This window comes from Chiloscyllium punctatum, chromosome 38 (assembly GCF_047496795.1).
Source record: "Chiloscyllium punctatum isolate Juve2018m chromosome 38, sChiPun1.3, whole genome shotgun sequence".
Lineage (NCBI taxonomy): Eukaryota > Metazoa > Chordata > Chondrichthyes > Orectolobiformes > Hemiscylliidae > Chiloscyllium > Chiloscyllium punctatum.
Genome location: NC_092776.1, coordinates 6,585,195 through 6,707,111, shown reverse-complemented (window position 1 = coordinate 6,707,111; position 121,917 = coordinate 6,585,195). Strand labels below are relative to the sequence as shown.

Sequence of the window (121,917 nt, the reverse complement as noted above, 5' to 3'; positions counted from 1 at the left end):
ATTAGATTAGATTAGATTACTTGCAGTGTGGAAACAGGCCCTTCGGCCCAACAAGTCCACACCGCCCCGCCGAAGCGTAACCCACCCATACCCCTACATCTACACCTACACCTACATCTACCCCTTACCTAACACTGCGGGCAATTTAGCATGGCCAATTCACCTGACCTGCACATCTTTGGACTGTAGGAGGAAACCGGAGCACCCGGAGGAAATCCACGCAGACACGGGGAGAACGTGCAAACTCCACACAGTCAGTTGCCTGAGGCAGGAAATGAACCCGGGTCTCTGGCGCTGTGAGGCAGCAGTGCTAACCGCTGTGCCACCGTACCGCCCACACTCACTCCTCTGGTGCAATTTAAAGCTGAAGTCATGTAATTGAAACAATTATCATTTTTTCACTGCTATTGTGTATTTGTATCCAAGATTCAGGACAAGCCTGATTTAGACTATGAAAACTGCAAGAGCTACAGATTTTGGAAATCAGAAACTAAAACATAAGCTGCTGGAAATGCTTGGCAAGTCTGGCAGCATCTGTGGAGAGAAATCCATTAACTTTATTTCAGAAATATGTTTTATTCATAAAAAGATCTTTATATACACACTGACTTAACCAGTTTGGTTCTGTACAGTAGCCTGTAAAGAAACAAAAGAAACATTGGCTTGCTTGCGAGAGTCAAACTCCAATGGCATTTTTCCCTTGTCCAAGATAATGTTTTTATACCTTTTGATGTAGCAGGAGGATCTGAGAACTGAACAGACTCCCGTTTAACTTAACCAAAATCCCTTAGACAGTTCTTCCTCACTGTGCCTTGTTGGCAGCTGCCCCAAGCTTTAGTATCTCCTTCAGCATGTAGTCCTGGACCTTGAAATGTCACTCTGCAACACATGTTTGCGGTTAATGCCTTCCTCTGGAAGACAAACAAATTTTGGGCAAGAGGGAGGCCAAGTTCTGTGTGAACTGAGCTGACTGATCCTTTATTCCTTTCACTGTCAGGGCAGATTACCAGAAGGTGTTGGGTATGTGATTCATTGGGGCTGGAGTGTCTGCAAAGCCTCAGGAGGAATACATCACCAATGTGAGGCAGAAACTGGGCTTTTGGGACTATCACTCCCTCTTCATTCTGGGTAAAAACCTGGTCATCAGGTGGTTTCCTGAGCAGACTGTCAAAATCATTTGGCAGAATGCGTAAACACTGGAACTTTCCAACAGGCACCAAGATGTTGCTTGGCTGATAGTGAGAAGGCATTACCTGTGAAAATCCTTCATGACACTATTGCATGGAGTGGAACCGGACACTATTGCATGCTGCCTTTGGAGCTGCTTTGGCATTGGGGGTGGGGTGGTGGGAGGTAAAGATTATCACAAATCTCCTGCTGGAATGTACCTTTTGCGAAGAAAATCTGGAGAGAGATGCAGTGATTGTTGTCAAGGTTTGCCCTGAGCAACACTGTGAAGCAGGATGCATACCAAGACAAACATTGACTGGTGGAGGACCGTCAACTGGTGAATGATGCTCTTTGGTCTGTTCAAAACTTGGAGAGAAGCCAGAGTTAACATTTCAGGTTCAATGACTCTTCCTTGAGCTCATGATAGCTAGGAAAAAGTTGTGTTTTTATGCAGAGGAAAGGATGGGGGGGGGGGGGTTGGGGAGAGGGGGGTAGAACCCCAAAACAGTGGGAGGAGAGTTGGACAAGCAAAGGAGAGAATAACGATCAGCGTAGAAGAATGAATTGAAGTGTGTGGTGCTGGAAAAGCACAGCCGGTCAGGCAGCATCCGGGGAGCAGGCGAATTGATGTTTTGAGCATAAGCCCTTCATCAGGACGCCAGGGGGGCTGAGAGATAAATGGGAGGGGGAGGATTTGGGGCTGTGGGGAAGCTAGCTGAGGATACACTAGGTAGATGAAGTTGAGTGTGAAGGTCGGAGTGGAGGGTGGATCAGATATGTGGGAAAGAAAATGGGCCGGTCAAGAGGGTTGTGCTGAGTTGCAAGATTGGATCTGGGATATGGGGGGGGGGGGGGGGGGAAATGAGGAAACTGATGAAATCCAGGAATGCAGGTAGGGGCGGGGAGGGAAATATACCTGTGGTGTTGGGGTCTGTTTGTTGATGGTGGAGGATAATGTGATGCACCTGGAGGTTGATGGGGTGGAAGGTGAGGACGGTGGGGGGGGGGGGGGTGGGGGCGGGTTCAGTGTTTGTTGCAGTTGGAGGGATGTGGTTTGAGGGTGGAGGTGTGGGAAGTGGATGAGATGCTCTGGATGGGGTCCCCTATCTGCGATCCATAAAGACTGCCTTGTTTGGAGTGCATCCCCCCCACCTTTCCTGGCACCTTTCCAAAACCACTGCAAGAATTGCAAAACCTGCTCCTCTCCTTTGTGGGCGGTACGGTGGCACAGTGGTTAGCACTGTTGCCTCACAGCGCCAGAGACCTGGGTTCATTTCCCGCCTCAGGCGACTGACTGTGTGGAGTTTGCACATTCTCCCTGTGTCTGTGTGGGTTTCCTCCGGGTGCTCCGGTTTCCTCCCACAGTCCAAAAATGTGCAGGTTAGGTGAATTGGCCACGCTAAATTGCCTGTAATGTTAGGTGCAGGGGTAAATGTAGGGGAATGGGTCTGGGTGGGGTTCGCTTCGGCAGGTCGGTGTGGACTTGTTGGGCCGAAGGGCCTGTTTCCACACTGTCAGTAATCTAATCTAATCTAATCCCCCCCATTTACCTCTGTCCAAGGCCCAAAAGGAGCCTTCTCCATCCTTCAGAGATTTTCCCTCACCTCCACACACATCATGTACTGTATCCATTGCTCCCAATGTGGTCTCCTCTACATTGGGGAGACAGGATGCCTACTTGTAAAATGCTTCTGAGAACATCCCTGGGACATATACACAAAACAACCCCACTGCTCCGTGGCTAAAACTTTAGCTCCCCTCCCACGCTGCAGAGGACATGCTCATCCTGGGCCGCCTCCACCAGCAAACCCTTACCACCTGACGCCTAGAGGAAGAACGCCTCATCGTCTGCCTGGGAATCTTCCAACTGCACGGGATCAATGTGGATTTCACCAGTTCCCCTCCCCACCACCACCTTATCTCATATAAAACCTTCCAACTCGACACCATCCTCATGGCCTGTCCATCTTCCTTCCCATCTATCCATTCCAGCCTCCTCTCTTACCTATTACAATTACCCCCCAACTTTATCTACCTATCACATCCTCAACTACCCCACTCCCCCCCCAAACCTCAAATTTATCTCTCTCAGCCTCCTTGGGCCACCCCCTCACTCCTGATGAAGAGCCTATGCTCAAAACGTCAATTCTATTGTTCCTCAGATGCTGCGTTACTGGCTGTACTTTTCCAGCACCACATTGTTTGGCTCTGATCGCCAGCATCTGCAATCCTCACTTTCTCCCTAGAAGAATGAATAGCTACTGATGGGGACATTTCATGGCTAACAATGGGTTGTGTATAATAGAGCATGTGATAATGTGGGAGTATGGGGTAAGGATATAAGAAAAGGTTCCTGAAGCCCCAAAATTGTTGAACTGTATATTGTGTCGAGAAATGTGTAGATTTCCCAAGCAGAAAATGAAGTGTTGATCTTCCAGCTTGCATTGAACTTGTCTGAGACAGAAACGTTGGCCTGGGAACAAGGTGACATTGCAGCGAATGGAAACTCAGGATCTTTTTGTGGATTGAATGTGGGTGTTCTGCTCAGTGGCCACTCAGTCCATGCTTCATTTCCCCACTGTAGAGGAGAGCACATTGTGGGCAGTGAATGTAGTAGACTAGATTGAGTGAATCTGGTCCCCCAGCCTATCTTCATTTAAAAAAAAACTTATTCCTTGCTGCTGTCCGTTCTGAGGAAGGGTCACTGGACCCAAAATATTAACTCTAATTTTTCTCCATCGATACTGCCAGACCTACTGAGCTTTTCCAGCAATTTCTGTTTTTGATTTATGTTGTGCTGTAGTCTCTTAGCTCATCAGTAAGTATGTCCTCTGGTCAGTTATAAACCAGACTGAGATTCATACTTGAGTTTGTAAAACACTAGTCCAATCCTGCAAGAGTTGATGGAATCCAGCCAGCAGTGGGGACTGTGGTTAATTATTCCCTCTTCGGTTCAGAAGTACTGAAGCCAATTGCTGTGCAGTCACCAGTAAGTCTAACTCTAAAACAAACTGTCACCGTGTCTTAAAAGTCCCAAAAACTGGGTGGAGAAAAATTGAACAGACCTAAGCACTGTGGGACCTGACAGGGCACAAAGATTAAAAAGCCGCATTCCTGTAAACTCTTATTTATCACAAGCTGCTGATCCTATAGGTGCCTGGTGTTCTGATTCATCTATTATCTGTCAGTGATGCAATACTGGTTTCAAGAGTTCATTTTAAACAAAGTTGCGTCATTGTATTTGGAGCACAGTGGCACAGTCTTTAGGCTTGGGTGTTAATTCTGGAAGCAGTGTAGGTGACATCCATATACAGTGGAATCTTAAATGGAATGAATTTGATGACAGGTATGTGGAACCCAACTGTGCAATGCCACTGTGCTAAACATAAGTCAAGCTTGTTTTATACTAGAGCTTTCAAGTTACATCCATCTACCATTTTAAAAAAAACTGAGATTAGGAATAATGAAACCTGCTAGAATTTTACAGCAGGTCAGTCACCATCTGCAAATAGAAAATACATTTTTGTGCTTTCATGAGAAATCTTCATTTTGAGAGCTCTTTGAACAATGCTTGTTCATTTTTTTGATATCCTCTTCTTAGACAGTTGAGTGTTTTGGATTGCCATCTCTGTTTATCCTGTGCTGTCTTCACACATTGTATAAATAAACTGCATCCAGTCCGTTATGTCTGTCATCCATTTTGACCTTTGCTTCTTTGTCTTACATTAACATCATTCTTCCCTTCCAGTTAATATGTCTACTGTTTGCTGTGAAGATGTCACTGAAGTGTTAGCATTTCTTACTGTTATATACTAATTTCCTCTTCAGCCATTTCCGGTAATTCTTTGTTAGTCTTGCTATCTGTATAGGTGTAGCATATATTTCTAAGAGTGCACGCAGCTTATCCGTCATACTTTTATTTGTTGTTAATTGTCTTCAATGCACATAACATTGATAAATAGCAGCTCCTCAGGGTTATTTACTTCTGGTTCAGTTTCTGTTTAGTAGAGGGTGCTTACCCATTGCACCATAACCTATCTTTCTACATCTTTTACACTTCCAGCATTTTAGATTTCTTTATTTCATTATCAGCATAACTAAGCAGAGTTTATTTATGCTTTCTCTTTCAGCTTTTCTCAAAAGTTTTTGCCCTAAGTACGCATGTTTCTTTCACATCTCAACTACATTTCTTTCATTTCTGGTTTCTGAACTGAAATACTGCTTAATTTAGAAAATAATTCTGGCACTTTGGGTACTGCATTTTCACTCGTTTGGTTTCGAATGTGGTTCAGTACACTCTGCTGACTTAAGAACATAGAACTTTACAGCGCCGTACAGGCCCTTCAGCCCTCGATGTTGCGCTGCCCTGTCATACTAATCTGAAGCCCATCCCACCTACACTACTCCATGTATGTCCATATGCCTGTCCAATGATGACTTAAATGCACTTAAACTTGGCGAATCTACTACCGTTGCAGGCAAAGCATTCCATACCCTTTCTACTGTAAAGCTGCTTTATTACAGTTAGCAATTTTAAATAAGTAAAGCCATTTGTTTCAATTAGAACTAAACCTGGAGACATGGAGGAACTCTTTGCATGCCTTACAACAACAACTTTTATATGTAGGACCTTAAATGTAGTCAAGTGCTTCATTGCCAAGCAAAATTTGTCAGAGTCATCAGAAGATCTGCTAAGGTAAATGACCAGAGCTCGGTTAAAGAGTGCCTCTGAGGCACATCAAAGAAAGATAGACAAAGTGGAGTGGAGAGAGAATTCCAGATGTGATTAACTTCTCAGTATTTCTGAACCCCTGGCAATTTCTCTTAAACATGAAGTATGAGATAGACTTCCTGTAGAGTATTCATTAGGTGAGTTTTGAATAAACAGTTATGTATTAAGCCGAAGGTTCTGGAGGTTTTTATTTTGCGTTAGGGGGGCGTTTAAAGCTGAAATCACTTCAGTTTGTTTTGTGGAAGTCTTGGCTGAAGTTGGGTGGGTAAGATGGTTGCTCCTGAAGAGAGAGAAGGCAGCTAAATAGGTACTGGAAGGAATCTAGTTTGGAAGTTTCATAACTGAAAAGATTATTTGAAGCCTATGCACAGTTGTATGCAGAATCAGGGAAGAGGCTATCAATTTTTGGGACCGGAACTTGAATGTACAGTTAAACCTAACTCTGATGTAAAATTCTCTCTGGTCTGAGTATTGTAAAAGAATGCTATTGGGTTTAATGAGGTTGTAGTTTACTATGTGTTTTGAAATCTTTAAACTTGTTATATGTAAATCAATTAGTTTATTTTGTTTTGTCTTCATTGTGTATGTGTATTTCACTGAAAGACCATCTCCTTCCGACAAAAAAGCCTATCATGCTGGATTCAGCTTGGGATCTGACTAATCCGCTAATAATATCAGATAAGAATATAATGTAGAGTTTAGGGCCCTGACAGATAATAGCAAACTTAATGTTGTGAAATGATTAAAATTGGATTTGAAGAGGTTAGAATTTGATAAATCCTACAGTCCTGGAGTGTGTGGTTGTAGGAGGCCAATTTGGAAGGGAAAAGGCTACAGAAAGATTTGAAAATGAAGGGAATTTTAAAATTGAGACATTACTTAACTGTGAACTAATTCATCAATGAGCATTGATGATGGGTTAATGGGACTTTGAGGCAGCAGAGTTTGGATGAGAATTAACATTTTGAGTCCAGTGATCCTCCTTTAGAGTTCTGAAGAAAGTTCACTGGAATAGAAATGTCAACCCCCTCTTCCCCACATGCTGCTACACCTGAGCTTTGACAGCAATTTCTGTTTTTGTTTCACATCTTCAACATCTGCTGTTATTTGTTTTATATCTCTACTTAGTCCTTTTTAACATATGGATCACCAGGCTATTAAGTATTTGTTGTAATCTAACCAAAGTTCTGTACAAGTTGAACAGAACATCTCTGCTCGGAGGAAATTAATGCCGGAATCTGTACCGAAAACAAAAATCGTGGGGACTTCAGTGGGTCAGACAGCATCCATGGGGAGAGAGCAAGCTGAGCTTTTGAGTTTAGATGACTCTTCATCAGAGCTGAGTTCCAAGGTTGCTGCCTGACCCACTGTGATTCCCGGCATTTTTTGTTTTCCGAACTTCTCAGCTTTTCAGTTCTGTTCCTTGAGAAATGAACTCCAAAGCTTTGTTTGCTTTTTTTTGCCTGATTAATCTGTCACTGATGGTAGTGACTTAAGTATCTTGGTAATAATTCTGAAATAACACCTTCTCTACCTCTTGTCCCGTTAATTATAGAATATGATGAGGTGTGATGTAAACGTGACCTGAACGTAAGCCGGTCTAGAAGTTCAATTTATGAAGTGATGAATTTAATAATAAGAATGCATTGCATGTGACTGTAGTTTTAACATTAAGGTTTTTGTTGGCATTATTCACCTCGGTAGATATAAAGAGCAGAGGTAAAAACAATGACTGCTGCTGCTGGAAACCAGATTCTGGATTAGTGGTGCTGGAAAAGCACAGCAGTTCAGGCAGCATCCAAGTAGCTTCGAAATTGACATTTCGGGCAAAAGCCCTTCATCAGGAATAAAGGCAGTGAGCCTGAAGCGTGGAGAGATAAGCTAGAGGAGGGTGGGGGTGGGGAGAAAGTAGCAAAGAGTACAATGGGTGAGTGGGGGAGGGGATGAAGGTGATAGGTCGGGGAGGAGAGGGTGGAGTGGATAGGTGGAAAAGGAGATAGGCAGGTAGGACAAGTCTGGACAAGTCATGGGGACAGTGCTGAGCTGGAAGTTTGGAACTAGGGTGAGGTGGGGGAAGGGGAAATGAGGAAACTGTTGAAGTCCACATTGATGCCCTGGGGTTGAAGTGTTCCGAGATGGAAGATAAAGACCAGAGGGACTATTCCTGGTGTCTTTGCCAGTATCTATCTTCTAAACAAATTAACTGGTGGTTATCACAAATTAGGTGCTACTGTTTTCTGCTTTACAATAGCGTCTGCATTTAATTCCCACAGTGGTGAAGGTCATCTTGAAGGTTCTGTCTTCTCAACCTTGAACCATATGAATGCCACTCTTTATACAGTAATGGTTTATCCTGGTTCATGAAAGGAAGGAGTTCTTTTTCTCTCTCAAATTCAAACTTAAAATCCAATGAAATGTCCACTTTGTTATTCCAATTCACATACAATTATTCATAGTGAATGCACTTGCAACATGTTTTTAAACCAATTGCAAGTTCTGATATTGATAGGCATTACTTGAAAAACTTGTTGATTCTGTTTTTCCTAAGCTTGTTTAAAACAGTCCATTATACTTGTTGCTGGTCTATCATTGAAAGAACAAAGGAGGGCTGTACCTTCTCATTATGTTGTCCATTAATTTTTTCATTGTTTGGAACTTAAAAAACATAATTGCAACAATTTGAACTAAAACCCTTTGTTAGTATTAAATATTTTTATTTAGAAGGAAAAACTTGTGCCTTTTGGCTTTAATGTGGTTTACAGTCTGAGAAACTCTTTTGGAATGTAGGGACACTTGGAACGGAAATGCAGCTGCTAATTTTTCCATACAAACAGCTGTGAGATCCTGATCCAATAGTGTTTTAAACAAATAAAAACCTAATATGCTCAAAACATGCAGCAGGTCATGCAATATTATTGGAGTGAGAAAGAGAGTTCATGATTCAGGTTGACTAGAACTTTAAAAGGTCATTAATTTAAATAGTACACTGTTTCTCTCTCATGTGCTGCCTAACCAGAGTACTCCCAACTAATTCCCTTTTACTGTATTTCCGATTTCTGCCAATCTGCAGTATCTTGGTTTTGTGTTAGTATTTTATTGATGCTGGCGTAGATACCAATGTTGGCGGGGATAGGGTGCACCCCTTCTTTTCGATTAGTGCCAATGGAATCTTTCAGGTTAATCTGGAGAAGCTGGTGTCTTTGGTTTAACATGGCATCCAATTGACATCTGGCCTCATGACTTATTGATTAACACCAAAGTCAGATGCCTTGTCCACCAAGTGTTATGTGGTTTTTCTTCTGATTTGTATAAATACTTCACCTTTTTACTAAAGATTTCGAGTCGACACAAGTGTTGAGTGGGACCTTAATCCAACCTTTTGACACAACTAAGGATGCTACAATTGAACCATTAGCTTTTAGACTTTTCCGGACTTGTCCTACCTGCCTATCTCCTTTTCCGCCTAACCACTCCACCCTCTCCTTCCTGACCTATCACCTTCATCACTCCCCCACTCACCCATTGTACTCTATGCTGCTTTCTCCCCACCCCCACCCTCCTCTAGCTTATCTCTCCACGCTTCAGGCTCACTGCCTTTATTCCTGATGAAGGGCTTTTGCCTGAAACGTTGATTTCGCTGCTCCTTGGATGCTGCCTGAACTGCTGTGCTCTTCCAGAACCACTAATCCAGAATCTGGTTTCCAGCATCTGCAGTCATTGTTTTTACCTTTTTAGACTTTTGTGTGCCTGAAGAAAGGATTAATATCTGATGAATAAGTCTTAATTTGAGCAGGGGCTTAAACAACGTAGCACTTGCTTAAAACACAGATGTTTGTGGTGAGAGGGAAGTGATACTGTCTAGCTGAATGCTGATATCCATCCAACTCTGAAATGAGGTATATGATTTGTTTCTCACGTTTCTGGAACTGTCCTTAGCAATCAATGCATTCTGGAGATAAGGGAAAGGTTTTGGAAAAAGAAAGACTGATAATTTTGAACTTGGTATGGTTTTTCAGAAATAAGAAATATTCCAGAGACCAGTTCACATAAATGTTGATCTTCTGCATATCTATGCTAGTAATTTAATGCTACATATGATTATGATTTATTTATTCAAATAGAAATTGCTTGTTATTGTACATAAAATATTGTGATATATAAAATTTTCTAATTATCTCTCCTTCTTGCCTCGAAGTATTGGCTTGGTGGCTGAACAGTTTCATAGATATTGATTTATTTCCAGTGTGAGGGGAAGCAATGGCCTTCTGGTATTATCACCAGTCTATTAATCCAGAGACCCCAGGAATGATCCAGGAACCAGGTTCAAATACCACCATAGTAGATGGTGAAATTTGGTTTCAATTAAAAATCTGGAATGAAGTGTCTGATGAAGCCAATGTTGATGTTGGAAAAACCCATCTGGTTCTGTAATGTCTTTGAGAGATAAAAAATGCTATCCCTTACAGTTATGACATACATGTGATTCCAGATCTACAGCAATGTGATGGACTCAACGGCTGTCTGGAAAATTACGGAAGGATAATAAATGCTGGCCTAGCTGGTGATGCCCACATTCAGTGAATGATTAAAAATAACTGTCAAAGGACAGCTGCTTAATAGCTGAACTCCGTTTCTTCTTCTTCTCCATTTTCTTGTGTACTTCCCAGAAAGGTTCAACAGACAATATTAATTTTAGTTATTTTTACACTTGCTTGAAACTATTTAACTGGCAGAAGTAGCAGTGATAACTGACACAGTGGAAGTCCTAGTAGTTTCAAGTTGGCCCAGTGTTACCCCATGCACGTGACATAACTTACTGAAGATGTCACTTACTCTTTCTGGTCGAAACTCTTAAATCTTATGAAAGTTGACAGATAAAGCATTGCTATGCTAGCTGTTTGTCTCATGATACCAACGTTAGTTAATTTTGCTGACACTTTCCTGTACTGTCATTTATGCATTCTGCGTCTGTAAAATCCATACAGTATGGGAATAGACCTTTTGGCCTAACTTGCCCATGCTGAACAGGTTTCCTACACTGAACTCGACCCATATGTCTGCATTTAGCCCATATCCCTCTAAATCTTTTCTATGCATGTACCTGTCCAATGCCTTTTAAATGTATAATTGTATTCACCTCTACCACTTCCTCTGGTAGTTCTATGCATATATTCACTACCTTCTATATGGAAAAATTGTCCCTCTGGTGTAAATCTTTCCACTCTTGCCTTAAACCTATGCCCTCTAGCTTTGCCTACATTATGGCACCTACACACAAGTAGATTTACAAGTGAAGTCCATTGAATTCAACTATTGCCCTCTTATAGCTTGTTGCTGGTATAATACAGGATTACAAGAGATGGAACCAGGAGGAAACGATATGACCGATCAAGTCTGCTGTGCCACTCAATGTGATCATGGCTGATTTCAGAGTTAACTCCAATTTCCTGCCTTATCTCCACAATCCTTTTATTTGTTGAGAAACCAGAAATTTGTTTATCCTAGCCTGAATATAAGAGAACATCCACAGACCTTTGTAGAGAATTCTAAAGATTCACAACTCTTAAGTGAAATCCTTTCTCTCTATCTCAGTCCTAAACTCAGTGTTGCAGATTCCCCTGTTAAAAGAAATATTTTGTCAGCGTCTACTCTGTTGAGCTGCATAAGAATTTAATTAGCTTCAATTAGATTTCCTCTCATTTATTGAGATTCCTAAAAATATAAGTTTAGTCTATTCATAAGACAGTCTCCTCAATTCAAGGACCAGTCCAATGAGCCTTTTGTTGCACTTTATCGCAGGTAGCATGAGAAATAGGAGCTGAGATGGGCATATTGTCCATTTAAGCCTGCCTCACTTTTCAATAGGATTGTAGCTGATTGAAGGCCTCCCTTGCATTTTCCTACATTCTCCCCATATTCCTTGATTTCCCAAGAGACCAAAAATCCATCTCCGAAATAGGACATGGGACGTATGACATACCCTGGCGAAGGTACTGGCAATTGTTCAGTGTTGGGGAGATGAATATAGTATTGTGATCATGAGGGTAAAAATAGTTGGTTGTCACTCCTGTGATAGCAAGTTATTGCTCCCTTGGGTGGAAGACTCATAAAACACCACTGCTGCTGCTGACAAGCTGATTAAACAACAGAAAAACATGTTGCAGTGTCATACTTCTGGATATTGCACTTATCCAGCCTCCTCTCCCTCATATCTCCAGATTGGTTTAGGACACAAAGAGGACCTTGAGTTGAAACATGTCAGAAATTATGTCTAATATTTGACTCGGGCATTTTACAGCCCTGACCTATTTCATGCTGTCAAACAATCCATACATTACAGTAGCCCGTGGCATGATGAAGTGGCACTGTGCCCATGATTGTCAAGGTTTTTTTTTCATCTTGATGGAATCACCTCTCTCAGCTCCCCAAAAGATGGTTCTGTGGCTGTTAACATCTGTCTAGTGTTGGCCTTCTACTGAGAGCAGTTCTCATTGCTACCTCCAATGTTAGCACGTAGTCACAGAGCTGTACAGCATGGAAGCAGACCCTTCAGTTCAACTCATCCATGCCTACCAGAATTTAGATATCCTAAATTAATCTAGTCCTATATACCCGTCCTGTTCATATACCCATCCAGATGCCTTTTAAATGCTTCAATTGTACCAGCCTCCACCACTTCCTCTGGCAGCTCATTCCATTCATGCATTACCTTCTGTGTGAAAAAGTTGCCTCATAGGTCCTTTTTAAATGTTTCCCCTCTCACCTTAAGCCTATGCCCTCTATTTTTGGACCCCTCCCCCACCCCAGGGAAACGATCATATCTATTTATTCTATCCATGCCCCTCATGATTTTATAAACCTCTATCAGGTCACCCCTCGGCCTCCGACGCTCCAGGGAAAACAGCCCCAGCCTGTTCAGCCACTTCATATAGCTCAAATCTTTCAACCCTGGCAACATCCTTGTAGATCTTTTCTGAACCCTTTTCAAATTTCACAACATTCTTCCTATAGCAGGGAGACTAGAATTGAATGCATTATTCCAAAAGTGGCCTAAACAATGCCCTTTACAGCTGCAACATGACCTCCCAACTTTGAAAATCAATGCACTGGCCACTAAAAGTGAGTGTACTAAATGTTGCCTTCACTATTGTATCAACCTGAGAATCTGCTTTCAAGGAACGTTGAACCTTCAATCCAAAATCTCTTCATTCAGCAACACTCCCTAGGACCTTACCATTAAGTGTATAAGTCCTGCCCCAATTTGCCTTTCCAAAATGAACTTGCAGATCATTTCAGAGAACCTGTCTGGGACACCCATATCAACCACCCCCACTGCCTCATGGCCGATCATTTTAATTCTCCTCCTCCTCCTCTTCTCCCCGCCCCCCACCCCAAGGACATGCAGGTCATGGGTTGCCTCTATCACCAAACCTTAACCACCTGATGCCTGGAGGAAGAATGCCTCATCCTCCACCTTGGGACCCTGCAGCCACACATGGGGTCAATGTGGATTTCACCAGTTTCCTCATATCCTCTCCCTCCAATTTAGCCCAGTCCCAAACCTCCAACTTGGCACTGCCTTCGTGACCTGTCCGTTCTACCCTCCTCTCCAACGTATCGCCATCACCCCCAACTTTATGTACTTATCACATCCTCACTACCACCCCCACCCAAACCAGCCCAGCTCCACACCCTTCCCATTTATCTCTCAGCACCCCTGGCCTGCAAGCCTCATCCCTGATGGAGGGCTTATGTCCAAAATGTCGATTCTCTTGCTCCTCGGATGCTGCCTGATCTGCTATGCTTTTCCAGCGCCATGTTCTGGACTCTGATCTCCATCTGCAGTCCGCACTTTCTCCGTATGCCACTTGTCAATCCATTGGCCCATATGATCAAGGTCCTGTTGATCAAATGGCCCAAGAAAAGTAATCCTCTTGGCTGTCCCCAATGCTAATTTTGGTGCAATCTACAAACTTACTAACTATACCTCCTATGTTCATATCCAAATCATTTATATAAATGACAAAATGCAGTGGTCCCAGCACCAATCCTTGTGGCATACCACTGGTCACAGGCCTCCAGTCTAAAAAGCAATCCTCCACCACCATCTTCTGTCTTTTTTTTTAGATTACTTACAGTGTGGAAACAGGCCCTTCGGCCCAACAAGTCCACACCACCCCGCCGAAGCGCAACCCACACATACCCCTACATCTACCCCTTACCTAACACTACGGGCAATTTAGCATGGCCAATTCACCTGACCTGCACATCTTTGGAGTGTGGGAGGAAACCGGAGCACCCGGAGGAAACCCACGCAGACACGGGGAGAATGTGCAAACTCCACACAGAGAGTCGCCTGAGGTGGGAATTGAACCCGGGTCTCTGGCGCTGTGAGGCAGCAGTGCTAACCACTGTGCCCGTCTTCTATCTTTGGGCCAGTTCTGTATCCAAATGGCTGGTTCTCCCTGTTTTCCATGTGATCTAACATTGCTAGTCAGTCTCCCTTGTCAAATGCCTTGCTGAAATCCATGTAGATCACGTCCACCGCTTTGCCTACGTCAGTCCTCCTCATTACTTTTTCAAAACATTCAATTGTTATTGAGACACAATTTCCCACACACAAAATCATGTTGACTATCCCGAGTCAGTCCAATCCATCTCTCAGAATCTCCTTCAACTCTTTGCCCATGACTGATGTCAGGCTCACTGGTCTATAGTTCTCTGGCTTTTCCTTACCACCTTTCTTAAATAGTGGCGCTATGTTAGCCAACCACCAGTCTTCTGGCATCTCACCTGGGCTATTGATGATACACACATCTCAACAAGGGCCCAGCAATCTTTTCCCTAGCTTCCCACAACGTTCTAGAGTGCACCTGATTTGGTCCTTGGGATTAATTTACCTTTGTGAAAGCGAGGACTGCAGATACTGGAGATCAGAGCTTAAAAGTGTATTGCTGGAAAAGCGCAGCAGGTCAGGCAGCATCAAAGGAACAGGAGAATCGACGTTTTGGGCATAAGCCCTTATGCCCAAAACGTCGATTCTCCTGTTCCTTTAATGCTGCCTGACCTGCTGCGCTTTTCCAGCAACACATTTTTAAGCATTAATTCACCTTTGTTTTAAGATGCCCAGCATCACCACCTCTGTAATGCACATTTTAAGATGTCATTATTTATTTCCCCACATTCTGTATCTTCCGTATCCTTCTCCACAATAAACACTAATGCAAAATACCCATTTAATATCTCCCCATATCCTGCAGTTCCACACATCGGTGGTGTTGCTGATCTTTAAGGGGCTGTTTGTGCTTTGTTTGAACTAGGAAGTCAAGTTAGTACTGGGTATCTTGGCTGAAATGTGGGATATTCTAGCGTTTGTCATGTAGCTTGCAGCATGTTGTCTGTCTTGTCTAAACTGTGAGTAATTTATTACTGTTGTCACACCCTAGTGTTAGGAGGCATAGTGTACAATGCAAAGCTTGAAAGCTGCACTGCCTACTTTAACCTAACTGTTATTGATCAAATTACACTTGCTTGTAGTGTGTAGCTACATTTCTGCTTTTTTTTGTGGAGAGCCAATGGTGTAGTTTTTTGATTTGATTTATTGTCACATGTGCGAGCAGGAAAATCGACGTTTCGTGCAAAAGCCCTTCAGGAAGGGCTGATGAAGGGCTCATGTCCGAAACGTCAATTTTCCTGCTCCTCGGATGCTGCCTGAACTGCTGTGCTTTTCCAGCACCACTCTAATCTAGAATCTGGTTTCTAGCATCTGCAGTCCTTGTTTTTACCTTATTGTCACATGTGCCTAGATACAGTGAAAGGTTTTGTTTTTCATGCAGTTCAGGCAGATCATACCATACAAAGTGCATCAGGGTAAACAGAACAGAGCGAGGAATACAACATTAGGGCTGCAAAGCACGAGATCAACATTACATTTAGTGGTATTATCACTAAGAATATTAATTCAAGAGACCCAGGTAATATTGTGGTGACCCTGGTTCAAATCCCACCATGGCAGATAGAGTCATAGATGTCCAGCATGGAAACAGACCCTTTGGTCCAACCTGTCCATGCTGACCAGATATCCCAACCCAATCTAGGGTTCCACCTACCAGCACCTGGCCCATATCCCTCCAAACCCTTGCTGTTCATAGACCCATCCAGATGCCTTTTAAATGTTGCAATTGTACCAGCCTCCACCACTTCCTCTGGCAGTTCATTCCATACACGTACCACCCTCTGTGTGAAAACGTTTACCTTTAGGTCCCTTTTATATCTTTCCCCTTTCACCCTAAACCTATGCCCTTCAGTTCTGGACTGGAATTTGGATTCAATTACAAATCTGGGGTTAGCAGTCTGAAACTAATCTGGTTTACTAATATCCCTAAAGGAAGGAACCTGCGTTTCTTACCTGGTCTGGCCACCACATGACTCCAGACCATAGCAATGTGATTGCTGATAATCACTGATAATTAGAGATGTGCATTAAATAGTGGCCTAACCAGAGAGGCCTACATCCTATGGATATATTGTACTTCAGTTTTATCATATTTTCATTTGTTGAATGTTCAGGGAACATAAGAGAAACTGAATGAGTCTTAAGGTGGTAGGTCTTAAAAATTCGGAAATGCTGTCAAGTATGTAGCTGTAATAGACAACCAGGGGGCTGGAAGAATACAGCAGGGCAGGTAGCATCAGGAGGTGGCCGAGAATATTTTCAAACAGCCTTCTGCCTGTCTGTTTTCGATTCCAGCATCTGCAGTTTTTTAGTCTCTAACCAAGTATATCGCTTTGTCATCCTGTTCCTCTGTGCAACTGAAGTGTGGTTTGGGATAATTTTGTATTTGATTAATTTTATCATGAGGAAGTTAGTTGCACCAAAGCAAAAATTATGTCGTTTACTATTTTCTGCTTTTCAAGCGATTGTATGCAGTTGGTATGCCATGGATTCTTTCCAAATGATATATCATAATAGAAATTACTATACCCATAATAAAACTTGGAAATTTGGAATAAAATTTCTGCAATTGTGTATATGAGAAGCTCCCAGTTTGCTCCTGCCTTTTAAGCTTTGATTGTACTGAAAAATTCTGACATCCATCACGTCTTAATCTTCCTGCCATTTGGAAGATTTCAAGTTGGGATTCATTATCTCACTAGCAGCTCTTAGCCAGAGGAATCAACATTTCCTTGTTTTTTGCGAAGCTGTAATCATCCTGTTCAGCTTCTATCAGTGCGCATGCCTCTGGTTTGGCTTTCAGCATGTGTTTTGCATATTTTAAATTCTTCTTTGAAGCATGAGTCAGTCTGAAAACAATGCTGTGCATCCACTTTACTGGCAAATGAATTTCCCCCCAAAAAATTCTGTTCTTCTCCAATTTTTCCGTGCCTTGATTTTGCCGATTTAAAGGAAAGCTGACTGTAGAGTTAGGGTGGGGGGGCGGAGTGTATGGTGAGGTGTAGCTCTTTATTTGCCATGTACGACAGCGGATATCTCAGTGACATTTGAGTTTGCACAAAGTTTGGTGTGTGGTTTGAGAAAGAAGGTGCTCTATGTGCATTGAGATAAATTGAATTTTGTTTCCTACAATTGCATTCTCACAGATCTGCTTCTGTCATTTTCAAGAAATTGAAAAATGACTGTAATAGGCTTCAGCACCATGATTAGGGCTGGATAACTGCAAGATTAAGGGAAGCTAATTTATTACAAACAGAGGACTGCATTCTTCATGCCAGGAAGTGCCTCATCCATTTGGTGTATCATTTTTTTATATTGTAGTTTGCAAATTAATGATATGGAATGTGGAAAGTCAAGGCATGAAGTTCTAACTTTTCCAAAATAGACGGCAATTACTTTGATTTAAGAAAGAATTGATTGTGGTGCAAGGCAATCAGATGTTTCCGAAAGGGCTTTATTTTTGAGGTGAGGTGATGCAGTATCAATCTTAATAATTTGTGTGTGGGATGGACCAACAGTATTACACTTTCATTGTGCCTTTTTGCAGATGTCAATTAATCAGCATGCATTTTTTATGACTTTTGTTTGTTTGAAACAAAGAATTGCTTGCAGTCCCTGTCTGGATGTCATGGCAGTTTTTGTGGTGATGTAAAGTATATAGTTTTACCTTTTAATTCTTCAGCATGCTACTGGAGTCTATGCAGCCCTGAGTTGCTTCCTTGAATTTCTCAATGCCAGAGATAAACTGCTTGTTCATTTGTCACTTTTGTTAACTGGGATTGAGATAATGAGAAGAGCATTTAGTTGTTGGGATATGTTTATTTTTCTCAGACTTTTCCACATTGCCCAAGTTTCAAGTGTAGAATGCATTGTTCAGAATTAGCCTTGCAAATCTCAAAATATAGATTGATTAGGTTAGCTTACATAGATTAGATTGGATTACTTAGTGTGGAAACAGGCCCTTCGGCCCAACAAGTCCACACCGACCCTCTGAAGAGCAACCCCCTCAGACCCATTCCCCTACATTTACCCCTTCACCTAACACTACAGGCAATTTAGCTTGGCCAATTTACCTAATCCGCACATTTTTGGACTGTGGGAGGAAACCGGAGTAACTGGAGGAAACCCGCACAGACACTGGGAGAATGTGCAAACTTGACACAGACAGTTGCCTGAGGTGGGAATTGAACCCGGGTCTCTAGCACTGTGAGGCAGCAGTGCTAACCACTGTGCCACCGTGCCGCCTGTGAAGAGTCATAGTCATAGACATGTACAGCACAGAAACAGACCTTTTGGTCCAACTCAACCATGGTGACCAGATATCTCAACCCAATCTAGAGTTCCACCTGCCAGCACCTGGCCCATATCCCTCCAAACCCTTTCTATTCATAAACCCATCCAAATGCCTTTTAGCTGTTGCAATTGTACCAGCCTCCACCACTTCCTCTGGCAGTTCATTCCATACCCGTACCACCCTGTGTGTGAAAAAGTTGCCTTTTTATATCTTTCCCCTCTCACCCTAAACCTTTGCCCTCTAGTTCTCGGCTCTCCCACCCAAGGGAAAATCTTTTCTGAACCCTTTCAAGTTTCACAACATCTTCCTGATAGGAAGGAGACCAGAATTGCACGCAATATTCCAACAGTGGCCTAACCAATATTCTGTACAGCCGCAACATGACCTCCCAACTCCTGTATTCAGTATGGTCTCAGTTAAAGTTAGTAGCACTGTTATAACTAAAATCAAGGTTTAGTGTCTAAATACTGTGAAGACTTTTTTTGATATTGGCCTAGGCTGATTCTAAGTATACACAGATGTTGACATATTTGATATGAACTGTGCACCTGCAAAATAAATTGGTTGGTGCTGGCTGTGATACAATGGTTTATTCTTTGAGCAAAAGATAAAATTAAAAAGTAGTACTTTTTACTACATGATGCTTCAAAACACTTGGCTAATAAAGTACAGGTTGTTCTGCTATAACGAGAAGCACAGCCGGTCAGGCAGCACTCGAGCAGGAGAATCAACTTTTCAGGAAGGGCTTATGCCCAAAACATCAATTCTCCTGCTCATCAGGGTGCGGCCTGACCTGCTGTGCATTTCCAGCATCTCTCACTCATCTCTGATCACCAGCATGTGCAGTCCTCACTTTCTCCTTTGTTCTGCTATAACACACTATTTGTTAATGTGAATTTGCTATAACGCAATTGATGAATTGGAGGTACTCTTTCTAAATTGTGAACGTTTTAAAGCGTGTTTTGGTTATAGTGATTCCGGCCCTGTTAATTTAAATAGTTCTGCTATTATGTGATTTTTTCTTGCAACATAGGATTGCATGAGAATGGAACCGCATTATAGCAGAGCCAACTTTTTTTTTTAATCGTAAGGCAGAAACTGACTGAGCAACTTTGCTGGAGAGAAGCACAGTAAGGGAAGAAGTCAGCTGGAAGTGCTTGACCAAAAATAGCTGACTTCTTGGCTATTTTAATCCAATAATATTGTGAGATATTCCAAAAATTGTTCATGTGCTCTTTTGACTTGGAAATCATGAAAAAGAAAAATCCCAAATATGAGAAGTGTTTTATCTCTTTTAGAGTTGAGATTTGGTCACTCTCTAAACGTTAATTTTCAAAGCCTGATTCATCTAATATGATGGAGTGAGTATGAGCTGAGGAGTTTCTATGTTACTGATGTTAGGGATAAAACAGGGTGGAGTAGAAATCCAGAGAGGGGGGAGAGACTTGGAAGCCTTGAGTCTATCGACAGCTTTATTCACCTTTTACTTTGGCGAGGTGGTGTTTAACTGCACAGTGCCCTGCAGGTAGTTTGGGGAGTCTATCACAGTTTGTTTTAAAAGTCTTGATTAGTGTCATGGGATGTTTTTCTTCATTGTTATTACTGATAAGTGCAAGTGGTTGATAGTCTGAGAGATTACTGGATTAGTGGTGCTGGAAGAGCACAGCAGTCTGAGAGATTAGGTTGGTGCAATGTGTTGAGGTGTAATTTTTGAACATGGAGTGAAAAGACCACTTCGCTAAACCATTTCATTTAACTCATCAGTGTAAGGAGTGCCATTGCTGATAGAGTTAATCATCAGATCAACATATTTTTCTTTTAGCCTTTAGTTTTAAGAAATACTATGATAATCCCTTAGTAGTTTAGCAGGTATCTGTGACTCGTGATGTGAAACTGAGCAGATCATTGCCAGGTATGATCCATTGCCTTTGGGCAAGTTCTCAGCTGGGGCTGACTTCTGTTCAGATTGTCTCCATCTACCTTGATGCATAATTGCACACTGTCGTATCATCCAAGCATTGTTTTCGAATATTTTGTCATCAGTGAATGTAAGCTTTATCTGCACCCTTCAATTTAGTATCTCCAGTTTTATGTGGAATAAAGCTTCTGGATTAGTGGTGCTGGAAGATCACAGCAGTTCAGGCAGCATCCAAGTAGCTTCGAAAGCCCTTCATCAGGAATAAAGGCAGTGAGCCTGAAGCGTGGAGAGATAAACTAGAGGAGGGTGGGGGTGGGGAGAGAATAGCATAGAGTACAATGGGTGAGTGGGGGAGGGGATGAAGGTGATAGGCCAAGGAGGAGAGGGTGGAGTAGATAGGTGGAAAAGAAGATAGGCAGGTAGGACAAGTTATGGGGACAGTTAGTGAGTTGGAAGTTTAGAACTAGGGTGAGGTGGGGGAAGGGGAAATGAGGAAACTGTTGAAGTCCACATTGATGCCCTGGGGTTGAAGTGTTCCGAGGCGGGAGATGAGGCTTTCTTCCTCCAGGCGTCTGGTGGTGAGGGAGCGGCGGTGAAGGAGGCCCAGGACCTCCATGTCCTCGGCAGAGGGGGAGGGGGAGTTGAAATGTTGGGCCACGGGGCGGTGTGGTTGATTGGTGCTGGTGTCCCAGAGATGTTCCCTAAAGCGCTCTGCTAGGAGGCGTCCAGTCTCCCCAATGTAGAGGAGACTGCATCGGGAGCAACGGATACAATAAATGATATTAGTGGATGAGCAGTAAAACTTTGATGGATGTGGAAGGCTCCTTTAGGGCCTTGGATAGAGGTGAAGGAGCAGGTGTGGGCACAGGTTTTACAGTTCCTGCGGTGGTAGGGGAAAGTGTCAGGATTGGAGGGTGGGTTGTTTGGGGGCGTGGACCTGACCAGGTAGTCGCGGAGGGAACGGTCTTTGCGGAACGTGGAAAGGGGTGGGGAGGGAAATATATCCCTGGTAGTGAGGTCTGTTTGGAGGTGGCGAAAATGTCGGCGGATGATTTGGTTTATGCGAAGGTTGGTAGGGTGGAAGGTGAGCACCAGGGGCGTTCTGCCCTTGTTGGAGGGGTGGGGTCTGAGGGCGGAGGTGCGGGATGTGGACGAGATGCGTTGGAGGGCATCTTTAACCACGTGGGAAGGGAAATTGCAGTCTCTTTAGAAGGAGGCCATCTGGTGTGTTCTGTGGTGGAACTGGTCCTCCTGGGAGCAGATACGGCGGAGGTGGAGAAATTGGGAATACGGGATGGCATTTTTGCAAGAGGTAGGGTGGGAAGATTTGTAATCCAGGTAGCTGTGGGAGTCGGTGGGTTTGTAAAAAAATGTCAGTATCAAGTCTGTCATCATTAATGGAGATGGAGAGGTCCAGGAAGGGGAGGGAGGTGTCAGAGATGGTCCAGGTAAATTTAAGGTCAGGGTGGAATGTGTTGGTGAAGTTGATGAATTGCTCAACCTCCTCGCGGGAGCACGAGGTGGCACCAATGCAGTCATCAATTTAGCGAAGGAAGAGGTGGGGAGTGGTGCCGGTGTAATTACGGAAGATCAACTGCTCTACGTAGCCAACAAAGAGACAGGCATAGCTGGGGCCCGTACGTGTGCCCATGGCTACCCCTTTGGTCTGGAGGAAGTGGGAGGATTCGAAGGAGAAATTGTTAAGGGTGAGGACCAGTTCTTTTTACCTGTGGAATAAAGCTGTCAGGCCACATTTAAAATATTGTGTGAAGTTCTGGTTGCCAGACTATAGGAAGAATGTGGAAGCATTGGAGAGAGTGCAAAAGGGGTTTACCAGAATGTTTCCTGAATATGAGTGCATCATCTATAAGTAGAGTTTGGACAAACTTGGATTGCTTTTGTATTGCAGGCTTAGCGTTGACCTGTAGAAGTACTGCATATCAGTGAGAGATGTGGATTGTGGAATTTCTTTCCCCCAGGGCAGAAATGTCAAATATATGTTTAAGGTGGGAGAGAGAAAGTTGCTAGCACAGGGGGACATAGCTTTAACTTGACGGGTGATAGATATAGGACAGGTGCCAGAGGTTGTTTCTTTGCTCAGTAGTTGGGGTGTGGAACGCATTGCCTGCAACAGTAGTAGACTTGCCAACTTAAAGGGCATTTAAATGGTCATTGGATAGGCATATGGACCTCAAGTGGAATTGTGTAGGATTGATGGGTTTCAGATTGGTTCCACAGGTCGGCGCAACATTGAGGGCTGAAGGGCCTGTAATGGGCTGTTACATATGTTCTATATGTTTAAAGGAGATGTGCGAGGGAAGTTTTCTTTGAGACTGGTAGATGTCTGCAGTGCGCTGCAAGGAAGATGTCCATGCTAAATTGCCCACAGAGTTAGGTGAAGAGGTAAATGTAGGGGAATGGGTCTAGGTGGGTCACGCTTCGGTGGGTCGGCATGGACTTGTTGGGCCGAAGGGCCTGTTTCCACACTGTGTAAGTAATCTTAAAAAAAAATGACAATAGACAATAGGTGCAGGAGTAGGCCATTCTCTGACTTTCGAGCCAGCACAGCCATTCATTCTGATCATGGCTGATCATCCTTAATCAGTATCCTGTTCCTGCCTTATCCCCATAACCGTTGATTCCACTATCCTTAAGAGCTCTATCCAACTCTTTCTTGAAAGTATCCAGAGACTTGGCCTCCACAGCTTTCTGGGGCAGAGCATTCCACACACCCACCCACTCTCTGGGTGAAGAAGCTTCTCCTCAACTCTGTTCTAAATGGCCTACCCCTTATTTTTAAACTCTGTCCTCTGGTTCGGGACTCACCCATCAGCGGAAACATGCTTCCTGCCTCCAGATTGTCCAATCCTTTAATAATCTCATACGTCTCAATCAGATTCCCTCTCAGCCTTCTAAACTCAAGGGTATACAAGCCCAGTTGCTCCAATCCTTCAACGCAAGATAGTCCCACCATTCCGGGAATTGATCTCGTGAACCTACGCTGCACTCCCTCAATAGCCAGAATGTCTTTCCTCAAATTTGGAGACCAGAACTGCACACAGTACTCCAGGTGTGGTCTCACCGGGGCCCTGTACAGCTGCAGAAGAACCTCTTTGCTTCTACACTCAATCCCTCTTGTTATGAAGGCCAGCATGCTATTAGCCTTCTTCACTACCTGCTGTACCTGCATGCTTACCTTCATTGACTGGTGTACAAGAACACCCAGATCTCTTTGTACTGCCCCATTACCTAAATTGATTCCATTTAGGTTGTAATCTGCCTTCCTGTTCTTGGCACCAAAGTCGATAACCATACATTTATCCACATTAAACTGCATCTGCCATGCATCTGTACACTCACCTAACCTGTCCAGGTCACCCTGTAATCTCCTAACATCCTCCTCACATTTTATCCTGCCACCTAGCTTTGTATCATCAGCAAATTTGCTAATATTACTTTTAATACCATCATCTATATCATTAATGTATATTGTAAAAAGCTGCGGTCCCAGCACTGATCCCATCTAAATTTCCCATCCCCATCATCCTGTAGCTTCGACATCTTTCCATAATCTGTCTACAAATTTTACGTGGCAAAAGTGAGTACTGTAGATGCTGAAGATCAGAGTCAAGAGTGTGGTGCTGGAAAGGCATTGCAGGTCAGGCAGCATCTGAGGAGCAGGAGAATCGACGTTTCAGGCATAAGCCCTTCATCAGGATTCTTCACCATTCCTGATAAAGGGCACTGGCCCGAAATGTTGATTCTTCTGCTTCTTGGATGCTGGCTGACCTGTTGTGCTTTTTCAGCGCCATACTCTCGACAAAGACAAATCAGTGCATATTTACACTTCATAGTAAGGTCCTGAGGAGTGTTGATGAACTAAGAGACCTAGGAGTGCAGGTTCATAGCTCCTTGAAAGTGGAGTCGCAGGTCAATAGAATAGTGAAGAAGGCATTTGGTATGCTTTCCTTTATTGGTCAGCATATTGAGTCCAGGAGTTGGGAGGTCATGTTGCGACTACAGGACATTGGTTGGGCCACTGTTGGAATATTGTGTGCAATTCTGGTCTCCCTCCATTGGAAGGATGATGATGAAGTGAAAGGGTTCAGAAAAGATTTACAAGCATGTTGCTAGGGTTGAAGGGTTTGATCTATAGGGAGAGGCTGATTAGGCTGGAGCATCGGAGGCTGAGGGGTGACCTTATAGAGGTTTGTAAAATCATGAGGGGCATGGATAGGGTGAATAGACAAGGTCTTTTCCTTGGGGTGGGGGAGTCCAGGATTAGAGGACATAGGTTTAAGGGAGTGGAAGATATAAAAGGGACCTAAGGGGCATCTTTTTCAGGCAGAGGGTGGTGTGTGTATGGAATGAGCTGCCAGAGGAAGTGGTGGAGGCTGATACAATTGCAACATTTAAAAGGCATCTGGATGGGTATATGAATAGGAAGGGTTTGGAGGGATATGGGCCATATGCTGACAAATGGGACAAGGTTAATGTAGGATATCTGATCGGCATGTTTCCGTGCTGTACATCTCCATGACTCGCTAATACGATTTGACTGGAATACTTACAATCCCAGCACAACTAATCTGTCTGATGTTGATTGTATGCCCAAATCAGACTGAATGGCCCTGAGCCAACCTCTGTCAGCAGTAGAGTCCCCTTCTGTTGTGATTCATATCAAGCATATTACAGTCAAAGGTTTTCCTGTTGTCCAGGATGTCTGTGAGCTAAACCTCCTCATTGCATTTCACACAGTCCAGCTGAGTATGATCAGTGAAACAATACGAATCCTTTTCCATGAAGAAACAGTCCAGGTGCTGTGATCAGTTCACAAAGATTCTGAGAGACAATGAGGACTGCAGTTGCTGGAATCCAGAGTCAATCGGTGTGAAGCTGGAAAAGCATAGCAAGTCGTTCAGCATCCCAGGAGCAGCATGTTCTGATGAAGGCCCAAAATGTTGAATTGCCTGCTCCTCAGATGCTGTCTAATCTGCTGTACTTTTCCAGTTTCACCTGTATTGATTCTCAATGATTCTGAACAACTCCCAGCTGTTTGGAGATAAGGTGTAGCACTTGGCCCTTGTATGGACAAAGGTTTGAGTTATCCACTTCCCCTACTAAATAGGACCTCCCCATAGTGACGTGACCGTGTTTAAATACTGTTGTATTCAGAGATCATTGGGTTTGCATCTGGTAATGGCTTTACCTCACACGTTGTTTTGTGATAGTCAGGTGGGATCGAGTCCCTCATACTTGCCCCTGTTAAATGGAACCACTGTTTGTTCTGAGGATGAGAATAAATGCCAAACCTTGGGTTTTGAGGATTTTTTTTCCACATTCCAAAAAGCCTGTTTGAAGGGGATTCTGATCCTACAAAACCAAATGTGAATATTGCAGTGTGTCATGGTCAAAGTCGATACTATTTTTGCAGAAACATTGAACTTTGTTGTTGGATGGAAATTTGGAATGGAAGCTAATATCTTTTTGTTTCCTGTCCCTCAATGTTTGTGCACTGAAGTTTATTTTATTGGGAACCCTTTTCCTCTATTGTCTTTACTCAGGTGTGTGATTGAGTCCAGAAACTATTCTGGTCTTTGCTTCTCAATCTGCCCTATTAGATGTACTTTAATAAATGTTAAAGTGCCATAGACCACACGATTTAACTTGATTCCTGCTTTGGAAAGATCTTTTGGTGATCCTTTTTTTAATATCAAGGTAAAAAAAGAATAGTGTAGATGGTTGCCGTTTTAAACACTGTTACTGCAATGTGAATAAATTACTTCATTCAGTAAAGCCTCCAAGGATATCTTTTTTTTTTAATCATCCTAAAAGTTATAGAAATAGTCAACTTCACAGTCTTCAATATCTGATGATGATGACATGCCAGTGTTCCTGCCTCACGAGCTACCTGAAGAAGGAACAGCACTCCGAAAGCTAGTACTTCCAAATAAACCTGTTGGACTATACCCTGATGCTGTGATTTTTCACTTCAATATTTGATGCAGTGTTCAGCAAAGTAATTGAGTAATCTTTGGCTGCAGGATCATCATGAGGCCCCCTTTCGCATCAGATTTGGTGCTTTCAATTTCAGAATCATCTCTCCACAGGTCACCATCCTGACTATTCATCAAATTGGATATTTATCAATTGAAACTGAGCCAATGACTGGTCAACTTGGGTGCCACTATTTATAGTCCATATTATTGAGAACAATGTGAGCAACTGTGATATATTTTTGAGAAATTACAACTTTTTAAAATACTGTCCTTAAGACTTGCATTTGAGTGCTTGAATGCTGCCATGAAACTCCAGCTACAGGACAACCAGCTAGAATAGAGAATCCTGAAATTATAAAAGAATCAATGACATGTTCGCAACCTGCCCCCCCCCCCCCATCCAAAAGAAATTCAACTACTTATTCTTATTCCGCTGGTATTATTTAATGGCTTCACAAGTTTTAGTTTAACAAGGTTTGTACGCCTGATGCAATACAAACACGGAAGAGACTTAGCCAATTCTGACACAATGATCATTCTCAACTGCCTGAATGTAAAATTATAGTTGTTGCTTTATATCCACCATAGTTACTGATGCAATAGTTAGCTTTGTTGTGCTTGTCAGTATTCAATTGGCTGTTTGTGACCTAGTCAAATTACAGGGGTGGAGTAGGTTTGTGCTTCTAATCTGTGATTAGAGTGTTAGTTGTAGCAGGCTGATTGCAGTATAACTGGTGACATTTTAAAACAAGGATGAGCTAAAAATGAAAATCACTTTTTATGTTCCCTTTTGTGTTGTTTCCAAACTGGCACCCAGTTCCATGGATACTGGTTAGTGTCTATCTTTATATCTTTAATTATTCTGAATCAAACTGTTGTGTTCTAAGACTTCAAAGATTTAAATGTGAAGTGTTATATTTTTTCCTGGCAACTGGTTTTCTCCTGTTGATTTTGGAGCGAATCTCTACTGTTGAAAAATTTTATTGTTTTTAGGAGTTAAACAACTTTCTACCATTGCTGGTTTGCTGTGATCTTCATTTGCAACTGACAGTGACAAAACATATCAATGACAACATAACAGCAGGAAGTAATGGTGAGATAATGTTTGAGTGTTAAAGGAATGTTTTACTTCAGATCTATGTTTTTGTCTTGATAAAATTACATGTCATTTATCTTTATTTGTGCCATTCATTAGATAAAAGCATACCTTTGTCAGGGAGGCATGTTCTCATGTGTTCACATGAATTGTGTAAAACTCTCAAAGTTCAATTCACATGTTATAGTTTCTCAACTGGGTTGTGATTTGAGAGCAGTACAATTCTGGTTACAAAGAATGATAAATACGTATACTGCATATTCTATTGTGTCAATTATTTTCAACACTGCCTAATAACATACTAGAAAGTTACTATTCTTTTAGTTGTGTTATGAAGGAGGAAAGAACCTGGATTACAACTGAAGTGTTTTGTGTGCTCAGTTTTCTCAAACAGTTGCGCAATGAGTTCGCTTTGCACCGGTTGACCACATACGGATATTGTTTGATGCTGTTTTAACTGCTGTTGAGACATGGAAGTGCACCTTTCCTTCCCCATGTTTTGCAAAGGTCTGCTTGTCTAATCTCTTGTCAAAGGTCAAAGTAGAAGGAGCTGGAGTAGCCCAAAAGGTCAACTGCCTGCAATGAGCAAAATAGGGTCAGTGTTTCTCAGGGCTGGAAAATACTATAGATGCGTAGAGAGTAAAAAGGATATTGAGCAAGAAAAAGTGGAAGTCAGAGAATCATAGAATCCCTAAAGTGTTAAAACAGACCATTTGGCCCAACAAGTCCACACTGACCCTCCAAAGAATAATCCATGCAGACCCATTCTCCTACCGTATTACACTACATTTACCCCTGACTGGTTTACCCCTTTTCCTCGGATGGTGATAGCTAGCATACCTTTAAGTTGAGGGGTGATAGATATAGGGCAGATACCAAAGGTAGTTTCTTTAATCAGAGTAGTAGGGCGTGGATAACACTGCCTGCAACAGTATTAGACTCGCCAACTTTCAAGGCATTTAAATGGTCATCAGGCATATAGATGAGAATGGAATAGTGTAGGATAGATGGGTTTCAAATTGGTTCCACAGGTTGACGCAACATCAAGGCTGAATGCGCTGTGATCTATATTCTATATGTTCTAATGCACCTAACCACATCCCGAACACTGTGGGCAATTTAATATGGCCAATTCACCAAACTTGCACATCTTTGGACTCTGGGAGGAAGCCGGAGCACCTGGAAGAAACCTGGAGAATGTGCAAACTCCACCAAGACAGTCGCCTGAGGCTGGAATTGAACCCAGGTATCTGGTGCGGTGAGGCAGCAGTGCTAACCACCAAGGAAAAGAGAATGTGACAAGGCAGACTATTTATCGGAAGCAGGATATCTTTAAGATCTTTTCCAGTCTGAGAATTAGTTTGAAGACCTGATGGCTGGTATTGCACAAATCCTGTCGAACCTGAATATTTCTAGCTTGTTTTGTCTTTGCTTTGATTCATGGCATCTTGCATACTTTTTAAAAAATCTTCTCTTGATGTTATTTATGGTGAAGTGATAACTATGTCAGGGAAACCAAATCTTTGCAGATTTTTTTTGTCACATTTGTCTCTACCTTTCTATCTTATACATAGAGGACACTGCGGCTAGGCCATTTTTGGTGATAGTTGCTGAGTGGGTATTCTAGACGTTAAATGTGTCTTAAGTGTCCAAATGCTGAGACATGAGATTGATATTGATAATTTTCAGAAACTTGCAAGTTTAACAAAGGGTACAAGAATTTGTTTCTGGTTACCTAACAGATGCTTCACTTGAATTCAATAATTTATTTGGGATTGGCAGTTCAATTTATTTTCCAGAAAACTGAACCCCTCTTTGTTTAAAGCAGATGCTTAATTTGAATAAACTTTCAAATTAATTTAGTAAATTAACAGGAGTAAACTTTCATCTTGGTCACTTTGCAAAAACATTTGGTACAAAATCAGAAGAGAAGCTGATTGTCTGAGATCATCCGTCGAAATGTAGACCTTTTCAAACAAAGTAACACAATTTCAAAATCTTAGAAATTGAGGTATTTTATATTGGCACAATTTGCATTTCATTTAAACCATAAAATCAACTGCTGAACAACTACTAATCAGTGGAAATAAAAACCCCAATTTTGATTTTTTTGAGTTGCTTCATTCTAGAGTATGACCATAATCACTTATTTTTGTGAGAGAGCATTAATTAAATGACAGTGGTGTTGGTGCACCTTGTGAGGATTCTTTGTAATTCCAACATTCAAAAGTGATTTAAAAAAGCTGTTAGAAAATGACAGTGAAAGCTGCGTTTTGTTGGTGTACTCTTGCCCAAGACAGAAGGTGTGGATTAAGTCTTTCATGTACTTGAGCTCAAAATTTGAAGTGGACACTCCAGTGTTGTACTTGGAGATAAGCACAGTGTCAAGAATGCTATTGTTTAGGTGAAGTATTAAACCAAGGTTCTTACCGCCTTCAGGTTTGTGTTAAAGACCCCGTTAGCATTGTTTCAAAGAAGAGTGGAATGGCTGTCATTTACTCAATCAACATTGCTAAACAGATCATCTGATTTTTTTTTGTGTGAATTATTGAGGATGCTTAAAATTGTGAGCATAGATAGAAGCTGATAGTTTCAACTATGGTTTGGAGATGCCAGTGTTGGACGGAGGAGTACAAAGTTAAAAATCACACAACACCAGGTTATAGTCCAACCAGTTTAATTGGAAGCACTAGCTTTCGGAGCACTGCTCCGGCCAGGTGGTTGTGGAGCACCTGATGAAGGAACGGTGCTCCAAAAGCTAGCGTGCTTCCAATTAAACCTGTTGGACTATAACCTGGTGTTGTGTGATTTTTAACATAGTTTCAACAAGTTGAGGTACGAATAAAATGTTATGCAAAATTAAATATAAGATTTGGACCGAGAAAGAGTATGATACTTCAAAAATAAGTACTTGAGGTAGCCTCTTCCAAATTTGGTAGATGATGGAAAGGTGATGAGTGCATATAGGATTTATACTTCAAGTGGCAAGTGAATGTATCTTCATAGAGTTGTAGAATATTACAGCAATGAAAGAGTACATTTGACCCATCATTTCATGTGAGTCACTAGTCACCTATCTAATGCCTTGTATGTTATAGATCGTTTATTTGTTTTGGGAATTGAAGTTAGGAACCTAGTTAAATTGAGTGGGCAAAGATCAGGCAGATGGAGTACAATGTTAATAAATGTGAAGTCATCCATTCTGGTAGGAATAACAGTAAAAAGGATGATTTGGAATGCTGGTGTTGGACTGGACCTGCTCCTTCATCAGGTGGTTATGGAGTACAAGATCATAAGACAATTTATAGCAAAAAAGTTTACAGTGTAATGTCACTGAAATTATGACCTTATGACCTTATTCTCCACAACCACCTGATGAAGGAGTGGGGGGAGGATCTTATAGAAACATGTAAAAATATGAAGGGAACAGATAAAGTAGACGTGGAGAGGATGTCTCCACTGGCAGGTGAAAGTAGGACAAAAGGGCATAGTCTCAAAATGAGGTGGAGCAGATTTAGGACTGAATTGAGAAGGAACTTCACCCAGAGGGTTGTGAATCTGTGCAATTCCTTGACCAGTGAAGTGGTTGAGGCTTCCTCAGTAAATGCTTTCAAAGCTAATTTTTTGAACAGTAAAGAAGTTAAGAGTTATAGTGAGAGGGTGAGTGAGACCATAAAAAGATCAGCCAGATCTTATTGAATGGCAGAGCAGATGGCCCACTTTTGCTCCTAGTTCTTAAGTTTATGTAAAACTTGGTTATAAAAAGCTTTCTTCTTGTCACTCTAAATATGACATGAAAGCAGCAGAAAGGTTTTGATCTATGGATAAAGTATTTTTTAAAATCTCTGGATTAGTTGGGTTGAGGGCCCCTTTCCATGTTATAAGTTGTATGCAAGTCCTCTGGGTTGTTGAGCATTCGCCTTATCTACAGGGCCTCAGTACAGTTTGCTGCAGTTGAGCCCCAGTCAATTTATTGACCCAAGTCTGTTCATTCATTTACAAGTTGCTCTCTATTTTTGAAAGTATTATGCATCCTGCACTTTTTTTTAATAACCAACTGCATTGTCTATGAGTGCGAGCCTTTTTTTTGTTGTTGATTTGAGGTGAAAGATTTTACAGAAGATGTAGGAAAGATGTTGTGAAACTTGAGAGGGCGCAAAAAAGATTTAAAGGGTTTGAGCTGAAGGGAGAAGCTGAATAGACTGGGGCTATTTACCCCTGAAGGAGGGTGACCTGATGAAGGTTGATAAAATCATGGGGAGCATGGTTGGGTGAATAGCCAGGTCTTTTTCCCAGGGTAGGTAATCCAAAGCTAGAAGGCATAGACTTAAGTTGAGAGGAGAAAGATTTAAAAGGGACCTAAGGAGCAATATTTTGATGCAGAGGGTGGTGTGTGTTTGGAGTGAGCTGCCAAAGGAAGTGGTGGAGGCTGGTACAACTACAACATTTTAAAAGGCATTTGGAGGGCTATAGGAACAGAAAGAGCTTAGAGGAATAAGGGCCAAATCTGATAAATGGGACTGGATTGTTTTGGGATATCTGGTCAAGGTTGACGAGTTGGGCTGAAGGGTCTGTTTCCATGCCCATCTAATTCTATATATAGTATTAAAGACTTTACTGTAGTTACGAGAGTACAATTTCATTTTGGCCTTCTGGTAAAACTCTGTCAGCTCAGGAATTCTAGCCCGAGGACATTTCCTGACAGGAAGCAATCTTTCAGATTGGAATGCTGTTTGTTATAATGCAGTAGATTTTAATTTAAATTTTGAATAAACAGCAGACCAGTAGATTGATGCTGCACTTGCATAATGACCTTTGATCTGAAATGTTGATTGACCTGAGCTTCACACATTTTGTCCTTTTTGGATTTTCATGATTTTCAGTATTTTTCTTTTTTGCTTGGACCAATTTCATGTCCTGGGAAGAACCTTGAACTGCTCTGTCATTGCTAGTAATAAAGATGCATTTCTTATTTGCTACTGCTTTAATCATCACGAATGAATGTAAAATCTAAAGGTCTTTTACCAAATATCCACTTCCAATTCCAGTTTTGACACATGCACAGTTAACTGCCATATTAAGTAGACTCCATGTGGCTGGTTGAGTTGCCTTGTCAGGTCACTAAAAGTTGGAGAATGGTTACAGCACAGAAAAGACAACAATTTGGCTGGTTGTGCCTTAGCTAGATGTCAGTGAGAACAACTCTGGTAGTTCAACATTCACCAAAATCTCCTTAACTAGTCAACTAGGTATTTATGATAATTTAATTTGATAGGAATTGTACATGGTTATGAGAAACTATCCTATGAGTAAATTTGAGGTGGTGGTAAACCGGCTTTTAATTGAGATGAGCCATGATAGTATCAAAGGGCAGAGCACACTTAAGTGGCTGCTACCCCTAGTTCTATTTGCTTATTCAAATGAGTTAATTAGGCACCTTATAAAACTTAAGGTTAAAGGATAGTTCTTAATTCACCTTTTAAGAAAAAGGCAAGTTATATTTTTACCAACCATAGGGACTGTGCATTGGAAATTGTGTGCAATATTTTATGGTATGGGATTTAAAATATACTTATCTAACAAGTACCACGTAATCTCCCAGGTAAAGCTCAAATGTGAACCCAGTGTGACATCACAAGTTACCAAGCCAACTGCAAGATCAAAATCATGTTGCCCTGATGTCATAATTATTAGAGGGATGAAAAGAAAATGTTATTTTTTTTATGACTAAGCTTTATTTCAAAAAAATATATTAATTGGAGTTATTTTCAGAAAATTTCCTTGATGCAGCAGGATGTTAAAGAGATATCATCAACTGATTTAGAGGAAAAAAATTCCATCAAACATTTTCATGCCAGGGTACTGAGGGAGTAACAGGTGCCAGAAGATTGGGAAGTGGTAAATGTTGACTCCCTTATTCAGGAAAGCCTGTTTAAAAACAATCCCAATAAATACAGGTCCGTTAGTTGGACATTAATAGTAGGCAAGGTTTTAGGAACATTTTGGAAAGGGAGTGGGGACCAGTGAGAAGAGTCAACAGGTACTTGAAGTGGTTTTTGCTAATTTAAGGATAATTAAAATATAAAATAAAACTGAGATGTCAGTGGAGGAGCACTTTGGGGCCAGTGACCATAATTCTATTAGTTTTAAAATAGTGATGGAAAAGGATAGACCAGGTATAAAAGTTGAAGTTCTAAATTGGAGAAAGGCCAATTTTGATGGTATTAGGCAAGAACTTTCAAAAGCTGATTGGAGGCAGATGTTCGCAGGGAGAGGGACAGCTGGAAAATGGGAAGCCTTCAGAAATGAGATAACAAGAATCCAGAGAAAGTATATTCCTGTCAGGATGAAAGGGAAGGCTGGTAGGTATACAGAATGCTGGATGATGAAAGAAATTGAAGGTTTGGTTAAGAAAAAGAAGGAAGCATATGTCAGGTATAGACAGGATAGATCAAGTGAATCCTTAAAGTATAAAGGAAGTAAGAGTATACTGAAGAGGGAAATCGGGAGGGCAAAACGGGGACATGAGATAGCTTTGGCAAATAGAATTAAGGAGAATCCAAAGGGTTTTTTCAAATATATTAAGGACAAAAGGGTAACTAGGGAGAGAATAGGGCCCCTCAAAGATCAGCAAGGCAGCCTTTGTGTGGAGCAACAGAAAATGGGGGAGATACTAAATGAATATTTTACATTGGTATTTAGTGTGGAAAAGGATATGGAAGATATAGACTGTAGGGAAATAGATGATGACATCTTGCAAAATGTCCAGATTACAGAGGAGGAAGTGCTGGATGTCTTGAAACGGTTAAAGGTGGATAAATCCCCAGGACCTGATCATGTGTACCCTAGAACTCTGTGGGAAGCTAGGGAAGTGATTGCTGGGCCTCTTGCTGAGATATTTGTATCATCAATAGTCACAGGTGAGGTGCCGGAAGACTGGAGGTTGGCAAACGTGGTGCCACTGTTTAAGAAGGGCGGTAAATACAAGCCAGGGAACTATAGTGAGCCTGACCTCGGTGGTGGGCAAGTTGTTGGAGGGAATCCTGAGGTACAGCATGTACGTGTATTCGGAAAGGTAAGGAGTGATTCGGGATAGTCAGCATGGCTTTGTGCATGGGAAATCATGTCTCACAAACTTGATTGAGTTTTTTGAAGTAACAAAGAAGATTGATGAGGGCAGAGCAGTAGATGTGATCTATTTGGGCTTCAGTAAGGCGTTCGACAAGGTTCCCCATGGGTGACTGGTTAGCAAGGTTAGATCTCATGGAATACAGGGAGAACTAGCCATTTGGATGCAGAACTGGCTCAAAGGCAGAAGAAAGAGGGTGGTGGTGGAGGGTTGTTTTTCAGACTGGAGGCCCGTGACCAGTGGAGTGCCACAAGGATCGGTGTTGGGCCCTCTACCTTTTGTCATTTACATAAATGATTTGGATGCGAGCATAAGAGGTACAGTTAGTAAGTTTGCAGATGACACCAAAATTGGAGGTGTAGTGGACAGCGAAGAGGGTTCCTTCCGATTACAACAGGATCTGGATCAGATGGGCCAATGGGCTGAGACGTGGCAGATGGAGTTTAATTCAGATAAATGCGAGGTGCTGCATTTTGGGAAAGCAAATCTTAGCAGAACTTATACACTTAATGGTAAGGTCCTAGGGAGTGTTGCTGAACAAAGAGACCTTGGAGCACAGGTTCATAGCTCCTAGAAAGTGGAGTCACAGGTAGATAGGATAGTGAAGAAGGCGTTTGGTATGCTTTCCTTTATTGGTCAGAGTATTGAGTACAGGAGTTGGGAGGTCATGTTGCGGCTGTACAGGACATTGGTTAGGCCACTGTTGGAATATTGCGTGCAATTCTGGTCTCCTTCCTATTGGAAAGATGTTGTGAAACTTGAAAGGGTTCAGAAAAGATTCACAAAGATGTTGCCAGGGTTGGAGGATCTGAACTACAGGGAGAGGCTGAACAGGTTGGGGCTGTTTTCCCTGGAGCGTCAGAGGCTGAGGGGTGACCTTATAGAGGTTTATAAAATTATGAGGGGCATGGGTAGGATAAATAGACAAAGTCTTTTCCTTGGGATCGGGGAGTTCAGGACTGGAGGGCATAGTTTAGGGTGAGAGGGGAAAGATATAAAAGAGACCTACGGGGCAACTTTTTCACACAGAGGGTGGTACGTATATAAAATGAGCTGCTAGAGGATATGGTGGAGGCTGGTACAATTGCAACATTTAAGAGGCATCTGCTCCTGCCCCACTGAACTCATCTCTACCTACCTTGACACTGTCCTATCCCCCCTAGTCCAGGAACTCTCCACATACGTTCGAGACACCACCCACACCCTCCACCTCCTCCAAGACTTCCGTTTCCCCGGCCCCCAACGCCTTATCTTCACCATGGATATCCAATCCCTCTACACCTCCATTCGCCATGACCAGGGCCTCCAAGCCCTCCGTTTTTTCCTCTCCAGACGTCCCCAACAGTACCCTTCCACCGACACACTCATTCGTTTGGCCGAACTGGTCCTCACCCTTAACAATTTCTCCTTTGAATCCTCCCACTTCCTCTAGACCAAAGGCGTAGCCATGGGCACACGTATGGGCCCCAGCTATGCCTGTCTCTTTGTTGGCTACGTAGAGCAGTTGATCTTCCGTAATTACACCGGCACCACTCCCCACCTCTTCCTTCACTAAATTGATGACTGCATTGGCGCCACCTCGTGCTCCCGCAAGGAGGTTGAGCAATTCATCAACTTCACCAACACATTCCACCCTGACCTTAAATTTACCTGGACTATCTCTGACACCTCGCTCCCCTTCCTGGACCTCTCCATCTCCATTAGTGACGACCGACTTGACACTGACATTTTTTACAAACCCACTGACTCCCATAGCTACCTGGATTACACCTCTTCCTACCCTATCTCTTGCAAAAATGCCATCCCGTATTCCCAATTTCTCCGCCTCTGCCGTATCTGCTCCCAGGAGGACCAGTTCCACCATAGGACACACCAGATGGCCTCCTTCTTTAGAGACCGCAATTTCCCTTCCCACGTGGTTAAAGATGCCCTCCAACGCATCTCGTCCACATCCCGCACCTCCGCCCTCAGACCCCACCCCTCCAACCGTAACAAGGACAGAACGCCCCTGGTGCTCACCTTCCACCCTACAAACCTTCGCATCAACCAAATCATCCACCGACATTTCCACCACCTCCAAAAAGACCCCACCACCAGGGATATATTTCCCTCCCCACTTCTTTCCGCCTTCCGCAAAGACCGTTCCCTCCGCGACTACCTGGTCAGGTCCACACACCCCTACGACCCACCCTCCCATTCTGGCACTTTCCCCTGCCACCGCAGGAACTGTAAAACCTGTGCCCACACCTCCTCCTTCACCTCTATCCAAGGCCCTAAAGGAGCCTTCCACATCCATCAAAGTTTTACTTGCACATCCACCAATATCATTTATTGTATCCATTGCTCCCGATGTGGTCTCCTCTACATTGGGGAGACTGGGCGCCTCCTAGCAGAGCGCTTTAGGGAACATCTCCGAGACACCCGCACCAATCAACCAAACCGCCCCGTGGCCCAACATTTCAACTCCCCCTCCCACTCTGCTGAGGACATGGAGGTCCTGGGCCTCCTTCACCGCCGCTCCCTCACCACCAGACGCCTGGACGAAGAACGCCTCATCTTCCGCCTCGGAACACTTCAACCCCAGGGTATCAATGTGGACTTCAACAGCTTCCTCATTTCCCCTTCCCCCACCTCATCCTAGTTTCAAACCTCCAGCTCAGTTACTGTCTCCTTGACTTGTCCGACCTGCCTATCTTCTTTTCCACCTATCCAATCCACCCTCTCCTCCTTGACCTATCACCTTCATCTCCTCCCCCACTCACCCATTGTCTACTCTCTCCCCACCCCACCCTCCTCTAGCTTATCTCTCCATGCTGCAGGCTCACTGCCTTTATTCCTGATGAAGGGCTTTTGCCCGAAACGTTGATTTCGCTGCTCGTTGGATGCTGCCTGAACTGCTGTGCTCTTCCAGCACCACTAATCCAGTATAATGTAGTGCATAGTCTTTCTGTGGAATTAAACCACTTTGTACCTAATACTCTCAAAAATATACTGTTGTGACACTTTTTTTAACACATTGCTGTACAGTCCTAACCCAGTTCAATAATTACAAAATAATACCTTAAATGTATAAAAATAGTAAATAAAACATTGCCTAAAATCAATTTTTTAATCAGCTAAGAAAGTGAGACATTCTTGAAAAATGCTATTTTTTCAGTGATGCATATCAAAAGTCAAAGATGAATTACAGGACATATCTCTTAAATTGACAGAATCGAGTAGCATGTGTACATTGCATTTTATAATTAAGAATTCTCTTTAAGGTATTTTATAATGCAACTTTCCAGCAGTTTATTTTCCTGTTATGTTTCTGTCAAGCAAGGATGCCTTTCCAGTAGAAAGTTAAAAATCTCAACACCAGGTTATAGTCCAACAGGTTTAATTGGAAGCACACTTTTTTTTATTTTCAAAAATATACTTTATTCATAAAATATTTTGATTTGTACAATTGGTCATGCCATACCTCAGTAAACATTCCATTTCTTGGTATACAGAGACCGAGTAATCATTCATATATACAGGTCTGTGCGTTTACATATTTAGCTGAGGCATCAGCAGAGCCCAAATGACTGCGTGGGCCTCCTGTTCTTCTTAGGCAGGCAGATGTTACACGGTGGTCTTTCCCCACTGCGCCTTGGTGGCAGCTGCCCCAAGCTTCAGCGCGTCCCTCAACACGTTGTCCTGGACCTTGGAATGTGCCAGTCTGCAACACTCAGTCGGGGTCAACTCCTTCAGCTGGAAGATCAACAGGTTTCGGACTGCCCAGAGAGCGTCCTTCACCGAGTTGATGATCCTCCAGGCACAGTTGATATTCGTCTCGGTGTGCGTCCCAGGTAACTGACCGTACAGCACGGAGTCCTGCGTCACGGCGCTACTCGGGACGAACCTCGACAAACACCACTGCATTCCTCACCAGACTTCTCCTGCATAGGCACATTCCAGAAGGTGTGTGGCTGTCTCGACCCCCCCCCCCCCCCCCCCCGCAGCCGCTTCGAGGGCAGCGCGCGGTGTGGCTGAGAGTCCGGGCGTGCAAAAAGGATCTCACAGGCAGAACCCTTCTCACCATCAGCCAAGCCATGTATTAGTGTTTGTTGTAAAGTTCTGGTGATGAAGCATTCTGCCAAATGGCTTTGACAGTCTGCTCAGGGAATTGCTCGATAGGATCCACCCTCTCCTTTTCCCAAAGGAGTCTCAAGGACACTACGTGCTGACCACTTGATGGACTTGTGGTCAAAGGTGTTTTTCTTCATAAACTTCTCCATGAAGGACAGGTGATACAGAATGGTCCAACTACTCGGAGCGTTCCGCGGCAGCGAGGTCCGGCCCATCCTTCGCAACACTGGGGACAGGACACACTAGTTTTCGGAGCGACACTCCTTCATCAGGTGGTAGTGGAGGGCTCAATCCGAACAAGAATTTATAGCAAAAATTTATAGTGTGATGTGACTGAAATTAGACATTGAAACATTGTCTGTTAAGCCTTTCATCTGTTAGAATACCGTGACAGTTTCACTTCTTTCATGTGTAAATCACAAAAACTTTATTAAAAAAAGGTTGCATTCTCGGGTTAGCTGTTAACAATGGTGATAGCTAGACAATATGTCAAAGGTGTTGGCCCCCTGTGTTCTCTGTCTATGCCGTGATGCGGAGATTGATTCTAATCTAAAAAGTGAGATAACGGAGTTCTACATGAATGCATGCAGTTCTTGAGCAAAGTACAATGTAACCCTGCAAGTTCAAATTCACCCCATAAAATATATGGGTCTTTGTCTGTGTGTGTGTGTGTGTGTGTGTGTGTGGTACAGGTGGTCACCTGTAGTGTGAATGAACCCAAGGTCCCGGTTGAGGCCCCCTCTATGGGTACCGAACATGTGCACACACATTTTATGGGGTGAATTTGAACTTGCAGTTACATTGTACTTCGCTCAAAAACTGCATGCATTCATGTAGAACTCTGTTATCTCACTTTTTAGATTAGAATCACCATGGCATAGACAGAGAACACAGGGGGCCAACACCTTCAACATATTGTCTAGCTATCACCATTGTCAACAACTAACCTGAAAATGCACCTTTTTTAAAAAAGGTTTTGTGATTTACACATGAAAGAAGTGAAACTCTCACTATATTCTAACAGATGAAAGGCTTAATAGACAAGCAATTTTTCAATGTATAATTTCAGTTACATCACACTGTAAATTTTTGCTATAAATTCTGTTATGATCGAACCCTCCACTGCAACCTGATGAAGGAGTGTCGCTCTGAAAGCTAGTGTGCTTCCAATTAAACCTGTTCGACTATAACCTGGTGTTGTGTGATTTTTAACTCTGTCTTTGCCATGATGTTTACATTGTTATCTCACTTTTTAGATTAGAATCAGAGTTCTACATGAATGCATGCAGTTTTTGAGCAAAGTATAATGTAACCCTGCAAGTACAAATTCACCCTGCAAGTACAAAATATGTGTGCATGTGGGTCTTTGTCTGTCTGTGTGTGTATCTGTTTTTGTGGGTTGGGGGTTGAGAGTGTGAGAAAGTGTGTGTGTAGTGAGTGCGGAGTGTCTTAAGTCTGTGAGGGGGTGCATGTGAGAGTGTGGGAGTGTGTCTGTAAGGGTGTGTGTGAGTGTCTGTGCACGTCTGTGTGTATGTGTGTCCGTGTGTAGCATACATTCCAGTAGAATGCATTGAATATAATTCCTAAGAATGCAGTATAATATTTGACTAATTGACTTAATTGATTAAAATATCTCTTTATCAATAAGTAGATTTAAACCATAAAATTAAGTAATGTGTGATTTCTAGATGTTTTACAAAAATCTGGAAAATTTGCACAGACTTTAGATGCTAAATTGTAAAATGTAAACTTCTGGCTTCCACTTTTTTCGGAAAAAGTCTCAAAAGGTCACATTTATTTGTATTTCTCTTGGCTGTGCACCTGTGGGAATTATGGGGAGTGATGTGGTGCTTTTTACTGACACCCCTGTTTCTATGTTCTAATATTCCTGTCCAAGCTTGACCAGACAGACGTTATAACACTGGTTTCAATTAATATCATTTAGTTTTAACATTGTTCGGAAAATTTCATAAGTTGGAATTGACCAAATGTTTCCAACGTGCTCTGCTTCTCAACTGCACCCAAATACATGGAGGCTACAGGAGAATTCATCCCTGAAATGTCCAGAACACCTGCAATTCTTCAATATTGAGGCTGATCAATTGGAGCAAAAATGTCCTTTAAAGTAGAAGGGGTTGCATTGCTGAGGAGCTGCTAAATAGTGGAACGGGATTGAAAACCGGGGAAGCTGGAAGGGTTGGATTGCTGTGATGAACTGACACGTATCCAGTGGGCCAAATGTCTTCTGCACTGTCAATGACTGTTCATGTGCTTCCACTCGTGAGGCAGTCTTGAATTAGGGGGCGTTCATTTCAACTTGAGATGCAAAGCTGTCTCTTTGCTTAGGAGGTAGTGAATGTCTTGAATTCTCTACCCCAAAGAGGTCTGAAGCCGAGCACTGAAAGTATTCAGAGGAGGTAAAAATTTTGTTAAATATTGGGGAGTTCAGGCTGTGATCTGATATGAACAAGGCATCAAAGCCTGGATATGGTTACAAATGTAAGGAGCTGAATGGATCTATTTGTTCTCTTTCTTATGTTCTTCAGTGTTTGGGAATTTTAACACCTATTATCCTATTACATAATTAGTTTTTGTTTTTCACTGTCAAAGAAACTGCATACTTATCAAATAATCTCTACAGTGTCAAAACAGATAGAAGAGCCACCTAGTCTGCACGGACCCTCGAAAGAAAATCACACCCAAACTTGGTCCCCGACCCTCTCCGCATAACCTCACATTTTCCAATGGCCAATTGACCTAACCTACACATCTTTGAACTATGGGAGGAAACTGGAGTGCCTGGGGGAAATCCACGCAAACAGAGAATATGCAAACTCCACACAGTCACCTGAGGCTGAACTGAATATGGCTCCCTGACGCTGTGCAGTAGCAGTGTTAGCCACTGAGCCACAGTGCCATCCAAAATTGGCTTATTGTTATCAGTTTGCTGCGATAATACTAATTTTTAAATGAAGACCTGATTTCATTGTGGCGTAATGAAGAGTCTCCAGTGTATTGTTTTGTGTTGTTCATCATTCAATTGGATGTAATAGCTGAGTTTATAAGTCCCATTGCATTTTGTGATTTCATAATGAAAATGCTCATTGATTTGTTGTGATCTCAAATATTGGGCTTTATGATGAAATGCCTGTCATCAAATGAAAGCATTCTAATTATTGTAAACGTTATTTTTCAGCAATCAAATCATTACTCAGTTTTTCAAACCAGATTCAGACAGAGGTTAGTATCCAGCAATTAGTTTATGACTACTTGATGTTTCATTGATATAGCTGTGCATTTGAATATTACGTGAAGTATCTCAATTGTAAAAACTGTATTTAATTGATTTGAATGCCATTATTTCTGAAAAATTGAAAAACTGGTTTGAATAGAACTTAGAGGTTGTTTTATTGCGTAACTTAAGAATTGAGGCTGCCACGCAGGTAAGTATTGGACGGATATTTTTTATTTTGTAGGAAATGAAGCATGTTTGTTTTGGGTTTGTCTGTCAGTGTTTTTATTTCATTCAATACCTCTGAAGTGGAGTCACTACTTTCAGATATGTTGAATTCTGTAGGATTCAGAAAATAATTATAAAAATAGGAATACTATTTTGTGGGCATGCAGCCAAACTGTGAATTTGCCCTCTGTGTTGGGCAGAATTACAGATTTTGAAGGATGCTGAAAATCATTCAACCTTTCTTAATTTTGATCATCCAGCGAGATGCTGCATCGCTGAGAGTGTAGTGCTGGAAAAGCACAGCAGGTCAGGCAGCATCTGAGGAGCAGGAGGATCAATGTTTCAGGCATAAGCCCTTCATCAGGAATGCCGAATTGCTGCATTGCACCATACACAATACATATAACATCAAAGAAGCAAACTTAGAACAAAAACCATAATTTGTCTTCCAAGAAGATAACTTAGTTTTCCAAAATTTTCCAAATCCTCATGCTGTTATTCCCTGAGCCCTTACTACATTTGTGGGCTTCCTTGCCATTCGTAGCAATAACACCACCTTTCCAATTAGAGTGCTAAACAAACTTATCTCCACCTTTTAATATGAAAAAGAATTGAATTGGATACTCAGTAAAAAGATTCCTCTTTGCCTACTCAACTCCTCCTTTTACTACCTCCTGTTTCTCCCCTTGCTCCATCTTTCCTCCCATTGTGACATAAGGCTGACACAGTGCCTATGATCCTTCAGTCTCTGCGATGTCACAATTGGCTCATGTTTATATTTTCCTGCCAATCGTAATGTTTCAGTCCCAACTGACCTGGCCTTGTGTGGGTGGATGATGGACATGGAAGAAGGTGTTCAGGCCCATGGCACCCTGGACTGAATATTGAGTTCAATAATAATCCATCCATTATTCTGCCTAACTGCTGTGTTCTCTCTCTCTCTCTCCACCTCCCTCTGATTTTTCAGTGCTTATACCATCTTTTCAAGCCACTATTAGTTCTGAAGAAGGGATCGTTGGATCCAAAACGTTAACTCTTGTTTTCTCTCCACAGATGCTGAAGTTCTCCAGCAATTTCGGTTTCTGTTCAGATTTCTACTATCTGTAATTTTTTTAAGGTGTTGTTGTCTAATTTGTTTTTTATTTAAAGCAGTTGTTTAATTGCTGTTGTTTCTTTGTCTTCCATTATCAGTTGTTCTGTTTCGGACTAGGACTTTACACTTTCACTCATAACTTGACTGATCTTTTGCTTCTTAAGTACTTTAAGAAGTTCTTAGACTTTATTCCTTGCATCTTAACTCTGTTTGCCTTGTTAATTGCTTTATCTTCCTTAGTTGAATTCTTAATTGTTCCCAAATCTCAGGCTTACTGCTTTCTCTAGCAACTTCATGTGACTCCTCTTTGGATCTAATAGTATCCTTCATTTCTTTTATTAGCCATAGTTGGGCCATGTTTCAGTTGTGTTCTTTTGCCAAAATTGAGTGTATAGTTGTGATGTATGTAATCATTCCTTAATTATTAATCATTGCTTATATGTCGTCATGGCTTTTATGAAGCTATCCAGTGTATTGCAGGCCTCCTCCCCAACCCCTCTGCTCCCCCTTTGTTTAGACTTAGGTTCCATATTTCAGGTTGGACTGCGGTACTTTCTAGCCCATTGTTGTTTCCCTCACATTTTTCTCCCTGCTCAGGTTCTTGTGTCCCAGCTGTTCTAGTTTATACTCTTCCCCACAGTACTTGTGAAACCTCTGAGAAGAAATTGGATCCCCTTCCTGTAGGGGCACAGCCCATCCAACTTGTGCTCATGCCATCTTGCTAGTATTGATTTCAGTGCGTCAAGAATCTAAATTCTGTGCCCTCCTAAATGATTCTCTCCAGCCATGCTTTCAAAACCACTCTATTCCACTAATCCTGATCTCTGAGCGCATAGCACCTGAACGAGTCCTGACATAAGTATACTTGATGTCTGTGGTCTTAATTTATTTCTTAACTAAAGTTTTGCTTTCACAACCTCACCCTCTTCCTACTTAGGTAGTTGGTATCAACATGGAACACATCTCCAGTCTAGGATAGCTACGTGTTTGTTTTTGACCAGAGCAGACTCGAGAAGGCCTTTATCTGTGCTATAGGTCTCTATGACTATTTCTGTTCTGTTTCTTCCATCAGAATGTCCTGCAGCTGCTTAGGCCGTGCTTGGCCCTAGCACTGGGGAAATAAGCATACCATCCTACAGTCACATCAGCTGCAGAAATATCCAAATGTTTTCCTTTGAATAAAATCCCCTGTCATTATTGCTTTTGGGCAATCTTGAGTTTTTTTTTGTTTTCTGTGATTTCAGTTTTGAGTATCTTCAAAGCTCATCCCTCCTGTGCAGCTATTGGTTGGCAGAGCAGACATTGCTGAATGACCTACTTGGCTCCTCAATCTTAATGGTCGATTCAACACTTGGTGCACGTGAGGTTAATGATCGAAAAAGAACACCTCCCTACTCTTTTGTCCAAACTCTCCTCTCTAAATTTGGTCCTCTGATGCAGTGTGGTAACTATGACAACACTTCTCTTATTTATACTACTGGATTTGGATCACTGCTCTTTCAGGCATTTACAAAGAACAGTTAAGACTTGACTGATCTTACCTGCTCTGTAGCAGATACGTTGGTTGACTTGATTGGGACCTGCTATCAAGTCTAAATTCACTTTAGACTTCAAGCAATGATAGGGTTAGGTTTAGTGATACGTAAAGTGCAGGTACTCATTCCTTGATTTCATATAAGGTTAACTTCAAAAATTTAAAGCTTTTCACTCCCTTTTCACTAATTCAATCTTATCACTCTGCACTGGAACACCAGTCTCCAGCTCTCTATGTTTAAGATATTGCTTAAATGCTAACTCTTTGACCAAGATTTGTCTTAATATCTATCTTTTCCTTTGGGTCAGTGTTACTTGTTGTCTGATTATGAACCTGTAAAATGCCAAGGGATATCTTGCTATGTTAAAGGCATTATATCAATGTTCCATTCAATATTGTGCTTGTGAGTAATTGTAAAATTTCTGGAAAATAGTTTGGTTTTGTACTCATGTCTTTTCTCCTTTAACTTTTGGTTTCTCCTTTTGTTCCACGTAGGGAAGGATAGATTAATTTTGGGGTCACCTCGAAGAGGTGAAACAGGTGGCACTTCTGTATTGCAGAATGCTGAACCATTCCGCAGCCACAAGAAACCGTCATTTAAATCTAAACGGTCTGTGCATTTGCCCTCATCACCTCAGAGGAGCCCTGTGCTTGAGGCTTTTATGAAGGGTGCCTTAAAGTCGGACAAAAGGGAAAGCATGGGAGGTGTAGTTAAATGCCAGGTAACTCAGCATCCTGGCTCTCCTCGAGTAATTGTGCGAAGACTGTTTTTACCTTCAAACCCATGTCCCTCGGAGGGTATTGTAGTACTGGATCGAGGGAAAAATGTTAAACAGTCATCACACTCCGACGTGACCTCTGCAACACAAAGATTAAGTTCCAAATGTGACACAGGTGAATATCAAACAACTGCCTTGCGGCGAAGTGCTCTCCCAAACCACCGAATCATGCTGCCACCAGAATCACTGGATGTTTTGAAGAATTCTAATCGTAGAAACAGCTCAGAAAGTGCACTGCGCAATATGAGACCTCGCTTATCTCTGAGAAGGCTGCAACATCAGCATAGTTTGGATAATTCTCTTCAGGCCTATAAAAAGGCTCGAGAGCTACGGAAACTCAAGGGCATGCAAAAAGGAAACCATTCTTCAACCAGCCCTTTCTCAGGGGGTCCTGTAAATCAGGCAAGTTGAGTAACCTAACCTAACCTACCCAATCTGGTGGTGGTTGTTCCTTCTCTCTTCTGTATGTTTGTCAGCCACTTGATCTGTGTAATGTTCCTGATTTTGACTCGCTGAAAGCTGCATCATCATAAATGCTATTATGTGGTTGTGGACTTGAGTTCATCTTGTGTTAATGTAATATTGACCAGAATCATCATTTTGCATCACAACAGTTTTCTGTCCTCCTTGAGTATCTGGCTTCTTGTTGCTTTCTTCTCCCCTTCCTTAATTTGGAAATACAAGCCTTGTTGTAAATAATTATTGCCAGGTTGGATACGATTGGTTCACCAAGACTTAATCTGTCATCTTCCTGTTTTGATTCTGTCTTGCAGACCCATTTCAGGATACTCGGTACATTGTTCTGTACATGCCATGATATGGTTTAATTTATGTGTAAAGTAAACAGAGTATGTAATGGCAAGATGTATTGGATTGTAATTTGAGGATAGTTGAGGCATCCATGACTCCAGTGATAGAGAAACAATGATTTAGACAGTAATCTGCTCACATAAAATCAGGTATAAAAACCTAAATTGCGGAGGGGATAAAACACAGGTCTGGTAGCTTCTGTGCGAAGATTAAATGGCAAAGGATTTGATTGGGCAGGTACTAACCCTTTGAGTCTGCCAAGTCAAACTCTTGTGCTATTTAATGCCTTTGATCTATCACCCTAGCACTGACTTATTTTTAAATCCTCCATTATTTGCACAAAACATATCCTTCCACCCTGTCTTTTCTGGTGAACAGTCATCAACCAGAAATGTTAAGCTTTTTGTTTCTCTCACCATAGATGCTGCTGGACTTGCCAGATATTTCTCATATTTTCTGCTCTAATTTCCAATTTCTGGCATCTGTCGTCATTTGCTCTTGCTGCAGAGTAGTGTCCTGTTACATTAAGAGCAAATAGAATTTTGGTTTATACTTTTTTATATCCTCCCAATGTTGTGGAAGTTTCTTTTTACCTCAAAGCTACAACTTTCAGATTCTTGTTGAGATTTAATAAATGAATTGTGGGTTCCCACATCCTGAATTTGAACAACTTGGGTTTCCAACCCTTTGTTTTTGTTTGAAAGATGTAATATTAAAGTTGCTTCACAGACCTCATGTACTGTCCCTTTGTTGCTCCTTATCAAGTGATTTTAAAGTGTATGGGTAGTTGCACCATAGTAAATGTTTCCCTGTATTAACTGATATAGTTCTGGTGAATATAGAGTGTACTTCCTCAGTTTAAGTGAGTTTTGAGAAGATTTGTAGCTCTGGTTGAAGTTCTGGATGTAGGTTTGCTCGCTAAGCTGCAGGGTTCATTTTCAGACATTTCATCACCACACTAGGTAACATCAGTGAACCTCTTCAGTATATTTGGAAAGGAGATAACCCAAGTCTGTTAATTATTTAATTTTGGCCTGTTTGACATTTCAGAATAACGGAGCATTTAAACATCTTGACAAATCTAAGCTATATTCAATGTTTTGCAAATTTTGTATAATTTATGTATGTGTGTTGGAGGTAACACCTCACTTTTTTCCCATAGCTAAAGAAACAATCAGGCTTAAAGCCTGCTTTGTAATCATTGGGAGGCTTGGCTTGTAGCATTCTTACTGTCTCTTTCTTTTGGTTTCCTACAGGCTGCCTTGAGGAGAACGTATTCTGTACCTTCAACATCATTAACAGGTACCAAAAGCAATCGCAGCCAAATTCAGAATTGGTTTTATTTACATGTCTTAATGTAATAATATTTGAGTTGTAAAAGACCATGAGTGACATCAGCCCCTTAAAGCTTCACCACATTCTTGCGGCAAGTAAAAATCTTCTTTCGGTAAAGGCTAAAATTCCAAGAGGCTGCTTAATAGCCTACTGCGGTTTCATGTTAGCCGTCACAGACTTATTGATGAAGTTCCTTTGTACACCTGCACTCTCCACCCTCTTGTATGACACTATCAATACTCTGCACAGTTGTTTCGCCTTCCACAGTGGATAATCAAACATTTTTTTTCCATTATTATATTCCTTCTACCATGTTTTACCTATCTTGTCCAAATCCACACGAAGCCACAGAACTAATTCCTTGCGACACACATTCCCACTTAGCTCTCTATAGAGTCATAGAGATGTACAGCACGGAAACAGACCCTTCAGTCCACCTTGTCTGTGTCAACCAGATATCCCAACCCAATCTAGTCCCATCTGCCAGCACCTGGCCCATATTCCTCCTCACCCTTCCGATTCACATATCCATCCAGATGCCTTTTAAATGTTGTAATTGTACCAGCCTCCATCGCTTCCTCAGGCAGCTTATTCACCCTCTGTGTGAAAACATTGCCCCTTAGGTCCCTTTTATATCTTTCCCCTCTCACTCTAAACCTATGCCCTCTAGTTTTGGACTCCCCGACCCCAGGGAAAAGACTTTGTCTATTTACCCTATCCAAGCCTCTCATAGTTTTGTAAACCTCTATAAGGTCACGCCTCAGCCTCCGATGCTCCAGGGAAAACAGCCCCAGCCTGTTCAGCCTCTTCCTATAGTTGAAATCCTCAAACCCTTGCAACATCCTTGTAAATCTTTTCTGAACCTTTTCAGAAAGATGTTGTGGAACTTGATAGGAAGGAGACCAGAAGCAATATTCCAACAGTGGCCTAACCAATGTCCTGTACAGCCGCAACATGACATCCGAACCCCTGTACTCAATACTTTGACCAATAAAAGGAAATCATACCAAACGCCTTCAATATCCTATCTACCTGCGACTCCACTTTCAAGGAGCTATGAACCTGCACTCCAAGGTCTCTTTGTTCAGCAACACTCCCGAGGTCCTTACCATTAAGTGTATAAGTCCTGCTAAGGTTTGCTTCCCCAAAATGCAGCCCCTCACATTTATCTAAATCAAACTCCATCTGCCACTTCTCAGCCCATTGATCAAGATCCCATTGTAATCTGAGGTAACCTTCGCTGTCCACTGCATCTCTAATTTTGGTGTCATCTGCAAACTTAGTAACCATATGAGTTTTGAGAAGATTTGTAGATCAGGTTGAGGTTCTGGATGTAGGTTTGTTTGCTGAGCTGGAACATTTGTTTCCAGAAGTTTCATCACCCTACTAGGTAACATGTTCAGTGGGCCTCAGGTGAAGCACTGCTGATAAGTCCTGCTTTCTATTTATATGCTTGGTTTTCTTTGGGTTTGTGATGTCATTTCCTGTAATGAAGTCTCCCCTTTTTCTCAGGCGGTGGTAGATGGGGTCTAGCTCGATGTGTTTATTGATTGGAATTCCTAGAAGTATAGCATTTCAACCGGAACACACTTAACAAACACGTCGAGTTAGACCTCATCTACCACTCTGAGAACAAGAATAGCAAGTCACTTCACAGGAAGTGACATCACCAACCCAAAGAAACCTAAACATATAAATAGAAAGCAGGACTTATCGGCAGTGCTTTGCCTAAGGCCCACTGAACATGTTACCTAGTAGGGTGACGAAACATCTGGAAATGAACCTTCCAGCTCAGCGAGCAAACTTACCCATTACTAACTATACTTTTTTATGCTCACATCCAAGTCATTTATATAAATGTCGAAAAGTAAAGGACCCAGCACCGATCCTTGTGGCACTCCACTGGTCACAGGCCTCGAGTCTGGAAAAGCAACCCTCCATCACCACCCTCTGTCTTCTACCTTTGAACCAGTTCTGGATCCAAATGGCTAGTTCTCCCTGTATTCCATGAGATCTAACCTTGCTCACCAGTCTCCCAATGGGGAACCTTTTTGAACGCCTTACTGTAGTCCATATAGATCACATCTACTGCTCTGCCCTCATCAATTCTCTTCATTACTTCTTCAAAAAACTCAATCAAGTTAGTGTGAGACATGATTTCCCACCCACAAAGCCATGTTGACTATCCCTAATCAGTCCTTGCCTTTCCAAATACATGTACATCCTGTCCCTCAGGATTCCCTCCAACAACTTGCCCACCACTGACGTCAGGCTCACCGGTCTATAGTTCCCTGGCTTGTCCTTACCCCTTTCTTAAATAGTGGCACCATATTAGCCAACCTCCAGTCTTCTGGCACCTCACGTGTGACTATTAATGATACAAATATCTCATCTGCAACTTTGGAAATATTGCATTTGGTCCCCACCTCCAAGTAATTGATATGTATTGTGAGCAGCTGAAGCCCAAGTATCCTCGTGGTACCCACCAGTGTCAGCCTGCTATCATGAGAATGATCCATTTATTCCTAGTCTCTGGTTTCTGTCTGTTCGTCGATCATTAATCCATGCCAGTATGTTGTCTCCTATCCTAATTGCTTTAACATTTTCTAATTACCCTCTTGTGGGGGACTGTATCAAAAGTCTTCTGAAAGTCAAACGTGTACTACGCCCATTGACTCTTTTATCAATTGTATCAGTAACTTCTTCAAAAAAAAACCTCCTGCAGGAAAACTCAAAACAAAGCCCCATCAGGTCCTGGGGTTTATCAGCTGATTTATTTATTGTCATGTGGACTGAAATACAGTGAAAAGCTTTGTTTATGAGCAGTGCAGACAGATCATAATAAAGCAAGGGTACACAGGTCAGCAAGACTTGGAGGCATATCGGTTGCATTGCACAGGCTGTGCGCTAGGTGAGTGCAAGATTAACTAAGTCAGCATTATTTGAGGCTGTTTCATCAGTTTAATAACAGCTGGGAAGAAGCTGTTCCTGAACCTGCTGGGGTGTGTGTTCAGGCTTCTGTATTTTCTGCCTGACTGATGAGGTTGTAGGAGATCGTTACCTGGGTACGATGGGTCTTTGATGAAGGCAGCTTTCTGAGGCAGTAAGCCAAATAAATTGATGCCCCTTGAGTTTTGAATTTTACTGTAATATTCTGATTTGTGCTCATTTCCCTCAGCTCCTTACTCTCCCTAAACAACTTAGGTCTCTAGTTCTGGGAGATTTTTAGTGTGCTCAGCGAAAACAGAAATAAACTTATCATTTAGCTTCCCTACCTTTTTTTCATTTACCCATGATCAATGCTCCTGACTGGCCTTTAATAGATTTACATTCACACAAGCCAAATATTTCCTTTTCATATATCTGTTGAAGCATTCACAGTCTGTTTTTATGTTTGTTGCTAGGTTGAATTGTATTCTATTCTACTGGTTTCTATTGGTTTCTTGGTCTGGCTTTGTACTCTTTAAACCACCTAATTCTCAGAATTACTGCCAATTCTGGCAACTTTATAAGTCTTTTCTTTTAATCTTATGCAGTCCTGGACTGGTTTTGTTCACCATAGTTAATTGATCATTTTTGAGTTTTTGCACCATGGAAGAATGTTTAGTTGATGTAGTGTTCTTTCAGAACCGTACCTTGCATTTGTAGATTATATTAAGTCATGCCTTTTATTGAATTTTCTCAATCCACTTCCGCCAATTTGTACCTCCTGTGTTCATAATTGCCCTTATTCAAATTTAACACCCTTGCTTCAGAATAAGCTACCTCACATTGAAATTTAATTTAAAAGTCTATCACGTTATGGTCACTCATCCCTGTAGGTTCTTTTGCAACAAGCTTGTTAATTAGCCCTTTCTCATAAACATAATTTTAGATCTAAAATAGCACACCCTCCTAGTTGGTTCCCCAGAATACTGATTAGATTATTTAGTGTGGAAGCAGGCCCTTTGTCCCAACAAGTCCACACTGACCGCCGAAGCGCAACCCACCCAGACCCATTCCCCTACATTTACCCCTTCACCTAACACTACAGGCAATTTAGCATGGCCAATTCACCTAACCTGCACATTTTTGGACTGTGGGAGGAAGCCGGAGCACCCGGAGGAAACCCACACAGACACTGGGAGAATGTGCAAACTCCACACAGTCAGTTGCCTGAGGCGGGAATTTAATCCGGGTCTCTGGCGCTGTGAGGCAGCAGTGCCGCCCACTGCTTCGGAAATTCCAGAAACCTGTACTTCACATCATTTCGTGCTCAATTAGTTTACTCTGTCTCAATGCTGGGAGAAAGTGAGGACTGCAGATGCTGGCGATCAGAGTCACGAGTGTGTTGCTGGAAAAGCACAGCAGGTCAGGCAGCCTCCGAGGAGCAGGAGAATCAACGTTTCTGGCATAAGCCCTTTATCTAATCTACTGCGACAACTCATGTCTCTGCTCTTGCTTTACAGCCCTTGCTTAGCAATGTGCTTGGTTCTATATTTTCCGTAGGTGAGTTCACACATTACCATTCGTTAAACTACCTCTGGGTAGATGATCACTTAATTTTCACTAAGGTACTCAACATTCCCTAAAATCCCCATTAACCATGATGAGTTGAGCTGCCCTCATTCTTTGGGAGCAAATTACTGCAGATACTGGGAACTGTGCCAAAAGCAAAAACAGTCAGAGATGACAGGAGGAGGAAGTGAGGACTGCAGATGCTGGAGATCAGAGCTGAAAATGTGTTGCTGGAAAAGCGACCTGCTGCACTTTTCAAGCAACACATATTTCAGAGATGACAGCAGGTCAGGCAGCTTTCATGGAGAGAGAACAATCTAATGTTTAACACGAATCTAATGTTTAGCTTGCTCTCTGTCTCCATGGGTGCTGCCTGACCCGCTGTGATCTCTGGCATTTTTTTGTTTTCAGTCGTTTTTGTTCTTTGAAGAATCTGAAAGCTGCAAAGCTTCTCACTTCTGCAGAGTTCAGGTTTTAGAGGATCAGAATAGTGTCGTCTGTTTGCTACTTACTAACTTAATTCAGTTCTCATACTTAAATCAAATCCATTATGTCTTTGCTTTTCGTTTGTTTTAATAATTCCCATGCTTACTGAATTGCATTGACTCCCAGTCAGAATATGCACGGATTTTAAAATTCTCATTTATTTGAATCACTTCCTGGCTTCTCTATTTCTGTAACAATCATCAGCAGTTTCTGCATTTCTCCAATATTGTCCTTTTGAGCATTGCTGATTTTAGCTGTACCACTATTGGCAGATGTAAGGCCAACTGAATAACCCTAAGCCTCTTTACCTCTCTCTCCTTCTCTCAGATACTTATTATCATATTGACTAAATTTGATTATTTTCACCAAGCTGCTTGTCACCAGTCCTAACCAGGGCTCGGGAGCATTAAAAACTAACACTGTGAAAAGCCTTGGGATATTTTAGGTTGTTAGTCACTACATTAGTATAAGTTGCTGCTGCTTAACTTGAAAATAATTAGCTAGTGGTAGAGACTTGTTTGCATTCAATAATTTCACTTATGACATGCTGAACTGGTAGACACTGTTCTAAAATTGAGAATTCCAAGAGGTTTGGAGATGAGATTCCTCAGGGAAAGATTTGGTCTACTGTGCCTCATGCTTCCCGTTGAAGAGAAGATCTTGACAGATACAAATGTCGGTTTTGTTACTAGCTTCTGGAAACATTTGATGGGTGGACATAGCCTTCCCTTCAAGTTGTTTACACATGAACAAAAAGAAGGGCATTTATTAAACTGAAGCTGCTCGGGTGTGATTTTGCCCTGATTTCCTTAGAATGTAGAGAAATAGATTGATTTTTTTTTTCAATTTAGACAAGATAACCATCTACTGCTTCAGGAAGGCTGTGTTCATATTGCATGTTATTTAGAATCATAGAATCCCTACAGTCCGGAAAAAGGCCATTTGAGCCATTGAGTCCACAATGACCCTCTGAAGAGCATCCCACCTCGATCCACATCCCTACTCTTTCCCTGTAACTCTGCACTTATCACAGCTACTCCACCAAGCTTGCATACCCCTGGAGACTGTGGCCAACTTAGCATGGCCAGTCCACCGAACCTGCACATCTTTGGACTTCGAGCTAAGTTGGTTTAGATAAATTAGGCTGATTATTTCTTGCTGCTCACTTACTTGAGGGTAAAAATATATAAAGCATTTTATGTTATCATATCTTTGTAAACTGTGAATAGTTTGCTTGTTGGAAGATTAGAAAAGCGCAGTCTTTCCATTTATGCCTATCAAGGAGAAAGCAATGTACTCATGCTTTTACATTGGTGCCATCTGAATACTTATGTTGGATCCAAACTTGCATCACAGGATTCAGGAATAATCTTAGGATAAAGATGAATATGATTTGAACAAATGGATATGATTCTTTAAAATTATTGTTGAAATCTTTTAAGGCTGACGAACAGTTCAATGAGCAAAGAACCAAGAAGGAGGCACTAAACATTTGACACAATGGTCACAGAAAAATGTGCACCATAACAGATTGCAAAAGTTAGGGAATTTCATGGTCGGGGAAGCAGTTGTAACTTTGTACTTCAAGTACGTGTAAAAGTTTGTATAAACTTGAGGTAGTAAATATTTAATAAAAATTGCCATGTCTTTTGATGCACATTGCGAAGTATAAAAGTTTGGGTAAAAGTGGAGATTCACATATTAATGATCCAGACAAGAGCTTGATGTGTGACTAGACTGTAGTAGATGGAATAAAATTGTAGAATGCGCACAGCATTGAAGGAGTGCATTTGGCCCCTTGATTGTTTTTGGGCTGCCTGTTGTATTCTCCCTCCTTGCTCCCCGTTCCTCTGCCTTTTCCTGCTAGTCCAGCAGATTATTCCCATCAGTTTACATCCAATTTTCTTTTAAGAGTCATGAATCAATTTGCTTCCACCATAGTGTTAGGCACTGCATTTCAGAACCCAACTATTCACCAATTAAAAAGATTTTCACTCCTGTCAGCTTGATTTCTTTTTTTTAGTCTGACTGCATCTATAATTGAGATTCAGTGTTTGATCTCTGTCACTCAGTTATTGGTCTCAAGTTCAAGTTATATTCTGTACATCAGGGCATTGTGGTCCAGAGTTGGTCATACCTTGTTGAGAAGTGAAGATTGTATGTTGTGATCTGTACTATAAAGACGTTAGGGACACCTGGGTAAGGTGAAAAACATGTGGGATGATGGTTTCTTGGTGGGATTCTCAATGGCAATGTCAAGCCTCATAAAATTGATTTGCAAACCCATCAGCACCCTTACTCGCTTTGAAATTTGGCACTCTTGGGTTTCTTGAGTGCAAGATGAAGAGTTTTAATATTCAAAGTCTGTACAACTAAATGACTTAAAACTTTGGAAGCTGTGTTTAGGTCTCATGTTGGTAGATGCTAAGCCTTAGACAATAGACAATAGATGCAGGAGTAGGCCATTCAGCCCTTCGAGCCTGCACCGCCATTCAATATGATCATGGCTGATCATTCCTAATCAGTATCCTGTTCCAGCCTTATCTCCATACCCCTTGACTCCACTATCTTTAAGAGCTCTATCCAATTCTTTCTTAAATGAATCCAGAGACTGGGCCTCCACTGCCCTCTGGGGCAGAGCATTCCACACAGCCACCGCTCTCTGGGTGAAGTAGTTTCTCCTCATCTCTGTCCTAAATGGTCTACCCCGTATTTTTAAGTTGTCCTCTGGTTCGGCACTCCCCCATCAATGGAAATATGTTTCCTCTTGCCAGAGTGTCCAGTCCTTTCATAATCCTATACGTTTCAATCAGATCCCCTCTCAGTCTTCTAAACTCAAGGGTATACAAGCCCAGTCGCTTCAGTCTTTCCGTGTAAGGCAATCCTGCCATTCCAGGAATTGACCTCGTGAACCTACGCTGCACTCCCTCAATAGCCAGAATGTCTTTCCTCAAATTTGGAGACCAGAACTGTACACAGTACTCCAGGTGTGGTCTCACCAGGGCCCTGTACAGCTGCAGAAGAACCTCTTTGCTTCTATACTCAATCCCTCTTGTTATGAAGGCCAGCATACTATTAGCCTTCTTCACGACCTGCTGTACCTGCATGCTTGCCTTCATTGACTGGTGGACAAGAACACCCAGATCTCACTGAACAGCCCCTTTACCTAATTTGATACCATTGAGGTAGTAATCTGCCTTCCTGTTCTTGCCACCAAAGTGGATAACCAGACATTTATCCACATTAAACTGCATCTGCCATGCATCTGCCCACTCACCTAACTTGTCCAGGTCACCCTGTAATCTCCTAACATCCTCATCACATTTCACCCTACCACCCAGCTTTGTGTCATCAGCAAATTTGCTAATGTTATTGCTGATACCATCTTCTATATCATTTACATATATTGTAAAAAGCTGCGGTCCCAGCACGGATCCCTGCGGTACCCCACTGGTCACTGCCTGCCATTCCGAAATGGAGCCGTTAATCACTACCCTTTGTTTCCTATTAGTCAACCAATTCTCTATCCAATCTAGTACTTTGCCCCCAATCCCGTGAGCCCTAATTTTACTCACTAACCTCTTGTGTGGGACTTTATCAAAAGCTTTCTGAAAGTCCAGGTACACTACATCCACTGGATCTCCCTCGTCCATCTTCTGAGTTACATCCTCAAAAAATTCCAGAAGATTAGTCAAGCATGATTTCCCCTTCATAAATCCATGCTGACTCTGTCCTATCCTGTTACTATTATCCAGATGTGCCGTAATTTCATCCTTTATAATAGACTCCAGCATCTTTCCCACCACTGAGGTCAGACTAACTGGTCTATAATTTCCTGCTTTCTCCCGCCCACCCTTCTTAAAAAGTGGCACAACATTAGCCGCCCTCCAATCCTCAGGAACCGACCCCGATTCTATTGAACTCTGGAAAATAATCACCAGCGCATCCACGATTTCCCGAGCCACCTCCTTCAGTACCCTGGGATGCAGGCCATCATGTCCCGGAGACTTATCAACCTTCAGACCTAACAGTCTCTCCAACACCAAATCCTGGCAAATATAAATTCCCTTAAGTTCAGGTCCTTCAGGCACTGTTACCTCAGGGAGATTGCTTGTGTCTTCCCCAGTGAACACAGATCTAAAGTACCCATTTGATTCCTCTGCCATTTCTTCGTTCCCAGTAGTATATTCCCCTGCTTCTGTCTTCAAGGGCCCAATTTTTGTCCTAACCATTTTTTTGCCTTGGACATACCTAAAAAAGCTTTTACTATCCTCCTTTATATTCTTGGCCAGTTTACCTTCGTACCTCATTTTTTCTCTGCGTATTTCCTTCTTACTAATCCTCTGTTGTTCTTTAAAAGCTTCCCAGTCCTCCGTTTTCCCACTTATCTTCGCTAAGTTATACTTTTTCTCTTTTAACCTTATATGTTTCTTAACTTCCCTCGTCAGCCACGGCCGCCCATGTCTCCTCCTGGGATCTTTCTTCCTTTTAGGAATGATCTGATCCTGCAACTTCTGCATTATACACAGAAATATCCGCCATTGTTCCTCCACGGTCTTCCCTGTTAAGGTATTGAACCATTGAACTTTGGCCAGTTGCTCCCTCATAGCTCCATATTTCCCTTTATTCAACTGAAATATTGTCACTTCAGATTGTACCCACTCCCTCTCAAATTGCAGATTGAAGCTTATTGTATTATGGTCACTACTTCCCAATGGCTCCTTCACTTCGAGGTCACTGACCAATTCTGGTTCGTTACACAATACCAGATCCAGAATCGCCTTATCCCTGGTCGGCTCCAGCACCAGCTGTTCAAAGAATCCATCTCTGAGGCCCTCCACAAAGTCTCTTTCTTGAGGCCCGATACCATCCTGATTCTCCCAGTCTACCTGCATGTTAAAATCCCCCATAACAACTGTAGTAACATCTTTGCGACAAGCCAATTTCAGCTCCTGATTCAATTTACATCCGACATCCAGACTACTGTTTGGGGGCCTGTAGATGACTCCCATAAGGGTCTTTTTACCCTTAGTGTTTCGAAGCTTTATCCACACTGACTCTACATCCCCTGACTCTAGGTCCCCCCGCGCAAGGGACTGAATATCCTCCCTTACCAACAAGGCCACCCCACCCCCTCTGCCCGTCAGTCTGTCCTTACGTTAGCACGTGTAGCCTTGAATATTCATTTCCCAGGCCCTGTCCCCATGAAGCCACGTCTCAGTTATCCCCACAATATCGTATCTGCCAATTTCCAAAAGAGACTCAAGCTCATCCACCTTGTGTCTAATGCTTCGTGCATTCATATATAGAATTTTTAATTTGTTACTGCTCTCACCCTTTCCCTCAACCCTTTCCCTCAACCCTTATTTCACTCAACTTTACAGCATGATGCCTTTTCCAGTTTTCTGCCTCCTTGATACTGTTGTCTTTCTTGACTTCTCTTGTTCTAACTACCCCTTCAATTTCCTTTTTAAACATCCAGCTTGTCCCCTCCCCCCCGCTAGATTACTGGAAAGTAGAAATCAGACAAACATGTAGTAAAGGCTGCGTAGTTTGAATATAAATTTAAACTTTTATGTGGACTGGAGTAAGTAAACCAGCGTGCAACATATAAGTGAATTTCTGGAGGGTGTTCAGGTTAGTTTTGTACACCAATAATGGGACTTGTCATGAGTTGAGTGGTGAACTGCCTTAATTTTTACCTGACAGCAGCAGTTACATAATCTAATTCAAGAACCTTTTGCAGGGAGAAACACAACTAAAATTGTAAATTAGGTGAGTCTGACTTCAATGGAACAGTGAACTGGGCAGGTTTAACTGGGTGGAAAGGTCAGAAGGTGACAGGAGGTTTCAAGCAAACCTAATGCAGAACTAAACTTTTTCGCAAAGAGGCAAAAGTTCTACTTGGCAAAATTAAAAACAATTGTCTTTGGAGACTAAAGAGCTGAAAGATGACAAACTGAAAGAGCAGTTGCAGATAACCTTCTGATAAAGAAAACGTTGATCCCATCCAATGGGAAAGATGGAGAGAGTACTCTGGAGATAAAAGAACTGCCAGAAGCGAGTATTAGCAAAAAACATGTAAGTGGTATAAAAATCAATTCATTATTTTACGGCTATTAGGAAGTTGATAGTGCCAGGAGAAATCTGGGTCCCTTGAAAACTAATCATGGTGATATGACCAAAAACAAGGAAGTGGATATGTTTAATAGTTGCTTTGCAATAAAGGTAAAAATGATAACATTATTGGAAAACTCAAACATATTGATTTCAGGACAGCGACTCACCAAAATTAATGTAACCAGAATTAGTGATGAAGAAAATGACGCTAGATATTATTTTTGACAATTCAGGCTAAGTACATACAAATCAATTTGATCACATGGTTACTTGAGTGCAAAACAAATTACTTTTTGACACAGGAGCAGAGTGGAGTCAAGAGATATATCCTTGTAATGTTTCACCCTGTAAATAAATCAGTTTCAAACAAAGACTGACTGAGTTCTTACTTCTCTCGTCTTGAACAGTGTAAATGGATGCATTAAAGAGATTAGCTGAATGGTCAGTGATATCTTTGCAGGTGGATGTAAAATAATCTGTTAGTAGCTTTAAAAAAAGGGAAGGCTTACAACTTCCTGAAACAGTGGATGTCCAGAGGGATTTGTGGTCTAAGTGTATAAATCGCCAAAATGTCTCCGTTCCAGAAGGTAATCAAAGGCTAATTGAATTCTGGCCTTCACATGCAAGATTTGATTACAAGTGAAGAATCATGTGACAGCTATTCTTGCTACAGTTTGATTAGACCACCCTTGGAATACTGAGCAGTGTTGGTATCATGCTGTAAGAAGGATATATTGGCCTCCGAAGGAGTTAGCTTTACTAGAAGTGAGTGAGGTTTACAAGATTTATCTGAACTTCAAGGGTTCAGTTACGAGGAAAAATTGTACAAGTTGTGACTGTCTTCTCAAGAAATTGAAAGATTATGGTGTAACTTGATTAGTGTTTTCACAACATTAAAAGAGTCAGATATCATTTCCATTGGTTGGAGGTGTCTAGGCTGTTTGATCCCAACAAAGGTTAAAGTTGTTTTTAATCTGAAACTATATAATTCCAATAAAAATTTAGTTGTATATTTTTAGTGAAGCAACTTAAAGACTATGCTAAGTTTTTCTTCATCTGAAGGAAAATCAAGTTTAATGCCTGCTAAACCAAAATGGAAAAGTGAAAAGGCAGGAGGATGTCAACAGTGTGGCCTCTGTCACTTGGGCTCTCTCACACTGGTTCAAAGTTAAAAGTAGATTGAGTCTAGTATAAAGAAAGACAAATAGTTTTATGGTTTGGTCCTCCTTGAGGTATAAAATTTTAAGCTTAAAAATGTGTTGCTGGAAAAGCGCAGCAGGTCAGGCAGCATCCAAGGAGAAGGAGAATTGACGTTTCGGGCATAAGCCCTTTTTCAGGAATGAGGAGGGTATGCCAAGCAGGCTAAGATAAAAGGTAGGGAGGAGGGACTTGGGGGGAGGGGCGTTGGGATTGCAATAGGTGGTTAAGGTGAGGGTGATAGGCCGGAGAGGGGATGGGGGCGGAGAGGTCGGGAAGAAGATTGCAGGTCTGGCACACCCTCCTCATTCCTGAAGAAGGGCTTACGCCTTAAACGTCGATTCTCCTGTTCCTTGGATACTGCCTGACCTGCTGCGCTTTTCCAGCAACACATTTTTAAGCTCTGATCTCCAGCATCTGCAGTCCTCACTTTCTCCTAGTATAAAGTTTTAACCTGAGACTAAAGTTGGACAGTTGGATTCTTGGATACATTCAGCAGTAGTGATAGCTTTGGCAAAAAGAATTAAGGAGAATCCAAAGGGTTTTTACAAATCTATTATGGACAAAAGAGTAACTAGGGAGAGAATAGGGCCCCTCAAAGATCAGCAAGGCGGCCTTTGTGTGGAGCCACAGAAAAAGGGGGAGAAACTAAATGAATATTTGTATCAGTATTTAGTGTGGAAAAGGATATGGAAGATATAGACTGTAGGGAAATAGATGGTGACATCTTGCAAAATGTCCAGATTACAGAGGAGGAAGTGCTGGATGTCTTGAAACGGTTAAAGGTGGATAAATCCCCAGGACCTGATCAGATGTACTCGAGAACTCTGTGGAAAGCTAGAGAAGTGATTGCTGGGCCTCTTGCTGAGATATTTGTATCATCGATAGTCACAGGTGAGGTGTCGGAAGACTGGAGGTTGGCAAACGTGGTGCCACTGTTTAAGAAGGGCGGTAAAGACAAGCCAGGGAACTATAGACCAGTGAGCCTGACCTCGGTGGTGGGCAAGTTGTTGGAGGGAATCCTGAGGGACAGAATGTATTTGGAAAGGCAATGACTCATTCAGGATAGTCAACATGGCTTTGTGCATGAGAAATCATGTCTCTCAAACTTGATTGAGTTTTTTGAAGAATTAACAAAGAGGATTGATGAGGGCAGAGCAGTAGACTTGATCTATATGGACTTCAGTAAGGCGTTTGACAAGGTTCCCCATGGGAGACTGATTAGCAAGGTTAGATCTCATGGAATACAGGGAGAACTGGCTCAAAGATAGAAGACAGGGGGTAGTGGTGGAGGGTTGTTTTTCAGACTGGAGACCTGTGACCAGTGGAATACCACAAGGATCGGTGCTAGGTCCTCTACGTTTTGTCATTTACATAAATGATTTGGATGCGAGAGTAAGAGGCACAGTTAGTAAGTTTGCAGATGACACCTAAATTGGAGATGCAGTGGACAGCGAAGAGAGTTACCTCAGATTACAACAGGATCTGGATCAGATGGGCCAATGGGCTGAGAAGTAGCAGATGGAATTTAATTCAGATAAATGTGAGGTGCTGAATTTTGGGAAAGCAAATCTTAGCAGGACTTATACACTTAATGGTAAGGTCCTAGGGAGTGTTGCTGAACAGAGACCTTGGAGTGCAGGTTCATAGCTCCTAGAAAGTGGAGTCACAGGTAGATAGGATAGTGAAGAAGGCGTTTGGTATGCTTTCCTTTATTGGTCAGAGTACTGAGTACAGGAGTTGGGAGGTCATGTTGCGGCTGTACAGGACATTGGTTAGGCCACTGTTGGAATATTGCGTGCAATTCTGGTCTCCTTCCTATGGGAAAGATGTTGTGAAACTTGAAAGGGTTCAGAAAAGATTTACAAGGATGTTCCCAGGGTTGGAGGATTTGAGCTACAGGGAGAGGCTGAACAGGCTGGGGCTGTTTTCCCTGGAGCGTCGGAGGCTGAGGGGTGACCTTATAGAGGTTTACAAAATTATGAGGGGCATAGATAGGATAAATAGACAAAGTCTTTTCCCTGGGATCAAGGAGTCCAGAACTAGAGGTCATAGGTTTAGGTGAGAGGGGAAAGATATAAAAGACACCTAAGGGACAATGTTTTCACGCAGAGGGTAGTACTTGTTTGGAATGAGCTGCCAGAGGAAGTGATGGAGGCTGGTACAATTGCAACATTTAAGAGGCATTTGGATGGGTATATGAATAGGAAGGGTTTGGAGGGATATGGGCTGGGTGCTGGCAGGTGGGACTAGATTGGGTTGGGGTATCTGTTCGGCATGGATGGGTTGGACCGAAGGGTCTGTTTCCATACTGTACATCTCTATGACTATGCATTTCCAAACTTTTCTTGCATTTACTGTCTATTATAGCCATAGTGTTATTGTCGAATACTTTTTACGTAGAATGCCTACCGTGTGGAAACTGGCTATTTGGCTAAGCAAATCCACACCGACTCTCTGAAGAGCCTCCCACCTAGACTCAACCCCGTACCCTTTCCTTTTATCCTGCATGGCTGATCCACCTTGCCTGCACATCCCTGGATGCTATGAGCAGTTTAACATAGCCAATTCCTCTAACCTGCACGTGTTTGGATTTAGGAGGACACTCACACAGACACTGGGAGAATGTGCAAACTCCACACAGTTGCCTGAGGCTGGAATTGAACCCGGGTCCCTGGTGCTGTGAGGCAGCAATGCCATCGAGCATTAGCATGTCCAAATCGAGCCACCCAGCAGACCTCCCTCTCCAGAGGAAGCATTAGCAAACCAGATGGACTTTTTAACAACAAGCAATGATTGCTGTGATAGCCATCATTACTACAGACTAGAATAGTGTTCCAAATTTGTTTAGTCAAAATTGCATCAACTACAATGATGAGCTTTGAACCTAGTCACCACAGCATTGGCTTGAGCCTTTGGATTATAAGCCAAGCACTAGTTTCATTATACCACCACCTCCACTAAGGTTGGCCCAAGTTTTCCTATGTCTTTCTGGAAAGAGTGATCACCATTCTACGTAAAATAAAAGATATTAGAACACCTATTTTCATTTAGATTTCCTTCCCTCCCAGTTAATTACTTTCTCTAAAATATTATCCTTGCAGATGCTGGTGGAAGAAATAAATTAAAGCCCTGTGAGTAATACTAAGCATGCTGCTTCTTTTTGGTTGTTAACTGTTATGGGAACGATAGGAATATCTTACCATAGATACCAGAGTTTTGGGATTGAGACTTTTCTGTTTGCACTGCCAACTTGTGCAGTACATGTTAGATTTTAAGTACTTAACTCATCAGATGGTAAGAACCTGAAGATGGGGACAGGACTCCATTCCTCATTGAGATCTCATTGGGTCATGCTTGTATTGTTTGTTTGTTTGTTTGTTTGTTTTTTTTTGAAGCTATCCAGCCTCTCAATCAAATGGTTAAACTGAGCAGGCTTGGGATAGCTTAGCAATTTACCCTCTGAGCGTGGGTTTTGTCGTAAGCTGTAAATGGTGCTTGCCAGCCAGTTGATTGGAGCTCCATTCCACTGGAGATAATGTGGGTGGAAAGGAAACCAGAGAAGGTGATACAAAAACTTCTCCTGAAAGCCAGACTAAAACAATAATGCAGATTTAATTAGGCAGGCCTTGTGGGAAAACATTAACTCATAAGTGTTGTGTTTCTGTAGTGTAGTGGTTATCACGTTTGTCTAACACGTGAAAGGTCCCCAGTTTGGACCTGGGCAGAAACAACATTACAGATACTCCTGTGTTAACTCAGCGAGGTGTGCTATGCCTGCTTGCTGATAGAAGTGAACAGAGCTCCTCATTTAAGTAAGATGGCTCAGTGGTTGACAGCACCAGGAATCTGGGTTCGGTTCCATACTTGGGCAACTGTTTGTGGAGTTTGCATGTTCTCCCTGTGTCTGTGTGGGTGTCCTCCCACAGTCCAAACATGTGCAGGTTAGATGGATTGGCTATGGGAAATTGCCCATAGTGTTCAGGGACATGCAGTCGAGGTGGGTTAGCCATAGGACTTGCAGGATTACAGGAGGAGAGTGGATTTGGGTCTGGGCAGGATGTTCTTTGGAGGATGGGTGTGGACCTGGGCCAAATAAAGTGCTTCCACGCTGTAGGGATTCAATATTTCTTTGATCTGTTAAAGTATCGCATCATAAAAAATTGATGGTTTGCTTCATGTCAGTGGTGCTTAAGATTCAATTTAGTTTCTTGGGAGAGAAAGGCAAACCATGCTGAGAAAGCAAGTTTTAAAAGCAGAACTGAATGCTTCAAGGATGGCTGAAAATCTATCAATTAAATGCCTACACAATCAGATCTGATTTTTGCTTGATAAGGACCCTGTTACGAACAAATCAAGACTTCATGTAAGTTTAAGTGTCAGGAATGGAGCTGTAATGGCTTTTTGTCTCTGTATTCCCCATTTTAGTTTTCTAATGCATGGAATAGGTGGAAGTATAGTATTGAAGTTGTAAATGCAACCTGGTATGTAAGGGGATTTGGAATATCACCATTCAGTCTGCTTTAGTAATATATTGCCCTTGTTGAGCTTGTTGAAAATGTCTACTGCGCACAATATTTCGTGTTCTGTTTCCCTCCCCAGCTCAAATGCAGTTTGCCTTCCTACTAATTTACATTGGGACATCCTGTTTTCATGCTATGATCTGTTTGCAATGGTCTGTAGTGAAATGGTAGTGCAACTCGACTTTTTTTAAAACCCCATCTAAAAGGACAAGTTTGCATTTAACAGAAATTGAAACAAAATTCAAATGTCCATCTGTGCAAGCGTAATCGTATGTTTCAGAACATGTTATGCAGGCAGGCAAATAAATGCTTAGCATGTTGCATTATATTGCACTATGGTTTCACTACAGGCCATTGCAAACAGATCACAGCATGAAAACAATGTCCCATGTAAATTAGTAAGGTAAACCGCATTTGAGCTGGAGAGGGAAACAGAAAATCAAATATTGTGCTTGGTAGGGTTTCAATAAGCTCAACAAGGCCAATACATTATAAATTGAAAATGTGTTGCTGGAAAAGCGCAGCAGGTCAGGCAGCATCCAAGGAGCAGGAAAATCGACGTTTCGGGCATCAGCCCTTCTTCAGGCTCATGCCCGAAACGTCGATTCTCCTGCTCCTTGGATGCTGCCTGACCTCCTGCACTTTTCCAGCAACATATTTTCAGCTCTGATCTCCAGCATCTGCAGTCCTCACTTTCTCCTCCAGTACATTATAAAAGCAGACTGAATGGTGGTATTCCAAATCCCTTTAAATACCAGGTTGCATTTATAGCTTCAATGCTAAATTTGGTATCTTATTTCATGATTCACCTTATTTTAATAAATCTGACTTTTTTTTGGAAAATCTACAAATTGCCATGTTTTTCTAAGTAGGCATTTGGTAAAGCTTGAAGGTGTGATCATCAACGTTTCCCTTGCTTTTAATTTTGTTTACATATCTTTTTAATTGACTTTCATTGAATCAGAAGAATCCCTGCAGTGTGGAAACAGGCTACTGGGCCAATCAAGTCCACTCTGACCCTCCAAAGAGCATTCTATCCAGACCCACCCTACCCTATCTCTGCAGTTCCTATGTCTAATCCACTGAGCCTGCATGTCCATGGACACTCTGGGCAAGTTAGCATGGCCAATCTACCTAACCTGCAAATCTTTGGACTTTGGGAGGAAATCCGAGCACCCAGGGGAAACCCCAACAGACACAAAAAAAATGTGCAAACTCCATACAGACAGTTGCCCAAGGGTGGAATTGAACCCAGGTCCCTGGCGCTGAGACAATAGTGCTAACCACTGAGCTGCCATGCTGTACTTCCTGATTTCTTTCGTCCTGTTGTATTTTTAATTTTTCATTGCCACTGTCTTATCATTTAGCCTCATTATATCTTTTTGATATAACTTGAATTTGCAGTTTTATTTTGTGCTGCCCTCAACTGATATGAATATTTTTAATCAGTTTATTTGGATGTACTAGAACACACCTCTGGAACAGATGGGACTTGAACCCAAGTCTCCCGGCCTAGAGGGGAACACTGCTGTGCTACAAGAACGCAAACTGATGATTATCAGTTGGGTATTGATCACTTTCAGGTGGTACATGTTGATAGGGATCTCACCTGTACTTTATCTGTATAGGAACAGACTAAGACTCTGGTTGTACAGTTGAGTGTTCATATCTCTGGGCGAAGCTCTGGCTTAACACTCACCTGCCCAAAGGTGCATCATAACATATCCAGATAGATACAGACAATTATAGAAACAAGCTTAAGGGTGGATTTTCTTTTGGTGCGAGTCATATAGTGTGACTCTGTTTATTAAAAAAAAATCCTGTGTCTAGAACCTCTGCTTCTGTAAATATCCTCTGGCCACCTGCCTTCCACATTTTAACAGCATCTGAATACTTAACACATCCTATTATCTATTTTTTAACGTGGAATCTTTGCAAATGCCAACTAATGGAGATGAGGTTTCCTCTGAAATCTGATGGGGAAAATGTAATATAAATAAAATAGGGTATTATTGAAATGGTTCTCTTATTTCAAAGACAAGTGTATCTTGGAAGTCTTCTCTACTTGTCAACTTGTTTTTGACTTGAGTAAGCACTCATGTTTTTTCTGTTATCTTTGCTTTTTAGGGGATGACGATTTTTTTAAACAGAAGGAATCTGTTCTGAAGCTCGTAACAAAAACCCTACCTTCAGGTTCACTTTCGCTAGAGAAGAGTGTTTGCAGCAAAGAGGCAGTTCAACGGCACCATTCCTTTCCTCCATATCCTGGGAGGAAAAACTCAATGAATGGCTTAAAAAGCAGCTTTACAAGTTTGCCTGTCTCCCATTCAAAAGAGAAAAGAAAGCGCAATTCATCACCTGACATCAGGAAAAAGAAACGAGACACCTTATCACAACATTTAGATGTGACTTTTCCTAAGAGAAGCTGTGAAAGCAGGACCACTGGTAAATACAGCAGTGCTATCACTGAAACAGGTTGCAATGGAGTACTGAAAGATCACAATAATGGTGATTTGGAAAATGAGGATCTGCCTCTTGAGGCTGATGAATTTCCAGATTCTCATAGTTGCTTACCATTTGATTCATTGCTGGATGAGGAACTATCAAGGAACAAATCTCCAAATGTGCATGTGAGGTTTCCTGCAGAGGAGAAGGCCAAGTCTGCTCTGGACAGTGTCATTTCTTCAAAAGAAAATCGCTCTGGGCTCCTTAGTAGGCACTGTTTGGTTCCTTTTGACAGTAAAAGAACACAAAGACATGAACCCAACTCTTTACCAGTTTTGCCTTTGGATGAGGAAAGTAGATCCTTATCCTCTCCAGAGAAGAGACAGTTGGGACGGTCCAGTGCTGTCCGCATATCGGACACCAGTAAAGGAAGCGATAGGAAACTGAGGGACAGCTATATTAGCATGGATAGTGATGATGATGATGATCACTGTAATTTAGACAGTGATGAAGATGAAAATCTTGTGGCTTTGGATGATCTCCTAACTTTGCGTAACAAGCCTGTATCTAGTACACCAGAAAAGCTTGACACTTCCCTTCCGTCGTCTGCAGCTAACACACCCACAGGATGGTTCACTGTAAGTTCATAATAAAGCCTTAGGAAGTTTCTGTCATTCTCCATCAGCCAACTTTGACATTGTTTGTCTGTAACTTCATAGAATCGTAGAATCCCTGGAAGCAGGCCATTTGGCTTATTGAGTCCACGCTGACTCACCGAACAGCATTCCTGCATCCATCCCTGTAACCCTGTAGTTCCTATGGCTAATCCACCTAACCTGCATGTCTTTGGACTGTGGAAGGAAACTGGAGCACCTGGAGGAAACTCTCTCAAATATGGGATCAATATGCAAACTCCATGCAGCCAGTTGCCTGAGGGTGGAATTGAACCTGAATCCCTGTCTTCTGTAAACTTTGTGCCTTACCTTTTCTCAGTTGGTTTTGGCTCTATGGTGAGATTTAATGGATAGGCCAGGAAAACATTTGAAAATACAGCTAATTTGAGCTGAAAGCTGGTACACTGGTGGCTGGAAAGGGAGAATAAATAAAAGACAAAACATGTAGCTCAGAATCTGTTTACAAAGAATTATTTCTCTTTGTAAATGAAAATTTACTGTTGTAGGGGCACTATTATGTTCCATAGTGATGAACCTGGGTTGCAACTAGTTTGACTGCTACTGTTCTGCACCTAATAACATAAGAGCATAAAGAAAAGCAGGTGTCAGTCAGTCAGCCCTTTGAGTCTAAGGTAAAACAAAGAACTACAGATCTTGGAGATCTGAAGCAAGCAAAAACAAAAATTGCTGGAGAAACTCAGCAGGTCTTGGCAGCATCTGTGGAGAGGGAGAAAAAGGAGGTAGCATTTCGATTCCAATGACCCTTCTTCAGAGCTGTTGTGCTTTGCCCTCCACAGGTGCTGCCAGACCTGCTGAATTTCTCCAACAGTTTCTGTTTTGTTTTGTTTGTTTCAACTCTTTGAGCCTGCTTTGCTTTTCGATGGGGTCATGGCTGATCTTTGACCTCAGTGCTATTCTCTTGTGCTATCCCTACGTTCCCTTGCTGTATTTAATATGCAGGAATCGCTCATCTCAGTCTTGAAAGTACCCCGTGACTGAGCATCCAAGTAAAAACACTTGACCAGTTGCTGCAATAATAAGCAAGGTTACCCTTCTGAAAAACTGAAACATAAATATTAGATTTGATGCATTGCAGACATTAACAGGGCTCCTGCTGTTGATTGCTGTCCAACTTTGCTAAGAGTATCAAATGCAGATGCTGTCTTTGTTCATATGTGCAATTTCAGATGTAAAAATCCAAGTGTATTTTCTGCATTTCGTAAGCAGCTTGGTTAGAAATATGCAGGGGTCTAATTTCCTGCAATTCATTTCATTGCACAGGTCTTAGAGGACTTGTGTGCTGGTCAGCAAGAATTGAAATTGCTAACACCCAAGTACATGGGCTGCTGAAGCTGAACCAGCCATGAGTTCAGCACATACTGGATTAGTGGTGCTGGAAGAGCACAGCAGTTCAGGCAGCATCCAACGAGCAGCGAAATCGACGTTTCGGGCAAAAGCCCTTCATCAGGAATAAAGGCAGTGAGCCTGAAGCGTGGAGAGATAAGCTAGAGGAGGGTGGGGGTGGGGAGAGAGTAGCATAGAGTACAATGGGTGAGTGGGGGAGGAGATGAAGGTGATAGGTCAAGGAGGAGAGGGTGGAGTGGATAGGTGGAAAAGTAGATAGGCAGGTTCGACAAGTCCGGACAAGTCAAGGAGACAGTGCTGAGCTGGAAGTTTGAAACTGGGATGAGGTGGGGGAAGGGGAAATGAGGAAGCTGTTGAAGTCCACATTGATGCCCTGGGATTGAAGTGTTCCGAGGCGGAAGATGAGGCGTTCTTTCTCCAGGCATCTGGTGGTGAGGGAGCGGCGGTGAAGGAGGCCCAGGACCTCCATGTCCTCGGCAGAGTGGGAGGGGGAGTTGAAATGTTGGGCCACGGGGCGGTTTGGTTGATTGGTGCGGGTATCTCGGAGATGTTCCCTAAAGCGCTCTGCTAGAGTTCAGCACAGCCAAGAAGGGAATGTAGTTTGGCTGTGCAACTGCTTGACTATTGTGCTGAGCTATTGTGACAACTGTAGCACAGGCACTGGGTGTGAGATTCAATATAAGAAGTAACCTCCCTGTCCCCATTGGGTCTGGATACACAGCTTATTTTGTTTTGCCAGTGTTATTGTTAAACGTTTTTAGAATGATGCTCACCTTCCTGTTTCCTAATGATCATGTCTTTTGAATTTCAGTTTAAAAATAGCAAACAGGCAAATTATTCAAACAGCTTTGATCGCCTACTTAAAGAGAAGCAGCAGTCTGAGGGGTGAGTTTATTTATCCTGGCTACTCTTGCATTTTTAAGTCTGTTTCTATTTACCACAGAGCTGAAATTTAAAAATCTTGATGAAGTCCAACTTTTTGAGCTCTTCTGTAGCTCTGGATCAATTTTATTATTTGTGAAGTGTCTTGGTGGTGAGTTTTAATTATACAATAGTGTCAAGTTTATTTTCATGTTTTGAGATCTTTGATCACCTGGTTTGGACCAGCACCCTGATTGTTGTACCTGTACCATTACTGCTATTTTTACAGTCATAGAGATGTACAGCATGGAAACAGATCCTTCGGTCCAACCTGTCAACGCCGACCAGATATCCCAACCCAATCTAGTCCCACCTGCCAGCACCCGGCCCATATCCCTCCAAACCCTTCCTATTCATATACCCATCCAGATGCCTCTTAAATGTTGCAATTGTACCAGCCTCCACTATATATTCTCTGGCAGCTCATTTTATATACGTACCACCCTCTGCGTGAAAAAGTTGCCCCTTTTTAGGTCTCTTTTATATCTTTCCCCCTTCACCCTAAACCTATGCCCTCTAGTTCTGGACTCCCCAATCCCAGGGAAAAGACTTTGTCTATTTATCTTATCCATGCCCCTCATAATTTTGTAAACCTCTATAAGGTCACCCCTCAGCCTCCGACGCTCCAGGGAAAACAGCCCCAGCCTGTTCAGCCTCTCCCTGTAGCTCAAATCCTCCAACCCTTGCAACATCCTTGTCAATCTTTTCTGAACCCTTTCACGTTTCACAATATCTTTCCGATAGGAAGGAGACCAGAATTGGATGCAATATTCCAACAGTGGCCTAACCAATGTCCTGTACAGCCGCAACATGACCTCCCAACTCCTGTACTCAATACTCTGACCAATAAAGGAAAGCATACCAAATGCCACCTTCACTATCCTATCTATCTGTGACTCACTTTCAAGGAGCTATGAACCTGCACTTCAAGGTCTCTTTTTGTTCAGCAACACTCCCTCGGACCTTACCGTTAAGTGTATTAGTCCTGCTAAGATTTGCTTTCCCAAAAGGCAGCACCTCACATTTATCTGAATTAAACTCCATCTGCCACTTCTCAGCCCATTGGCCCATCTGGTCCAGATCCTGTTGTAATCTGAGGTAACCCTCTTCGCTGTCCACTACACCTCCAATTTTGGTGTCATCTGCAAACTTACTAACTGTACCTCTCATGCTCACATCGTAATCATTTATGTAAATGACAAAAAGTAGAGGGCCCAGCACCGATCCTTGTGGCACTCCACTTATCACAGGCCTCCAGTCTGAAAAACAACCCTGCACCACTACCCTCTGTCTTGTACCTTTTGAGCCAGTTCTGTATCCAAATGGCTACTTCCTTTATTCCATGAGGTCTAACCTTGCTAATCAGTCTCCCATGGGGAACCTTGTCGAACGCCTTATTGAAGTCCATATAGATCACATCTTCTACTCTGCCCTCATTAATCATCTTTGTGACTACTTCAAAAAACTCAGTCAAGTTTGTGAGACATGATTTCCCACCCACAAAGCCATGTTGACTATCCCTAATCAGTCCTTGCCTTTCCAAATACATGTCCATTCTGTCCCTCAGGATTCCCTCCAACAACTTGCCCACCACTGTGTAGCGTGCTGTCAAAGTCTTGGTTACCCAGTTGCGAAGGGGCCAGAGATATGGAGGCGGATTCTCTTCTCAATCACCTTCCCCCTCAAACAGAACCAAAGAGCTGAGGAAGTGCAGGCTGCACCAATGTGTATTGTGAACCTCCTCTAGCCAGAGCTGGTAAAATACAGGACCAGCGCAAGTTTGATACAAAATGATCAGCACGGTTTCAGAATGCAATTCTTTGAAACGTAATTTTGTCAGTGATGCATTTGTGATCTTTGAATATTTTATGTACATCATCCTCATTGTTTTACTGGGGGTGTAGATATGAACCTTTGATTTTGCTAAGCTATGAGCTTCAAAAATTCACCTCACAGATAAATTTGGACTAATATTGTCAAAATATGCCTTTAAGCAGAAAGCTAATTAATCATTTTGTATTTCTTTAGTCTGGGGGAAACGCTCAAGGACCTGAAGAAAAGATTGCAAGAGGAACTTACCGAGGTGCCTGACCTCCACTGTGCCTCTGAGGAAGATGAAGAACAGGGAACAGATGAAGACATGGATCAAATTGCAGAAGAACACAGGTTAGTGACTAATAATAGAAGCACCAATAATATATGGAGGGAACAATTTAGGGAGTATAATTCTAAACTCTAAAGAGTGGAGACCAGCAGACAACAATTATATATTAGTTGTAGTGTTCCATGAATTCCCATCCATCTCCACACTCATTGGGCTTGCAAAACCTTCACTTCTCGACCGACACCGAGCCAAGTATTCCATATTTCCCTGACCTCCATACACCTTTGCTTTTCACATTCTCACTGGGTAAAACAGTCAGGGGATGACTGAGATGGGATATAGGCTGGTGGTTGTTGGCAGATCTCTGATAGAGGGTGGGTACCCAGAATGGAAAAAGCCTCTTGACTGAAGCACGACATAGCCTGACTATGCTTTCCCTATCTCTGTTCTCCCCTGTCTTCCCTCAAATTTGAAACTGTTTAGAATCATTCAGTATTTGGCCACTTAAGGCATCAACTGGGTGAGGGCGAGTGGGTCACTCTCTCTTTTGTACACTCCACATAAAACTTCCTTTAAGTCAGGAAAAGGGAGGGCTGGTGATGGGAAGACCATCTGTTGAATTTTACACACAGCCCTGACTATATGCCTGGTGGGGCACCATAGAATTGTGCCCAATCTCTCTAGCATCCTTTGTCAAATTGTCTGATAGCAACAAAACCAAATGCTGCAGCTTGTGTCAGAGCAGAATGAAATGCTTTGACACTGAAATAAAGCTAAGCTAATTGTTTACTTTTAAAATGATTCTATTCTACTGACAGCAATTCAGAATCTTGTTTGTGTTCCAGTGAGACAAACATTCTATGTTTGCAAACATTTTTTGCTTAAAATGTGCTTGTTGGACAATATCTTGAAGGGGCTATCTTGTGCTGAACTGTTTTGTTTCCATTTCTGTTTTGATTGAAGGGCCTTCTTGATCAAGTTCTCTGTAAAATCTGATGGAATACCAGATGTACCCCCTGGGGAAAAGATTTTCAGCGTGTTCCACGCTGGGAAACACTTTGATCAACACAACCTCAGGTTGACACCGAGTGAATTGACACCGCAAAATTTTCTGGAAAGGACTCTGATCAGGTGAGGAAACTGTGCAAACCTCATTTTCCTACTAATGTAAAAGTTTGACTATCAGGAGGGTACTGTTTAAAGACAGGCATCTTAAAGGTTTTTAGATCCAAAACTAGTGATAGCAGTCCTATTTTTGTACAGCAATTAAAAACTTGGATGCGGTTTTATTTTGCCATTCATTGCTAGTTTTCACTGAAATGTACTTAAATCCATTTCATTTCAACTCTTGCTAACTTCCAGCAGAGCAAAAAAACTGCACAATTTTAACGTTGCCGTATTTATGATCTGACGTTTGTCCGTCCTTCATTAGATGACAGACTTCCTTTCTAATATGTTTTAAGGAGGTAATGGTGTTGTAACTTGATCAGTAGTCCCATGGAGTCATGAGCTTAAATTCTTGAGCACCATGGTAGATGGTGAGGTTTGAATTCAGCTGATAAATCTGAAATTAGAGGCTAGTCTGAAGCAATTGATGAAAAAAAATCCATCTGATTCACTTATGTCCTTCTGGGAAGGAAAAATGACACAACATCTGTATCAACTGTGACACCAGACGTGATGGCATGCACAGCACATAAAGCCCCCCAATCCCATGCTAATGTGCGTGCTTGTATCAAAATGGGAGAGCTGTACCACAGACTAGTTAAGACACAGCCTGATGTAGCCATTCTCCTGGAAATGTAACTCAGCATGTCGACTATCACTTGGAAGAAGCACTGAGGGTGGTTAGGGTGCAATGTGTCCTGCAAGGATGATTTCAATATTTATTACCAAGAGTGACTTAATTCCACTACCAGTGACCAAGCTGGCAGAGTCCCAAATCATACAGCTGCCAGTCTGTGTTCTGTAGTAATTGATGAAGGAGCCAATAAGAGAAAAATTTGACTACCCTCTCCCCACCAATCTAACGTCAGCACGTTCATCTACCGGTGACTGTGCATTCCTACTGATATAGTTATTGTGGAGACAAAGCACTTTCATAGTGAAGACAGCTCCAAGCTGGGCACCGAGAAGGCATTGTCAGCTATCTGGAGCAGCATTATTATATTCAATCACAATCTGCTTCCTTGTGTTGCAGTTTAGCATTACCACCAAACGAGCCTTGGTTCACTGAAGTGTGTCAGAGGGCACACCAGAAGCAGCATCAGGACTCCTGAAATAAAACATTCAGTGTCATGCTGTATCTACAATACAGCTCCAACAAGCAGCAAGTAATATCTCAACCAGCGCATAAGATCTAAGCTCTGCAATTGTGCCGCCTCCAGTAGTAATGGACAATTAAACATCGAACAGCAGGTTCAAGTTTGACAAATATCCCCATCTTCAATTATTGGGGTGACAATGCTGAAGTATTTCAGCCACCTTCAGCCAGAAGTGATAAGCGCGCAATCCATCTTCATCCCCATCACAGATGCCAGCCTTTTAATTATTTTGACTTAATCCACGTGTCAAAAAACACCTGAAGGCACTGTGGTCCTTGAGAGCCTTCTGGTAATAATATTGAAGATGTGTGGTCTCGAACTTGCTGTGCCACTAGCCAAGCTGTTCCAGAACAGATGCAGCACTGGCATCTACCCAACAATGTGGAAAAATACCCAGTTGTATCATGTCCATAAAAGCAGGACAAATTCAACCTGACCAATTACCACCTAATCAGTTTATTCAGAATAATCAGCAGAGTGATAGAAGGGGTCCTCATCAGTGCTAATGAGCAGCAGTTACTAAGCAATAATCTTCATGTGCAGCAAAAGCTAGACAGCATTCAGGCGGGGGTTGAAAGTGGCAAGTAATATTCATGCCTAGTCAGTAACTTTGAGTATACTTACGAACATGAGCTCGCTTATATTGAATCAAAATGTTAATGACATTTTCTTTTGTGTTCAGTTCTGGAAGCAGCCAGCAGGTATTTTTATTCACTAATGGGATCGTAAGTCAAACTTACTCCTCATCGCCATGTCCGCAGCCAGTTTTAAAGTTCTTATTTAAGGTGAGGATACACAATGTTGCACATTATTACTGGTTACACATGTCTGTTCCATTAGCACAGCTTTTAGCTGTACCAATTCTGACTGGGGCTGCTTTGCTGTTTTGTAATAGTACTAGATTGCACAGTTTTCAAACTTCCTTTTTTTTATTTTTAAACTGTTAATTCGAAGGACAGTGGTCTGGATAGTTGGTTTGTAATGGCGACTGATGCCAAAAGTATGGGTTTAATTCCTGTACCGGCTGAGGTTGCCACGAAGGATTCCACCTCTCCCCTCGCCCAATCTCTGTGACGCTCAGGGTACCTAATGGCTAGCCATCTCTTGTGTGATCAGCCCTATGGTCCGGTAGGACTGTGGTGACTTTACCTTTGCTTGAATGATCGTGAATTCCCCCCTCAGGCCAAGTCAGCTCTCGCCACTCCTATTGTCACCTTCCTAAATGTCTGTCTGTTTGCTTGCAGTCCAAGTTCTGGCAGTCCATATCATAATTACATATTTGATAGAAACTCTACCCCATGTATGACGACGCCTTCCCTTTAACTGGACTCTCCCTTCCATGGCTATCCTTTCACCATTTTCCCCACCCAGACTATTGCAGTGGTAGTGTGGCTTTTGCATCCAAACCTCAATTTGTCTTGTCCTGTCATCTTATTCCTCTGTCACTTTCATCTCTTTGAGCATCTCACCTTACTCTACCTCTCTGATCTGACATTCTGGGTCTTTTACTGTATGTATTTTGCTTGCTTTACCAGTGAGGTATCTTCACTGCTTTCTTTGGGCACTGCACATTGTAGCTTCTCATTCTGTTATTTACCTTCAGTTCAATTCTTCTTAGCCTGTTTCCTGTCCTCCCAATCACTGCTGTTCTTATTCTTTATATAAATACCCCAAATCCCCATTCATGGACACATTTGCCCTTCCTGTATCATGTCGTCATACTATTCTGTGGTATAAATAGCAAAGCTGTATCTTGCAGCAAATCGCCAAGGGTCTTTTGACCCTCTTTCCAACCTGTGACCCCTACCAACTAGAGGTACAACGGCCAGAAATGCCTCGCGCACCACCTGTTGCAAGTTGCCCGCCAATCGACTTGCCAATCCTACTTCCTTCAATGTCACTGGGTTAAAATCCTGGAACTTCCTCCTCAACCACACTGGGTGTACCAATACCAAATGGACTGCAGTGGTACTTGAAGGCAGCTCATCACAACCTTCTCAAGAGCATCTCGGGAGGGAAGTAGATGTTAGCCTAGCCAACAACACACATCCAATAAACGAATAGAAAGAAAATTGTTGGTTGAGCTTTCTGCTGCTTCTGATGACTCTGCCTACAATTTTCTGCCTCCCTATCTCACTTGCCTCATTTTAAGATATTCCTGAAAGTCTATCTCTTTGACCAAACAGTTGATCATCTATCCTCAAATCTCTTCATCGGACTTGGTATCATAATTATTTTTTGCTACTCCTATAATATGTTTTGGAATCATTTATTAGACTTGAAGGGACATTGTGGGGAGGCAATGGCTTCATGATATTCTCACAGGATTATCTGAGGATCCGGATTTGAATCCTGCCAGTGCAGATGGTGGAATTTGAATTCACTTATTGAGTTAAAAGTATATGAGGCATTGCCACTACCAGCTCATTTCCATACTTCAGGTTATTTGTTTGAACATTTATTGCCCATCCATAATCGCCTGGAAGGTAGTTTAGAGTCTAAACACTGGGTCAAGTTGCTGATCAAGTAAGGATGGCAGATTTCCATTCTAAAGGACGTTTGTGAACCAGATAAGTTTTTATGACCTCCACAATGGTTGCTATTAGGTTAGCTTTTTATTGAATTCAAATTTTAGCATCTGCCATGATGGGATGCAAAGTCATACTCTCAGAACATTAGTCTGAGATTCTAGCTTACTTGTCCATGACCGTCCAACTCCATCACTGCCTCCTCTTGTTGTGGTGCAATCCGCGAGTGGTATTTCTACAGTTGAAGAGAAAAAAAACTTCCTTTTGTGTAGCGTTTTACATTATAGTTAAGTGGGCAAAGGCATGTATGTAAGTGTATTTGCATCGACTCCCATTATACCAATACCTTTATTTTAATATTTTTATCATCGTTTCTCTGGGGTCGGGGAGTCCAGGACTAGAGGGCATGGGTTTGGGGTGAGAAGGGAAAAACATAAAGGAGACCTAGGGCGCAACGTTTTCATGCAGAAGGTGGTACGTGTATGGAATGAGCTGCCAGAGGAAGTGGTGGAGGCTGGTACAATTGCAACATTTAAAAGGCATTTGGATGGGTATATGAATAGGAAGGGTTTGGAGGGATATGGGCCGGATGCTGACAGGTGGGACTAGGTTGGGTTGGGATATCTGGTCGGCATGGACGGGTTGGACTGAAGGGTCTGTTTCCATGCTGTACATCTCTATGACTGTATGACCTCAGTGCTGCCAAGCTTACTAACGTACTTTAGCTGTAGCACTCCCAGTTTCCCTGTCCTTGTGTGGTAGGCTTTCTGTGCCTGCTTCCTTCCCTTTATCCCAAGCTTTTAGTTCTTTAACTGCCTCTCTCTCTCAATCTACTAGTCCTTTAGCACACTCCTTAAAACCCATTTCTGACCAAGGTTTTGATTACCTATCGTGATCTGTTTCTAATTTGCCATTGACTTTTGTCTGAGCCCTTAATAAATTATTCAATTAAGAAACACCAGATGGAGTGTAAAATGATATTGGAGTAATTAATTTACTTGCCATAACAATTCCCTTGGGCCAATCTATGCTTCAACAATGAAGGTATAGTTCTGCCTTGTAAATAACAGGTGAAATCTCCTTTGTTTTGCAGATGATGACTATTCATTCAGACTATATTGCTTCAATGCACATTTTCAAAGCACTTTGGGACATCTGCACTGGTGCCGCTAATAGAATAGGTTAGTATGCAGCAAATATTTGGAAAATTTAAGTTCACGAAAACTGGTTTTTAATTCTTTCAGTCTGAAATGAAACACTGGTATCTTTTATGGGGTGTGTCAGAGTCATAGTGTAAGAGCTGCAGACTTCATTGAAACCAAGCTCTGATATCTACGATACTGACCAATGCCATTTTTGTGTTGTTTCTCTATTGATGTTTGGGCTCTACAGTTGATCATAAAACCAAACAGAATAAATTCGCTGTATATTTGCATCTGCTTTCAGTTTAAAAGAAGGTTGCCTGTGCATTTGAAACAACAAGACAAAGAAATGTAATTTATCTGCATGTCTCTAACAAAGCTGGCACTGATACTAAGAACTGTCTAGTTGCTTCTGTCCTGTCATCCTCCACGATTATTTTGAATACATGTTCCCACAAAAATGACTTGTATTAACCTGAGTTAGTTGTGTAATGAGACAGTGCCAGGAGCTATGAGAGAATTTTCATTGCTTTCCGTTCAACACCTCAGGACTTTGTTTAAACTAGGCAAAAAAAAAGCTGCATTGGAGGGTGATCAGGAGGACTGTAACTTCAACTGTTTTCAAAAATGCTTTTTAACATCATCATTAACCTGATCACTGTTTTGCAAATAATTGAAATAATTAATTCTGATTTTGGTTTCCATTGGGCTACTTTCTTCGCACAAAAAAAATGTTCTTGTAGAGCAAAAGGTTACTTGAGAGCAGAGGGCTGGAAAATGGTTACTGTAACACCCTGTTTAAGAAGGGAGGGAGGCAGAAGAAAGGAAAATATAGAGTAGTTAGCACAACCTAGTTGGTTGTTAAAATTTAGGGTCCTTTATTAAGGATAAGATTGCGGTGTTTTTGGAAGTACGTGATAAAATGGGCTGAGTTGTCATGGCTTTGTCAAGGCGAGGTCATCCCTGATAAATCTGATCGAATTATTTCAGGAGGTAATGAGCAATTTAGACAAAGGAGAGCCAGTGGACGTGATCTATTTTGGTTTCCAGAAGGCCTTTGACAAGGTCCAGCAAGGAAGCTGCTAAATAGGATATGAGCCTATGATGTTAGGGGCAAGGTATTGGAAAGAATTGGCTGACTGGCAGAAGGCAGAGAGTAGGGATAAAGGGGGTCTTTTTCAGGATGGCAGCTGGTGACTAGTGGAGTTTTGCAGGGCTTCATGTTGGGTCCACAGCTATTATGTTAAATGTTAACAATCTAGACGAAGAAACTTCGGGCATTGTTACCAGTTTGCGCGTGATACAAAGATAGATGGAGGGGTAGATATTGTTGAAAGTGGGGAGGCTGCAAAAGGACTTGGACAGACTAGGAGAGTGGGAAAAGAGTGGCGGATAGAACATAAAGTGTGTAAGTGTGAGGTTGGGTACTTTGGTCAGAACAATGGGAAGAATTCACTATTTTCTAAATGGGGAACGGCTTTGGAAATCTGAAGCTCAAAGGAACTTGGGATTCCTAGTTCAGGATTCTGTTAAGGTTAACATGCAGGCTCATTTGGTTAGAAAGATCAATGAGATGTTAGCATTCATTTGAAGAGGGCTAGAATACAACAGCAGACATGTTCTGCTGAGGCTCTAAGGCTCTGGTCAGACTGCATTTGTAATATTGTGAGCAATTTTGTGTTTCCTATCTAAGGAAAGACATGTTGGCATTGGCTGGGATCCAGAGGAGGTTTCTAAGAATGATTCTGGGGGTGGAAAGCTTTTAAATCAGGAGCAGTTAAAGACTCTGGAACGGCACTTAGTGGATTTTAGAAGGATGGTAGGGGGAATCTAATTGAAATTTACAGCATGCTGAAAGGCCTGGATAGAATGGAAGTGGGAAAGATGTTTCCGAAAGTCGGACCTAAGGATGGTTCGTCTGTGGAACTCATTACCACGGAAGGCTATGAAGGACAAGTTATTGAGTGTATTTATGACAGAACTGAATGTGTTGATTGGTGAGGGGATCAAGGGCTACGTGAAGAAGACAGTAAAATGGGGTTGAGAAACAGATCAGCCATGATTGAAAGGTGGAGCAGACCTGATAGGCCAAATAGCCTAATTCTGCTCCTCTGTCTATGGTCTCATACTTGGTGTGATTGAAAGTTGTTTTATTTTCACCTTGTAGATCCGTGCAGAAAATTTAATGAAACCAACTGACAAAGACTTCCGTCAGACAAAAAAAAAGCTGCAGATGCTGGAATCCAAAGTAGATAGGCTGGAAGAATGCAGCAAACCAGGCAGCATCAGGGCCCTGAAAAAGGGTTACACCTGAAACGTTGACTCGGCCACCTGCTGATGCTGCCTGGCTCGCTGTGTTCTCCCAGCATCCTGCCTGACTACCCAAGTCTTTCCTCACGTAGAGGAGTCAAGAACAAGGGGTCATGTGAATTGACATTCCATCCAGGAATGATGAATTCTACTTTCCATCGGTTGCCAGTAAATCATTTATGGAATTCAAAATGGATGTAATTAAGAGTTTTAAGTTACAGAGCATGAAGGAGTTGCCATAGCTAAGAATATGGTAGATCAGACTCTTAGCCAAGGATGTTCCTTCCTAACTGCTGAAGCCTGTGTTATCATCCCAGTACTTCTGTAAAACAAGTTGAAGGTTCTAATTCTGGGAGCTTGGGGACCATATCTCCCCCGAGTAGTGTTTGAAACCTAGCCAAAGCTTCAACTCTGTTTTGTTCCTTGGAGTTAGTCTCTTTTGTTTTATTATTGCTTTCACCTTCTCCGACAGGGTGTAATCCATCCTTGTCAACTCTGTACCGAGGTATATTTACCTTGTTTGCCTGGAGTGCACTGTTCCTGTCTTAGCCAGATGCCAGCCTTGAAAATGCAACAAGACCTCCTCCAATGTGTTCACATGTTCCAATGCAGTAGTTCCTGAGATTAAAACCTCACTGTGGTAGAGTGGCACTCCTTGGAGGATGTTCTTCATTACCCTTTGAAACGTGGCACAAACCGGGGATGCTTGTTCAGTCCTTTTGGGTATTCAGAGTAATTTTCTTTCAGAATGCCACCTCATGGCCCACGTGGACATGAGTGTGACTCATATATCCAGTTTTGAAAATGGGAAAAGAACATTTTGAACACTAAAATTAGATTAGATTAGATTACTTAGTGTGGAAACAGGCCCTTCGGCCCAACAAGTCCACACCGCCCCGCCGAAGCGTAACCCACCCATACCCCTACATCGACATCGACCCCTTACCTAACACTACGGGCAATTTAGCATGGCCAATTCACCTGACCTGCACATCTTTGGACTGTGGGAGGAAACCGGAGCACCCGGAGGAAACTCACGCAGACACGGGGAAAACGTGCAAACTCCACACAGTCAGTCACCTGAGGGGGGAATTGAACCCAGGTCTCTGGCGCTGTGAGGCAGCAGTGCTAACCACTGTGCCACCGTGCCGCCCACAAAATAGAGCTTATATGGCTGGTCCCAATCTGAGGCAGGTAGCTCTGCAGCTGATGTATGTTTTTCTATTATTAAATGGGTTTGCCTTCTTTTCTGATCAACAACTGTCCAGAGATTTCTCTGGCACCTCTGGAGAAAGTAAGACTAGAACTGAGGCTCCTGGCTCAGAGATAGGGACACTAAAGCATTTCTTCTATAACACGATAATTGCTTTCGTGATATGTCATGCTATGCAAAAATCACGCAATACAAATAACATGTAAAGCATTGGCGATATAAATTGTGTTACAGCCAGCACGCAGTTTGCAAGTTCGCATTTTAGAAACAGTCTTCCCTATTCACCCTATCACATTAAAGCCAATTTTGTGTTAATGAAAGACATTTCAAAGCAGAATTCACTGTGTATTTGTATTACAGAAGACCCTCCTGGCCCTAAGGTGGATATTTTCTAACCAATCCGTTTAGAGATGGTATTGCACACCTCTGGAGCAGGTGGCACTTGAACCTGGGCCTCCTGGTCCGGTGGTAGTGGCACAACCATAGTGTCACAAGAGGTCAGGTGATGAGTTCCAGCTGGCCAGGCCATTGCCTGTTACCAAGGGAACTCTTTCTCAATCAGCTCCACAAGGAGGCTGGTCATTCCCAATGAGCCTTGTCGGGGTTATCACACTCCAAACCTGTTCAAGACCATAACATACAGGAGCAGAATTAGGCCATTTGGCCCATTGGGTTTGCTCCACTGTTGGATCATGGCTGCTATATATTTTTCCAGCACATGCTCCTACCTTCTCAACAACCAAAACTCAAAGTTTTGGCTTGCACAGCTTTCTTTGCAGTGCGTTCCACACTTAACTACCCTCTGGCTGAAGAAATTGCTTCTTATCTCCATTCCAAGGGGTTGTAGCTTCACTCTGATGCTGTGCCTTCGGGTGCTAGCCTTTCCTGCGATGGAAACATTGTCTGCCTGTTCAGGCCTGTCAGTATCTGTAAATTTCAATCGATTTCCCCTCATCCTAAACTCCAAATACAGCTCCAGAGCCCTCGACTATTCCTCATATGGCAAACACTCAATTCTGTAAACATCTTTTGGGCCCCCTGGAATTCTTCCTTAGTTATGAGGCCCAAAACTGTTCACGACTGGTCCAGATATACATTTATATCTGCTCAAAATGGTTTGGATCTCTGTCTGAAAAACTCTGTTGCTTGCTGTATGATTCTCTAATCAAAGCAATTTTAGTCAAACGTCAGTCTTGTTTCTGTAGCTTGAAAGATCACCAATGCCTTCTAACAGTATTTTTCTAATATGTTAGTCAAGGGTGACACCAGTAGGTTCAGGATTTGGACTCCAAGTCTCAAGGACATAGTTGCAGTCTTTCTCAATCTAGGAGCACAGTTTGGCACTTTGTTTCCATTAAAGCACCTTCAACCAGACTTCACTGAAGAGGATATATTGTAAGTTAACATGCTATTCATATAAGAGCAATTCTTTAATTTTAAAAGCCTCTGTTTTATTTCATAAGCCTCATCTCTTTAGTTCTGTTCTGTTTCCTCCATCTGTCCTGAAGCTTTTTAGATATAGATTTTTGAAGTATTGGATATGAAGAGTTGGCGTGGGAGAAGAGTTCGGGCCTGGGGCAAATATTTATGATGATGTGGAATAACAAAGCGGCCTCGAGGGGCTGAATGGCCCAATCTTATATTTATGTTCTTGTGTAACCTTACTACCATCTACTTGGGCCATTTGTAGCAGAAAATTGCAAGAAACTATGAGTTTTGTATGGCATTACATTTCAATTGTATAAATGTTATTGGACCAATGATTTAAAATCGTGGAATTTGGTTACTGTTTCTAGGTCTGGTTTGCAAAATAATAAGGAAAATTATCCGGAAGAGAGTGCGCCAGCGTCCCAGAGAGATCCCATCTTCAGTTCTCTGCCAGAATTTGGCATAAAGAATGTTGTTAAGGTATACCTGTCTCCTAATTCATGTTCATTATGCTAACAGTACAATTCTGTTCCCATTAAGGATGACTGTGATTCATTCACTGGCACTAATTAGATTCATTTCCAGTTGCGCTGCAGCAACATTAGCCTGTGTTAATGTTTTCCCACAAGGTTTTTTTAAAGAAAATATTCCTTAATAGAGAATGACTCTCTGGTTTTCTCCCTTCCCCAAGGGAGAAGGGATCTGAATTAACTATGTAGTTTTGAGGCTTTAAACAAACTTAATTTGCAGACTTAATCTGGACTGACATACTTGAAGTAAGGCAGTAGGAAACCAAACAAAACGTGTTCTGGATATATCTTCAATGAGTTTCTGCATAATCATAAACCAGTTTGAGGTGAAGCCAGTGTCTTGAGGGCAGGATCACAAGTTAGGGATCTGTTGTTCATTGTTCGATCATGGATAATTTGCTTGAGAGTCTTAATTTGGAAGTTAAAAGTAAGAAATTGTCTTCTGGCAGTTTAAAATCTGCCATGCTTAATTGAATTTACAGTTCTCTCAAATGTCTGCTTTTTTATAATTCCATCAGTTTCTACAGCTCTGTACTTCCATTTGCCCTGAAGCGTATTCTGATGGAGAATTAGTGTTGCTGATAAGCTTACTGGGCAGAATCAGCCTTGAACAAGAACTTCAGCTGACTCCTTTAAAAGATTTTCAATGTTTGCTGGATAGACTCCTGAACAATATAAGACAATGGAACATAAAGGTAAGATTACTTTAATGTGCTTTGACAGTATGCATAAGGGTAAGTAACTCTGTTAATATAAGAATGACTGAGTAAAGAAATATTGTTGCTGGGTTGCATCATGTTCTTGCACTCCAAGGAATTAATTCTGCCTGAGAGTAAATTATTTCTTAGCATTAACTTTAGGAAAACATCCCCCATACTCTCATGTGATTTTTTTTTGGTAATGTTTTGTGGCGCAATGGTGGTGTCATATCACTTCCTAGTTGGTGTTAATTGTTTGCGATGTGAATTCCGTTTTATTTGAAACCGGATTATGGATGCTCCAGCACAATTTAGTGCAGGTTCCTGCTCTCTCGGAGAAAAGCAGCCTTCAGTTTAACCTGAAAAGATGGGACTTTCATCTCGCTGGTTTTCAGATATTTGTTCCAGTCACAGGCCTGTTAATGAATGTGTTCCTATTCCCTCCATGCTTAATATCTTTCTTAATTCTGTTTTTATCAGTACATAACAACATTTTATGTCTTGCGCAAGACCAGATTAATTGTCTACCAGTCACTGAAATCGACCCCGTACTGCTGGCGAGCAAGTTAGAATGTATAATAAAAACCAAAAGTACTGTGGATGCTGTAAATCAGAAACAAAAACAGAAATTGCTGTAAATCCTCAGCAGATCTGGCAGCATCTGTCGAGAGAAATCAGAGTTAACGTTTTTGGTTGAGTGACCCTTCCTCAGGATGGAAATGTTTTGTCAGAAACTGTGATGGTGCTTATTTGAGAAAGTTATGGCCATTAAGTTCCCAAGTTAGATTGATTATGGAAGTTATGATTACATGCAATGTTTACATATAAATATACAACATAAGAACTCAGCCATCTGGCCCTTCGAGCCTGCTCTGTCATTCTGTAAGGTCATGGCTGATCTTTTCATGGACTAAGCTTCACTTACCTGCCCTCTCATCGTAACCCTTAGTTCCTTTACTGTTCAAAAAATTATCTATTTTAGCTTTAAAAACATTTACTGAGGAAGCCTCAACCGCTTCACTGGGCAGGGAATTCCACAGATTCACAACCCTCTGGGTGAAGAAGTTCCTTCTCAATTCAGTCCTGTAGCTGCTTCCCCTCATTTTGAGGCTATGCCCTCTTGTCCAAGTTTCACCCGCCAGTGGAAACATCCTGTCTAACTTCTATCTTATCAATTCCTTTAATTTTTTATCTTTCTAAAAGATCCCTCCTCATTCATTTAGACAAGGTTTTAATGTGGAGATATTTGAAAACTAAGACAATATTAATTATCTAGTCATAGAGATGTACAGCACAGAAACGGACCTTAAGGTCCAACTCGACCCTCCCTACCAACCAGACATCCTAAATTAATCCAGTCCCGTTTGCCAACATTTGGCCTATATCTTCCACTTCATGTAGTTTTGGATGTTAGAGGGACAAGACCGAAACTCTGGTAAGGAGAAAACTTATAGGGTGAGCATGCAAACCTAACTTCCTAAAACTGTTCCTGGTAGCAAAGATTTCTGTAGTATTGTGAGTAGAGAAGACTTTTTAAGTGGATGAGCGTTTCTTGACTTCTGAGCAATATAGCTGTAGAGTGGTGAACTTCACCTGAAATATTTGAAACAGGATGAGTGCAGCTTTGGTTAAGGCAGTGCTGAACCTCAGTTAGACTTTGTGTGTTATTCTGGAATTTTTAAATTGTCTGAAAATTCTACAACTTTGTCCCATATTGTAAATGAGACAGACTGTCCCCAGAGTATTGTTCTCATTGAGTCATGGGTGAATTGCCGTTAAATTTCTATGTCAAAAGGAAAACACTTAATAGCAACATTGCTTTCTTAACTGTGCACAGTTTCTAGGTAATTAAATATCAATTGTGATGTTGTAACTTTGTCTATGTCGCAATCACCCATTAGTCTGTTGGCGGCAAAATCGTCAAAGCCCTGTGACTGCACAATATCATTTTTGTAAAATGTATTTCATTAATTGACAGCATGTATGCCAATAAGTGTAGAGAAGCAGGAAACCTGAAGGAGATATAAAGATAAACTAACATCTCAAAACTGCTATTTCATAGTTAACTGCCTGGAAAGCATTTGACCTCTAAATTATCTGTTATGGATTTGTTATAAATAGTTTTCAAATTTTGTGCTCTTAAGTAATATTGGAAGAACTTGAGTTATTAAATATGTGGAATGATCCTCTTTATCCTCACCTCCCTCCATCATATGCATGCATACAACTTTTTCCCAGCTGCTGTTAGTTCTGAAGAAGAGTCACTGAACTCAGTGTTAATTCTGTTTTGCCTCAATAGGTACTGCCAGACCTGCCAAGCTCTCTTGCGGTTTCTGTTTCCTTGTGTTAGGAATAATGTTCTGTTTCGGGGTATGTTTATATGAGAGCTGGAGATTTGATGTAAATCAAAATGACTCGTGTTTTAGAGTTGAGTGAATTTGCATGTGGTTTTGACAAGCTATCTTGTTTTTGAACAGATGTTCGAGCTCTGCATGCTTCTAAGTGACTTATCAGAGCATCATCATAATCTTTTGTACCTGGTTCAACAGCTGCCAGATTTCTCTACACGAGGAAGGTAATGCATGGTGCAGTTTGAGGATAATTGCAAATGGTCGTGTTTTTTTAAAGACCACTAAAGCCTCCTTTAATACATCCGTTCCAAGGAGAAAGTAAACAGGGAATCATTCAAACCCAAGAACCACATCTATTATGGATTATAAATGTTCCCAAAACTTTTGTCTTGTACTCATCAGGATACGTGGAAGAATGCCAAATTTCAAGCATTCACAACATGACAGAAGAAAAGGGTGTTCTTTATTTCATAAAGGGTCAAGACTGATGATAGGCTTCCTAAGCGCTCAGATGTAGTGTACGCTATGATTATTTGAACATTGTTTATCCTAATGAGCATAAAATGAAAAGCTTCGGCAACGTATCTCAAGTATTGAAATGATATACTACTACTCCTATTGGGTTATTTCTGATTGCTACTTATGTTGAGAGCAGCCAAACTTCCTGACTTTGTGGTGTACAGATGTGACAACAGATAGGAACAGAAATAGGCTGTTGAACTCTTTGACGCTATTCAGTTGCTGTTTAATATAATTCTGTCTTGATGTTAGGATATTAGAATCCTGTGGAAACAGGCCCTTCAGCCCAACAAGTCCACACTGACCCTCTGCAGAGTAACCTTCCCAGACCTATTCTCCTATTCTATATTTGACCCTGACTAATGCACCTAACCTACACATCCCTATGGCCAATTGATCTAACCTGCATATCCTTGGACTGTGGGAGGAAACCGGAGCAGCCGGAGGAAATCCACGCAGACACTGGGAGAATGTTTTTGTGGAGTTTGCACAGTCACCCGAGGCTGGAATCGAACCCAGGTCCCTGGCGCTGTGAGGCAGCAGCGCTAACCGCTGAGCCACCATGTATTTTATTTTTGTCTACCACCTTCGTTCATACCTTTTTAAGATCTCTCAATTCAGTGCAGGAGGTCCCATAGGGAGGTGTAATTTTAAAGACCCGATATAGAAACATTTTCTGTGCTTAAAAGCAGCTGCTTGAAATTGTCCTGCTTTGTGTTCTGGCTTGGGTCCAAGTTGATTTCTGAAAGGACTCCACAAAGAATCCTTCCGCAATGTGGACATTGCCTCTATTTCAAGCATTTCAATACTTTCTCCACTTGTAGGCTACTGACAAGTTGTAGCAAAATGTAGTGATGATGTGCTTCCAGATTTCTGGATTGCTTCCTTCTCAGGCCAAAGTGATCAATGAAGGGCCTTCAGAAATGAACATCATCTTAATAATTGACTTTCTGCAGCTCAGTGGCATGGGTGAATTCTCCTCGTGCTGTTTTTTGCTAACTAAGTTGATTTTTCATAAATATCAGAACAGATTTTTTATCTTGAAAGTGAAGCACAATGTCCAGGAATGTTTTCCTTGGTTTAGGATGTAATTTTGATTGGGTTTCTAAATTGGTGTGATTAAAGTGCAAGTTCCTCCCTAAGACTATCTTTAACCTGTCTTTGAAATTAATTTTGGAAATACGACTAGAAATCTAATTTTTATTCATTTCTGTAAACTGCATCTCAGTGTAGGTTTTGAAAGTTATAACAACATGACACATAACCACCTTCGTAGAACTGACATGGTCTGCAGCAACTGGATTTGATCATTTAAGGTGCCATCTCACAACCATTCCCTCAGGAGCAATTAGATCAATAAATATAAACCTTGTTAGTGTGACCTTTACCTTAGGAATCGACTTAAAATCATGTACTCGATAAGTTGATGCCAAGTGAGAATGTCAATTTTGCTGTCGATGCTGAGATTCTTTCTTGTTTCATCTCATTGAGTACTCATCGACTTTTTTCTTCTCTCCTCCCCTGTCAAACTACTTTTCTTTCAGTTTTGTTTTCGGGCCCTTAAAACAAAGGGAATCTGTGTAATTCAGTCATCACCTAGCGATACTACACTGTTTCTTGGCATGTGGCTGATATCTGTGCATGTTTGTGCTTTTAAGTTGATTCCTAAGATAAAGTTAGCACTAACAGGGCCTATATTTATTGATCTAATTGCTCCTGAGGGAATGGTTGTGAGATGGCACCTTAAATTATCAAATCCAATTGCTGCAGTCCATGTCAGTTCTACGAAGGTGGTTATGTATCATGCTGTTATAACTACCTACATTGACTTTCAACAGTTCACTCACTTACATGTGTTGACTGAAAAATAGTAGAATTAGGGGGGGAAAGGTGTAGTAATTGTACAGGGTCAGAGTTCTTAATTTTAGCGACCCATAGTTTAACAAGCTAATTGTATGTTTCTAGGCAACTAAGAAGGCACCTTAGCATGGTGATAATTTCAAAACTTCTTGACAAAAATCACCTCTATGTACCAAAGGATCCAGATTTGAAGGTATGTGAGACAATTTCATTTTGTCAGTAATGCATAGATGAAAAGAAAAATGCAGTGTGTATCTCTTAATTGCACGAATTTAACCAAATTGGTTTTTGATATATATTGACTGTTGAAAAAGGTCATAAGATAAGAAATGTTTAACTGAGGAGGCCTAGGCAGCAGAAGGAAATGATTGTGAAGAAAGATGTCTAATACTTGAAATCATTTAAGTTTGGAATAACGAGAGAACATGTACCGAAGATGGAGAAGTGGCGAGGCTTTGAGAGTTCAGTCACTGCTTTACTTTATAACTAGTTTGGATCTATTTTTGATTATGCTTCCCTAAGCTTTGGTTGGGTTGCGAGAAAGTGGACTCTGGGACATTATCTGGGACATGTGCTGAAACTTTAGGCTCATGAGCTCACAGTGCACTGTCTCACAGGTCATCTTTACCCCACTCCCTGTTCTCTGCCAAAGGAAGTTGCAAGCAGAGTTGATAAAGGGATGAAGGTAGATGTCTACTTAGATTTTCAGAAGGCAGTCATTGCAGTGCCACTTGAAAGGTTATTGCATAAGATCAAAGGCTCACAGTATTGGGAGTGATGCGATGGCATGGATTAAGAATTGGTTAACATTTAGAAGGCAGAGTCTGGGTAATAGGTATTTTTAAATTTGGAAAGATGCCATTAGTTGAGTGCTTTGAGGATGATTCTGGGCCCTCAATTCTCTATGCTCTGTTTTAACGATTTGGAAGAAGGGGCAGAGTGTAATGTATCCAAATTTCTTAATGATACAGAAATAGTTGGGAAGGCATATTGTGATCATAACGAATCAGCAAGGGGGACATGGGCTGTGTGTGAGAGCGAACACTTGGAATTACTGCTGATTGTGGAGTGCTGGTGCAGAAGCAGAACTTTGGATGAACTCTAGAGAAACTGGGATTCTTCACTCGCATAAAGAAGGTTGAGTGTATGTTGATAGAGATGTTCACAATTTTGATGGGTTCTAACACTGGAGTTTTGAAAAAAATGTTTCCATCAATTTCTTGAGTTTGGAGCTCGAGCCATAAGGTTAATCAGCACAGTAAGTGAGTTGAGACAATGCAGAGAATAACACATGGAATGCTTTACTGGATCAGCAGTGGAATTGAAATTCATAAGCACCTTTTTAAATAAATTAATCCTGGAAAATCTGAACTGTGCTAAGAACTCTGTGCCAATATAACTGGCCAACAAGTTATCTATACTTAAGAATGCAGATTGTTTAACATGAGATGTACATTGGATATTATAATTTTATGTTGAACAGTGCAAGTGCTTTTGCATAGGGTTACAAAATAGGTACATTCAAGACAGTCATAAATTATATGTAGGAGCCTTGCAGTGGACACCTGCTATTGCAAAAAAGGATTAAAATGGCTCATGGAAAATAAGCAGGTTTGTTCCTTAAAAGCAATGGTGGTGCAAATGTTCATTCCTTGTTCTTTTTAAACAACCTTCCTGATCGTCACCAGTTTACTTTATAACTAGTTTGGATCTGTTTTTGATTACCTGTCCTTACCTGCAGTATCTTGTATTTAAGGTTTGATAAGGTTCCCCATGGTAGGCTCATTCAGAAGGTCAGGAGGAATGGGATTCAGGGGAACATAGCTGTCTGGATACAGAATTGGCTGGCCAGCAGAAGACAGCGAGTGGTAGTAGAAGGAAAATATTCTGCCTGGAAGTCTGTGGTGAGTGGTGTTCCACAGGGCTCTGTCCTTGGGCCTCTCCCACAATCCAGAGATGTGCAGGTCAGGTGAATTGGCCATGCTAAATTGCCCGTAGTGTTAGGTAAGGGGTAAATGAAGGGATATGGGTGGGTTATGCTTCGGCGGGTCGGTGTGGACTTGTTGGGCCGAAGGGCCTGTTTCCATACTGTAATGTAATCTAATCTATTGTTTGTAATTTTTATTAATGATTTGGATGAGGGGATTGAAGGATGGGTCAGCAAGTTTGCAGATGACAGAAAGGTTGGAGGTGTCATTGACAGTGTAGAGGGCTGTTGTAGGCTGCAGCGGGACATTGACAGGATGCAGAGATGGGCTGAGAGGTGGCAGATGGAGTTCAACCTGGATAAATGCGAAGTGATGCATTTTGGAAGGTTGAATTTGAAAGCTGAGTACAGGATTAAGGATAGGATTTTTGACAGTGTGGATGAACAGAGGGATCTTGGGGTGGAGGTACATAGATCCCTTAAAATGGCCACCCAAGTGGACAGGGTTGTTAAGAAAGCATATGGTGTTTTGGCTTTCATTAACAGGGGTATTGAGTTTGAGTTGTGAGATCTTGTTGCAGCTCTATAAAACTTTGGTTAGACCGCACTTGGAATACTGCATCCAGTTTTGGTCGCCCTATTATAAGAAAGATGTGGATGCTTTGGAGCAGGTTCAGAGGAGGTTTACCAGGATGCTGTCTGGACTGGAGGGCTTGTCTCATGAGGAGAGGTTGACTGAGCTCGGACTTTTTTCATTGGAGAAGAGGGGACCTGGTTGAGGTATACAAGGTAGTGAGAGGCATAGATAGAGTCGATAGCCAGAGACTATTTCCCAGGGCAGAAATGACTAAGCTGGTTGGAGGAAAGTATAGAGGGGATGTCAGAGGTGGGTTCTTTACACAGAGTTGTGAGAGCATGGAATGCGTTGCCAGTAGCAGTTGTGGAGGCAGGGTCATTGGGGACATTTAAGAGACTCCTCGTCATGCATATGGTCACAGAAATTTGAGGGTGTATACATGAGGATCAGTGATCGGCACAACATCGTGGGCTGAAGGGCCTGTTCTGTGCTGTACTGTTCTATGTTCTATATAGTCATAATAGAAGGGGAAGTGGATGGTCAAGTTGGAACAGATTTCAGTTGTGCAATTTGCGAGTTTCAATTCTTTTTATTCCCTGTCTCTAGATCTCCAATCTGTGTCGATTTTTGTATATGATGAAGCCATCATCTTTGTTAAAAACTATTGAGGAAAGGACTAAATCCAGTCAGCAGGGAGACAGAAAAGAAGCTGCACTTACAGAACTTGATCAACAGGTTACACTTCAACTTCTTTTAAACAATTTCACTGTGTTTTAAAGCTCCTCTTCAGCTTTGGGTTAAGATGGGTTAATGTGCCTTCATTTATAGCAAATGCACTACATTCTGCAAGCACTAAAATGTAAGAACATGAACATTTTCTTTGTACAATTTGAGTTGCATTGAAACGCCAATAAACCTGTGGTGTGAGTTTAGTGCTGCCCTAACATAATGTAGGTAATGGGAATCCTTATGTCCAGCACTATCTTTGGAGAGTTGACATTTCAGGTCCATGAGCATTTGTCACAACTGGATATTTTACAAACTTGAGTGATTGTGGAAATGCTTGTTTACTCACCATCTTTTCAATGACTTGAATTTGAGAACAGGCTGTAAATCTTAATACTGCAACTTAACCATTTAGGAAAAGTTTAAATTTTTTTAAACTGGCATTTCGTGTTCACTGAGGCCTTGTTTATTTAAAAAAAGGGCATGTTGGAAGCACGGTATTGAATGTGAACACCACTTATTCTGCTCAGTCAAGCAACAAATTCATATTTTCCTCCTAAGTTGATTTATTGGTCTTCCATGCGCACTTAATATATTTTTAAATGCATCCTGGTATTAATTTGTGAAAGAAGAGTTGCACCTGACTGCTTGTTGAAAAATAGGCAATTTTTACATGAAAATGGTTAATCAATACTACAGTGTGTTGAATGTACTTTGGTTTTCTGTGCAGTGAGACCAGTTGTTAACTAACTGCAATGATTTGCACCCCTGACAGATCTTGACTTGGAAAAGGTTAGAATTTATTACCATTTTAAAGACTCCTACTGTAATTCACAGGCAGGTTAATGTCATTATTTACAATAGACTACACGACTGCTATCGACAAAGCTGCTCAGTCCTTCTTAACTTCATTCATCTCGAAAGACTTCACAGTACTCTCCTAACAACAATGAAATTGTAGTGTGTTTTAGTTGTATATTTCAATGGTTTTAAATATCTTGATCTTTGACTCTCCCACTCCTTTATCAGCAAATACTGTACTGTCACTGTGGCTGGATTGCAGCGGATCATATGGTAATAAACAAAGGGACTAGGCATTTTAGTGAATTAGCTGTCTACTCCATTACCTTGGGGATCCAGTATATGTCAGAAATCACTGCTAGCTGCAATACTCCCATGTGAAATAATTTTGCCAACCCTTAACTCTATTCCCGCTTGACTTGAACATGGCTAAGACTTCCTTAGTTGCTCACTCAATTGCCAGTCTGCTGGTTGCGAGTGGTTGGTTGGGAAATGACAATGCCACACTAGTGCAGAGACACCCTGTGGAATTGGGGATTACACACATTGAGTGGAGTAGAGGCAGAAATACACCACATGGTGGTGCTCCTACTAATGGCTTTGAAATGTTTGGTCTTGTCTCTTGGGCAAAATAATCTCACCCCACTTCCAAAGAAAATTTCGGGTCAATTGGAAATCTGTAAATGGATGTTTAATTTACCAGAATCATATTTATTTCATTAGGCCTATTACCTGTGCTACAATCTTCTCGTCTTAGCAAATGAAGTGCTGCATGTAGAACATATTCCTTCCAGTCAGCGGGTAAGTTTGTTTGATTTTTGTTTTAGTGAAGGTGGGATAGGAGTGTTATACAGCTGGCTAAAGGTGAAATTTTTAGTCACTGTTTCAGAGCTCTGTTTTGAGATGGCAATCATTGACAAGTATCAACAGATTTTAGTGGAGTTGCACTCTAGTAAAACAGATTACCTGGCCATTATTGCATTGGTATGCCCAAAGGGATGTGGATACATTGGCAATGTCAGAAGTTATTGTTGTTACATATTAATTGATTGAGTAACTGACCCTTTGTTGATTTAATATAAAGAATAAGCTAAAGGAGTTTTACACTACTGTGAAAGCAAGTTGTGTAAAAGTTGAACGTGGCCAAACAGGCTGCACACTCTCCAAAACCTCCATGTCCTTCCTATAATGTGGTGACCAGAATTGAATGCAACATCTTAAGTGCAGCCTAACCAAAGTCTTATAAAGCTGCAACATGACATCCTGACTCTTGTACTCAGTTCCCCGACTAGTAAAGGCATGCATGCCATTTGCTGCCTTTATCACCCTATCTACTTGCGTGGCCACTTGCAGGGAGACTGCATTTGATTTCTCTATCAAATTGTGGGATTTGGACACTACTGGCAATCTCCAAAAACTGTTAGTTGTTTGTTAATCCTAATTATTGTTGGCTGATACATTTTCTACAGCAGAGGCTACACTTAAGCAATGTTAATTGTGAAGCCCTTCAGGGTCCTCCCAGCTGTTGAAGATACTGTCCAATGTATTTTTTGTTGTGGAAGTTAAAGTTGTATTTCTCCCATCTGTCTGTGTCAGCACAATGTTTCATTATTGCTTTTACTCTTTGCGGAGTATTTTCATGTGAGTTTTATTTTCCTTCAGAATCACCTTATACAGCTCTGTGCTGAAATAGAAAAACACATTAAGTGCGACATAAGAGAGGATCCTAAACTCCTTTACCGAAGCAAGGTATTCAACAAAGAACTTGAGCTGATTTTGTTTTAAAGTTTGAGCCTTTTTTTTTTGCTGTGAAAAAGCAAACCATTTCTGCATATTCTGTTCATTTAGATGCTTCGTTATGGACCTTCTACTCTGAAGCAATATTCTTCTGACATATCTAGCATTGAGACCATGTTTGGGGAAAGGGATGAGGCCTCGAAGAAAGTTAAGAGTGATAGATACAGTTTCTGTTCTTCAGTTTAGTCAAATCGTTGGTTCACAAGGTTGCATGGCCCTACTGTGTTGAATTGGTACTTCAGATCTGTGTTCACTGGGAAAGACACAAACAATCTCCCAGAGGTAACAGTGGCTGAAGGACTTGAACTGGAGGGAATTTATATTTGCCAGGAATTGGTATTGGAGAGACTGTTAGGTCTGAAGGCTGATAAGTCCCCGGGACCTGATGGTCTACATCCCAGGGTACTGGAGGAGGTGGCTCAAGAAATCCTGGATGCGTTGGTGATTATTTTCTAGAGTTCGATAGATTCAGGATCAGTTCCTGCTGATTGGAGGGTGGCTAATGTTGTACCACTTTTTAAGAAAGGAGCGAGAGAGAAAGCAAGAAATTATAGACCAGTTAGTCTAACCTCAGTGGTGGGAAAGATGCTGGAGTCAATTATAAAGGATGAAATTACGACACATCTGGATAGCAGTCACAGGATAGGTCAGAGTCGGCATGGATTTACGAAGGGGAAATTATGCTTGACTAATCTTTAGGAATTTTTTTGAGGATGTAACTCTGAAGATGGACAAGGGAGATCCAGTAGATGTCGTGTACCTGGACTTTCAGCAAGCCTTTGATAAAGTCCCACATAGGAGGTTAGTGAGCAAAATTAGGGCGCATGGTATTGAGGCAAAGTACTAACTTGGATTGAAAATTGGTTGGCTGACAGGAAACAAAGAGTAGTGATAAACAGCTCCCTTTTGGAATGGCAGGCCGCAGGGATCAGTGCTGGGACCGCAGCTTTTTACAATATATATTAATGATATAGAAGATGGTATTAGTAATAACATTAGCAAATTTGCTGATGATACTAAGCTGGGTGGCAGGGTGATGAGGATGTTAGGAGATTACAGGGTGACCTGGACAGGTTAGGTGAGTGGACAGATGCATGGCAGATGCAGTTTATTGTGGATAACTGTATGGTTATCCACTTTGGTGGCAAGAACAGGAAGGCAGATTACTACCTAAATGGAATCAATTTAGGTAATGGGGCAGTACAACGAGATCTGGGTGTTCTTGTACATCAGTCAATGAAGGTAAGCATGCAGGTACAGCAGGCAGTGAAGAAGGTTAATAGCATGCTGGCCTTCATAACAAGAGGGATTGAGTATAGAAGCAAAGAGGTTCTTCTGCAGCTGTACAGGGCCCTGGTGAGACCGCGCCTGGAATATTGTGTGCAGTTCTGGTCTCCAAATTTGAGGAAAGACATTCTGGCTATTGAGGGAGTGCAGCATAGGTTCACGAGGTCAATTCCTGGAATGGCGGGATTACCTTACACTGAAAGACTGGAGCGACTGGGCTTGTATACCCTTGAGTTTAGAAGACTGAGAGGGGATCTGATTGAGATGTATAAGATTATTAAAGGATTGGACACTCTGGAGGCAGGAAACATGTTTCCGCTGATGGGTGAGTCCTGAGCCAGAGGACACAGCTTAAAAATAAGGGGTAGGCCATTTAGGACAGCGATGAGGAGAAACTTCTTCACCCAGAGAGTGGTGGCTGTGTGGAATGCTCTGCCCCAGAGGGCAGTGGAGGCCCAGTCTCTGGATTCATTTAAGAAAGAGTTGGATAGAGCTCTCAAGGATAGTGGAATCAAGGGTTATGGAGATAAGGCAGGAACAGGATACTGATTAAGGATGATCAGCCATGATCATAATGAATGGTGGTGCAGGCTCGAAGGGCAGCATGGTGCTGGCTATCAACTATAGGAAGTTTTCTTTATCACTGAGCTATATTGAGGTTTGAATGGTGAAGACAGAATCCCTCCATAAATAGGCAGAGGTCAGGTTTTGGTGATGTTCCTTTCGTGCGCCTTATGATGCTTTATTGTTAAAAGTGCAATCTATAAATACGATTTATATTAAAAGGTGGTCAGATATTTATTGATTTCATGTTCCTGTTTCCTAGTTAGTGTAAATTGCAAAATTATTAATCAGCAACAAATAAACGATTGAACTGATTGCAAGTGCTAAACCATGTTATCCTACAGTTCATGTTTAAACATTACTAGGCGTTTGTGCACAGCAGATGTTTTAATCAGGGGCATATTACTGCAGATGCTGGAATATGCACTGAAAACAAAACAAATGCTGATGATCTCACCAGGTCAGGCAGCATCCATGGAGAGAGTGTGAGCTAACATTTTTGAGTCAAAATAAATCCCCAGGACCTGTTTCCACTTGTCATTTACTGTGTCTTTCGCTCCTGATGCGGTCTCCTCTACATTGGGGAAACAGGACACCTACTCACCGAGCACTTCAGAGAACATCTCCGGGACACCCCCACCAACCAACCCCACTGCCCCGAACACGTCAAAGCTCCCTACCTCTCCACAGAGGACATGCAGTTCCTGGGCCGCCTCCATTGCTACTTCCTCACCACCCGACGCCTGGAAGAAAAATACCTCATCTTCCACCTCGGGACCCTCCAACCCCAGGGCATCAATGTGCACATCACCAGTTTCCTCATTTACCCTTCCCCCACCTTACCCCAGTTCCAACCTTCCAGCTCAGCATCATCGTCATGACCTGTCCCATCTGTCCATTTTCCTTTCTACCTACCTGCACCACCCTCCCCTCCAACCTATCACCATTATTCCCACCTCCATCCACGTATAGCGCTCTCAGCTACCCCCCCCACCCAGTCCAACTCCCTCCCATTTATTTCTCGATCCCCGAGGCACTCATCCTCTTTCCCAATGAAAGGATTTTGCCCGAAACGTAGATTCTCCTGCTCCTCGGATGCTGCCTGACCTGCTGTGCTTTTCCAGCACCACACTCTCAACTCTGATCTCCAGCATCTGCAGTACTCATTTTCGCCTGATTAGGTGTAGCCTAGAACTCTGTGGGAAGCTAGAGCAGTGATTGCTGGGCTCCAAACTGAGATAGTTGTATCATGGATAGTCACAGGTGAGGTACTGGAAGACTGGAGGTTGGCAAACGTGGTGCCACTGTTTTAAGAAGGGTGGTAAAGACAAGCCAGGGAACTATAGACCAGTGATCCTGACATCGGTGGTGGGCAAGCTGTTGGAGGGATGTATGTGTATTTGGAAAGGCAAGGACTGATTCAGGATCGTCAGCATGGACTTGTGTGGCAAATCATGTCTCACAAACTTGATGAATTTTTTGAAGAAGTAACAAAGGATTGCTGAGGGGCAGAGCGATAGACACGATCTACATAGACTTCAATAAGGCGTTCGACAAGGTTCTCCCTGGGAGGTTGGTTAACAAAGTTAGATCTCATGGAATACAGGGAGAACTAGCCATTTGAATACAGAACTGGCTCAAAGGTAGAAGACTGAGGGTGGTGGTGGAGGAGAGTTGTTTTTTCAGACTGGAGGCCTGTGACCATTGGAGTGCCGCAAGGATCGGTGCTTGGTCCACTGCTTTTCGTCATTTATATAAATGACTTGGATGAGAGCATAAGAGGTATAGTTAGTAAGTTTGCAGATGACACCAAAATTGGAGGTGTAGTGGACAACAAAGAAGGTTACCTCAGATGACAATGGGATCTTGATCAGATGGGCCAATGGGCAGAGAAGTGGCAGATGGAGTTTAATTTAGATAAATGTGTGAGGTGCTGCATTTTGAGAAAGCAAATCTTAGCAGGACTTATCCACTCAATGGTAAGGTCTTAGGGAGTGTTGCTGAACCGAGAGACCTTGGAATGCAGGTTCATAGCTCCTTAAGTGGAGTTGCAGGTAGATAGGATAGTGAAAAAGGCATTTGGTATGCTTTCCTTTATTGGTCAGAGTATTGAGTACAGGAGTTGGGAGGTCATATTGCGGCTGTACAGGACATTGGTTAGGCCACTGTTGGAATATTATGTGCAATTCTGTTTTCCTTCCTATTGGAAAGATGTTGTGAAACTTGAAAGGGTTCAGAAAAGATGTACAAGGATGTTGCCAGGGTTGGAGGATTTGAATGATATAGAGAGATTGAATAGCCTGGGGCTATTTTCCCTGGAATGTCGGAGGCTGAGGGGTGATCTAATGGAGGTTTATAAAATCATGAGGGGGCATGGATAGGATAAATAGACAAAGTCTTTTCCCTGGGGTTGGGGAGTCCAGAACTAGAGGGCATAGTTTTAGGGTGAGAGGGGAAAGATATAAAAGAGACCTAAGGGGCAACGTTTTCACGCAGAGGGTGGTACGTATATAGAATGAGCTGCCAGAGGAAGTGGTGGAGGCTGGTACAATTGCAACATTTAAGAGGCATCTGGGTGGGTATATGAATAGGAAGGGTTTGGAGGGATATGGGCCTGGCGCTAGCAGGTGGTACTAGATTGGGTTGGGATATCTGGTCGGCATGGACTAGTTGGGCTGAAGGGTCTATTTCTGTGCTGTACATTTCTATGACTGTTCAGTTAGACTTAAAATATTAGCTTGCTGTCTCTCCATAAATGCTGCCTGACCCACCGTGAGTGCTAGCATTTTTTTGTTTTTAGAAATCTCATTCCACCTGTGAAGAGAAGTTGTGAAACCCCTCCAAGCTCTGCAGCAGGTGGGATTTGAATTCAGCCCTCTTGGCTTAGAATAGGGACACAACCAGTGTGCCTCAAGAACCAACTTATGGACAGTAATCGGGAAAGAACAATCGACTCCAGCATCTATTGCAGCATTTCATGATCAATAATCAAGTGACACTGAAAGGACTGAGTTCATCTGAGGCTTGGCAACATGTGAATATCTAACAATATTGTTGAAAGGTTAATTAGCCAAGACTTATTCCATTCAGTTCCAGTCCACATGTTAGTTCCTTTAGTTTTCCGTTTTAGCATCATTGAAATACAGAACTATGTATGTGAAAGTGGGAGTTAAATGCATGTTTTTCTATCTGAACTAATCAGCTTATTCTTTCTATATAGGTGAAAGATTTAGAAGCAAGAACTCATGCAAAATGGCAAGAGTTGTTACAGCGTTCACGACCCCTTCAGGTAAAATGATGCAGAGTAAACAGACAAGTTATTGCAACTTTTTTTGGGGGGGGGGGCAATCATAGAGTGAAGTCTCTCGCAATGTAGGGAGTTGCCCACCTTGGGCTAATGACATGGATGAAGTGGAGGTGCTGGTGTTGGGCTGGGGTAGGGAAAGTCAGAAGTAACACAACAGCAGCTCATAGTCCAATGGATTCATTGGAATCACAGGTTTTCGGAGCACTGCTGCTTGTCAGCAGAAGTCTGAGAAGTGTATCTGTAAATTTAAACCATAATGTAAGTCTCAGGCTGCAAGTTCCCAATTATCATCTTGACACCAGCACTTCCAAATTTAATTTGATTAATTTGAAGAATTAAAAGAAACTTTCCAAACTTTTTTGAAACTGGTGGTTGATTTGATGGTGCGTGTGTGTCTACTGACCCAAACAGTCTTCTGTTTAATTCCTGGGCTGCGGAGATAGCTGATCTCCTCCACTCTTGTGATAACTGGCCTTCACTGCGTTTGGGTGAGTGAGATGACAAGTGACGTAGTGTCACTAATGCCTGATTACAATGCACTAAAAGCTACCTATCAACTACATGGATTTGGAAGGTTAGAATGGTATCACTTTGGTAAAATGCCAATTAACCTAGTGGACTCGATTCATTTGGGATTCCAAGGGATATTAGTCACTCTCTGAAGTATACACTAGGAAAACCTAGTATCCTTAGAAAGGTATACATATGCACATCAATTTTCTTGTTGATGCATTTTACTGTTTCTATGTTGTTCATTTCAGGATCAGTCCCTCTCCACTTATTCTTTCATTGCCAGAGTATTTCTCGCAATATATTTTAACATAAATCCCTTCATCCCATGACTAGCGTACACAACTCTGTAATTTACCCAAGCTTCCATCCTTAGGCTCCTTCCACTCTTCTCCATTCTCTCTTAGCAACAGCTTCATAGATATAGGGTCACTGTTTTCCCATATGTAGTCAACTTTTACCCTTTTATCAGACTTTGTCACCTGTTCCTATAATATTCACAATCCTCTGGTCTACCATGAGTTTTTGCAACTTTGTCTGCCTTTGTTCTTGATTGAGTACCTGCCGTGCCTGTCTTTGTTAAGCACAAGTGATTCATCCTTCTCATTGTGCCATATTTAACAAATACATTTTTTTTCCTGAGCAATATGGAATTTCTGCATGAATGTCTGTCACTGTTCATCTGTTGACCTTCCCCAGTCTGTTTTCCTGACATGCTTAACTGTTAACACTGTTAACTGTCCTTTTTTAAGTTAAAGACACTGGTTTGAGACTTGTATTGCTCTCACCCAAAATGATATTGAAAATCTTGGGTTGTGATTTCTATCCCCAAGCAAATCCTTAGGTTAAGGGATCTCTTCTTATTCTTACCTTATGACTTTTCGATCTAAACTAGCATGTTCCTCAGTAGGCTGTCATGTATTATTCTAAAAAACGATGTTCAGTGTTCTCTACAAAGTTGTCTTCTGTGTTACCTATCTGAATTTTCCTGTCAGTATGCAGATTCAGATCACCCATGGCAATTGACCTTTTCTCATACCTCCATTATTCCCTGATTTATATTTTGCCTCACAGTAAGACAACTCTTCAGGGTCTGTAGACTCCCACCCTTGACTTATTTCCTTCCTTGTTCCACATTTCCATACAAATAGATTCCACATCATAAACTAACGCACCCAGATCACTACTCTCCCACGAGAGAGATTCTGCTTTTATTAACAACACTACCTCTCTTTTTGCCTGTTTTCTTTTCGAGAACATGGAATGTTGAGTTCCCAGTCCTGGTTACCCTGCAACCACGTCACTGTAATAGCAATCAAGACACATTCATTTATTTTTATTTGTGTTGTCAACTTATCTAGTCACAAATGCATGCATAGAATCCTAGAGCGTACTAGCCTCCACCACTTCCTCTGGCAGCTCATTCCATTCAAGTACCACCTTCTGCGTGAAAACGTTGCCCTTTAGGTCCCTTGTATATCTTTCCCCTCTCACCCTAAACCTCTGCCCTCTAGTTCGCTTTGACTTTTTACCATTATTACTTAGTCTGATTCTAATTTCTGCTGTACTCACCTTATTATTTTCTGCCCTTTCCTGTCACATTTTGATTATCATTCGTTTGCTCGCAATTCTGCACCTTGGTGCTGTCATTTCTTATTGAATTCTTAACTTCCTTTGAATTGAACCCTTCACTCTTTCCCCAGTCCACTAATTAGTTTAAAGCACTATCTGCAACCCTAGTGATATGATTTGTCAGGACACTGGTCCAGCACAGTTCAAATTAAGTCTATCGCAGTGGGACAGTTCTGCTTACCCCAGGACTGATATAACTTAGTGAGTTTTGAGAAGATTTGTAGCTCAGGTTGAGGTTCTGGATGTAGGTTTGCTCGCTGAGCTGGAAGGTTCATTTCAGGCGTTTTATCACCAAACTAGGTAACCTCTTCAGTGAGCCTCCGGATGAAGCTGATGTTTCCTGCTTTCTGTTTATATGTTGTGGTTTCTTTGCACAAAGGAAACTATTATTTTTATACAATTATACAGTTGCACCTCTCATCATCTTTACTCTGTCAATTTGCATATGGTGCAGGTAGTAAACCTGCAATTATTATGCCTTTTGTAGATCTGCTGGGGGGGGGGGTGGGGAGAGAAAGTAGCATAGAGTACAATGGGTGAGTGGGGCAGGGGATGAAGGTGATAGGTCAAGGAGGAGAGGGTGGAGTGGATAGGTGGAAAAGAAGATACACAGGTAGGACAAGTCCGGACAAGTCAAGGGGACAGTTACTGAGCTGGAAGTTTAGAACTAGGGTGAGGCGGGGGAAGGGGAAATGAGGAAACTGTTGAAGTCCACATTGATGCCCTGGGTTGAAGTGTTCCGAGGCGGAAGATGAGGCGTTCTTCCTCCAGGCATCTGGTGGTGAGGCAATCATGACTGACAAGGAAAGTCTGGGACAGCATATAAGTAAAAGAGGAAGCATATAAGGCGGCAAAAGTCAATGGGAAACCAGAGGATTGGGAAGCTTACAAAGACCAACAGAGGACAACCAAAAAAAAATGAGGGAGAAGATTAAATATGAGGATAAGCTAGCCTGTAATATAAAAGATGATTGCAAGAGTGTCTTTAGATATATAAGGGCAAAAGAGAGACAAAAGTGGACGTTGGGCTGCTGAAAAATGACACTGGACAAATTGTAATGGGCAACAAAGAAATGGCAGCTGAAGTGCACATTTGTGTCAGTCTTCATGGTGGAAGATGCAAGTAACATCCCTAAAAATTGTATGTAAGTGGGGCAGAGGGGAGTATGGTGACCATCACCAAGGAGAAGGTGCTAGAAAAACTGGAAGGTCTGAGGGTGGATAAATCACCTTGACCTATTGGACTATACCCTAGAGTTATGAAGGAGGTAGCTGAAGCGGTAGTGATCTTTCAGGAATCGCTGGAGTCAGGGAGCGTCCCAGAGGACTAAAAAGCAGCTAACGTAATCCCTCCATTTAAGAAGGAAGTAAGGCAAATGATGGGAAATTAGTGACCGATTAACCTGACGTTGGTCGTGGGTAAGATTTTGGACTCTGTTATGAAGGTTGAGATTTCTGAATACTTGGAAGCGAGTGGTAAAATAGGGCAAAGTCAATATGGTTTCATCAAGGGGAGGTCATGCCTGGCAAATCTGCTAGAATGTTTTGAGAATTAACGAGGGGAACAAATGGATGTTATCTACTTTTGAGGAGGTCTTTGTCAAGGTGCCACACAGGAGGCTTCGAGAAATATAAGGCCCCATGGTGTTAGAGGCAAGCTACTAGTGTGAATTGGTTGAAGATTGGTTGTCTGGCAGAAAGCAGAGAATGGTGATAAAAGGATCTTCTCACAATAGCAGCCAGTGACCAGTGGTGTTCCACAAGGGTCAGTGTAGGGACCACATCTTTTCACTGTATACATTAATGATCTCGATGAAACAACTGAGGGCATTCTGGCTAAGTTTGCAGATAATGCAAAGACAAGTGGAGGGGCATGTAATATTGAGGAGGCGTGGAAGTTGCAAAAAGATTTAGACAGGTTAAGAGAGTGGGCAAAAAAAAAGTGGCAGATGGAATACAACGTGGAAAAGTGAGGCCATCCATTTTGTTCGGAAGAATGGAAGCATACGCTGTTTTCTAAATGAGAAGATTCAGAAATCAAGTGCAAAAGGACTTGGGTGTCTTCGTCCAGGGTTCTCTTAAGGTAAACTTGCAGGTTCAGTTAGTAGTTAGGAAGGCAAATGCAATGTTAGTATTTATTCTGAGAGGACTAGAATATTCGGAGAACTAGGAAGAATGCTGAAAAGCAGGACGTCCAGGGTGGTTATCTCCAGTTTGCTTCCAGTTCCTCGGGCTGGTGTGGCCAGAAACAGGGAGGTAATGGACTTGAGCGTGTGTTTGGGGAACTGGTGCAGGATGCAAGGATTTAAGTTCTTGGATCGCTGGGGTATATTTTGTGGTTAGCATAAATTCTACAAGAGACGGTTTGCACCTTAATAGGTTAGGGACCGGCATTCTGGCAGGCAGGTTTTCTACTGCAACACCGCTACATTTAAACTAAATAGCGGGGGGAGGGGACAAACTGGATGTTTAAAAAAGAAATTGAAGGGAAAGTTAGAACAAGGGAAGTCAAGAAAGACCACTGTATCAATGAGGCAGAAAACTCTGAAAGGGATCAAGCTGTAAGGTTGAGTGAAATAGGAGTTGATGGGAAGGGTGAGAGCAGTAACAAATTAAAAATACTATACATGATTGCTCGGAGCATTAGACAAAAGATGGATGAGCTTGAGGCTCTTTTGGAAATTGGCGATACGATATTGTGGGGATAACTGAGACGTGGCTTCAAGTGGACAGGGCCTGGGAAATGAATATTCAAGGCTATACGTGCTATCGTAAGGACAGATTGATGGGCAGAGGGGGTGGGGTGGCCATGTTGGTAAGGGAGGATATTCAGTCCCTTGTGGGGGGGGGGGACCTAGAGTCAGTGTGAATAGAGCTGCGAAATACTAAGGGTAAAAAGACCCTCTTGGGAGTCATCTACAGGCCCCCAAACAGTAGTCTGGAAGTCGGATGTAAGTTGAATCAGGAGCTGAAATTGGCCTGTCACAAAGATGTTACTACAGTTGTTATGGGGGATTTTAACAAGCAGGTAGACTGGGAGAATCAGGATGGTATTGGACCTCAAGAAAGAGACTTCGTGGAGGGCCTCAGAGATGGATTCTTAGAGCAGCTGGTGCTGGAGCCGACCAGGGAGAAGGCAATTCTGGATCTGGTATTGTGTAACGAACCAGAATTGGTCAGAGACCTCGAAGTGAAGGAGCCATTGGGAAGTAGTGACCATAATACAATAAGCTTCAATCTGCAATTTGAGAGGGAGAGGGTACAGTTGGAAGTGACAGTACTTCTGTTGAATAAAGGGAACTATGGAGCTATGAGGGAGGAGCTGGCCAAAGTTCAGTGGTGCAATACCTTAGCAGGGATGACTGTGGAGGAACAATGGCGGATATTTCTATGTATAATGCAGAAGTTGCAGGATCAGTTCATTCCTAAAAGGAAGAAAGATCCTAGGAGGAGGCATGGGCAGCCGTGGCTGATGAGGGAAGTTAAGAAACATATAAAGTTAAAAGAAAAAAAGTATAACATAGCAAAGGTAAGTGGGAAAACTGAGGACTGGGAAGCTTTTAAAGAGCAACAGAGGATTACTAAGAAGGAAATAAGTAGAGGGAAAATGAGGTACGAAGGTAAACTGGCCAATAATATAAAGGAGGATAGTAAAAGCTTTTTTAGGTACGTGCAAAGCAAAAAAATGCTTAGGACTAAAATTGGGCCCTTGAAGACAGAAACAGGGGAATATATTACGGGGAACAAAGAAATGGCAGAAGAATTAAATGGGTACTTCAGATCTGTGTTCACTGGGGAAGACACAAGCAATCTCCCTGAGGCAACAGTGGCTGAAGGACTTGAACTTAAGGGAATTTATATTTGCCAGGATTTGGTGTTGGAGAGACTGTTAGGTCTGAAGGTTGATAAGTCCCCGGGGCCTGATGGTCTACATCCCAGGGCACTGAAGGAGGTGGCTCGAGAAATCGTGGATGCGTTGGTGACTATTTTCCAGAATTCGATAGATTCGGGGTCGGTTCTTGAGGATTGGAGGGTGGCTAATGTTATACCACTTTTTAAGAAAGGTGTGAGAGAGAAAGCAGGAAATTATAGACCAGTTAGTCTGACCTCAGTGGTGGGAAAGATGCTGGAGTCTATTATAAAGGATGAAATTACGGCACATCTGGATAGTAGTAACAGGATAGGTCAGAATCAGCATGGATTTACGAAGGCGAAATCATGCTTGACTAATCTTCTTGAATTTTTTGAGGATGTAACCCTGAAGATGGACAAGGGAGATCCAGTAGATGTAGTATACCTGGACTTTCAGAAAGCTTTTGATAAAGTCCCACATAGGAGGTTAGTGAGTAGAATTGGGGGCAAAGTACTAGATTGGATTGAAAATTGGTTGGCTGATAGGAAACAACGTGATAAACGGCTCCATTTCGGAATGGCAGGCAGTGACCAGTGGGGTACCGCAGGGATCTGTGCTGGGACCGCAGCTTTTTACGATATATGTTAATGATATAGAAGATGGTATCAGCAATAACATTAGCAAATTTGCTGATGATACAAAGCTGGGTGGCAGAGTGAAATGTGAGGAGGATGTTAGGAGATTACAGGGTGACCTGGACAAGTTAGGTGAGTGGGCAGATGCATGGCAGATGCAGTTTAATGTGGATAAATGTATGGTTATCCACTTTGGTGGCAAGAACAGGAAGGAAGATTACTACCGAAATGGAATCAATTTAGGTAAAGGGGCAGTACAAAGAGATCTGGGTGTTCTTGTACACCAGTCAATGAAGGCAAGCATGCAGGTACAGCAGGTAGTGAAGGCGGCTAATAGTTTGTTGGCCTTCATAACAAGAGGGATTGAGTATAAAAGCAAAGAGATTCTTCTGCAGCTGTACAGGGCCTTGGTGAGACCACACCTGGAGGACTGTGTGCAGTTCTGGTCTCCAAATTTGAGGAAAGACATTGTGGCTATTGAGGGAGTGCAGCATCGGTTCACGAGGTCAATTCCTGGAATGGCGGGATTACCTTACACTGAAAGACTGGAGCGACTGGGCTTGTATACCCTTGAGTTTAGAAGACTGAGAGGGGATCTGATTGAGACGTATAAGATTATTAAAGGATTGGACACTCTGGAGGCAGGAAACAGGTTTCCGCTGATGCGCGAGTCCTGAGCCAGAGGACACAGCTTAAAAATAAGGGGTAGGCCATTTAGGACAGAGATGAGGAGAAACTTCTTCACCCAGAGAGTGGTGTCTGTGTGGAATGCTCTGCCCCAGAGGGCAGTGGAGGCCCAGTCTCTGGATTCATTTAAGAAAGAGTTGGATAGAGCTCTCAAGGATAGTGGAATCAAGGGTTATGGAGATAAGGCAGGAAGAGGATACTGATTAGGAATGATCAACCATGATCACATTGAATGGCGGTGTAGGCTCGAAGGGCTGAATGGCCTACTCCTGCACCTATTGTCTATAACAAAAGTGAAGCTTAATAAAGCTCTGGTCAGACTACATTTAGAATATTGTGAGCAATTTTTGGCCCGTGACCTCAGGAAGGATATACTGGCCCTGCACTGTGTTCAGAGGAGGTTCACGAGAATGATCCCAGGAATGAAAGGCTTAACATATGACAAACATTTGAGGCCTCTGGGTCTATACTTAATGGAGTTTAGAAGAATGAGGGGAAACTTGGAGAATACAGAATAACCTTGGCAGAATGTACTTTGGGAAGATGGTTTCCATTGGCAGGAGAGACTTGGCCCTGAGGTGACAGCCTGAGAATAAAGGGAAAAACCCTTTAGAGTCGAGATGAAGAGAAACTTCTTCAGCCAGAGTGTGGTGAATCTATGAAGTTCATTGCCACCGAAGGCTGTGGAGGGGCCAAGTCATTGAATATATGTAAAACAGTTAGGTTTCTCAATCCCATTCTCCCCCAACATTTGATCCCGTTGAGAATCAGAAACCTATCAGCCATGATTGAATGGTGGAGCAGACTCTATGGGCCGAATGGCCTCATATCTGCTCTTATGTCTTATGGTCTTAAGCTGTTGATAATTCCTCAGTAGAACCTTTTTCCTAGTGCTATCTGCCACTGGTACCTGCAAATATAATGATAACTGGCTCTTTCCCTCCCAATCCAGTTTCCTCTCCAGCCCAGAAGAGATGTCCTTAACCTTGGCACCACAAGGACAACATAACCTTCTGGACTGTTTCTTTGCTACACAAGACAGTATCTGTTCTCTAACTATGCTATCCTGTGTTACTACTACATTTCACTTTCTTCCTGCACATGAATGTTATTCTGAGCCATAGTACATTGGTTAGTTTGCTCATCCTCACTGCAGTCTGTGCCCTCCTGACACTTGGTGCAAGTACATTATATCTGTTGGGCAAGGCAGAATGGTCATAGAGATGTACAGCATGGAAACAGACCCTTCGGTCCAACCCATCCAGATATCCCAACCCAAACTAATCCCACCTGCCAGCACCTGGCCCATATCTCTCCAAACCCTTCCGATTCATATACCCATCCAAATGCCTTTTAAATGTTGCAATTGTATCAGCCTCCACCACTTCCTCTGGCATCTCATTCCATACACGCACCTCCCTCTGCGTGAAAAAGTTGCCCCTCAGGGTGTCTCTCATATATTTCCCCTCTCACCCTAAACCTATGCCTTCAAGTTCTGGACTCCCCGATTCCAGGGAAAAGACTTTGTCTATTTATCCTATCCATGCCCCTCATTATTTTGTAAACCTCTTTGCTTGTTGCTATGCCATCAACTACCTGAGCCCCACTCGATGGACTTTGCACCCCAAAACCTATACTGTCTTGTCTTTGCTTTTTAAAACAGTCGAAGGCCAGCTCTTCCATTGGTATAATATCAATTTGATATCATGAGGACATGGGCACTGTCCCCATGACTTGTCCTACCTGCCTATCTTCCTTTCCACCTATCCACTCCACCCTGCCCTCCCTGACCTATCACCTCCATCCCCACCCCCATTCACCTATTGTACTCTATGCTACTTTCTCCCCACCCCCACCCTCCTCTCATTTATCTCTCCATCCTGCAGGCACTCTGCCTCTATTCCTGATGAAGGGCTTTTGCCCGAAACGTCAATTTTCCTGCTCCTCAGACGCTGCCTGACCTGTGCGTTTCCAGCACCACATTAATCTAGAATCTGGTTTCCAGCATCTGCAGTCCTTGTTTTTACCATATTGGCAATTTTGTTTTTGGTTAAAGCTGAATGAGCACTACTTTATTTTTGAAAAAAACATAGAATGACACCTGAAATAATCTGTAATTTTATTTTAGGGGAAACTTCACGACTACTGGGAACCTCTGTCTGAAGATCAGAATCAGCTTAGTCAGTCCTTTCCATTTGAAGAGGAACGAGAACACTACATGATTCAAGAAGTTAATGACATTGACAAAGAGTTGGATATTACTTAATGCAACATGTATAGAATTTTTTAAAAAATTACAAAGCTACAAATCTGTTGATATATAAAAATGTTTAGATCTTAATGGATTTGTGTTCTGGTTTTTGTTCTTAGCCAGGTACCTACGCAAAGTTTGGAATAACTATGATTAGAATCTGTTAAAGCAGTTAACATTTTTGATATTTTAGCTCTATCAAAAGAACTATCAAAAATATTTTGTAATGTTGGAGATTGAGTTTATTTATATAATGCAGCTGTGTTTGCAGTGTTTTGTAAGGTCAATTTTATTGCTGTACATAACTGTCCCTCTTTTGTAATGTTCTCATTTTTGTTGTATTTGGACATTGTAATGATTGAATCTTCCAAATGTACTTGAAAATGTTATTCTTTTATTTAGCTTTATGCCATTTGAAAATCAAATTGGACTGTTTCATGTGGAAGATGCAATGGATTCGCAAATCACTAAAGAAGAAAGCAACATATGATAAGCTGCGCATTTATTGCAACCAAGGCTGCAGTTCTGTATAGCTAACAAAAGCTCTTGTCTTTGCTAATTGAGTTTGCACGTATTTGCCTCCCACTTTTGTATTTTGAAGTTGTAGCCTCTAGTATTGGCGTACACTTAAGATGTTCATGTTAAAATTTTTTTTTTACCTTTTCCTAAATATTTTTATTTGCACTAGCATTACATAAAGATGAATTCAGTAGGATGAAACAGCCTCTCCCAGTGCTAATTTCTGTGTATAGTATAAAAGGCCTGTAAAATGAATCAAATGATATTAATAAGCTTAAGTGATTCAGATATCTCAAACCATTGTGTGATTAATGTGCCACGTGAACCGTGACTGTTTCTGCCTTCATCTCTTGATTTCTATTAATTTATGTATATGTTGTATTTTTATAGCTGCCCCCTATCTTTTTAGGGGTTTCAAATCTGGGGTAATTCTGTAAGGCTGTAAAACTGTTGGAGTATTTAATACTTGGTTTTGTTGTGTAGGAAATACTGGATTCTTCACTACCTGTGTATTTATACTTACCTTCTCCTCCTCGTGCAGGGTGGTAGAATTTGCTACTCCTAAGCATTACAAAACATTTAACTGGATCAAACCACGACAGCTTATACTTTTGATACCAAAGTGAAAAGGTGTGACTGTTTTCTTGAATTAACTGTTAAGAAATGAGCTTTTAATGCCAAATCTGAACACTGGTGGAAGTGACAGAGTCTATCACCTGTACTACTGTCTGGTGTGGTTTATATGAATGCGATATGCTGCTTAAAGAAATGACAGTTTTCCAGTTGTGAGGAATACCTGTCCAGAAGCTTTGTTCCAGGTGTTTGAGTTGCTGACCCCAATCTCTGGCTAGCTTGTATTTTCGAGCTTACAGGTTAGTGATCGATTACTGCACATGGTTGTGGAATGTGGATTCCTGTATAAAATCTCCACGTGATCGGGTACCTGATCTTGCCCCGGCCAACTCGATCTCTGCCCCACAGTTAAATATAAAAGGTGTGTGGCCAAAGGCCAATTTGTATGTGTATCTGCTAACTTACCTGAAGGCCTGTTAGACCTTGGTTCATCAGGTGGCTTGGCTGAAGCCTGACCGTGGGGAACCTTTTTTTTTCTTGAAAGGTGTTTTTTTTCTTAAAAAATGAAAAGCGCACTTGCTTCTGTCTTTGACCTGTTTCCTGAGACAAAAAGCTATCAGTATGATCTGGAGACATTTTATTAATTGGTCGTCAAGAGTTACTCTAATCTTGTTCGGTCTGGTTACCTGGTAAGGAGAATCTTTACAGACTTATAATGAGATTGAATGTCTTAATGTTTTGAATTTAAATTCATGTCCAGTTCAGTATTTCTATAATTCTGTATTTTAGAAAACTTCTTTGAAATAAAATATTTGTAAAGAATTATTAAGTGAATAATGTAGGCAGAAATACAACATCACCCTGATGTGCTGTTAATATGAAGAAGATAGAAGCTAGCTCTCCCCAGCATGTTGAAATAGTAGTTGATCCAGGAGGATGGTTTTGTACTCTGGCATTTCACAGCTGAATCTTTAACCAAAGAATATGATTGATTTTTTTTCTACTGCTAGTTAATCTACCTCTGGTCAGTACGGAGCATTTGGTCAGAACATTTGTCCTCGGCACCTTCTTTTGTAATTCTGCCACCCTGCACCTTAGACTTCAGAAATGTGTAAAAGACTTGAATTTTTGTTCTGCTTTAAGGCAATTGTGTGATGCAGGAAATTTTCATTTTTTAATTATTTTTTAATAAGCCCTTTATAAAGAAACAATTTTCACGTTATTTTGGCAAAATAAAATTTCTGTAATAATGCAATATTTGTGTTTTTGCACTGCTTGAGAAGGGATCTTTTTACTGCATCTTGCTGGGTTTAAACACCTGTCATTTCACCTTTGGGGTGTTATTACCTTGGAAAGCACAGAAACCTAGCATTTGGCCCAAGCATTCAGTGTTTGTGTACAGTATTGACGCAATATACCTCCATTACTCTGCAGATAACACATTGAATGTTTCTTACAGTTTTCTGTCTTGGTTTATCTAGCTTTATATCATACACATCAATGCCTCAACACACTCTGAAATAAAAAGTTCCACATTCACACCATGCTTCAAGTAAAGCAATTTTTCTGTGTTCTCTCTTGGGTTTATTATGACCGTCTTATTCATGACCTAGTCTCCCCATAAGTGAAATCATTTTTCTCTCTATCGAGCTTTGTCAGACTTTGCTAATTTTAAATCTTTTAGATCATTCCTAAGCCACCTCAATAAAAACATCACATCTTCCTCGTTATTTTCTGGTAGGTATGACTGCTGTTTAACTCGTCATTACTTTTGTGTTTTGTATTTCCAGGAATAAGTATTTGCTGTCATTATCTAAAAGAGGTTCTACCCAACACCTGATGGATTAAAATGGCTGATCCTCTACTAGACAGAGCTCAGATGTGAACACTAGACAATTCATAATGGTTTTGCATTGCAGCTGATGTCACAATTGGAGTAGTGACTGAAAACGTTACTTTTATGACCTAATGCTTAGCAACAAAATCCCAATCAATGCTGCCAATTTGCTGGTCTCCCCTCAAGGTGAACCTCACCTTCCCATAGAACTGTTGCCGTATCGACCAGTTTTTAAGTTTTCTTGACATAAAATCTAACCACCTTTCTTTTTCTCGGCAGATGTTGAAAGAGATTTATCTCAGCTACGCTTTGTAATTTGCAAATTCTGATAGTCGCCAGAACCAAAGTGAGATTTCTTCACTTAGAGCGGATTGCATATCATTGTGAAAATAAGGTGATCAGCTTAAATATGGATAAATATGAGAGCTGGATAAATACCAGAAAACTGGATGCAATTGTCTTGGGCACACAGTCTTGGGACATCTTGGGCCTGGTGAGTGCTACCATTCAGCTGGCTGATCACTTGAACTAAAGAAAAGGGGTCTGTCTTGGTGCCTGCTAGAGTAATGATGTCCATGGAAGCACCATGTGATGTTGCTGTAATTCTGTCTTGATGGTCAGATCCCCTGATGTGCAAAAGGATGAATAGCAGGTTAATGTGCAGGTGGTTCATGGGTTGCAAATGTGTTCTGGAGTCCATTTGCAAGTTGATTTGTATGCAAATCTGAACATAATGCAGAACAATGTCAAGCAGCCTTTTGTAAGTACGGGTGGGGAGTATTTTGTTCAGATAATCAAATGTTCAGAGAATCGAATTCCGGGTAGCAGTTTAGCCAAGTATCGGAACCTTGTGATCTTGTTCGGAAAATCTGAAATTTGGATAATCTAATACCGGGTAATCAAGGTTCCTGTGTGTGAGAGTCTGTGAAATTACACCTGCATGTGAGAACATATTGGTAAGTCAGGTGTTTGCAAAACTGGGACTTGGACTCTATTTTGAGATGCCAATAAATGAACTACAATAAACAATGAAGTGTCATTGTAACAAAGGTTAAACTGGCAAAGTGTATCAGGTAAGGAAAACTATCAGAGTTGCAGGCATGTACTCCCAGTATAATGTCTGTATCATCATTGGCAATTTTCTGTGCTTGGCAATAAGGCAGTCTTTTATTTCAGTTTGTCAGTATGAAATCTCTTCCTCATTACCTTCAATGTTCTGCCATGTATCGGATTCCACTCCAGGTGAGTGTACTCCATCTGGTCTTGGGTTTTGCTGGTCTTGGGTTTAAGTCCTAATTGAGAAACTTGAGCACATTGTTCAGGCTGACAGTGTGATATTGAGACACTACTGCACAATCTGAAATGATTTTGGATTAGTGGTGCTGGAAGAGCACAGCATCCAAGGAGCAGCGAAATCGACGTTTCGGGCAAAAACCCTTCATCTGGAATAAAGGCAGTGAGCCTGAAGCGTGGAGAGAGAAGCTAGAGGAGGGTGGGGATGGCAAGAAAGTAGCATAGAGTACAATGGGTGAGTGGGGGAGGGGATGAAGGTGATCAGTCAGGGATGAGAGGGTGGAGTGGATAGGTGGAAAAGGAGATAGGCAGGTCGGACAAGTCATGGGGACAGTAACTGAGCTGGAAGTTTGAAACTAGGATGAGGTGGGAGAAGGGGAAATGAGGAAGCTGTTGAAGTCCACATTGATGGCCTGGGGTTGAAGTGTTCTGAGGCGGAAGATGAGGCGTTCTTCCTCCAGGCGTCTGGTGGTGAGGGAGCGGCGGTGAAGGAGGCCCAGGACCTCCATGTCCTCGGCAGAGTGGGAGGGGGAGTTGAAATGTTGGGCCACGGGCCGGTGTGGGTGTCCCAGAGATGTTCCCTAAAGCGCTCTGCTAGGAGGCATCCAGTCTCCCCAATGTAGAGGAGACCGCATCGGGAGCAAAGGATACAATAAATGATATTAATGGATGTGCAAGTAAAACTTTGGATGTGGAAGGCTCCTTTAGGGCCTTGGATAGAGGTGAGGGAGGAGGTGTGGGCGCAAGTTTTACAGTTCCTGCGGTGGCAGGGGAAGGTGCCAGGATTGGGGGGGGGGCGTGGACCTGACCAGGTAGTCACGGAAGGAACTGTCTTTGCGGAATGCGGAAAGGGGTGAGGAGGGAAATACATCCCTGGTGGTGGGGTCTTTTTGGAGGTGGCGGAAATGTCGGCAGATGATTTGGTTTATGCAAAGGTTGGTAGGGTGGAAGGTGAGCACCAGGAGCATTCTGTCCTTGTTACGGTTGGACGGGTGGGGTCTGAGGGCGGAGGTGCGGGATGTGGGCGAGATGCGTTGGAGGGCATCTTTAACCACGTGGGAAGGGAAATTGCAATCTCTAAAGAAGGAGGCCATCTGGTGTGTTCTGTGGTGGAACTGGTCCTCCTGGGAGCAGATACAGCGGAGGCATTGGAATACGGAATGGCATTTTTGCAAGAGGTAGGGTGGAAAGAGGTGTAATCCAGGTAGCTGTGGGAGTCGGTGGGTTTGTAAAAAAATGTCAGTGTCAAGTCGGTCGTCATTAATGGAGATGGAGAGGTCCAGGAAGGGGAGGGAGGTGTCAAAGATGGTCCCGGTAAATTTAAGGTCAGGATGGAATGTGTTGGTGAAGTTGATGAATTGGTCAAACTCCTCGCGGGAGCACGAGGTGGCGCCAATGCAGTCATCAATGTAGCGGAGGAAGAGGTGGGGAGTGATGCCGGTGTAATTACGGAAGATCAACTGCCCTACATAGCCAACAAAGAGACAGGCGTAGCTGGGGTCCATACGTGTGCCCTTTGGTCCGGAGGAAGTGGAAGGATTCAAAGGAGAAATTGTTAAGGGTGAGGACCAGTTTGGCCAAACGAATGAGTGTGTCGGTGGAAGGGTACTGTTGGGGACGTCTGGAGAGGAAAAAACGGAGGGATGGAGGCCCTGGTCATGGCGGATGGAGGTGTAGAGGGATTGGATATCCATGGTGAAGATGAGGCGTTAGAGGCCGGGGAAACTGAAGTCTTGGAGGAGGTGGAGTGCGTTCGAGACACCACCCACGCCCTCCACCTCCTCCAAGACTTCCGTTTCCCCGGCCCCCAACGCGTCATCTTCACCATGGATATCCAATCCCTCTACACCTCCATTCGCCATGACCAGGGCCTCCATCCCTCCGTTTTTTCCTCTCCAGACGTCCCCAACATTACCCTTCCACCGACACACTCATTCGTTTGGCCGAACTGGTCCTCACCCTTAACAATTTCTCCTTTGGTCTGGAGGAAGTGGGAGGATTCAAAGAGGTAGCCATGGGCACACGTATGGGCCCCAGCTATGCCTGTCTCTTTGTTGGTTACGTAGAGCAGTTGATCTTCCGTAATTACACTGGCACCACTCCCCACCTCTTCCTCCGCTACATTGATGACTGCATTGGCGCCACCTCGTGCTCCCGCGAGGAGGTTGAGCAATTCATCAACTTCACCAACACATTCCACCCTGACCTTAAATTTACCTGGACCATCTCTGACACCTCGCTCCCCTTCCTGGACCTCTCCATCTCCATTAGTGACGACCGACTTGACACTGACGTTTGTTACAAACCAACCGACTCCCACAGCTACCTGGATTACACCTCTTCCCACCCTACCTCTTGCAAAAATGCCATTCCGTATTCCAATGCCTCCGCCGTATCTGCTCCCAGGAGGACCAGTTCCATCACAGAACACACCAGATGGCCGCCTTCTTCAGAGACCACAGTTTCCCTTCCCACGTGGTTAAAGATGCCCTCCAACGCATCTTGTCCACATCCCACACCTCCGCCCTCAGACCCCACCCCTCCAACTGTAAAGGACAGAACGCCCTGGTGCTCACCTTCCACCCTACCAACTTTCGCATAAACCAAATCATCTGCCGACATTTCCGCCACCTCCAAAAAGACCCCACCACCAGGGATATATTTCCCTTCCCACCCCTTTCCGCCTTCCGCAAAGACCGTTCCCTCCGTGACTACCTGGTCAGGTCCACGCCCCCTACAACCCAGCCTTCAATCCTGGCACTTTCCCCTGCCACCGCAGGAACTGGAAAACCTGTGCCCACACCTCCTCCCTCACCTATATCCAAGGCCCTAAAGGAGCCTTCCACATCCATCAAAGTTTTACTTGCACACCCACTAATATCATTTATTGTATCTGTTGCTCCCGATGCGGTCTCCTCTACATTGGGGAGACTGGGTGCCTCCTAGCAGAGCGCTTTAGGGAACATCTCTGGGATGCCCGCACCAATCAACCACACGGCCCGTGGCCCAACATTTCAACTCCCCCTCCCACTCTGCCGAGGACATGGAGGTCCTGGGCCTCCTTCACCGCCGCTCCCTCACCACCAGACGCCTGGAGGAAGAACACTTCATCTTCCGCCTCAGAACACTTCAACCCCAGGGCATCAATGTGGACTTCAACAGTTTCCTCATTTTCCCTTCTTCCAGCTCAGCACTGTCCCTATGACTTGTCCGGACTTGTCCTACCTGCCTATCTCCTTTTCCACCTGTCCACTCCACCCTCTCCTCCCTGACCTATCACCTTCATCCCCTCCCCCACTCACCCATTGTCCTCTATGCTACTTTCTCCACACCTCTAGCTTATCTCTCCACGCTTCAGGCTCACTGCCTTTATTCCTGATGAAGGGCTTTTGCCTGAAACGTTGATTTCGAAGCTCCTTGGATGCTGCCTGAACTGCTGTGCTCTTCCAGCACCACTAATCCAGAATCTGGTTTCCCTGGTTTCCAGCATCTGCAGTCATTGTTTTTACCTAGCATCAGGAGGTGGCAAAGTCGACATTTCAGATGTAACCCTTTAGGACTGGGGTGGGTGTGGGCGGAGCTGCAGGTAAAGGGGGTGGTGGGAGCAGGGTGGTGAAGTGGGGTCAGGTGAAGACAGGTAGAGGGTATGGCCTGGTTGGTCAATGGGAGGAATGTATTTGGTTGGTGGCAGGGAGCTGTGGAAGGTAGAGGGAGGGGCTGGGAAGGGAGTCAGCGAATGGGAAGGGCAATTATTTTAAAATGGAGAACTCCATTTGGAGCTATTTCAGGATATAAGATTAACTTTGCAAAATCGGAGGCTATGCCTTTGGGGGACCTTGAGGATGTGCCAGAAGTTGAAGGTGACCCTAAAGTTCCCTTTTAAATGGTCATGGGGCAGGCATTTTATTACCCTCCAGTTTGATCTGTTATTTCAGACTAACTTTGCTCACTTTGACAATATTAGGAGAGATCTCCAGATGTGGGAGGCTCTTCCAATTTCATGGCTGGGCCGAATATCTCTCATTATGATGAATGTTCTTCCTCCTTTGCTTTATCCCATGCGTGTGCTCCCTGTAATGTTTCCCAGGTCAACGCTGCGGAAGCTTATGGGGTGGCTTGGTTCCTTTTTCTGGCATCGTGGGCGGCCCCTCAAGGAGGGGGAGGAGTTGATTTCCCAGACACCAGGAAGTATCAATTGAGTTCCCTGCTGTCCTTTGTCTGCGATTGGGTAGGTAACAATCCAAACTCAATATGGCTGGATATTGAGGCCTCCCAAGCAAAGTGCCCTCTTATTAAACTGTTCATGGATAAGATGAGGACAGTTATAGACCACTGTCGGAACCCCATTGTAATTAATACAGACGAGGCATGGAGGGTGATGGGTAAGAGTGAGGGTTGCTTATCCAAGACTTTGCCACTTACACCGATAGTTGGCATGCAAGGGTTCCAACCAGGGATGATGGACTCAGTTCAAACTATGGGCAGCGAGAGGAGTTTCTAGTTTGGGAGACTTGTTTGAGGGGGAGGTTATGATGTCTTTTGAGCAACTGAGCCGCAAATACGGGTTGCCCAGCAGAGATGTATTCTGGTTTTTTTTTTCAGGTTAGGGATTTCATCCAGAAGATGACTATGCTTCTCACTAAGCCCTATAAGTCTGATACAGAGAGGCTGTTGCTACGCTCCACAAGCACCCTTTCGGTTAGTGCCCTCTATCACCTGCTGGGTGGTAGGCCCTGGCAGGATATTAACCAGTCATGAGAGGTCTGGGCACAAGAGCTGGGAGTGAGATCTCTTCTGAAACGTGGGAGAACATTATGGGAGAATACTTGAAAGATCTCAATCTGTAATAGGATATGCGCTATGCAGTTAAAAGTTCTGCACTGGGCTCATCTGGCACCAGACCATCTGGCGAAGTTTAAAGAAGGGGCATCTTCAGTGTGTCCCAAATATAAAATAAGTATAGGTTCTCTTACCCATTGCTTCTGGACATGCCACAGGGTCTGTGTTTATTGGAGCGCTGTGGTGGGATAGATAGGGAGGGGATTGAGGACTGAAGTTAAAGTAGACCCGATATCTCTCCTCTTAGGTCTACCGAATTTACCATCTTTAGACGGGCATGGGAAGAAACTATTTAATGTTCTTGCATACGGTGCACGGAAGAATATTCTGATTAATTGGGTGTCTGAGAATCTGCCGGGCTTGCTGGAATGGCCCCTTGGACTTTTTTTACAAACATGGTGCACCACACAACAGGCCATTTTTATAAGACATGGCAGTTTTACTTGAGTTATTTGGATATAGATTTGTCAGTTATTTTAAGTAGGGCATTTGTTTAACCAGGATGATTAGATTTGTCAAGCCCTGGGCCCTGGAGATTCCCGTTCCTTTGTTTGGGAGCTTTGCGCCGAGCATAGCTGTTCTGTATTTTGTGGTTTTTTTTTTGTTTTTTGCTTTATTTTGGTGTTGCTTTGCATAGTGTTAGGGTTTGTTTTGTATTCTAGGGTAGGTTAGTAGTTAGTAGACAGTAGTTGTATTGTAATTTATGGTTTTTTCTTTTTATTATACTGATTTATATTTTCCAATAATTTTATGTTTATAAAATTTTTAAAAATAGCTAATAAATATAGTTACAAAAAAAAATTGGAGAACTCCATGTTGAGTCCTCCAGGCTGTAGGCTGCCCCGGCAGAAGATTGAGGTGTTGTTCCTCCAGTTTGCAGTTGGTTTATTGTGGCAATAGAGGAGGCAAAGGATGATCATGTCAGAAAGGGAGTGTTTGGGGGAATTAAAATGGGTAGTAACTGGGAGGTCCAGTCGGCCCCTGCAGGACTAGCTGTGATACTTGGTGAACCATTCCCTACGTTTACCTTTGGTCTCACCGATGTAGAGAAGACCACATCGGGAGCACCTGATGCAGTAAATCAGGCTGGAAGAGAGGCAGGTGAACCTCTCTCACATGGACGGACTATTTGGGGTCCTGGATGGAGGTGAGGGGGTTAGAGCAGTGGAACAGGGAAATGGAGGTGGTGCAGTGGAGGGCTGTCTGGATGTCAGAGGAAGGAAAAACATGCTTGAAATAGGTGGATATCTAGGATGCTTGGGAGGGAATGTCTCCTTTTCTGAGTAGGCTACTGGGTGGGAGGAGGTGTAGTCCAGGTCGTTATAGGAGTCTGTATGTTTCTAGTAAATGTCTAGCTGGAGATTTTTGCCAGAGATGGAAGGGGTGAGGTCAAGAAAGGAGAGGGAGGTGTCCGAGATGAACCAAGTGATTTTGAGGGTAGGGTGGAAGTTGTGGGCAAAGTCTATGAACTGCTCCAGTTCAGCCTGGGTGCAGGACGCTGCACTGATCCAGTCATCAATGTAATGGCAGAAGAGTTGGGTCACAGTGCCTGTGTAGGTATTAAAGAGGGACTGTCTGATACAACCAACTAAGAGGCAGGTGTAGCTGGGGCCCATCCAGGTGCCTGTGGCCACTCTGGATTTGAAGGAAATGGGAGAAGTTAAAGGAAAAGTTGTTGAGGTTGAGGACCAGTTCGGCAATGCTGAGAAGGGTATTGGTGGAGGGGGACTGGCTGGGTGTGTTGGAGAGGAAGAAGTGGAGGGCCTGGAGGCCATCTTTGTGGAGTATGGACGTGCATAAGGGACTGCATGTCCATAGTGAAGAGAAAGCCGTGGGAGCTGGGGAACTGGATGTTGCTGAAGAGATGGAGGGTGTGTTTGGTGTTGTAGATGTAGGTGGGAAGTGCCTGAACTAAGGGAGAGAGGATGAAGTCAAGGAAGGATGAGATGAATTTGGTGGGCAGGAGCATACTGAGACGATGGGTCAGCTGGAGTGATTGGGCTTGTGGATCTTGGAGAGCAGGTAGGACCAGGCAGTGCGGGGCTGGAGGTCTATAAATTTGGAGGCAGTGGAGGGGCGATCACCGGAGGCAATGAGGGCACGGACAGTGTGGGTGATTTGGGCCTGATGGGTCACGGTGGGGTCATGGGGGGAGGTAGGACATGGTCTCTGTGACATAAAAGTCCATACTCCTGACTTCCACCGCCCCACCTTTGTCAGCGGGTTTGATGGTGAACAGGGGGCTGTTGTGGAGCGAGTGGAATGCGGCACATTTGGAAGGGGGATGAGGTTGGAGTGGGTGAGGGGGGGTGGTGGAGAAATTGTGGTGGCCGATGTTGTATTGGGCCTGTAGGGGCCGACTGGACCTCCCAGTCACCGCCCATTTTAATTCCCCCAACCACTCGCTCTCTGACATGTGTATCCTCGGCCGCCTCCATTACCACAATGATCCAATCCACAAATTAAAGGGACAATGCCTCATTTTCCACCTCAACGTTAGTTCTCCAATTTCAAAGAACCTCCGTCCCCATCCCTTCCACTCCACCCAGTCACCTACCGGATTTATTTCTCTCATTGACCAAACAGGTTGTATCCTCTGCCTGTCCTCACCTATCCCCACTTCACCACCCTGCCCCTGCCACTCCCTTTATCTGCAGCTCCAATCCTGCCCCCCCCCCCCCCCCCCCCCCCCCGGTGGCACCCAAAATCTCGACTTCTCCACCATCTGGTGCTGCCTGGCTTGTTGTGTTCTTCCAGCCTCCTGCTTGTCTAGTTTGGATTTCAACATCTGCAGTTATTTTGTCTCCTACTCGTAGACTATAATTCTGACTTCCAACACCAAAATCCCTTCCAGACTAATCCCAAAATTCCAAGACCTTGGTCTCAGGTCCACCCTCTGCAACTGGATCCTCAGCTTCCTGACCCCCAGATTGCAATCAATGAAGACAGACAATAGCACCTCCTCTACAATAATTCTCAACACTTATACCCTGCAAGGATGCATTCTCAACTTCCTACTATATTCTCTATCCACCCACGACTGTGTAGCAAATTCTGCATGAGTGCCACCTACAAGTTTGCTGATAGCATCAATGTGATTGGATAGATATCAGAAGAGTCAGAATGCAGGGAAGGGGTAGAGTGCTTGGA

The 121,917-nt window shown here is 42.5% G+C and overlaps 1 protein-coding gene across 1 annotated transcript; it reads left to right on the top strand.

Annotated features, from left to right (window-relative positions):
• The first annotated feature begins 320 nt into the window (after positions 1-320).
• slf2 (SMC5-SMC6 complex localization factor 2) lies at positions 321-112,042 on the top strand. Its single transcript, XM_072557085.1, has 21 exons — positions 321-374; positions 42,103-42,146; positions 45,489-46,174; positions 47,839-47,884; positions 63,322-63,351; positions 66,868-67,823; positions 70,036-70,109; positions 72,174-72,311; positions 73,213-73,380; positions 75,256-75,358; positions 78,195-78,282; positions 83,020-83,161; positions 83,563-83,674; positions 84,243-84,419; positions 86,900-86,997; positions 89,258-89,345; positions 92,263-92,391; positions 93,907-93,984; positions 94,846-94,932; positions 100,052-100,120; positions 109,584-112,042. Exons 3-21 carry the CDS (start codon positions 45,656-45,658, stop codon positions 109,719-109,721), a joined length of 3,240 nt encoding a protein of 1,079 aa, XP_072413186.1. The 5' UTR covers positions 321-374; positions 42,103-42,146; positions 45,489-45,655; the 3' UTR covers positions 109,722-112,042.
• The last annotated feature ends 9,875 nt before the right edge of the window (positions 112,043-121,917 follow it).

What these genes read in the sequence shown, in the direction of transcription:
- slf2 (XM_072557085.1), top strand. Translation starts at nt 45,656, where the DNA reads ATGAAGGGTGCCTTAAAGTCGGACAAAAGGGAAAGCATGGGAGGTGTA. An exon ending in CACCCACAGGATGGTTCACT is followed by an intron (nt 67,824 to 70,035) that starts GTAAGTTCATAA and finishes TTTGAATTTCAG; the next exon opens with TTTAAAAATAGCAAACAGGC. An exon ending in TAAGACAATGGAACATAAAG is followed by an intron (nt 84,420 to 86,899) that starts GTAAGATTACTT and finishes GTTTTTGAACAG; the next exon opens with ATGTTCGAGCTCTGCATGCT.